Raw genomic sequence first — 105,744 nt, forward strand, 5'->3', positions numbered from 1 at the left:
ACAAATGTCTTTAGATTTTAATCCCAAATGGATTTGGTCTTGTTTTGAGACTGTGACTAATATTCCAAACTCCTCGACTTGGGGACACACCCTCCTGTATTTTCTCGGTTCAAACCTCGCAGAGTTGTGTATGTTTCAATGAGGTCATCCTTCCTTCTTGGAATTTCTAAAAAATGGTGTCTAAGCCTACTCAATCTCTCCGCCTGTGACAGACCTGCCACGCCATGCCATTATCCAGTTTGGGGAATCTATGTCGGGCCCCTCTACACGTACAATGTTTTTATGTCTTGTATCCAATTCTCCTGGCATACAGTAGTTTCACCAAGCCCCTGAACAATTATAGTAAGTCATCTTGACTCTTGTACTCAAATGCTCTGGCAATAGAAGCCAAACTATGATAAACCTTCCTAAAATATCTGCTGCACACATTTTGTGAGCTTTCAGCAGACATGGACTGCTCAGTTCCATTCCACCTCAATACTTCCCAATCTTTCACCAAGTAAGAGATACTCAATATTCCAGATATCCTAACACTTTCCCACTTTGTGTTCTATCGGCCATGTTAGTGTCCACTCATTCAGCTTGTCTATATGCTCTTGAAGTCTCCTTGCATCTTCAACACTACTCATTTTCCCCCATTCATTTGGTCTGCTTTGCCAGACCATTGATATAGATTGTGAATAGTCAGTTCCAACCATTCTGCTGTACCCCACCAGCCACTCTCTTACAAACCAAGGAGTAATCATTTATGTAAAAAGGAACTGCAAATGCTGGTATAAACCATAGGTAGATACAAAAAGCTGGAGTAACTCAGCAGGACAGGCAACGTCTCTGGAGAATGTGTGGCATTTCAGCCTGAAGGTGGTCTCAACCCGAAACGTCACCCATTCCTTCTCTCCAGAGATGCTGCCTGTCCCGCTGAGTTACTCCAGTTTTTTGTGACTATCTTCGGAGTGATCATTTATTCCTGCTTTCTGTTTTCAATCTATTAATTAACTCTCATTCCAGACTGGGAGTACAGAGCCCTCAGTCCCACGTGATATAACTCGTGGGGGATCTTATTAAAGGCCTTACAGAAATCCAAGTATATCCCATCAACTGGTTCTCCTAAGTACGCTAAGCACGTGCTAAAAGGACTCCAATTTATATATCAAACATAAATCCATGCTCAATCATGTTATTATTTTCAATGTTGATTGATATTGCATCCTTCATTATAGTCCAGCATTTTTCCAACATGTGATTAGATTATGAACAAGTTGATAATCCCATGTTCTGATCCTTTCCCTTTTGATAAACAGTAAGATCACATTTGCAACCCACCAACCTGCAAGAACAGAAGACTTCAAAATCAACATTCTTACCCTCATTCCCTTTCCTTCTTGGTTGTTCATTGTTGAACGAAAAAATACTCAGTTTTTGTCTGCAAATGTGTATGTTTTTACTTTGATGGAACACTATCATTACTTTATTTTGTTTGGATAACTTTGCATGTTGGATGAGAACACAAAAGCGCTGGAGTAACTCAACGGGTCAGACAGCAGGTGGAGGGAATGTCAAGGCAATGTTTCGAGTCAGGATCCTTTTAGCAGTCTGAAGAAGGGTCCTGGCCTGAAACATTACCTATCCATTTCCTCCATGGATGCTGCCTTACCGGTTGAGTTTCCAGCAGTTTGTGTTTTGCTTATAACTGTATCAGCATCTGTAGTTCCTTGTGTCTCCATTACCTATTGGATCCTTGTGCCTTAATAAAATTGTGCATTTTTGAAAAATGCTTTGAATTTTCATGCTTAAGTCACAGGAGTGAGACTAATGCAGAATCTTCCTGAATGAGGATTCCTCTCAACGAACCCAAGTTGATACAAACCATGAGTAGATCTGAGTAGATCTTCACAATCAGATTGTAGGGCAGCACAGAGGTGCAGCAGTAGAGTTGCTGCATTACAGCGCCAGAGACCCTGGTTCCATCCTAACCACGGGTGCTTTCTGTGTGGAGTTTGCATGTTCTCCCTGTGAACGTGTGGTGCTCTGGTTTCCTCCCACAATCCAAAGACATACAGGTTAATTGGCTTCAATACACATTGTAACTTGGCCCTAGTGTGTAGGATAGTGTTAGTGTACGGGGATCGTTGGTCAGCGTAGACCCGGTGGGCCGAACGGCCTGTTTCCGCGCTGTATCTCTAAACAAAACTAAACTAAACTAAACTGCTTGCTTGAACAGAATTTTCCGAGGCCTCGTGTCTCCCAACTGCTGATGCCTGCTTCAACGAGGGTCGATGCCTGTGGAAATGTAGCTAGAAGTTCAGATAAAGAGACAACGTTGGAAATAAAAAGACGAAATAAGATGTTTAATCCAAAGATAAGCATTAAAAAAAAAATGTTTAAAGACTGTAGTCTCAATTTGTTTTTCAGACAGAAATTCGACTAGAAATTATAATCTTATTTCCAGACACACAAAGGGATGATAACATTGCTCTACATTCCTGGTTGTACAACTAATCCTTCTTTTCATTCCTCAGCAAGTCTGTGCACAGTCAGTTAATGAATAGTATGGAAAGCTGATGTTAGTGGAACGGTTCAGTCACAGCTCGCATGTACAGTGTATGAAACAGCCTTGGCATTCCTCTCCGCCCTTTCGAACAGATGCAACAAGGTTGGCCTTGTGAGGATTATCTCCAGAGTTTGCTTGTGGACAGATTGGAGCTTGGAATTCAAATCGTAACCTGCACTCGCAGAGAGCTGGATTTTTACTTAAGGGGCTTTTTTTCTGTACCTCAGTGCACGTGACAATAAACTAAATTGTGGCTGTTTTGGTGCAATACTGAATTGGGCAAAAAACCATTTAATTACTTCCCCTTCTTTCTCCTCTTCTCTTGGAGCAGCGACTTGGGCAAGATGATGAGTTTACCAGTGATTAGAAACATAGAAACATAGAAATTAGGTGCAGGAGTAGGCCATTCGGCCCTTCGAGCCTGCACCGCCATTCAATATGATCATGGCTGATCATCCCACTCAGTATCCCGTACCTGCCTTCTCTCCATACCCCCTGATCCCCTTAGCCACAAGGGCCACATCTAACTCCCTCTTAAATATAGCCAATGAACTGGCCTCAACTACCCTCTGTGGCAGAGAGTTCCAGAGATTCACCACTCTCTGCGTGAAAAAAGTTCTTCTCATCTCGGTTTTAAAGGATTTCCCCTTTATCCTTAAGCTGTGACCCCTTGTCCTGGACTTCCCTAACATCGGGAACAATCTTCCTGCATCTAGCCTGTCCAACCCCTTAAGAATTTTGTAAGTTTCTATAAGATCCCCTCTCAATCTTCTAAATTCTAGAGAGTATAAACCAAGATTGTAGCCTTATAGCATCGCATCCAAATGCCTTGACATTATGGTGAGATTTGTTAGTTTAGTTTAGCATAGTTTAGAAATAAAGTATGAAACAGGCCTTACGACCCACCAGGTCCACTCTGACCAACTCGGTCACACTAGTTCTATGTTGTCATCTAGTCTCATCAGGTCCCGACGCACAAGGGGCAATTCGCGGAGGTCATTTGAACTATAAACTCGTACATCTTTGGGATGTGGGAGGGCATCAGAGCACCTGGAGTAAACCCATGTGGTCACAGTGAGAAAGTGTAAACTCCATGCAGACTGTACTGTCACTGCAGCCATTTGTTGCTTGTGGCCATCAGAAAACAGAGAGCCAGAAGTCCTCCAAGTTTGGGTTTAGATTTCAGTTTATTATAGTCACGTATACCTAGTAGCCCCCCCCCCCCTCAGTCATGACTGATCATGGGTGATGCATCCGAGTTTGCAGGTGATGTGTGGTCGGATGCAAGCCTGGGCGATGTCATGTGGAGGACAGGCTGTTGCCCATGCAGCACGTCCCCCCCTCTCCTCGTCGCTGATCGATCCAAAGGAACAGCAGGGCTGTTACAGTTTGGCACCAGCACCGTTGCAGTATAAGCCAGAGCGAGGTTGTAGACAACGACAAACTGCCTTAGGGGCTCCGACTCCCGATTTTCTTGAGGTTTACTCCAGGAGCCTTTTCCATGACTGGATATGGCCACAAGGCAGTGGAGGTTTTAAATCAGAGTTTTCACTCTCCTAGATGGACCACCTTCCCAGGCTGACGTGTCCCATCTTCCAAGACTCATGGGGGCGGGAGCATCTACCTTCCCGTGCAGGTCTATAGCACCTGCCCACTGCCCAAACGTATACCAAGGTACAGTAGAAAGCGTGGTTTGCATGCTATCCAATCAAGTCAGATAAAACTATACATAAATACAAGCAAGCCAAACTCGTGCAATAGGTGGAGCAAATGATACAACGGTGATTGGCCTCATCAGCAACAACGATGAGCTGGCCTACAGGGAGGAGGTCCAGCACTTAGCAGCATGGTGCGCTGACAACAACCTGGCCCTTAACTCCAAGAAGACCAAGGAGCTCATTGTAGACTTCAGGAAGTCCAGAGGCGGCACGCACACCCCCATCCACATTAACGGGACGGAGGTGGAACGTGTTTCTAGCTTCAGGTTCCTGGGAGTCAACATCTCCGATGACCTCTCTTGGACCCACAATACCTCTACTCTGATCAAGAAGGCTCATCAGCGTCTCTTCTTCCTGAGGAGACTGAAGAAGGTCCATCTGTCTCCTCAGATCCTGGTGAACTTCTACCGCTGCACCATCGAGAGCATCCTTACCAACTGCATCACAGTATAGTATGGCAACTGCTCTGTCTCCGACCGGAAGGCATTGCAGAGGGTGGTGAAAATTGCCCAACGCATCACCGGTTCCACGCTCCCCTCCATTGAGTCTGTCCAAAGCAAGCGCTGTCTGCGGAGGGCGCTCAGCATCGCCAAGGACTGCTCTCACCCCAACCATGGACTGTTTACCCTCCTACCATCCGGGAGGCGCTACAGGTCTCTCCGTTGCCGAACCAGCAGGTCGAGGAACAGCTTCTTTCCGGCGGCTGTCACTCTACTCAACAACGTACCTCGGTGACTGCCAATCACCACCCCCACCCCGGACACTTATTATTTTTTATTCAAATCGTTTGCTATGTCGCTCTTCAAGGGAGATGCTAAATGCATTTTGTTGTCTCTGTACTGTACACTGACAATGACATTTAAAATTGAATCTGAATCTGAAAGGGGAAGATACAAAGTTTAGAATATAGTCCTTAGTGTTGCAGTGCAGCAGTTCCATCGTCCAATGTCCACAATGGGCTGGAGGTAAATAGGACAGTACCCCGGCTTATAAAAGAGCTGTTCAGAAGCCTGATAACAAAGAGGAAGAAGCTGTTCCTGTGTCTGGTGATGCACGTTTATTCTGCCCAACAGGAGGAGGGAGATGAAGGAATGATCGGGTTGGGAAAGGCCTTTGATTATGTTGGCTGCTTTTCCGAGGCAGAGTTATCTGTAGATGGAGTATGTGATGGATTGAGCCACATCCACAATTCTGCAAAGTACAGGCCCAGAGCCGTCAAACGCTCATCATACATCAATGTGTTTGTCTGATACCTAGACAATTGTATTATTGCTACGACGTTGACACAGTCCCTGGGAGTAAACTCCCCCGCCTTCTGCAAGTATCTGCTCCAAGATCCTCCTTCTTGGTTTTCCTTTCACCATTGTTGACGGAGGAATCGTCTCCCTTCAATGACTTTTCATATTGGGAATCTATTGGATATGAACCTTTAATTAATATTTCACCCGGGAAGGGATTACATTTGGATATTTTAGTTTAGTTTAGATTGGAGATCCGGCGTGGAAACAGGCCCTTCGGCTGAAGGGAACGTATGCTCATCCATTACTGGGTGTTCCAATAGAATGTCAACTCTACTTCCTTCGGAAACCGAGGAGATGTAGGATCACTAGTTCTATCCTACAACCTGGGGACAATTTACAGAAGCCAATTAACCTACAAACTTGTACGACTTTGGAATGTGGGAGGAAACCGGAGCACCCAGAGAAAACCCACATGGTCACAGGGAGAACATGTAAATTCTGTACAGACAGCACCCGTAGTCAGGATTGAACCCATGCCTCTGCTGCTGTAAGGCAGCAACTCTACCGCTGAGCCACTGTTTGCAGCTGGATACACAATAACACTGTTTGCAAGATGCAAAGCTGCGGGGGGGGGGGGGGGGGGGTTGTTTGACCAAATGTCTCGCTAGTTTTACATTATCGCTTTGTCAAAATCCTGGCACTCTTTCCTCAACATAATCTAAATCACAGGGACAACTGTGATTCAAGGAGAAGCTCTCCGCCACCATCTGAACGCTATTTAATGACATTGTAAATGCTGGCCTTGCCAAGGACACCCACATCCTTTCAATGAATTGAAATAAAAAGAGGAAAGACATTAAAAAAAATCTATACAAGATAATTATCTAACAAGAAACTGTTATGTTTTATCAGCTGCAAGACACATTTAGCATTTAAATATGTGGGGATGTGGACAGTGATAAGAAAATAATACTCTTACTTTGTAGAAATAATCAATTCCATTTGTCTACTATAATTATGCTAATATCAGTGGTGCAACTGTGAAATTAACATAATAGGAACAAGAATGATTAAACGCCGCAAGATTAAGTTAACGGTTCCACATATTGACAATTGTTCATTCTGGTATTCTCGTTGGATGATATTACAATCTTTTGGAGATTAATATCATTAACCATGTAGAACATTGGTATCGAAAGCAACTCCTTTGCTTTTGATTTAAAAGAGCCAACTGTACGAGAATTAAATTGAACGTTTATGTGATATTTCATTGCCAAGGTCCAAGTGTGAATTGAAAGCTGGTTACGTTTAAAAAGTGTTGGGTTATTTGCAAAGACTTATACAGGATAAAATGAATGGAAAATTGTGGAAGGTGATCTTATACGTAAGTAGATATGAGCATGTCTTAGAGAGTCATAGAGTGGTACAGTGTGGAAACAGACCCTTCGGCCAAACTTGCTACAGTCGTCCCACTTGCCTTAGCTTGGTCCATATCCCTCCAAACCTATCCTATCCGTGTACCTGTCTAACTGTATCTTAAATGATGGGATAGTCCCTGCCTCAACTACCTCCTCTGGCAGCTTGTTCCATACACATATACAAGCATGTATTAAAATAACTCTGACGCCAAGGAAATTGTTACAAACGTGTCTTTCTCTTGCAGTAAATGCAAATATACTGCCTCTCATGTCAAAGGAGGGCCGTTATCATAAGTGAATTAATGAATTAATTAGGTTAATACAGGCAAAATCCAGTAACTATGCAAATCTAGTTTAATTTCAGCAGTAACGTTTTAAAAGGATTGATGCAACAATTTCATTGTGAAAACTGGGCTTGCACACGTGGTTGTGAATGACTCTTCCAGGTCACTGCAATGCTGTTGGCCATGCCCTGTGTAGATTAAAATAAAGAGCCATTTTTTAATTCAGAACCCTGGAATGAATCTTTTTGACGAGGGAATGTGTACATTTATTAAGCAGATCATCAGGGGAAAAAACGGGTATCTTACTTTAATTAATTTCTTCAAATGTAAACATTGGACTTCTATATAATTGGTATTAAGAATGGAGATTGTAGCCATTGGGAAGTAGATAAGATAATAGGATAGCGATATGTGGTCATAGAAGGATAAGCAAACATAATCATTTTTCTTGGTTAATTTTGTGATTATGCCCAGGACATTCCTTTAAGAGATTAAATTAGTGGGTTTGAATGAAAGGTATCGGCTTGATCAACAAAGTTTAATGGAGAGGCTCGGGGCAATTGTTTTACACTCAGTGGTGAGTGCCTGAAACATGTGGCCAAGGGTGGTGGTGGAGGCTGATAAGATAATGGTATTTAAGAGGCTTTTAGATAGGCATAGACAGATATGGATCACGGGCAGGCAGACTCGGCATTATGTTTAGGATCGACATCGTGGGACAAAGAGCCTGTTGACATTTCTATTGAGATACACATAACTGATTCCTGAGTTGTGAAGAGCTAATCCCCAGTATGACCACTGATAAAGGCACAAAGTTGCCTGTAAGTAGTTCAGAGAAACAAGTAACAGCAGATGCTGAAATCTTTAGCAAAACACAAAGCACTGGAGGGATTCAGCGGGTCAGGCAGCATCTGTGGAGGGAATGGACGGTCGACATTGGTAAAGTCATAAGGTAATCAGTGATACGAGCAGAATTAGGCCATTCGGCCCATCAAGTCTACTCCACCATTCAATCATGGCTAATATATCGTGTAGGAAGGAGCTGGTTTAAACCGGTGATAGACATAAAAAGCTGGAGTAACGCAGCAGAACAAGCAGCATCTCTGGAGAGAAGGAATGGGTGACTTTTCGGGTCGAGACCCTTCTTCAGGCTGGTGAAGGGTCTCGACCCGAAACGTCACCCATTCCTTCTTTCCAGAGATGCTGCCTGTATGGCCTATATATCTCTCCCTCCTAACCCCATTCTCCTGCCTTCTCCCCACAACCCCTGACACAAGTAGTCTTGGGCAGCTAATTCTTTACTCAACCTTACACAATAGCTTCTTCAACAGGCAAGTGGAACAATGAGTCCAAATTTATTCTGTCTCTGAACATTGCCAGCGCCGATAAGAGCAAATGGATGGCAATCAAAAGGTAACACAAGCAGGGAAACTGGCTTCTTCCATGTTGCCCTCCTTTATAAACAATTGGAGAGGCTGCATGACCCTCCTAATGCATTATTGACAAAGGTCAGAGATCCAACTTAGAACTATTTTGTTTAAAGAATCAAGGATTTTTATTCAACACGACAAAATGAAGGGTACATGGAATTTAAGAAAGCAACTTAATGGAGGACTGAAGGTTACTGTGATGTGTTTAGTTTGGACCACTTTCCATTTTTCTATGTTGTGCTGTGGTGTAAAACAAAAGTTTACATTTTAAACCCTTTTATTTTGTAATGCACCTTATACTTCAACAATTTGTAACCTCCAATCAGTAAATACTGGGACCTCCAGGATTATTTCCCATTTGGCTTGGATGGGGCATGTCCTCGCCAATTTCTCTCCTTGATACTCAATGCAGCGGCTGCCGATAAGGGCACTTGTATCTCTAACGTGGGAAAGAAATCCTTCAGACATTGATGTCTCCATTTACTAACATTACAGGTCATCATAGAGTTGAAGTCATACAGCCTGGAAACTGGACCTTCAGCCCAACTCGTCCATGCCGACCAATATGCCCCATCTAAGCTAGTCCCAATTTCATACATTTCTCCCATATCCCACTAAAATGCAATTTGTTTCCTATTGCAACAGGTCCACAGCAAACAGCATCTCCCTGGCCCGAACCTCATCTCTGGAGCATCCTGACAACAACGACACCTACATCAGACTCCTATTTATTGACTGTAGTCCCGCCTTCAAACTCAACTCCAAACTCCAGATCCAGGGGTCTGCACACTCCCATCTGCCACTGGATCTTTGATTCCCTGCCACATAGACCACAACCATTGAGGATAGGCAACAACACCTCCACCACAATAATTCTCAACAAGGATGTGTCCCCTGTTGTGCTTCATTCACGCTCATGACTGTGGGGGCTAACACTGCTCTGACTCCATCTACGAGTTTGCAGATGACACTACTGAGGTAGGCCGGATTACGAACGATAATGAGACGGAGTACAGGAAGGAGATAGAGATCTGAATAACATCGGTGCCAGGACAATAATCTCTCCCTCAATGTCAGCATGACAAAGGAGCTAGTTGTCGACGTCAGGAAGCAGAGTGGAGGTACGTGTCCCAATCAAAGAAGCCAAAATGGAAATGGTTGAATGCTGCATGTTCCATAGTGTAAATATTGCCTGCAGTATGTTGTGGACCAACTGCATTGAAGTGGCTGCCAAGAAGGTACACCAACACCTCCACTTCCTCAGGAGACTGAGGATATTTGGCGTATCTCCAATGAGTCTTACAAACTTCTACACATGCGCCACAGAAAGCATATTGTCGGATTGCATCAAAGGTTGGTTTTGGAACAGCTCTGCCCAACACGGCAAGAAATTGCAGAGAGTTGTGGATGTAGGCTAATCCATTACACGAACCAGACTCCCCACCATTGACTCCAGTTACTCCGGGAAAGTAGCCAATTTAATTAAGGACCTTTCCCAAACCAGTCATTACTTCTTACAGTCATACGGTCATAGAGTGTGGAAACAGGACCCTCGTCCAAACTTGCCCACACCGGCCAACATGTCCCAGTTTCACTAGTCCCACCTGCCCACGTTTGATCCATATCCATCCAAACCTGTCCTATCCATCTACCTGTTTAACTGATTCTTTAACGTTGGGATAGACCCAGCCACAACTACCTCCTCTGGCAGTTTGTTCCCTACACCCACCACCCTTTGTGTGAAAATGTTACCCCTCAGATTCCTATTAAATCTTTTCCCCGCCAGCTTAAACCTATATCCTCTGGTCCTTGATTAATCTACTCTGGGCAAGTGACTGTGCATCTACCTGATCTATTCCTCTCATGATTTTATACACCTCAATAAGATCACCCCACATCCTCCTACGCTCCAAGGAATAGAGTCGCAGCCCTATAGCTCTGGCCCAGGCAACATCCTTGTAAATCTTCTCTGTACCCTTTCCAGCTTGACAACATCTTTCCTATAACATGGTGATAACAAATTCTTCTGGATCCTGTTGGGTATAGGATACAGAAGCTTGAAAGCACACACCACCAGATTCAAGAATAGCTTCTTCCCCTCTATTATCAGATGTCTGAAGGGTTCTTCCATAAGCTAAGATCCCAATTCTCCAATATGTCTTATCGTGGACATTGGACATATTCTCTGGAGCCGTTATGCCACAACGCTGAGAACTATATACAGGTACTGCCTTCTGCGTATCCTTCTCTTCACTCTACCTTTTGGACTTGTGTATGAAGGAACTGCAGATGCTGGTTTAAATCGAAGATAGATACAAAAGACTGGAGTAACTCAGCGGGACAGGCAGCATCCCTGGAGAAAAGGAATGGGTGACGTTTCGGGTCAAGATCCTCCTTCAGTCTCGACACGAAACGTCACCCATTCCTTCTCTCCAGAAATGCGGCCTGTCCTATCTTGTGTCTATCTTTGTGTCTATCTTTTGTACTTGTGTTTGGCTTGATTTGTATTTATCTATAGTATTATTTGATTAGATTGGAGAGCATGCAAACAAAAGCTTAGGTGGGAGATAGAAATTTGTTCTTAATGATAGTGTACTGATGGTGATTTCAAATTGTTTGTTCTTTATATGCCCATTACATTAACATACATAGGAGTGACATTAATAATCCTAAATTTTTCCTATCCACGTTCCTGTCCAAATGTCTTTTAAATGTTGTTATTGTACTTGCCTCAACTATATCTGGCAGCTTGCTTCATACACTCATTACCATTGTAATTAGAATTTTTTCTCATTACACATTTTGGAAAGATGGACTATGCAACGGGAGATAGAAATTTGTTCTCAATGATCATGTAAAAAAAGTGATATCAAATTATTTGCTCTTCATATGCCCAGTTCCATTAACATACGTAGGGGTGATCATTGGCCAATGCATATAATGGGCAGTAGATTCAGCACTTACTTTGCACAATTTGTGGTTTATGCAATGATGCCTAGCCATGACAATCAGTAAAGTAGACACTTTGAGGATTTTCTGCAGTGATGTTTATAAACAGCCAAGCTGAAGCAACTACATTGTGGACACAAAAAGCTGGAGTAACTCAGTTGGTCAGATAGCATCTCCGGAGAAAATAGATAGGTGACATTTTGGGTCTAGACCCTTCTTCAGACTGATTTTCGTGGGGTGTGGAGTGGGGGGGGGGGGGGGGGCGAAGGGGTGGGAAATGGAAGTGAGAAAAAAAAAAAACAGGACAATTTGGGACTGGCATCAGAAGGCTCGAGATGGTGTGAGCCCGAGAGATATGTTGTTGCACACTGTGGAACTGGTCAGTGGACCTTTAGTGGAAGGAGGAGGAAGAGGGAAGGAAGGGGGAAGGAATGTGTTTGTAGCTCACCTTTATTCTATCTATTTATCTATCTATCTATCTATCTGTCTGTCTGTCTGTCTGTCTGTCTGTCTGTCTGTCTGTCTGTCTGTCTGTCTGTCTGTCTGTCCATCTATTCACCTAACAAAAAGATGGCGGCGCTGCCTTAGCAGCTGCGGCTCGCCTGCAGTCTGTCTATTTTTTTTCTTCTCAGATAATGTGTGGGGGGGGGGGGGGGGGGGGGGGGGGAGGAACACGGTCTCTCCCTTCGGGGGATGCGATTTATTTTCTCGTATCCCCCGTCTCCGCCTGCGCCGAGGCCTAATGGCGGAGCTGGCGGCCTCGAAGCTGGGGCAACGGCAGTGGCGGCTGGGACAGCGGCAGCGGTGACCAGAACTCGGAGCGGGGCAGCGGCAGCGGCGGCCTGGCCTCGGAGCGGGGGACAGCGACAGTGGCGGCCTGGCCTCGGGGCGGGGGCAGCGGCAGCGGCCACACGGCATCGGAGCTGGAGCAGCGGCAGCAGCGACCTGGCAGACCAGAACTCGGAGCTGGGGCAGTGGCAGGACTCGACCCGACCCGACGACAGCGGCGGCTTAGGACAGCGGAGGCCTCGGCGCAGAGGGAAGGAAGAAGGGATGAGACAAAGAATAAGACTTTTGCCTTTGTGAGGAGTGCCTGGTCACTGTGGTGGATGTTAATTTGTGTTTATTGTGTGTTTTGTCTTTATGTCTATCATTCAGACCACAATCTGAATGACAATATCTTGATCTTGTTGTTACTTATCTATCTGTCTGTCTGTCTATCTGTCTGTCTGTCTGTCTATGTCACTGTCTGTCTGTCTGTCTGTCTGTCTGTCTGTCTGTCTGTCTGTCTGTCTGTCTGTCTGTCTGTCTGTCTGTCTTTCTGTCTGTCTAATCTATTACATTGAGGACAGATATTCATGAGTTGGAGTGCTTGTATATTATTGGTACTGCCGGCTACAGTCTACATTGTGCATCATTGTAGCCTAAGCCAAGACTAGTCGTCACAATATTTGCAGGTTACTGCATCCTTACATGTTCCTAATTGTTTCTATTTCTACAGCTGAAAGCATTTCTGCTCAAACTCCTCTACTTATAAATGAGACCTAGAGGAGAAAAATGAAATTGGTGGTGTAAGTTTGTAATATCTTGTCTGTTTGTTTATTTCATTGTATTTTTATGAATCATCATAGTTGTCTTAACGCCTAGAAACGCCCATAATAACTCTAGAAAGACACACATTAAAACAAAAAATAGTCAGTGTTAAGAAAAGGCTATAACATCTTAAATACTGGACATGCTCATTTCTGACAGAGGGAAGGAACTCTTACATTACCCTTTCCCATCTTTATTACAACACAATCTTTATTTAGCTTCCTTCTTTTGCTTTCTATATTATTCCACTGGTGTGTGATTCTTTAAGCAACGAGTGAGAAAGGATAACTAATTTGAGATGAACATATGATGCACACAGGACGAATAATTTAAAAGACATTTAATAAAGGTCTTTCAAATTAGGAAAGGTTTTAATAGCATAAAGATTTTTACTTGCGGGCAAGATTAAAATGAAGGTCACTAACATTGGATAGAAAATATAAATTAACTGTCTTTATTTGGAGAATGGTAGTGTTGAATGAATAGTGTTGAGAGGAATACTCAGGTCCTTTCAAGAGATGCTGAGATAACCATATGGAAGAAAAATTAACATGTTAGGAATCAGTTGGGCCAAATTACTTGTTTGTATGAAAAGACACAAAGTGCTGGAGGACTCAGCAGGTCAGGCAGCATCTCTGAGGAACATGGATAGGTGACGTTTCAGGTTGAGACCCTTCTTCAGATTGTCAGAGAGAGCAGAAGAACAGCTTCAAAGTAGGCATAACTTAAGGAGATTTTGCAGTGGATCAGTAAAGTGTAGAAACAAGGAACAACAGATTGTGGTTTACAAGAAAAGACCTAAAGTGCTGGAGGACTCAGCGGGTCAGGCACCAACTCTGGAGAACATGGATAGGTGACGTTTTGGGTCGGGACAGTAGAAGGATCCTTCCAACATCACCCTCTCCCAGGCTAGTCACTCTATCTCTAGCAATATTACCAACAATCTGTCCTGGGCCAACGGCAATGAAGCAACAGCGAAGAAGTCTTTACTTCCTTAGGAGACTGAGGAGATTCAGCAAGTCTCCAATGATTCTTACAAACTTCCACAGACGCACTATAGACAGGTTGCATTGTAGCTTAGTTTGGGAACAGCCTGCCCAAGAAAGCAAGAAATTGCTGAGAGTTGTGATTATGGCCTAGTCCATCACACAGACCGGATTCCCCAAGGACTCCATCCACACTCCACATTGTCTTGAGAAAGCAGCCAACATAATCAATGATGATTCCCAACCTGGTCATTCCTTCTTTCCCTTGTTCCCATCGGGCAGAAAATACAGAAGCTCGAAAGTACGCACCACCAGACTCAGGAACAGCATCCTCATCTCTGTAATCAGGCTTCTGAAGTCCTTTCTTGAACTATGGTACTGACCAATTCTCCTCTCATGCATTACGGACATTGGAGTTTGTCTCTGGAACATGTGCCCTGTAATGCTGAGAACTATATTCTGACCCTAGTGTGTGGTTGAGAAAGTGAAATTACATAAAACTAGCAAGAACGGGCGAATGATGGTCGGCAAGAACTTGGTGGGCAGAAGGGCCTGTTTCTAAGCCATATCCCTCCTAACATGCCTCCTGAAACTGATACTTTATTCCAACTCTGTTACTGGAAGGCGTTACCTTGTGGACTGAGGATAAGATCCAGGAATGTGTTCAGAGCCTCCTTAAAAATTGAAGCATATCCACTGGCATCTGGGGATCACTGGCTCATAGCCACAGCCACCCTCTTTAGTCAGAGGGTGGTTAATCTGTGGAACTCATTGGCATGGAGAGGTGGAGGCCATCAGTGGATATTTTAAAGACAGAGATAGATAAATCCTTGATTAGAACGGGTGTCAAGGGTTATGGGGAGAAGGCGGGAAAATGGGATTAGGAGGCAGAGATAAGCCTTGATTGAATGGCGGAGTAGACTCGATGGCTTAATTCTACTCCAATAACTTGAGAACACTGAAAAGTGGAGGAGGAGCTTCCTGGATGGAATAGAGAACTTCACTCCTGTTGCCATGGGAGTGAGAGCCATTACTGGCGGAATAATGGCAAGACTGGATCTCAGGTCACTGAAGCGGCAGAGCCTGTGTTATTGGATCATTGGTCACGATGAGACATCTCCAGAGGTTCAATGGATCTTTGTTGTCACGTATGCACAACGCAAAATTATTTTGCACAACCCACAAATGCACTGTTGCCATACTTTGGCACTGTTTACAAAGGGGAAGTCCAAAGTCCAAGTCCACATGTTGGAAGTACTGGAGCATTCCCAATCCAGGATAACTCAGATAAGCCCAGGCTGCTGCAGGCCTGCAACCAGACATCCCTCTTCTCGCCCGACCGCCTCTGTGTCCTGGGAGCACCCCCTCTGGCTCGAGGCAATACCCTGGTCCCTCTCCTACCGGCCCACTCCTCGTTTCCTTCATTGGGAGCGGCTCCCTTCGGCTGTGGCCTGCCTGGTCTTCATTCTCAACGGTCGCACTGGTCAGAGATATTATATGTCTTCCAGAGAATCGATGATTAATGTATCAAAATGTATAATTCTGAAAACTGCTATAAATTTAATTCCAAGAGTTCTTTTGCTTCCTTGCATCAGGAACGAGAGGAATATCGCAGGCTACCGTCAGTTTTGCGGCCCCAGGCACAAAGGTCAAACCAGAAACATGGACACACAAGAGACTGCAGATGCTGGTATCCGATGAAGGGTCCTGACCTGAAATGTCGTCTGTCCAAATCCCTCCGCAGTTTCTGCCCAACATACTGAGTATGCTTTGCAATCAGAAACATGGTTCAGCCATTGGTTAACAAGAGAAGTTCAAGGTTATATTAGATCAAAAGGAAGGGGTCTATAATGTTGCTGAAAAGAGCCAAATTGGGCAGCATCGTGGCACAGCTGGTAGAGCTGCTGCCTCACAGCGCCAGAGACTCTGATTTGAACATGGCCTTGGGTGCTGTCTGTGGGGAGTTTGCACGTTCTCCCTGTGACCGCATGGGTTTCCTCTGAGTGCCCCAGTTTCCACCCACATCCCAAAGACGTTTGCAATTCAATTGTCCTCTGTAAATTGCCCCTCGTGTGTAAGGAGTGGATGCAAAAGTGGGATAACAGAACAAATGTGAACAGGTGATCGATGGGCGGCATGAAGCCGGTGGGCCAAAGGGCCTGTTTCTATGCTGAACACCCTGAAAACTAAACTAAAATCCCAACGATTGTGAAAATTACACAATTCATGAAGTGAGTATCAAGGAATTGTTAGACAATAGAAAGCAGCACACAAGAGTTTGTACAAGGTCCCGACCCGAAACGTCACCCATCCTTTGCCTGACCCGCTGAGTTACTCCAGCACTTTGTGGTCTATCTTCGGTATATACCAGCATTTGCAGTTCCTTCCACACAAGTATAAAAGGGTTTTTTGGGTACGGCAAGTAATGCTGCTGTCTTGCAAGTCCAGCAACCAGGATTCAATCCTGAGCTGTGTTGTCAGTTTGGAATGCATTTCGTTGTCTCTGTACTGTACACTGACAATGACAATTAAAATTGAATCTGAATTTACACATTCTCCTTGTGATTCGTGATGGTGGCCGGTAGGGTGATTGGGAAAGTCAATAAGTGTGAATGGTCTGCAAACTCACCTCCCACAGCCTCGGAAAGCACCCTATGGTTCTGTGATCGGGTAAGGAAATGGGGCACGGCAGCCTTAGAGCATGGAAGCGGAGGGAGAACTGTTGGAGGTGACAGACAACACGTGGAGTTTGGTGTGGGCAGAGGGGGGGCAAGGGAGCCCTGCAGCAACCAGGTATGCAAGAGAATCAAATGCAGTAGAAAGAGCCGCCGACATCACGCTGGGTGATTTATCAATCCACAGCCACCAGGACACTGAGCCTTAAAATTAGAATTTAAGAAACTGCATCTTTCTTTGGGCCAAGATTGGGCTTTTCAGAGACATGGAAGTTGCAAGATGGATCCACAACATGGCGATTCTCTGCATGCTGCTTTGGAAGAGGATCTATTATAGATATGTGTAGTCTGACTTGACTGGATAGCATGCAGAACAAGCATTTCAACATGTCTCTATACATTGAACAATAAGTTAATCTAAACTAAGAGACATGCAGCATAGAAACAGGTCCTTTGGTCCACTCTGGCCAAGCCGACCAAGATGCCTCATCTTCACTAATTCCTCCTGCTCACATTTGGCCCATATCCGTCTAGACCTTGAATATCCATGTACCTGTCCAAATTAAATGATGTTATAGCGCTTACCTCAACCACCTCCTCAGGCACCTCATTCCCTTTATACATCAACATCTGAGTGGAAAAGTTGCCCCTCAGGTTCCTATTGAAACTTTCCACTGTCACTTCAAGAGGACACAACGTCAATGGCAGATGGGGTGCAGCATCTCTCGGATCTCTTACCCACCTGTGCATTCAGGTGCCCCCTGTACCAACCTAAAAGAACCAATGGTTCTTCATCAGCTACCTCAGAACCCACTGCACCAGAGTGGAGTCAAGTCATCCTCCATCCTGAGGATAGACACAAAAAGCTGGCGTAACTCAGCAGGACAGGCAGCATCTCTGGAGAGAAGGAACGGGTGATTTTTTTAAAATTTATTTCAAAATAGACTTTATTTGAGAAATAAATATATACAATACATGATCCATACAAAACTCCATCCACCATTCTCGGAGGCTATACATACATACAATACAGTTTCCCCAAATCACAATTTTACCCCCACCCTTGCCACTAATGTGGCCCACTGGCGTGGAATCCCTTCCCTTATTTTGAGGGGCGTCTCCACCACACCCTGCCCCCCATGTCCAGCAGCGGAAGGAACCTAGACTGTGGTCCTCCCCACCGAGCCTTGGCGTTGGCTGCACCGAGCTTCAGTGCGTCCCTCAGCACGTACTCCTGCAGTCTGCAGTGGGCCAGTTGGCAACATTCCCCGATGGACAACTCGCTCCGCTGGGTCAAGACCCTTCTTCAGACTGGTTAGGGAAAGGGGAAACAATGATGTGGAGAGATAAAGATCAATCAATGAAAGATATGCAAAAAAGTAACGCTGATAAAGGAAACAGGCTATTTATTGTAAGCTGTTTGTAGGGTGATAATGAGAACTAGTGTGAATGAGAAGCTAGTGGGGGAGGGATAGAGAGAGAGGAAATGCCGGGGCTACCTGAAGTGAGAGAAATCAATATGCCCAATGTCAATGCCCAAGCGAAATATGAGATGCTGTTCCTCCAATTTGCATTTAGCCTCACTGACAATGGAGGAGACCGAGGATGGAAAGGTATGCGTAGGAATGGGAGGAGATTTAAAGCGTCCATCAACCGGGAGATCAGGTTGGTTCACGCAGGCTGAGTGAAGGTGTTCCGCGAACCGATCGCCCAGTCTACGTTTGTTCTCGCCGATGTATAGGAGTCACCATCTTGAACAGCGGATCCAGTAGATGAGGTTGGAGGTGGTGCAAGTGAACCTCTGCCTAACCTGAAAGGACTGCCGGGGTCCTTGGACAGAGTCGAGGGAGGATCTATAGCGACAGGTGTTGCAATTTTTGTGGTTAGGATTTGCTTACAAAGAAGATGTGTGTGAGTGTGTCTACATACAATAGGTATACATACACAAGCTTAAAATTATTATAATACTGACAAAAAATGATGGAAATATTCAGCAGGCCAAGAATGCTTGGACTTGGCCAGCATCTGTGGAGAGAGTAGCAGATGCAACATTTCCAGTAAAAAAAAACACAAAGCCCTGAAGTAACTCAGACAGGTTGGGGAAGAAGGAAAAGGATTTGCAGTTACCTGAAATTGGAGAATTCAATGTTCATCCCATTGGGTTCTAGGCCTAAAATTGGAGGATTTCATGTTACCTAAAATTGGAGAATTCAATTCTATATAAAATTGGAGAATTGACTGTCATCTAAGATGTGAACATTATATTTCCAGTTACATTTTCAGTTGATGCCCGTTCTTCAGAACTGTAATCGAGCTGATAGTATTCCGATGAAGGTAGACAAAAATGCTGGAGAAACTCAGCGGGTGCGGCAGCATTTATGGAGCGAAGGAAATATGCAACGTTTCAGGCCGAAACCCTTCTTCGGCTCTTTACCTTGGAACGTTAACTCTGCTTCTCTCTCCATATGTTGTTGCCTTACCTGTGAACATTTGAAGTATTGTTCTGCTTTACGCTGAAAACAGGTACCTGGAGGGCGGTATGGTGGCACAGTTGCTGTCTTACTGCACCAGAGACCCGGGTCCGATCCTGAATACGGGAGTTATCTGTGCAAAGTTTGTACATTCACCCTGTGAATGCATGGGTTTTCTCCAGGTGCTCCGGTTTCCTCCCGCACTCCAAAGGCGCACAGGTTTGCAGGTTAATTGGCTTGGTATTAATGTAAAATTGCCCCTAGTGTGTGTGGGTCAGACAGCATCTCTGGTGAGAAAGTAAGTAATGGGTGATGTTTCGGGTCGAGACTCTTCTTCAGACTGAAAGTTATGGGAAAGGGAAACGAGAGCTATAGATGATAATATAGAGAGATATAGAACAAATTAATGAAAGATATGCAAATAAATAACAATGATAAAGGAACAGGCCATTGCTAGCTGTTTGCTAGGTGAGAACAAAAAGCTGGTGTTCTTGGGTGGGGGAGGAATGGAGAGAGGGGGATGCCGAGGTTACTTGAAGAGAGAAATCAATATTCATAACCCTGGGTTGTAAGCTGCCCGAACAAAATATGTGTTGCTCCTCCAATTTGCATTTAGCCTCACTCTGACAATCATAATCATACTTTATTAGCCAAGTATGTTTTGCAACACATGAGGAATTTGATTTGCCATCAGTCATACCAATAAAAAGCAACAAAGCACACAAAATACATTTTAACATTAACATCCACCACAGTGACTCCTCCACATTCCTCAAAGACTCTTGACTCTTGATGGAAGGCGGAAAAAAAAGTTCAATCTTATTCCCTTCTATGTTCTCCGTTGGTCTGGGGCCTCGAGCCTCGTTGTCAGAGCCATCTTGACTCTTGGAGGAGGCCGAGGACAGAAAGGGAATGGGAGGGGGAATTAAAGTGTTTGGCAACCATGAGATCAGGTAGGTCCAGGCAGAAACTGTTCAGTGAAATGATCGCCCAGTCTCATTGGTGTCGCCGATGTACAAGAGTCCACATCTAGAACAATGGATACAGTCGATGAGGTTGGAGGAGGTGCAATCTCTGCCTAATCTAAAAGCAGACTCTGGACAGAGTCGAGGTAGAAGATATAAAAGGTACACAAAAAAAGCTGGAGAAACTCAGCGGGTGCAGCAGCATCTATGGAGCGAAATAAATAGGCAACGTTTCGTCCCGAAACGTTGCCTATTTCCTTCGCTCCATAGATGCTGCTGCACCCGCTGAGTTTCTCCAGCTTTTTTTTGTGTACCTTCGATTTTCCAACATCTGCAGTTCCTTCTTAAACACATAGAAGATATAAATATTGGGCATGAACATTGAATTCTCCCAATTTTGTTAGCACTTGCTATCTCCTCCCATCCCTCAGCCCTCGGGCTCCTCCTCCTCCTTTTTCCTTTCTTCTCCCCGCCACCCCCCATCAGTCTGAAGAAGGGTTTCGGCCCGAAACGTTGCCTATTTCCTTCGCTCCATAGATGCTGCTGCTGCACCCGCTGAGTTTCTCCAGCATTTTTGTGTATCCTAGAAGATATAAATATGAGGTTGGAGGAGGTGCAATCTCTGCCTAATCTAAAAGCAGACTCTGGACAGAGTCGAGGTAGAAGATATAAAAGGTACACAAAAAAAAGCTGGAGAAACTCAGCGGGTGCAGCAGCATCTATGGAGCGAAGTAAATAGGCAAGATATAAATATTGGCGGGTTGGTCCCTTTAAGAGGTCACGTGGGGTCAGGGAGGATGGGCTGGGGGGGGGCGGGGCGCGCCGTGTGACGTAGCCTCCCCTCCCCTCCCCTCCCCCGCGGCGGCGGTGGCGGCGGTTGCGGTGACGTCAGGCAGGCAGGCGGTGGCGCGGGGCTGCGGAGCGTTGGCGATCCAGCGGGAGGGCGACCGACCGCCATTTTATCCTCACACCCGGCCGACGAGCGGCAGCGGCGACATGAATTCGGTCAGGTGCAGAAGATTTGCCGCCTCGCTCTCCTGCCTATTGCTGAGCTTTTCGGTCGCAACCTCGGCCGCTAAAGGTGAGCACAACCCACCCCCACTTTCGCATCCGAGTCTGGTTTAATATTTGGTCCGCTTGAGGCTGGGCTGTGTGGATGTTTGCTTCGCTCCGGCCATGTTCCTGCAGATGCTCCTGGTATTGATGCTGAGGAGAAAAAAAAACCCAACATGCTTATTTATCTCTCTTATTTAAATAAAGGTTTAGCTCATGCATTTTTGCTTTGCAAGGATTTATGGTTGATCATGGTTGCAATGTCCAATTCCAATCACTGCCCTCCGGATGGGAGAAGTGGCATCTCACAGATTTATTTGTAATCGAATTCTCTTCAGTACAGGAATCCGCCCACCTTTACAGAAAATAGTTGACTCTTATAATTAGGAGGAAAAACAACTTCTAATGTGTCAGCCTATTTCATTTTTATATTCAAAACAAAATATTGCGTTTTTTTGTTTTGGTATCTTGTCTTTCCCTTTAAAAAGACCATTCTTATGCAATTCTTGGATGGGTTAAATATTCCAGAAGATTGTCTCCTTTTTCAGTGTGGGCTTGGTTAATGGGTTAGTAAAGGGCAAGGCTTTGTTTATATGTAGAGCCAAATGACGTTACTTTAGACTGCAGCACCAAAACATATTACACTGAAATCTTTGGTTGTTCAGGCATCCTCTGCCTTCCGATGGGTTTCATGCCCACTGTTAACTATGCCTGCCCGCACCTACATGTATTTCCTCGCATTTCTTTAGAATTAAGGTGTTCTGTTAAAATTCACTATTTAGTAGTAGCACCATGCTGCATCAGTGTGGCGTTTTTTCTTCGTTGGTTTAAATAATTTTAATAGGAAGCAAAGCCTTTAACACCTAGCCCGCCCCACCGCCGATTGGAAATGTTTTGATTCCATTCATTGCAGTTGTAAACAATGAAAGTGATAACTTTTTCATGTTTATTGAGTTTTTTAGCCAGTTAAACATGTAGATAAATGCATAATGGGCGATATTAATATTGATTATTATTTTAAAGCGCAAAAGTCGCATTGCAGGTTCTTATGATATGTGCTTTTCTTGTAATTTAGTGAAATGGTCGAAATTTATTTTTGATATTGGTATCTTGGAGAATATATCTTAGAGAATATTCAGATTTTGCAGATGGACTTTTGTTTGTTCTGATCTAAATATATTTAAATATTTACTGAGTTAGTATTCTATATCATTAATGATGAGTAAATGTTGCAGTTTAAATGCCAAAGATTTGCTGCCAGCTTTTCTTGAAAGCTGCTTAATCTTTAAGGGTTTCCAGGGTACTTTATCTATAAAGAATACAATTGTTTCACCCAATCCTGCTGGAACAAAGCAATAATTCAATGCAAGATGAATATGTGATTTTGAATATAATTTCAGAGTTGCTGAGCGGCTCAATATTTACAAAAAAGGGACAACAGAAAAATATTAATCAAGCTTTCTAGATTATTTTACCTTCTTTGCCTTTATGTTGCTCAGCACAGTGACTTATAATTCATTCCTAAAATGCCACAATATTCGCTGCTGTTGGAGAAACAATCCTAAAAATTGCAATGTTTTTCTTATAAATAACTTGAGCAATTTTTCAAGTGCATTGATTCAGAGAGCTGCTTATAATTTTGTAACTATTAAAAAGTTCAGTTGTAACACTAAATCATAGATGTTAGATATGGCTTATTTTGAGGACTAAAGATTGTGATTAAAAGCTTGGTTAAGACATGAATTGATCGAACTAGTTCAATCTGTGGTTTCAGTCACCTTTGAGGCCCAGATTGATTGAAAGATACAGCATGGAAGCGGTCCATGCCGACCATCGATCAACCGTTCACATTAGTTCTATGTTGACCCATTTTTACATCCACTGCTTTACACTCATATGCAATTTATAGAGGTCAATTAACCTACAAACGTGCAGGTCTTTGGGACTTGGGAGGAAACCGGAGAACCCAGAAGAAACTCACGCGGTCACAAGGACAACGTGAGACTCCACACGGTGGAATTTTTTTTTTGTCCGGTTTCAAATCCAAATGCAAACATAATTGCTGTAATTTCCCTAGTCTTCGTTGAAACCTTTGGCTTCTTTAAATTATGCAATTTAAAATTTGTTTTTTAAATGTATACCACAGGTAACATGTTGTACCATGTTTCAATGTGTTTTGACTTGCTCTCGAACAAATTTGTTTTGCAGTGACATTGTTCATGGTCTTGTTAACGTTTCACTTTAAAAGTGAATGAGGCAAATTTTTAATTTTTTGTTCTTGGGAAATGTCAAGTTCCTATTTTTTAGTGTTCAAGAAGGAACTACAGATGCTGGAAAATCGAAGGACACAAAAATGCTGGAGAAACTCAGCGGCTGCAGCAGCATCTATGGAGCGAAGGAGATGGGTAATGTTTCGGGCCGAAACCCTTCTTCAGACTTCTTGAGTCTGAAGAAGGGTTTCGGTCCGAAACGTTACCTATCTCCTTCGCTCCATAGATGCTGCTGCACCCGCTGAGTTTCTCCAGCATTTTTGTGTACCTCCTATTTTTTAGTGTATGGTGAGATTTTTTTGTAGATAGTAATGAATAATTACTAGCTGCAATGCATGATTCCATTCTTTGATATAGGTTGTTTTTTTAACAATGTGGTAAATAAAGTGTTTTAAGATTAAAAATTGGTTATAATACAAGGTGCTAATTATAATCCTCTTTTGGTCTTGTACTAATCCTAAAATATATGGTAAAAGTTCTTAATCAAAATATCAAAGTTTAGAATACCTGCACCTGCAGTTCTATTACAGGTTACAGGTTTGTTTGTAAGGATAAATATTAATTCAACAGTAGTATAGTACATTCAATATGAATTTACTGGCCAATCTAGAGAACAGATTTATGGCTCAATTTGTTTGATGCTCTAGCTTTGTATTTAAGTATTTGATTTTCATCTTCCTAATTGGCTTATAGCAATTCTCTGATTCAGTAGAAATCATTATTTGTATTCATTTGGGGAAAACTGGCATATTGCTTATTTCTAATTGCCCTGAAGAGCATTGCCATGTCAATTGCCAGAGTTTGCCACAACAGTGCTTTTCCTAGATTGAAAGTCAACCTCGTCACCGAGGGTCCAGGTGGGGTTCAGTAGAAAAGATTTTCATAAGTTAAAAAATAGATTTGGTTAATTAACTGAATTCCCTGGCAGCAAAAATGGGACTTAAACGAGCACCTCCAGGTCAATGGTGCTGATTCTGTTTATCACTCATCCAGTAACATGGCCATTATGCCACTAGCTCACAGAATTATTTTAATTTAAATCTGCAAACTCTACCTTTCGCTTTAGATCTCTGAGAGACAAAAGAGAAACACATTTTGGCCATGCTCTAGTCAGCATTCATTATTTTGAAAAAAGTGTTAAGAAAAAGTAATGAAATAGCAGATTAGTCCAGTCGAAGGAAACTTGGCTTTTTTGGTGTCTAATTTAGTGATATGGTGTGGAAGCAGGCCTCTTGGCCCACCAAGCCCATGTCGACTATTCATGTTATCCCACTTTCTCATCCACTATACACACCAGGGGTAATTAAGGGACCAGACAACATTTAAAAACCCACAGGTTTTTGTGTTGTGGGCAGAAACCAGAGCACCTGGGAAACCACAGAGAGAACGTGCAAACTCCGCACAGATGGCATCCGAAGTCGGGACTGCACACGGATCTCTGGTGCTGTGAAGCAGCAGCTCTACCAGCTGTGCCACTGTGCTGTCCAATAATGCACGTCAATTTGTTATGGAATGATAATTTTAATATAGAAAACATGCCCAGTACCTTCAAAGGTGTTGGGCAAAGGAGACTTAGTGTTCATGCTGGTTTTGTATTTTATTCGAAGGTCAGGCAGGGCCAAACTAAATTCATGTTCAAATATTTCTGTACCTGAATTTGATATTTATGATTGTAAATGTAGTGCAATTCTGTAAAAACTCTGTTAAGAACATTTGCAGTCATTGATTCATTCAAATTTACATAGATTTAAATGGCCAGTGCTATTTACCTTTCTAATTCTAGATATTTTGCTATTATCTTTTTGTATGTGGCCATACCTGGATGCGCTTACTATTATATATTGCTGCACTTCATTGTAAGATTATTTTCATTCTATGACTTAGTTAGACTGCGAATGCTAATATGGTTACATAAGGGGAAGGAGTTGTCTTTTGTTGTTTGAACCCCATATTTACACTGCAGGATACTTACAATTTGGTATTGGGCCAGCTCTTTGGGGTGTCTGCAGTGACTCGCCAATAGTTTATGACAACAACTTGTGTTACTCACTTCGCTTGTCCTTTTAACTCTGTTTCGCTTGTCGGCATGTGAGGAGCGAATGTAACGGTTCCCCATACCTCTTCCCCATATGCAATCCTTGATTATATCAGTTTGTCGGGGAATATCTTGGTGATATTTCTTTGCTTTCTTTTTGTGGCTCAGAGAAAAGCCTTGCACCTACCTACATCACAAATAAAAAATCCCCCCAAGATTCCTGCACCAATCACCTGGGAGGAAGATTATATATATTTAAAATATTGGGGGGGGGGTAAGAAGATTTGTTCCCTGGTTTATTGTTAAAATGCGTCAAATTTCCTCACACCTTGAGACCAGCACTTGGCACTGTATTCTTTCCTGTGGGTCGTTGATCCGGCCCACTTGTATTGCTGAAGGCCACATCTGGGTTTTAAAGAAGGGTATTTATTCGTGGCTAGTAAACAGCACTGGGGATTCATTTAGACTCCGTAAACAAATCAAAATTCTATATATATATATATATCTATATATATATATATATATATATATATATATATTACTAAAACTCTGTTCTTGACCGGTTTTGGCGATCTGTGCTGCGATTTCCGAGAGAATGCCGCCACCTACGGCCGTCATTTTTGGCCACCTTGCTCAGAGCCCCCCCTCCGCCGTATGTGTGCCGAGGATTTTTCCCGTCGATGAAATATGACAGATATTAATGATTTTACAAAATTCCCCATTCTCTCTGCTGCCCCCGCTGGCGGCAGGGGGGAGGGACTATAAAACCAGGAAGTGGTGTGCCCCAATCAGTCTCTTCAAGATGAAGGAAGGCAAAGGGTCACATTTCTCTGAGCTGTGAATAAAACTGAACAAATGTCCACACAACTATGAGTAAGTACCCTTAATGTGGTTTGAAAATGAAAATATGGTTAAAGTAAAAAAGCACTGCCTGCAAATGGTTGTTTGGGTTGAAATAAAAAGGCACTCTCTCTCTCCCCTCCTCTCCTCTCCTCTCCCTGTCCCCTCTCCTTCCTCCCCCCCCTCTCAGCACACCCCCTCACTGCCCCCCTCTCCTCCCACCCCCCCCCTCTCTCCTCTCCTCTCCCCCCCCCCTCTCCTCCCCCCCCCTCCTCTCTCTCCACCCCTCTCCTCTCTCTCCCCCTCTCCTCTCCCTCCCCCCCCCTCCTCTCCTCCCCCCCCCTCTCCCCTCCCCCCTCTCCTCTCCCCCCCTCCTCCTCTCCCCCCTCTCCTCTCCCCTCCCCTCCTCTCCCCCCTCTCCCCTCTCCTCTCCCCCCACCCCCTCTCCCCCTCCCCCCCTCCTCTCTCCCTCCCCCCCTCTCCTCTCCTCCCCCCCCTCTCCTCCCCTCCCCCCTCTCCCCCTCTCCCTCTCCCCCTCTCCTCTCTCCCCCTCCCCCCCTCTCCTCTCCTCCCCCCTCTCCTCTCCTCCCCCCCTCTCCTCTCTCCTCTCCCCCCTCTCCTCTCTCCCCCCCTCTCTCCTCTCCTCCCCCCCTCTCCTCTCCCCCCTCTCCTCTCCTCCCCCCCTCTCCTCTCTCCCCCCCCCCCTCTCCCCCCCCCTCCCCCCCTCCCCTCTCCCCCCTCCCCCCCTCTCCTCCCCCCCTCTCCCCCCCCCCCTCCTCCCCCCCCCCCCCTCTCCCCTCTCTCCTCTCCCTCCCCCCTCTCTCTCCCTCCCCCCCCTCCTCCTCTTCTCCCTCCTCCCTCTCCCCCTTCTCTCCCCCCCCCTCCTCTCTCCCCCCCTCTCCTCTCTCCCCCCCCCCCCCTCTCCTCTCTCCCCCCTCTCCTTTTCCCCCCCCTCTCCTCTTCCCCCCCTCTCCTCTTCCCCCCTCTCCCTTCCCCCCCTCTCCTCTCTCCCACCCCTCTCTCCCCTCTCCCCCCCTCCCCTTCCCCCCCCACCCCTTTCCCCCCCCCTCCCCTCCACACCCCCTTCCCTCCACCCTCCCTGCTCCCCACCTCTCCCCCTCACCCCCCTCTCAGCACCCCCTCTCTCTCCCCCTCACTCTCACCCTCTCTCTCCTCACCCACCCACCCTTCCTCTTCTCCTCCTCCCCGCCCTCCTCTCCCTCTTGCCCCTCTCTCTGTGTTTCTGTCTCTTTCTCTGTCTCTGCCCCTTCTCTCTCGGCCCTCGCTCTCATCCCCCCCCCTAGATGTGACTGCAAGTTGGGGCTATGCGTCAGTAGATACGGTGGTTATGGGGTAAAAGGAGCAAATTAATAATATTAATATTATATCAAGGGGGGCAATTAGCGTGTGTTGGGGGGGGGGATAGTTAGTGTGTGTGACACTGCATGCCCCCTCCCCCCACCCCCTTGATATAAAGCTTAATTTGTTTATATGAACTCTCTTAAATTTGCTGGACATTATAGTACTGAGCTATGGCCTCTGGACAAATGCACGCTTTAACAAAATAATTTTAAGCATGAGTAACACTGGCATAAATAAGTTTTTTCAAAATGTAGCAATTGCGCATATTCATATTCCTTTACCACAATATGTACAAAGGATTTTCTATCAGACAAAACCAAATAAATACCATTGCAGGAAATATTAGGACAAAAGGTTTATCAGAAGTTTATTTTAAGCAGCATCTTGAGTGGGCTTTAGTGAAGGAATTGCAGAAGACCTAAACAATTGAAGACCACACCCCCTTGTGCCCCACCTGGACTTGCACCTATTTCTCCCCTCCCCTTCCACTACATTCCTTGCTCTAGCTTTACATTCACAACTCTTGAACCGTTCTAGGTCACACCTTCCTGTCTCTTTCATCTCTGGCCTGCCTTTATTCCAAACATCTGCCTCTCAAAATCCCCTCTTACCCGTGTTGCCTATTACCTGCCAGGCTTTGCTCTGCCTCTCCTCTCTCCCAAGTTTCTTCTCCCCACCCCCAATATGTCTGATGAAGGGACCTGATCTAAAATGTTACCTTTCTATGTTCTCCAGAGGTGATGCCTCCAGCAATGTCTCTTTTAGAAAACCAGCATCTGCAGTTCTTTGTATCTATGTAATTGCTGTTGTGCTCCATATTAGTTGCATTTTACACTAACAGTCTATTTATCTTAAATAGTGCAGATGCAGTAAGTAATTTTCTTGTCCAAGGGCAACTGGATCTTTCTGAGCATTAATGTTTCATTATCTATCAAATCTTACTACTCTTCCCACCATTTAGTAAATGTACTAAACTTTATATTGACTGCTCTCTTAACACTCACAACTCTTGCTTGCCTATATATGTCAGCAAATTTTAATACAATACTGTGGTCCCTTTGCCCAAGTCATTATAGATTGCATAGCAATGAGCCCTTTGCATGCTTGCTAAATTAGAAAACAATAGGTTTATCCTTTGATTTCTGTTAAGCAATCAATTCATCATATAACACTCTAGCTCTGCTGTTGCACTGTTCTCACTAATGTTTTTGGAACTCCAAGCATATTACATCCATTGGTTCACCTGCATCTACCCTGCCATTTGCATTCTAAATAAATACTCATTGTATTTAACCAAGACTTCCTCTCCCATAAAACATTGATCCTGCCTAATTGCATGCATCTCTTCCTTAATAACAATTAACAGAGACGGCACTGACCATTAAACAGCTATTTGCTGTAATCCCATTTTAATCTCTTCACATTCCCCATCAGTTTCTCACGGATTCTATTGCTAGTCTAGGGTGATATTAGAGCTGTTAACTTTACAATCTGCGGGGCTTGTGATGTGGAAGGAAACAATATCTCCCAGAGAGAACCCAGACTGACTGGAAGAACATCCAAACTCCATAGTCTGGTGTGAATTTGGAGAGCCGTGAGGTGGCACCTCTACTTGAACAGCCATGAGGCCATTGAATCTTTGTGGGGGATTTAATTGAACCAAGGACAGGTGCCTGAAGGACTCCTGCCGTGCCTGTTTGAGAAGGAAGGAAGACCTTTGCAGATGATTGTCATTTCATTTGAATGCACACAATAGGATCAGGCAAGCAGAAATAATTTATTTTTCGCTATGCTTAGAAGCAACCTTTTCAGCATATGCTTAAAAGGGAACTAGATTCTTTGTGGTCAGATATGCAGTTATTATCTGATGCTGGTTTTCAACAACTAGCTTAAATGCTGGTGTTTCATTATTGGACAAGGTATTGTTTCAATTTTTTGTTGTTGCATAAATTGATAAACAGCACCACCTTATGAAGGTAACTTGAATGAATCTAATTGTTTATTTTTTTCTCACACACCTTGCATCCTAATCGCATCCCATTGTTAGCAGTACACCTCCTGGGTGTCTTATCTATCCTGCCCTACGGTTTCCCTTGGAGCTGTCCTTGGCCCCTTTCCTTTTCTTCCACAATGCATTAATAGTAGTGTTGTCAAGACTAATCTACAGGTGTTAATATTCCTGACCTTGGTTTACAGTTTAATTGGTACCCTCTGAGATTTCATTTTTGTGCGATAAAGAAATGCCAAGGTTACTCTCTCTCATCCTAGCAGGTAGATTTAGTAAAGTTTAAATTATCCGTGGTAACAGAGGGAACTGCCACAATCGCACAAAACCAAATTATCGTTTGTTCAAAGAAATGTTGAACATTGATTACTTTGTGCCACAACTCAATTTATCCACAATTGTGAATCAATAGTTAAGCCAATTCTGTAAAACTGAAGAACAGCAGGCATGTTATTGGGCAGATGGGATGCGCAGTACTGATCGAGAATTGGGATAAACCACTGCCAGACCAATTGGGAGTTTACCATCCCCCTCCCCTATCTCCCTCATACCCACCTGGGCTCGCACCTATTTTCCCCCCTCTCCACCTCCATTCACATTCCCATCTCTTAAGTTCGCAATTTGCAACTTCAATCTTTTTGTCCAGCGCCTTTTTTAAATGCTGGCCGTTACCCAACCACCTGCCTACCAAAAACTTATCTTGTCTGTGTTCACAGATTACCTATGTGCTGTCCTACTTCTCCTTTCTCCCAGCTTTCTTCCCCCTCTCCCTCCCACAATCAGTCTGAAGGGTTCTGACCTGAACACTCACATATCAATGTTTAAGAAGGAACTGCAGATGCTGGAGAATCGAAGGTTACACAAAAAAGCTGGAGAAACTCAGCAGGTGCAGCAGCATCTATGGAGCGAAGGAAATAGGCAACGTTTCGGGCCGAAACCCTTCTTCAGACTGATCGGGGGCGGGGGTGGGCGGGGACAAGAAAGGAAAAAGGAGGAGGAGCCCGAAGGCTGGGGGATTGGAGGAGACAGCAGGGGGACTGAGGAAGGGGAGGAGACAGCAAGGACTAACAAAATTGGGAGAATTCGATGTTCATGCCCCCAGGATGCAGACTCCCCAAACGGAATATGAGGTGCTGTTCCTCCAATTTCTGGTGCTGCTCGCTGTGGCCATGGAGGAGACCCAGGACAGAGAGGTCGGAGACGGAGTGGGAGGGGGAGTTGAAGTGCTGAGCCACCGGGAGGTCAGCTTGGTTATTGCGGACCGAGCGGAGGTGTTCGGCGAAACGATCGCCCAACCTCCGCTTGGTCTCACCGATATAGATCTGCTGACATCTAGAGCAGCGGACGCAATAGATGAGGTATCTGCTGACATCTAGAGCAGCGGACGCAATAGATGAGGTACTCACCTATCAATGTTCTCCTGAGATGTTGCTTGTCCCACTGAGTTACTCCAGCACTTTGTGTCCTTTTTTTGTAAACCAGTATTTGCACTGTTTAGTTTAGAGATGTGCGGAAACTGGCCCTTCGGCCCAGTGAGTCTGCGACCAGCAATCCCCGCATACTAACAGTATCCTACACATACTGGGGACAATTTACAATTTTACCAAGACAATTAACCTGCAAACCTGTATGCCTTTGGCGTGTGGGAGGAAACCGAAGATATCTGTGAAAATCCACGCTGGTCATGGGATGAACGTACAAACTCTGTACAGACAACATCCGTGGTCAGGATCGAACCCAGGTCTCTGACGCCGGAAGTCATCAATTCTTCCGCTGCGCCATCGTGCTACTCTTTCCTTGTTTCTAGAAATCTATGTGCATTCCACTTTTTCTCTCCCTCAATTGCACTTTTTTGGTTCTCCCCTAACTGTTGTTAAATAGAATGGATTCTAGTATTTTCAAAATGTTCCCTTGTCTAGACCTGCTAACATTTTTCCTTATATCCCTCATTTGACTTCACAGTGAGCTACTTAACTGTGTTTGAAGGCAAATTGACTACAATTTTGTAAGCAAACCGTATCCCGTAGACAATTGATAATTGGTTTAATTCATGAATCAGGAAGCCATTTGGAATGTAGGAGGTTGGATTGATTGGCATTCATGGCCACTACCTTAAAATTAAGATTAAAGTACAGTATATCTTATTTCTAGGTTAAGTAGAGTTTGGTTCAATTGTAATCCAAATTTAAAAAAGGGCAGGTGCTGGAAACCTGAAATAAAATAATGCAGGAGGCAATAGATCAGGCAGCATTTTCTCCCCTTCAGACCTCTGCTTTCCTTTCCCCTGCAGATGCTTCTTCAGCAAGAGACATGGTTAATTTTTCAAATTGAAGTTCTGATGAAGGATCTTTCAATCTTATTTTGAATTGGGTGGATGTGTGTATATGGAGAGAGGTGGAGGGGATGCATGAGAAATGAAATTTGAAACATTTTAGTTTCCATATTAAATACAGTATGTAACAATTATGTCAGTATTTCAAGCAGTGAGCCACCTGTTTTAAGACATTTATAGCTTGCTGTGTATGAATGGCTGATCTGTGGAAAGTAGAGCATGACTAGAAAAAGGCGAAACATTTATATTGAATCTCTGGGTGTGTCTTTTTTTGGTTAACGTCTGCTTTGCACAGACAGACCAGGCTTGTTCTAAAGCTGAGTGAGGTGGCTTAGTTCGCCTGACAAAATGGTTGCTTCTGTTATTTGAATAATCCCTACCTTTTACAGTTTTAGTACGTGCATAGAATTCATTCATTTGCAAGCAACCAGGAATGTTTATTACCCGTGTTTGATTTTGTTGAAGGACCACACTACAGATCAGATATTAAATCCTATTGGCGAGGTTTGAATACAGGGCATTCCCCACTATGTTGTCATATTAATTCCCATTCCCACACCAACCTGTCTATCTTCTGCCTCTTCATTGACAGGGTGAGGCCAAGCACAAGCTAGAGGAACAGGACTTTATATATCTGTATGGGTGGTCAGCAACACAATAGCATGAAAGTTGAATTATCTAATTTCACGCAACCTGAAATTCAGGCAATCCCTTTCCCTCTTCAATTTACCCTAGTCCTTGCTTACTCTCTTGTTCCCACAATACCCCCTCCCCCCCCCCCCCCCTCCTCCCCCTCCTCCCCCTCCCCTCTATACCATCTGTTTCCTTTGCCCATACACTCCTCTAACTGGTTCCTTTCAAATCCTCCCCACTGCTCACCACTCACCTCTCTCTGTTCTCATCTACCGCCATCCCTCCTTTATTTGGATCCACATTTCGTCTTCCTTATCAGATTTTTGAAACTAGTCTTTTGTTTTCTCCACTAATCATCTCCCAGTCTCAGTAATTAGCTTCATCCTATCCACTCTCACCTAAAATCATCTGCCAATCAACTTTCCTCCCCTGCAGTAGCTGCAGCCAGCACCACCATTCAATATGATCATGGCTGATCATCCACAATTAGCACCCTATTCCTGCCTTCTCTTACCTATCACTTACTTGCTCTTTCTCCATCCCACCTCTTTATACTGATTAATTTTACTCTACAAACCCAGAGGAAGGGTCTCAAGATGTCAACTATCCACTTTATTTTGTGGAATCTTTTTGATAATGAAATGGTTTAGTTCAGTGCAGGCTGTAATCCTTGTACAGTAAGCCTGGATGTTGAAATTTGTTGCAAGTCCTGTGATAGCTTAACATTGGTATGTTTCAGTATTGTTACAACAGCTTACTGTATTTGATAAATAAAGTAGTACATTGCATTAGAATCAGCATATCAAGAAATACTCAAAGGCAATGTTAGTTCATAAGGTTATTTAAATGAAAGCAATGAATCATTTTTGCTCCTCGCATTTTCCTTACCATCCATGATCAATTTCTGCCTTGAATATACTTGACAACTTATCCCCAACCCCATTAGGGTAGAAGATTCCAAAGAGATAGTATTCCCTTGGTAAAGAATGTTTCTTCTGCTCAGTCCTGCATGACTGACCATATATTTTGAGAGTGACCTCTGGTTCTAGGTTGGGGAAACATTATACGCTGGCAAGCCAATTAGAGGTTTTGTCAATAAGACCAGTCTTCATTCCTCTGAATTTTAGAATGCAATCTCGATACACTCTTTGATCTCTTTCTCGTGGGTCATTCTCCCAATCTGGGAATTGAAGCTAGTCAACCTTTGCAGCACTGCCTCTTTTGCAAAATTACCCTTCCTTGGGGGTAGATCAGATTTACATCCGGTATATTAATGTGGGCATGTTATACTTTTAATAGACATCTTTACTCGTGTGCAAATATTCTCATAATAAGAATTAATTTACCATTTGTCCTACTAATGTCTTTCAGGATCACTTTCAGTGATTCGTTTACACAAACATGCAGATCTTTCTAAATACCAATCTTGCTATTTAAAAAGTATTTTAGTATTCCACATTTTATAGCAAAATGGGTGATCTCTGCTGTGCTATTTCCCTAAGCTTCTTTTGTCTCACAGCCCACAATGCCATCCAGTTTCATTTTATGAGCAAATTTGGATATATTATAATTAATCCTTTCCATGAAAGCAGTAGGCCTTCACACTGTAGATCCCAAATGAAAAATTGCCCATGTACCCATACTATTTTATCTGTTGTAATCTTCATTCTAAGTACCCTGTGCTGTAATTATTTAATTTCTTGCAAATTAGCAATGATAGCGAGCCTTATTAAAGGCCTTCTGAAAGTCTAGTTACACAATATCAACTGGTTCACTCTAGTTTACATTGTTAAAATTTGTTAAACATGATTTCCCTTTCATAAATTCATGTTTATTTTTTAAATTTTCCAAGTGCATGCGTGCAGCTGACCCTAAGTTATAGGGAAGCGGTGTGGGTTCCTTTCCAGAAATCCATCTATATTGTGATTTAAAAAAAAAAAAAATTTTTCCCCTCTAGCACAAACCCCTTTCAGTGATGGTAGTGACTCACCACCCTTATTTAACCAACCTTAGACTCTGGATGGGAGATGTGGGACGGACGAGGCTCTTGCATAATCAATTCTGTCAATTTTGATCTGAAGAAGAGTCTCGACCTAAAATGCCACCCATTCCTTCTCTCCAGAGACGCTGCCTGCCCGCTGAGATACTCCAGCTTTTTGTGTGTCTCTTTGGTTTAAACCAGCATCTGCAGTTCATTCCTTCACATCGTGTCTGTCAGTTTTTCATTTTAGTCATTCAATGTTGTGGGGCATCAAGATTTGGTAATTACTTCGGGCAGAGTCCCTCCTTTGTCATGCCCTCTTCATTCCAAGGATGATTAAAGATGCCTCAGCTCAGTGCTGATGTGCTGTTCATCTGCCAGCGTTTTATGTGACTTTAAGGCTTAATTAGGAAACATTTAAAAGGATAGGATTCAAGGATCATGGTTCATGGAAGAAATGTGATGTCGGAGGAGTTTAGGTAATGAAAAAGTTGATGGAAGTAGAATAAAGGACGAGGAATGACTTTAAGGGGCTGCAACTGCCCATTTCCAATTTTAATACAATATTTTATCATTGTGATCCCAGTTCACTGAAGGCCCCATAACTACTAATTATTCCTTTTTTAATACCCAATTCAGTGTTCACTGGTTCCTCGTTGATTTTGAAAACAATCTATTTTATATATAAAACAACACTATTTCTTTATTTACGCCACTTTTATTTTGACTTGTCACTTCATGTAAAATCTCTCATGATGATTGTAATGCCGTAGTAGCAGGTACTTCTAATTTCTGGTTTGATATTGTGCCCTGTATTATCTCCACATATCTCCATACTATCCCCCTTGGTCAAATCCCTTCCCACCTATGTTCTAGACACCTCAGACACTCTCCGCCGCCTCCACGCATTCCACTCTCTAGGCCCTCACCCCCTCATCTTCACCATGGATGTCCAGTCACTATACACCTCCATCCCCCACCAGGATGGCCTCAAAGCCCTCCGGTTCTTCCTCGACCAGAGGAGCAACCTATACCCAGCCACTGACACTCTCCTCCGCCTAGCGGAGTTGGTCCTCACCCTCAACAACTTTACATTTGACTCCTCCCATTTCCTCCAAACACAAGGCGTAGCTATGGGCACACGCATGGGCCCCAGCTACGCCTGCCTCTTTGTCGGGTACGTTGAACAATCCTTGTTCAATACGTACCAGGGCCCCATCCCCGACCTCTACCTCCGTTACATTGACGACTGCTTTGGGGCCACCTCCTGCACCTACACACAACTGACTGACTTCATCCACTTCACCACCAACTTCCATCCGGCACTCCAATACACCTGGACCATTTCCGACACTTCCCTACCATTCCTTGACCTCACCATCTCCATCGCAGGGGACAGACTTCTGACCGACATACACTACAAACCAACTGACTCACATGGCTATCTGGATTACACGTCTTCCCACCCTGCCCCCTGTAAAGACTCCATCCCCTACTCCCAATTCCTCTGCCTACGCCGCATCTGTTCCCAGGATGAGACATTCCATACCAGGGCATCGGAAATGTCCTCGTTCTTCAGGGAACGGGGATTCCCCTCCGCCATCATAGATGAGGCTCGCACCAGGGTCTCATCCATACTCCGCAACACTGCTCTCTCTCCCCATCCCCGCACTTGCAACAAGGGCAGAGTCCCCCTGGTCCTCACCTTTCACCCCACCAGCCGGCAAATACAACACATAATCCTCCGCCACTTCCGCCACCTCCAACGTGCCCCACCACTCGCCACATCTTCCCATCTCCCCCCATGTCTGCCTTCCGCAAAGACCGCTCTTTCCGCAACTCCCTTGTCAATTCTTCCCTTCCCTCCCGTACCATCCCCTCCCCGGGCACTTTCCGTTGCAACCGCAAGAAATGCAACACCTGTCCCTTTACCTCCACCCTCGACTCCATTCAAGGTCCCAAGCAGTCGTTCCAGGTGCGACAAAGGTTCACCTGTATCTCCACCAACCTCATCTACTGCATCCGCTGCTCTAGATGTCAGCTGATTTACATCGGGGAGACCAAGCGGCAGTTGGGCGATCGTTTCGCCGAACACCTCCGCGCAGTCCGCAATAACCTACCTGAACTCCCGGTGGCTCAGCTCTTCAACTCCCCCTCCCATTCCCAATCCAACCTCTCTGTCCTGGGTCTCCTCCATTGCCAGAGTGAGCAACACCGGAAATTGGAGGAACAGCACCTGGGCAGCTTGCATCCTGATGGCATGAATGTTGAATTCTTCCAATTTTTCTAGCCCTTGCTGTCTCCTCCCCTTCCTTAACCCTCGAGCTGTCTCCTCCCATCCCCCCCCCCCCCCCCCCCCCCCCCCGCCCTCGGGCTCCTCCTCCTCCCCCTTTTTTCCTTCCTTCTCCCGTCCCACCCCCCATCAGTCTGAAGAAGGGTTTCGGCCCGAAACGTCGCCTATTTTCTTCGCTCCATAGATGCTGCTGCACCCGCTGAGTTTCTCGAGCAATTTTGTGTACCTTCGATCTTCCAGCATCTGCAGTTCCTTCTTGAACTATTATCAGTACTGTTTGGGGGAGGGGGTGGGAAGAAGTCTATGGATAACCTCCATGAATGCTTTTGGCCTTTAATATTTCTTAACTCCATTCAAACTGATCCCACGAAGATTTCTGACTTAAGATCTTTCCTCCTGTCCCATTTATTAATATTCTGGTTTATCCTGCATCATTTTCTATTTAGCTTATTTCTTCTAAAAGAAGACCCAAAATTAATCAATTCTAACTTTGGAAACTTTGCATTCATGTCTGTCTTGACTATTAGAGCTACATCTTTGTTTTGATTTGTCCTGTTAATACACCCATCGTCATCTGAATGTCTGAAGCATTCTTAGCAAGTCACTATTTTTGTCTTTGTCTTGTATTTCCCTGTTATCTGCAGTTGGAGATTTGATTACATGCTTGCATACTTTTCCCTTCCTGACAGACCTTTTGTTATCAGTTGCCATATGCCAATATGCCTTAATGCTGTGTCCTTTCTATAATTTTGTCAATTTTTTCCTCTCCAAAGCCCATCCCCGACTAAAATATGTTTCCTATAACCTTAGTTATTTGATTCATTGTCCCACTGACTATACTATTTACACTGCATGCCTTTTCCCTAGCTTTCTGCACCACAGTTGTCGAGTCAGTTTGCTCATCTACCCTGTATCCCTGTTTTATCTGCTGATTGGACAAATGCAACGATTGAAGCTTCTGGTGTGCTACATTCCACATTGTTTTACCAATTTCACTGGTGTTCACATCCACATGAATCTTATTTCTCAAGAACTTTGATGTAGCAAAAGACTCTCAAATTAAAGACATCTTCAACTAGAACATTTGCAATGCATTAAAATAGCAATTTATTCTTGGGCAATCAAACCTAGGCATCAGAATCTTACTAATTTGTAATTGTTTTACCAACAAGTCACAAATCTCTTGAAAACATGAAATCAAAATGATCCATGTCAGTCTTAAGTAGCTACTATCTTAAAATTCATGTTTAAGGATTATTTGGGTGAAAAAAAAAAGAAAATAAAAACTCTTGGCTGACCCAAACACAACTTTATCAGTTAAACTTCCTTGACATATCTCAAAAGGAACTTTTTAATGTAATAATAGCAATAAACTGCAAGTTTTATCATGTATGTAATCTGTTATCCACACCCAAATCAAAAATGCCAAGCCAGCACTCTCAATTGACACAAGAAATATTCTTCCAGCTTGATCTCTGCTTCCATTGGAACAAAAAAAAATCACATTTGTATCATTCCCCATATGTAAACAATATATAAGTTTCAACATATGTGGAATAGCACTTGCTCAGGAAGAAGGGATTAACTGCAAGTTGAATATGGAGAAAGCAGTTAGGAGATGAGTGGCGAACTTTGAGTAAGTGCTTAATATTCAACAACCAGTACTGTGAAGTAGATTGTGGAAAAACTCAGTGCTGGAAAACATTACTGTTCTGGCTAAATTTAAACAACGTCCAAAAATACTTTCTGATCATTATCACTCTACTGTTTGTGGGAATGTGTGCATATCAGATGTAATTTATACATTCCAAAAATGTTTGTACTTGGAGAACTTATTTCATTTGTAATTCCATGCTTTGAGGAATAATAACATTTTCTATTCAAATTAATTGAATGTTATCCCTTGCACAAAATGTAAACAAATTATTTTGAGATTCTGAAATCAAATGAATGAAACAAAATCCTATACAAATCCCGGAACTCCAATTTCTTGACATGACAACTTCTGTAAAGAATTTAAAAGGGTGAACTAGCCAATATGTATTTGGATGCAGATGCCACACGAGGTTCTTAAAATTAGAACACATGGAATTGGTGGCTCTGCATTGGCATAGATTGGCATGAACCAAGTTGGTTAATAGAACAGGAATAAAAGGGTATTTTCGGGTGCTGTGGCTGATAATTGGGTGTTGCAAGGATCCATTTGGGGACTTAACTGTTTGTCATCTATATAAATGATTTGGTTGAATTTAATAATCCATTTAAGAATGGACAGATGCCAGCAGAAGTTAATGCAGAGGAATATAACATGGAAAAAATGTGACATGACTAAAACAATAATGAAGTCACTGGAAATTAATGTAAGTACAGCAAACTATGTTAGACAACTGCGAGAAGATTTGAACACAAGAATAGGGACTTCTTGCTGCCATTATATAGGGTACATAATTGTGCATAAGTATATACACTTGGAGCATTGTTAACAAATATGGTGTATTAACCTGTACGTGAAATAGAACATTGAGCATTCCACGGGTTCATTCCTTGGTGTGTGAAGAAGGGCCCCGGTCCCAAACATCAGCGATACATGTTCTCCAGAGATGCCGCCTGATTTATCTTGGCTTAAGCTTGCTTGATCTCAAAGCATGAGAGGTGACCTCATCGAAACACAGTTCTTACTGGGTTTGACAAGTTAGCTGCATAGTTGAATTTTTCCAGAGGTTGGGTATCTAAAGCCAGGAGCCATTCACTCAAAAAATAAGGAGCTGACCATTCAGGAAAGATGTGAGGAGAATGTCTTCACCCTGAGGGTAGTAAATCTTTAGCATTCTCTATCCAGAAGAACATGAAAGATCAGTTGGATGGATATATTGAGGATGTAGCTAGATTTTTTAACACTTTACGGGAATTGAAAAATGTGAAGTTTTACGGGAGAGCTGTTGAACTAAAATACTAGCCATGATCATTTTGAATGACAGAGCAAGTACAGAACTGGGGTTTAGAACATAGAACTGCAGCCCTACAACCTCCAAATTAGCTCTGAACTACATAGACCTGGGGGCATTTGTTTTGTCTCTTTGCACTCATCATCGGCGGGCACTTGAAACTAGTATGACTGCCCTCTCCTCGCTATAAGGTTGTCTACTTGTGGGTCTGCAGATGTCTGTAGAGGCATGCAGCTCCTTCCTGCACAGATTTCCTCCAGGAGTGCCTGTCCAGTGCAATGTGCTCCCAGTTGCTTGGTGCGATGTGGAATTTCTTCAGACTGGTCTTGATGTTGTCCTGAAGCGTTTCTTTGGCCTGCCGGAAGCTCGGTGACCTTCCTTCATTTGAGAGTACACGATTTGTTTAGGAAGACGTGTGTTGGACATGTGGATGACATGGCCAGTCCATCGAAGTTGGCGCTGCATTATTGTGGCGGTGATGCTGGTCATGTTGGCTTCCTCCAACACGCTGATGTTGATGCGTTTGCCCTCCCAGCTGATTCTCAGAATCTTTTGTAAGGATCTTTGGTGGTATTGTTCCAGGGCTCTCAGGTGCCTGCTGTTGGTGGTCCATGACTCGGCTCCATACAACAGGGTGGAGAGGACAACGGCTCTGTAGACCAGTAGTTTTGTTTGAACCTTTAGGTCTCGGTCTTCAAAGGTTCTTTTCCTGAGTCTGGCGTAGGCTCCGCTGGCACAACTCAGGCTTCAGAGTCAATGTCAGCTTTTGAGGAAAGAATGCTGCCAAGATTGGGGAAGTGGTCAACGTTTTCAAGAGTGGTGTCGTCCACTTTTGTAGTGGGCTGGGTAGATGCCTGGTTGGGTGGAGGTTGATGTAGGATCCGAGTCGTCTTGATATTTAAGGCTAGGCCCTTGGCCCTGGAGGTCTTCTGCAGAGTGTGCTACAATGGTGCAGTCGTCCGGGTACTGAAGCTTTATGATGGCGGTGTTACTGACTTTGCTCTTGGCCTTCAACCTTTTAAGGTTGAAGAGCCCACCATCAATTCTGTAAAGGATTGGGATCCCCTGTGGCAGCTCTTCACCAATGAGATGAAGTATGGCAGTAATGAAGACGACAAACAGGGTGGGTGTGATGATGCATCCCTGTTTGATCCCCGTTTCCACAGTGAAGGGCTCGGACTCAGAGCCGCAGTTGCTGAGCACTATGACCGACATGCCATCATGTAGAAGCCTCAATATTCTGATGTACTTGTCGTGACAACTATTATCTAAATGGTGGCCGATTGGGAAAGGGGGAGATGCAGCGAGACCTGGGTGTCACGGTACACCAGTCATTGAAGGTAGGCATGCAGGTGCAGCAGGCAGTAAAGAAAGCAAATGGTATGTTGGCTTTCATAGCAAAAAGATTTGAGTATAGGAGCAGGGAGGTTCTACTGCAGTTGTACAGGGTCTTGGTGAGACCACACCTGGAGTATTGCGTACAGTTTTGGTCTCCAAATCTGAGGAAGGACATTATTGCCATAGAGGGAGTGCAGAGAAGGTTCACCAGACTGATTCCTGGGATGTCAGGACTGTCTTATGAAGAAAGACTGGATAGACTTGGTTTATACTCTCTAGAATTTAGGAGATTGAGAGGGGATCTTATAGAAACTTACAAAATTCTTAAGGGGTTGGACAGGCTAGATGCAGGAAGATTGTTCCCGATGTTGGGGAAGTCCAGGGCAAGGGGTCACAGCTTAAGGATAAGGGGGAAATCCTTAAAAACCGAGATGAGAACTTTTTTCACACAGAGGGTGGTGAATCTCTGGAACTCTCTGCCACAGAGGGTAGTTGAGGCCAGTTCATTGGCTATATTTAAGAGGGAGTTAGATGTGGCCCTTGTGGCCAAGGGGATCAGAGGGTATGGAGAGAAGGCAGGTACGGGATACTGAGTTGGATGATCAGCCATGATCATATTGAATGGCGGTGCAGGCTCGAAGGGCCGAATGGCCTACTCCTGCACCTAATTTCTATGTTTCTATGTACCGTGATAGTATGCTCCAAAGAGCCTGGCGTTCCACTGAGTCAAAAGCCTTTGTCAGGTCTATGAAGGCCGTGTACAAAGGCTGCCTTTGTTCACAGCATTTTTCCTGGAGTTGGCATGCTGTGAATATCATGACTGCTGTACCTCTGGATGGGTGGAAGACACACTGATTCTGGGAGTACCACCGCAGACAGTGGTAGAAGTCGGTTTGCGAGGACACGATCAAGGACTTTGCCTTGGAAAGGAGTGAGATGCCCCTGTAGTTTCTACGTTCAGCCTTGTCCCCCTTCTTAAAAATGGGGACACTAATAGAGTCCTGAGTTCTGAGGGAAGTTCTTCTTTTTCTCAGGCCTTGAGGAGTAGGGCGCGGATGTGGTACAGGAGCTCCGGTCCACCTTCCTTTAGGATCTCAGCTGGATCCCATTTGGACCGGTGGCCTTGTTGTTCTTAAGGCTCTTGATGGCATCTGGAACCTCTGTCATAGTGGGAGGTTCTTTCACGTCTTCTCTGATGGGATTCTGGGGGATGCGGTGAGTAATGTCTGGTTCAGTTGTGCGGTCATGGTTAAAGAGTTCCTGGAAGTGCTCTTTCCATTGGGTGTTAATGGACTCATTGTTCTTCAGCAACTCTTGTCCGTCATTTGAGCGCAGGGGGGTTAAGCCGCGGTAGCTTGCACCATAGACGGCCTTTGTAGCGCTGAAGAAGCCTCTGGTGTCACCCGAGTTTATAACCATATAACCATATAACAATTACAGCACGGAAACAGGCCATCTCGACCCTTCTAGTCCGTGCCGAACACATAATCTCCCCTAGTCCCATATACCTGCGCTCAGACCATAACCCTCCATTCCCTTCCCATCCATATAACTATCCAATTTATTTTTAAATGATAAAAACGAACCTGCCTCCACCAGCTTCACTGGAAGCTCATTCCACACAGCTACCACTCTGAGTAAAGAAGTTCCCCCTCATGTTACCCCTAAACTTCAGTCCCTTAATTCCAGAGTTTGCCAATCTCTGGATTTCCAGAGCCTTTTCTGTCCACCAAGAATTCTTAAGCTCCTTCACCCGGCTCTGGAATTTCGCCTTGGCTCTGGAGTGAACCGCTCTTTTGGCGTTGCAGGTTACATCATTTTGCCATGTACGAAAGGTTTTCATTTTTTTGGAGATGAGCTGTCCTATCCCTTTGTCGTTCTCGTCAAACCAGTCCTGGTGTTTTCTGGACTAGCACCCAAGAATGTTTTTACAGGTATCAAGGATGGTGGATTTGAGCCGGCTCCAGTGTCCTTCAGTGTCATCACGATATTCCTGTTGGAGGCTTTCCCCAAGAGAAGCCTGAAGTCACTGCTGGGTGGCATTTTCCTCCAGGCTTTCAAGGTTCAGGCTTGGCTGGATCTGCTTCGTTTGAATCCTCTTCCTCTTGAGTTTGATGGACATCATGGAGCGGATGAGGCAATGATCTGTCCAGCAGTCATCTGCATCGATCGTGGCCCTTGTGATGTTCACGTCACGGCGGTCCCTGGCTCGTACAATGATATAGTCAATGAGATGCCACTGTTTGGAGCGTGGGTGTCTCCAAGATGCCTTAACTTTGTTTTTCTGGTGAAAGAGGGTGTTGGTGATGATGAAGTTGTGCTGAGCACATTTGCTGAGAAGCAGAGCTCCATTGGAGTTAATGTTCCTGATGCCTGCCTTTCCTATGGTACCCTTCCAAAGGTGTTGATCCTGGCCGACCCTGGCGTTGAAGTCTCCTGGGAGAATAGTCTTATCCTCCCTGGGGATTTTAGACAGTGTCCTGTCCAAGCAGGCGTCGAAGGTCTCTTTTACCCCCCCTTCAGAGTCTAAAGTAGGGGCATAGGTACTCACAACTGTTGCCATCTGGTTGTTGGGAAGCACCAGACAGATGATCATGAGAAGCTCACTGATTCCCACAGGAAGTTCAGAGAGGTGGCTGATGAGCTGGTTCCTGATGGCAAACCCAACACCATGGATCCTGGGCTCATCAGCAGCTTTTCCTTTCCAGAAGAAAGTGTAGCCACCCTTCCCCTCCTTCAGTTGTCCTTCGTCTGCCTGCCGGGTTTCACAAAGGGCAGCTATGTCCTTCCGGCATCTTCTCAGTTCTCTTGCGATGATCACGGTTCTCCTCTCTCGCCATTGTGACGCTCCACTAAAGTGTGCCATCATCCTCAGATTCAGATTCAAACTTTATTGTCATTGTGCAGTGTACAGTACAGAGACAACGAAATGCAGTTAGTATCTCCCCAGAAGAGCGAACATAGAATAATGAGCAATAAATATATATACGTACATACAGTCGTAGTAGTGCAATTTATCTGGGGGAAGGAGTGTCCGGGCGGGGGGTGACTGGAATCACCGAGGTGCAGAGTTAAGTAATGTAACAGCCGTAGGGAGGAAGCTGTTCCTGGACCTGCTGGTCCGGCAACAGAGAGACCTGTAGTGCTTCCCGGATGGGAGGAGGGTAAACAGCCTGTGGCTGGGGTGAGAGCAGTCCTTGACGATGCTGCGCGCCCTTCGCAGACATCGCTTGCTTTGGACAGACTCAATGGAGGGGAGTGAGGAACCGGTGATGCGTTTGGCAATTTTCACCACCCAATGCAGTGTTTTCCGATCGGAGACAGAGATACAGTTGGTAAGGATGCTCTCGATGGTGCAGCGGTGGAAGTTCACCAGAACCTGAGGAGACAGATCGACCCTTTAGTCTCCTCAGAAGAAGAGATGCTGGTGAGCCTTCTTGACCAGTGTCGAGGTGTTGTGGGTCCAAGAGAGGTCATCCTCCGACTGTTCCACCGTTGAGGTCTTGGTTGGATTGCTCTTGGTCAAGTACCTTCCCCTCGAGCTTACTGCCATGGGTGGCCCTACCAGGAGCATAGCTCCAGACGGCGTGGCTCTTAGGATCTCGACCACACAAGCTTCTTTACCACGACAAGGTGACAATCCAAGGAGATCCATGGGCAATACATCTTTGCACTATCTTTGTTTGTGTGTGTGTGTCTATATACCTCGTTTATTGTATTGTTTACAGTGTACTATGTTTGCATATTCTGTTGTGCTGCTACAAGTAAGAATTTCATTATTCTATCTGAGACGCAGGACAAACACTCTTGACTCTTGAAAAACACCACATGGGAAAAGGATCTTTAGCTCACAATGTCTGCTGAACATGAAGCCAAGACCACCTCGTATTTGCCTTTGTGCAATCCATTCTCCGCATAACTACTGGAAAGTCACATCCATTAATTTGAGCTATGTAAATAAATTGTATTGAGTGAATTAAAACTCCATGACCCAGTATCTTCAGACTTTGGTGCCAGATCAGCTGGTTTTGCAGACCATTGAATGTTATGTCCTTTAATGCTTTGCATTAGTTTGAAAGGAGTACAGCATGCATTTGCTGAAATTTGAGCAAAAATCTGTGGAGGGAGATGGACAGAAGAAATTTCAAGTTGGTACATTTTGGTCTTAAGAAAGATCCCAACCCAAAATGTCTGTCCATTTCCCTTCACAGATGCAGACTGATCTTCCGAGTTCCTTATTTTTGTTCTTCATTCCCCTGTGCTTTGCCTTCTGGCTAACTAGCTTGCATACTTCAGACTGATTTACCTGCATGATATTGCATAGAAGTGGTGTACATTGAACAGTACAGCTCAGGAACAAGCCCTTCAGCTCACAATGTCCATGCCAAATATGATGCCAAGTTAAACTAATCTTTGCCTGCACATGATCCCTATCCCTCCATTCCATACATATCCATTTACCTGTCTAAACACCTCTTAAATACCATTACTGTTGGTACCATTATGGTTGTAAATCAGGGGTCGGCAACCTTTTCTGCCAAGGGGCCAGGACACATGTCTGACCCTAGATGGCAGGCACCAAATCATGTGTTCACATAGATCCCGCCCCTTCGAGGACGCGGAGCACTGAGCTCAAATATCCTACTCACTCGTCCACGGCCTACTGACAATCCCAATCCCGACAGTGAAGCCCAGACACAGAAGGTGCGCGGCCGTGCCGGCGGCTTTGCACAGGATGCGGTACAGCCAGAGCTCGGCGCTCCGCCATTGCGGCAGCCAGCGCAGGCCACCTTGCATCACCACCCCTGGGCCCAAGAGGAGGAGCCCGGCCTCACACAGGGCGATGGGCAGCACTTTTTCAGTGTTTCACCTGACACTCGGTCTGAAAATCACCTTCCAGGTACCGGAGGTAGAAAAAAATGCTGGAGAAACTCACTCCAGCATTTTTTTTCCTACCTTCGATTTTCCAGCATATGCAGTTCTTTCTTAAACATTCCAGGTACTGGAGATGACGGAAGTCTGCGGGCCGGATGATTGAGGGGGAAAAAAAACGCCTGCGGGCCGGACGATTTTGGGTTACGGGCGTGATTTGGCTTTTGTTTACCTCTCCCATGCCAGGCTTGAGATACTAGCTATGTAGTTTAAAAAGAAATATGGATAGAAAATTAATGCTTAAAAGCAGCAAATGTTGAAATTATGGACATGAGTACACCACAATTTCTGACAATATTTGTGCTAATTCCTTTAGATCTTACCCTTCAAATTTTGCTTTGAATTTTCTTTTAGATGATTTTAATGTACCGTATTTCCCAGCAATGAAGATGCACCTGCGTCGAAGATGCACCCCCATTTTGAGTTGCTAAATTTTGAAAAAAGGCTGGCGGGGCAGGATCAAGTTTCTGGCTCAGGGAGATCGCATAACAGAGAGAGAGAGAGAGAGAGAGAGAGCGAGAGCCCAGGTCTGGCTGTAGCGCCCAGGTTGGCTCGCTTGCCCCAGGTCTGACTGTGCCACCCGGGTTGGCTGTGTGTCTGCCCCGCGAATAGCTGCAGTTCCCAGGTTGGCTCACTTGCCCAGGTCTGGCAGCAGTTTTCGGGTCGGCTGCCTGCCCCGGGAATGGCTGCAGTTCCCAGGTCGCCTGCATGCCACGGGACTGGCTATAGCACCCAGGTCGGCTCGCTTGCCCCAGGTCTGGCTGTGACACCCAGGTCGGCTGCGTGTGCCGCGAATGGCTGTAGTTCCCAGGTCGGCTCGCTTGCCCCGGGTCTGGCTGTTGCGCCCAGGTCGGCTAGCTTGCCCCAGTTCTGGCTGCAGTTCCCTGGTCGTCTGCATGCCCTGGGACTGGCTGCAGTTCCCAGGTCAGCTCGCCTGCCCCGGGACTGGCTGTAGCGCCCATGTCACCTGCGCACCCTGGGACTGGCTGCAGTTCCCAGGTTGCGTAAACAAATTGAAAAAAAATACACCTGTGGGTCGGATGAGTGCCGGATCCGGGCCGAAGGTTGCTGACCCCTGTGTTAGGCCTCATTGTTTCCCCCCCCCCCTGTTTGTGGATGTTACAAAAATAGGTGGAGGGACAGGTAGTGTAGAGAAAGCAGGGACTCTGCAGAAGGACGGTTAGGTTGGGAGAGTGGGCAAAGAAGTGGCATTTGGAATATAGTGTAGCAAAGTGGAATCACGCATTTTGGTAGTAAGAATAAAGGCATAGATTATTTTTTAAATGGGGAAAGAATCAAGAAATCGGAAGTGCAAAAGGACTTGGGAGTGCTGGTGCAGGATTCCCAAAAGGTTAATCTGCAAGTCAAATTGGTAGTAAAGAAAGCAAATGTAATGCAGCATTTATTTCGAGAGGGCTTGTATACGAAAACGGGGATGTAATTTTAAGGCGCTGGTCAGGCCGCATTTGGAATATTGTGAGCTATTTTAGGCATCATATCTGAGGAAGGATGTGCTGGTTCTGGAGAGGGTCCAGAGGAGGTTACAAGAATGAACGCATGAATGAGTAGGTTAACAAATGATGAACGTTTGTTGGCACTGGACCTGAACTCTCCTAACTGTGGTTTGGAGAGGGAGATAGATCAACCACGATTGAATGGCGGAGTAGACTTGATGGGCCGAATGACCTAATTCTGCTCCTTTCTCTTATGATCTTATCCTTAAATGGGTACAGTTTTAAATGAGCAGCACAGTGATACAGCTGGTCAGAGCTGCTGTCTCTCAGCGCCAGACTTTGGTTGCAGTCTTGTGTGGAGTTTGTACGTTCTCCATGTGACTGTGTTTCCTCCAGGTACTCTGGTTTCCTTCCATATCCCAAAGACATGCAGGTTTCTAGTTTAATATGTCATTTTGAAGCCCATGGATCCGAGTGGAATTAAATTGACCTCTATTGAAGGACTGCTTTAGAACATTGCAGAGAGAATAATTTGGTAATCCTGGTACAGAATTGTAATGGAATATTATAGTTCTGTAGTAGCAAAACACTCTGCCATCTTCACTTTAGAGCAAATAAGAACGTCTTTCTCAATAAGGCCGCTAAGTAACTGACATGTACTAGATATTGTCCACAGCAGCTGGTACTCTATACTTGGCAGGTTCTAGGTGAACATCAGACAGGCCTGTTACAAGTGATAAAAAATATTATTTTTCCTACTTCCCCATGTAACTTATCTGTTTTGCAATATAAGCATAGAAGTCATGTATCCCATTTTGTAGACCCACAAGGATATGATTGAAACTATAGGTCTGGAAAAACCTGATAAAATATGAAAGCCAAACCACAGCTAATGCATTCCCTCCTCCTCTTCCATTGGTTTGATATTCACTGCATTATATGGCAAGCAATTTTTTTTTTTTACATTTTTCATGAAGCCGTGTAATCTATCAAGAAAAGGCCATTTGGTTCCACCAAATCTTTATATGACTTAAGTATTTAAGTTCTATTTTGGTTACATTTAAACATTTCATTTTTTAAAACGATACGATAAAACTTTGTTCATTCCCGGAGGGAAATTGGTGTGCCGACAATCACAACACAAAGTACACAAAAACTTGAAATAAAAAGTGAAAACAAAAAGAAAAAGACAAGTAACTGTTGGCTGGCTGCCGTGTGCGCAGCCCCGTCACAGAAACGAATGTACAAACAAACACAGACATCCCTTGGGCAGAGGATTCTAAACTAGAGTGCTCCCCCGCACCGGGTCCCCTTTGTTCTCCCACTGTCCCTCCCGGCGGTCCCCCCACGCCTGGTCCCCATTGTCTTCCCCTCACCCTTCATGCTCATAGACAGAGAGGTCCCACCGCCACTGAGGCTCCTGTTGCCGCTGAGGCCCACGTTAGGCCAACTACCAGGTACTTGCCTTACACATGTAGATTGATTAGAAGTTGAAATACAAGGCACACATTTTAAAATATTCAAAGGACCTGTAGTGTAATTTTGGTGATGTGCAAGTTTACGAAGCTTCCTAATTATTTCTGATATGCCGTCTATTTTAAGAAGGGAAATGAAGCAGCCTTTCTGAGCATTACACAGGAGATGCTTGAATCTTGAGTAAAAAGTAAAGTGCTGAGGAATATATAGGCCAGACAGCATCTATGGAGGGAAATGAACAGATGGATTAGGACCCTTCTGGTTGATGAAGTAGACAGAGAAAGCTGGTAAAGAGTGGTGAGGGAAAGGGGAGGGACTAGAACTCTCAGACATATGGATGTTTATAGGGAAGGGGAAGGGTTTCGGCCCGAAACATTGCCTATTTCCTTCGCTCCATAGATGCTGCTGCACCCGCTAAGTTTCTCCAGCATTTTTGGATGTTTATAGGGATCTGGACCCACCAGCAATCCCCGCACATTAACACTATCCTACATACACGAGGGACAATTTACATTTATACCAAGACCATGAAACTATAAACCTGTGTGTCTTTGGGGTAAGGGAGGAAACCAAAGATCTTGGCGAAAACCCAAGCAGGTCAAGGGGAGAAAGTATAAACTCTGTACAGACAGTATCTATAGTTAGGATTGAACCTAGGTCTCTGGCGCTGCGCCACCATGTCGCTGGTAACAGGTGTAGAGGGGGGGGGGGGGGGCAATATGGATGTGGGGGGTGGTTATAACTCAGGGGTGTAAAGAACAATGTGTCCGGAGGGCGGAATGGGTAGAATACAAAATTAAGAATTATTTTTTTAACTGCCATATAGAGGAGCAAATGGACTTTAGTGTGGAGATGCAAAAGTACTTGAAGTGGCAGCATAAGTCAATGTGCTTGAGGCATTTGGGATCTTGGCCTTCAACTTTCATTTGCGTTGGCTTTGATTGCAGCAGGCCAAGGTGTAGAGAAATGGTGTGCCCATGATGTAATCTTGAACTGTTAAATAAGAGGAATGGCAATATCAAATGATGTGGCGGGGAATCTTTTCAGTTTGGTAGTTTTAAGTTGGCTATTTAAAATATTATGCTCTTTGAATTTGTAGACAGTATAGAGCTTTGTAGATAATATGCAAAGATATGCATCTAGACCATTAGAAAATGTTATATTCATGAGTTGGGGGTGTTTAGGTAGAGGTTGACACAGGATTGACAAAATATGCCAAGTCAGATGTAAAAACAAAAGGCATGTGGAGAAGCATGTAACTGAAAACAATTACAGAGTTTAGGGAATGGTCAATGCAATTTAATTTATCCAGTGGATGTGGTAGTTTTAATTTAGCTGTTTTCCAAATAAAATCTGTCCTCAACAGCATATGTTGTACTTTGTTATAAGTGAAGAATTTGTTTAATTATGTTCAATGTATCATAACGCTTGAGGCATCTGAGCCATCATGCCAATGTTAACTCTTTGAAAGCGCTATGAATTAGTCCTATTTGTCTACCTTTCCCCAATAACACTGTTTTTCAAGCAATTATCCAATTTGTAAAAATGTACTTAATATTAAAGATAATACAAATGTGTATATCTTGGCAATTGGAACTACTGGTGGGGAGTATCATAGAAATATCTTGAACATAATTCCTTCATGATAATCATGGGCAGTTGAAAGGGAATATTTGTGGTGGATTACTCTGGATTATATAATCCATTAAAGACTGGAAGATCGACACATCTGGAGTAACTCAGCGGGACATGCAGCGTGTCTGTAGAGAAGAAATGAAGTTGGTTAATAGTCTTGTTGTTAAGATACTATAAAAATGATCTAGCAAAATAAAAGCTCCATGAAGGTCGAGTCGCAGGTAGATAAGGTGGTCAAAAAGGCTTTTGGCACTTTGGCCTTCATCAGTCAGAGTATTGAGTATAGAAGTTGGGAGGTCATGTTGTAGTTGTAATAGACGTTGGTGAGACCACATCTAGAATATTGTGTTCAATTAATGGCACCATGTTATAACAAAAATATTGTCAAGGGTTCAGAAAAGATTTACGAGGGTGTTGCCAGGGCAAGAGGGTGTGAGCTATAGGGAGAGGTTGGGTAGGCTGGGTCTGTATTCCATGGAGCGCAGGAAGATAAGCGGTGATCTTATAGAGGTGTACAAAATCATGAGAGGAATAGATTAGGTTGATGCACAAAGTCTCTTGCCCAGAGTAGGGAAATCGAGGACAGAGGTTTTAAGATGAGGGTGAAAAGATTTAATAGGAATCCAAGGGGTAACCTTTTCACACAAAAGGTGGTGGGTGTATGGAACAAGCTGCCAGAGGAGGTAGTTGAGGCTGGGACTATCCCATCGCTTAAACAGTTAGACATGGATTGGACAGGTTTGGAGGGATATGGACCAAGCGCAGGCAAGTGGGACTAGTGTAGCTGGGACATTGTTGGGCGAGTTGGGCCGAAGGGCCTGTTTTCGCACTGTCTATGACGAAACGTTTTTAACTTTGGGCATTTCATTTAAGACTTCCACCACACCTGATTCTCTCTTTTGAAACTGATTCTGCAAATTTCCTATTTTTAATGTTTATATTGGAAATGTGTTGTATAAGAAAGTGGAGAAAACCACCAGGCCCTTTATGCCTACTCGACTAATCATAAAGACCTAAGCATGATCCTTTTTTCCCTTAATTCCTTTAATGCCCAGAAATCTATCAGCGTTCTCCCCTGGGATAGGGAACTCCAAGGTTTACCACCCTCTGAGTGAAGAGAGATTTTCTTGTCTCAGTCCTAAATTGCCTTCCCTTGTTCACAAATTCCAACTCCTTTTCCGAAAATCTCAAGTCTGGGGGGGAAAAAAATCTGCCCTGCTAAGAATTTTGTTTTGAGATTTCTTATTCTTACAAATCTAGTTTTGTCTATTCAGTCGCTTCTTGTAAGACAAACCTGTCATCATTAGAATCTAATCATTAATCTTTGTTAACCCCCTTTATGAAAAGTTCTGCATAGCATTCTAACCTAATTTAGTACTCATGGCATATTCTTACCAGCACCCTGTACACTTGCAATATGACATGCTGCAATATTGGGATCTTGTAATAAAGGCTAATTTATGATTTGCCTCTTAATCACTTGCAATTAGCCTTCAATTAGTCACCTTGTTACTTTTTAAACTCGACATCAAACAAACTCTGAACAATAACAGCCTATTGCACTTTATCCGTTTATTTATTGTGTGTGTGTATATATGTCTATGATATATCGACACTCTGAACTTTTATCTCCTGTTCTGTATTATGTTTGCATATTCTGTTGTGCTGCAGCAAGCAAGAATTTCATTGTCCTATCTGGGACACACGACAATAAAACTCTCTTGACTCGACTCCTATCAATCTCCCACTATCTTTCTATTATGTGCATCAAAATATACAATGCTTTCTTCCCTCCCCCACATTAGTCTATTTGCATATGTTGCCCATTCGGCTTGACTGTGCTCATTTGAAGCCTCTTCACACCCTCCTCTGTACGTGCATTACCATCCAGTTTAGTATTGCAAGCAGACTTGAAAATTTGGTCCCCTCGAACAAATCATTGATTATAGATTGTGAATAGCTGAGGCCCAGGCACAGCTGACTAAAACTGCACTAGTTGGATCCTACTGATGTGAGAATTTATTTTATATTTACTCTGCTTTATCTGTTAACTAATTTTCAATCCATGTTGGTGTTTCTAATGTGTAGCATTCAAATTTACCATATCCATTAGTTTCACTGAGAATTCCATGGTTTCTGTTCATAAATTATTTCTGCTCTGCTCAATCCTGTTATTGGTGGCTGGTCTAGCACTGGTGCCAAGATAATAGCCTCCTCTTGAACATCAAAAAAACGAAGGAGCTGATCAAGGACTTTAGGAGGGCACATCATCCGAGGACGTACACTCCATTGAGGATAAATGGGGATCCTGTGGATAGGGTGAACTGTTTTAAATATCTGGGAGTCCACATCTCCGAGGATATGACATGGGCATCACACGCCTCAGCACTCGTGAGTAAGGCAAGGCAGCGCCTTTACCACCTCAGGCAATTGAGGAAATTCATAGTGTCTCCGAGGATCCTCCAGTGCTTCTACACAGCGGTGGTGGAAAGCATCTTGTCCGGGAACATTACCATCTGGTTTGGTAATTGCTCTGTCAAGGATAAGAAGGCTCTGCAGAGAGTAGTGCGTTCAGCCGAACGCACTATGGGAACTTCATTTGCCCCCCTGCAGGAACTATACATCAGGAGGTGCAACTCCAGAGCCAACAATATCATGAGAGACCCCTTCCACCCCTGCAACGGACTGTTCCAGCTGCTACGGTCAGGCAAACGCCTCCGTTGCCATGCGGTGAGAACGGAGAGGTTGAGAAGGAGTTTCTTCCCAGAGGCCATTCGGACTGTAAACGCCTATCTCACCAGGGACTAACTCTACTGAACGTTTTTCCTTCCATTATTTATTATGTAAAAGAATATGTGTGTTATGATTGTGTTTATAGTTTGTTTGGTTGTTTGTCTTTTGCACAAAAGTCCGTGAGCATTGCCACTTTCATTTCACTGCACATCTCGTATGTGTATGTGACAAATAAACTTGACTTGACTATTTGTTTCAGGGTGTTCTATTATTACCTCCATTATAGATTCTAGCATTTTTCTATTGCTGACATTCAGTGTTCCCTGTTTTCTGTTTCCCTCTCAAAAAAAATAGGGCCACATTGCTATCCTCCAATCCACAGGAAGAGTACCTAAACCTATAGATCATTGGAAGAAAATAACCAGAGCATTGTCCACAGAGCACTCCATAATGTTTGGGACAAAGACCCGCCATTTATTTGTTTGCCTCGGTAGTCCACAATTTGAGATTTGTAATAGGAAAAAAATCACATGTGCTTCAAGTGTACATTGTCAGGTTTTATTAAAGGGTATTTTTATACATTTTGTTTTCACCATGTAGAAATTACAGCTGTGTTTATACATAGTCCCCCCCCCTCCCCCCCCCCCCCCCCCCCCCCCCCCCATTTCAGGGCACCATAATGTTTGGTATACATGGCTTCACAGGCGTTTGTAATTGCTCAGGTGTGTTTAAATGCCTCCTTAATGCAGGTATAAGAGAGCTCTCAGCACCTAGTCTTTCCTCCAGTCTTTACATCGCCTTTGGAAACTTTTATTGCTGTTTATCAACATGAGGACCAAAGTAGTGCCAATGAAAGTCAAAGAAGCCATTATGAGACTGAGAAACAAAAATATAACTGTTAAAGACATCGGCCTAACTTTAGGCTAACCAAAATTCACTGTTTGGAACATCATTAAGAAGAAAGAGAGCACTGTTGAGCTTACTAATCGCAAAGGGACTGGTAGGCCAAGGAAGACCTCCACAGCTGATGACAGAAGAATTCTCTTCATAATAAAGAAAAATCCCCAAACACTTGTCCGACAGATCAGAAACACTCTTCAGTAGTCAGGTGTAGATTTGTCAATGACCATTGTCCACAGAAGACTTTGTGAACAGAAATACAGAGGCTACACTGCAAGATGTAAACCACTGGTTAGCTGCAAAAATAGATGGCCAGGTTACAATTTGCCAAGAAGTATTTAAAAAAGCAACCACAGTTTTGGAAAAAGGTTTTGTGGACTGATGAGACGAAGATTAACTTATATCAGAGTGATGGCAAAAGTAAAGTATGGAGGAGAGAAGGAACTGCCCAAGATGCAAAGCATACCACCTCATCTGTGAAACACGGTGGTGGGGGTATTATGGCCTGGGTACGTATGGCTGCTGAAGGTACTGGCTCACTTGATGATACAACTGCTGATGGTAGTAGCATAATGAATTCTGAATGATATGGACACATCCTATCTGCTCAAGTTCAAACAAATGCCTCAAAACTCATTGGCCGGCGGTTCATTCTACAGCAAGGCAATGATCCCAAACATACTGCTAAAGCAACAAAGGAGTTTTTCAAAGCTAAACAATGGTCAATTCTTGAGTGGCCAAATCAATCACCCGATCTGAACCCAATTGAACATGCCTTTTCCATGCTGAAGAGAAAACTGAAGGGGACTAGCCCCCAAAACAAGCATAAGCTAAAGATGGCTGCAATACAGGCCTGGTAGAGCATCACCAGAGAAGACACCCAGTAATTGGTGACGTCCATGAATCGCAGACTTCAAGCAGTCATTGCATGCAAAGGATATGCAACAAAATACTAAACATGACTACTTTCATTTACATGACATTGCTGTCTCCCAAACATTATGGTGTCCTGAAAAAGGGGAGACTATGTATAAACACTGCTGTAATTTCTACGTGGTTAAACCAAAATGTATAAAAATAGCCTTTTATTAAAATCTGACAATATGCACTTTAATCACATGTGATTTTTTTTTTTCTATTACAAATTTCAAATTGTGGAGTACAGAGGCAAATAAATAAATGATGGATCTTTGTCCGAAACATTACGGATCTCTAAAAGCACCTTTTAAATCCATTTAAGTCCTCTTAAAATTCTGCAATGTAGATCTTCAGGTCCTTATTGGTTGCCCATTAAAACCATGATGACACTAAATACGTTAGAGTTTCTTTTGGTGATACAGGTGCACAACCTTTTATCCGAAAGCCTTGGGACCGGACACTTTTCGTAATTCAGAATTTTTCGGCTTTCGGAATGGAAGATTTTTAGCGTAGATTTTAACGCTGGCGCAGTGGTAGAGTGCTCGGCTCATATCCGCAAGGTCGCGAGTTTGCGCCTCGATCCCGGCAGTTACTCGATCGCGAGTTTGAGTCTTCAATGTAGTTTTTTCTTGCAGAATAGGAGAGAATAGGGAGGGTTAGGCTGGGATCATTCTCTGCGAGATGATCTTAGTGCGGGAGACAAGTGTAGGAGAGGTGTACTGACTGTGTGGGCAGCACTTTGGAAGTGATTGCCCACCATTCTCAAAAGCCGCCGTGTCTCCCTGTCCCTCCAACTCCAGAGGAATCCGCTCCCCGATGGGCCGCTACGGCGACAAGTGGCAGTTCGCCCACAGTCCGAGCTGCGCCCCCTCATCCGCAACCCGGGTTCCTCTGGAGTTGGAGCGGGGCTGGGCTAGAGTTGTTGCTGGCTGTGAGTCTCTGGGATCTCCGTGCTTGCAGTGGGCCTGGGGGTCGGTGTCCCGATGAGGGGGCGCAGCTCGGGCTGTGGGCGAACTGCCACTTGTTGCCGTAGCGGCGCATCGGGGAGCGGCTTCTGGTGGTCCTGACGTCTCTCAGCTCCTGTCCAGGGGGGTGGCCGGAGGCGTCAGGACCAACAGGAACCCGCTCCCCGATGGGCCGCTACAGCGACAAGTGGCAGTTCGCCCACAGCCCGAGCTGCGCCCCCTCATCCGCAACCCGGGTTCCTCTGGAGTTGGAGCGGGGCTGGGCTAGAGTTGCTGCTGGCTGTGAGTCTCTGGGATCTCCGTGCTTGCAGTCGGTGTCCCGTTGGTCCTGACGTCTCCAGCCACCCCCCTGGACTGGAGCTGAGACTGGGAACTGTACCGCCCTTGCCCCCTCCCTCTGCAACTGCAAACAACCCCACAGTTCCCAGTCTCAGCTCCTGTACAGGGGGGTGGCCGGAGTTGTCGCAGCCCGAGCTGCGCCCCCTCATCCGCAACCCCAAGACCAATACGCACCTTGCACACCATCAGCTTCGGTCCCTACGGGGAGCGTGTTCCTCTGGAATTGGAACGGGGCTGGGCTGCTGCTGGCTGTGGGTCTCTGGGATCTCTGTGCTTGCAGTGGGCCTGGGGGCCGGTGCCCCGTTGGTCCTGACGTCTCCGGTGACTGGAACTGGCTCCAACGTGAAGACAGTGCAAAGCCCCCGCGCAGGTGCAATGGGCGGGGAGCTGGAGAGGGGAGGGAAGGGGTCACACACATGGCCGGGAAGCAGAGGGGTGTAGGTGGGGTGAAACTGAAGGGAGCGATAATTTGCTGCTGCCTGCCCGCTGAGTTAAAAAGTTCCCACGCAAGACTCACGATACACTGTGTATCGTGAGTCTACCGTGGGAACTTTTTAACTCAGCGGGCAGGCAGCAGCAGATTGTCAATTATTAACCCTCCCGCGCAATATACCCTCACCTTCTCTTTTATGAATGGGGATTTAGTTCCCCTTTCTTCGAGGACCGACCGGAGGTTCCGCTGTCACCTCTGCGGGCCGCCCTCGGTGAACGTCTTCAAGGACTTTTCTTCAAGGACCAAAAAAATGTCGCTATTCGGAGCTTTTCGTTATTTGGAACTTCGGATAAAAGGTTGTGCACCTGTACTATCACAACATGATATTTACAGAGTTTGATACATGCATGTTTATAAACCATCTCTATTGCGGCTCTATAACTGTATGCTTTTTTAATCATTGTCCCATATTCTTGCTTTTCCTGCTTAAATAAGATTTAACCAGATTTGTTGGTTTTATACTAATTAGCATTGTTGGATACCATGTGATTAAAGCTGCTATTTTATCCTGACAAGGATTGTGACTAAATATGCAACATTCTAAGATATTTGAGTTAAGAAAGCTATGCTGTTACGGTGCTTGCTGCAATAATTTTGCGGACAAGTTGTAATGAATTTTGGATATCAATAATTGTATGCACATTGTCCTTAATTATAATTTTGAAGCTGCAAATTTGAAATGAGATTATATTCATGAATACAATTTCATTTATATTACCAGACATTTTTTTTGTCTTTGTATTTAAAAATGCATAATTCTTTGTAGTCAATCGTTCATGGTGGTTTTTATTTCCATAGTAAACAAGCACAAGCCTTGGATAGAAACCACTTATCATGGTATTGTAACGGAGAATGATGTCACAGTCCTGCTGGATCCTCCATTAATTGCCTTGGATAAAGATGCACCTCTGCGTTATGCTGGTAGGTATATTGATTGGAAAATGTCCATGTTTTAAATTATTTACTGTATTGTAACTCCAGAAACGTGATTTGAAATTCACATCAAATGATGTCAAATTCACATCAAAGGATATCAAATTCACATAAGCTTGATTTTATGAATTATTCCGTTTGCGCCAGGGATTATTGCTGCCGCTTATGGGCAACTTTGTCAAATTTGGCACATAAGTGACCTTTTAATAGAACTATTTGTTACAACTTTATTTGTTTTAAAGTGGATTCATTAAACTTAGATAATGGAGTTCTGCGCTGAAAAAATAAATGCTGTGGTACTGAACCAAGCAAGGCCTTGCCTTGTCTATCTTCTATTGATTGTGAAATGTCCCAAGAACTCTTTCAGTAACTAACAGTGGAATATTTAATGCATACTACTCACATTCTAGTGCTTCAAAGGTGTTTTTATTCAAGCTATTGCAATAATGCTCGTGTTTGTGGTGTAGAAAGTATTTGCTATCCACTGCCCCCAATTCCTCCGTCTACGCCACATCTGCACCCAGGATGAGGTGTTCCAAACCAGGGCATCTGAGATGTACTCATTCTTTAGGGAACGGCGGTTTCCCCTCTTCGACTCTAGATGAGGATCTCACCAGGGTCTCCTATATATCCCGTAGCTCCGCTCTCACTCCCCATCTACCCCCACTCATAACAAGGACAGAGCCCCCCCTTATCCTCACCTTCCACCCTATCAGCTGTCACACAACATATAATTCTCCGACATTTTCGCCACCAACGGGATCCCACCACTGGTCACATCTTCCCATCTTCCCCTCTTTTGGCTTTCTGCAGAGACTGTTCCCTCCGTAACTCCCTGGTCAATTCGTTCCTTCCCACCCATACCACCCCCTCCCCGGTACTTTCCCTCGCAACCACAGGAAATGCTACACTTGTCGCTTTACCTCCCCCCTTGACTCCATCCAAGGACCCAATCAGTCTTTCCAGGTGAGGCAGAGGTTCACCTGCACCTCCTCCAATCTCATCTCTTGCATCCACTGTTCCAGGTATCAACTGCTCTACATCGGTGAGACCAAGCGCAGGCTCCGCTCAGTTCACAATAACCAACCTGATCTCCCGGTGGCTCAGCACTTCAACTCCCCCTCCCATTCCGAATCGGACCTTTCTGTCCTGGGCCTCCTCCATGGCCAGAGTACGTCCCACCGCAAATTGGTGGAGCTGCACCTCATATTTTGCTTGGGTAGTTTACACCCCAGCGGTATGAACATTTACTTCTCCAATTTCAGGTAGACTTTCTTTCTCCCTCCTTCCCCTCCCCTTCCCAGCTCTCGCACAGCCTACTGTCTCCATCTCTTCCTTTCTTTCCCCCCCCCCCCATCAGTCTGAAGAAGGGTCTCGACCCGAAACGCCGCCTATTCCTTCACTCCATAGATGCTGCCTCACCCGCTGAGTTTCTCCAGCATTTTTGTCTACCTTTGTGTAATTCCAAAGTTACTTGATAAACTAGCAGAATTTGAAAAAGCCAGCAGGGGAAGCCCCACTTTCCAATAGTAAAAATGAATGGTCCATTGTTGATGAGAATTTTGATTACTATTTATATATGCAATAAAAATATTTATTCAAATGACCACGACCTTGTATAGCTGATAATGCAGAAGCTCCGAAACATTGCAAGATGATAATGCAGTTTTTCCTACATCAGCCTCAAATAGCATTTAAATACACCTTTTTAGATCTTGCTCTTTTCTTACATGAAAGGTAGTGAAAAGAACTAAAGTAAATGTAACATAACACTCCTGGGACATGTATGAACTGTCAGATGTGTTTTTTCTGCTGCCTCCTGGTTTTTGGCTTGGAGGTTAAATGGGTGATCCTGCTGTTTATCAACAAAATGTTCTGCTCTAGTGACTTGAACTGTTAGTTTTTTTTAAGAATTAGCAGGAGCTCTTCTGCCAATGTGTATGTTAACTTCCTTTGTCTACATCCAGTAAATTTTAACAGGTAGGTTGACAAGACCATCCTTGCCTGTGCCTCATCACACTTCTACATCTCCCCATGTGGTTAATGAAGCAAGAAACTAAAATCAATCCATCTCCAAATGGGCCACTTCTTCTGGATACTGGAATGAATTTTCACTGCAGCAGTGTGAAACGGAAATATTCTCTGCATACTACAGCTCTTGGCAATAGAACAGCTGGATAATTACTTGCACAAATTCACAACACCCATTAAATTGATTTGGCATAAAGGATCACATTTCATGAAACCAATTTGTTCCATTAAATAGTTGGTTGGGCAGGCTATTTTAGTTTTGGGCAAACACAAATATGGTCGCTAATTGTTGCATGAAAACTATAGAGGTGTTTGTAGAGTATTTAGTAAAGCATTTTTAAAGCAGAATACCCTGACAGCTCAACATTACACCAACATTACACCAACAAGTGCAGTCTGGCCATCTAACTCATTTAATTTTCAATGTTTCAAGACTCATCGCAGTGATGTGGCATTTCTAAACCATCTAACTGAATTTAAAATCACTTGTCCGTAACTTTCAGTTGTGACACCCACAGCTCGTGAGTCAGGATTAACTTGACACAACACTGAATTTGCAAGATAAGAATCCTCTGCAGAAATTTGCATTTCTTCAAACATTCCAGTTACGTTAGCACCTTGTAATATCCATTGCTTGACAGTCCACTTTTTTTGTTTGCTTTTACTGTTCGAGTTCCAAATATTTGTACTGTAATCTAGCCAATAATTTTACAATTAACATTTAGGATAAATTTCCATTGAGACTTGTTTAGTTTACTCAGTTTATGCCAAACGAATTGGGTTATGTACAGTGAGTACCAGATGGTGTGAACATGACAGCACTTGCCCAGAAAGTCTTCTGATCCCCATCAGCTTATTGAATGGTCCTCAATCCAATTAGTACACACAACAATCGGGTTTTAAGCAAATTATGCCTAATAATACACCATATATTCTTAAAATTTAGCCGGGAGAAAAACGAAAACTGGTGTTTAAACATTCTAGCTAATTTGCACCTACTGTCCATCAGTTGAAGGATCCACTTTGAATTGCCGCAATCAGCTTTTGCAACTACTGGTGTGAATGATTACATTCAATTTGCCTGAGGTAGGCAATGCTGTTTGCTTAAAACCAGGAAGAAATCCACTGGGTCTCAGGATTCACATGTTTAGGTTTCTTTGCATTGCTTAATTTCATTAGGCATCATCTACTTAACCATCAGTTTTGCTACTAGCTTTCCTAAGGCAGTACTCCAAATGATTACCTTCCTCGTCTTGTCTGTGGGGAATAACCCTCTGTTTTCTCCACCTTTGCCCCATTCTCCTTAACGCTATTGCTTTTGAGCATCTTGATTTCTGCACTCTAATTCTGAATCATCTTCCCTTTCCATTGATGTTGAGATCTTCTTAAATTAAATCATCCTCCCCTCTTTTGCACAAACTGATGAAGAAAGAAATAGCTGTGATACTTTTAGAAATAAAATGAGAATTAAAATAGCACACAAGTAACTTTGGTCCAGAAAAATCTGGTCTTGACTCGAAACATCACATTCCTTTTCTTCAGAGATGCTGTCTGACTCGCTGAAATATTCCAGCTTTTTGTGTGTCTCATGGGGGAAAGATGTTTTGTTGGCTGGGTCAGGCTTCTGTGGTGCTCCTAAATCTGGAACCATCTAATCTCATTTTAAATCTTTGCCCTGGTTGAAAGTTGTGACACACAATTGTGACAGTGCAAACCAAAATCTGATATTGGGGAACTATTGTTAGTTTCTAGACTGATGGTGGTGGTGTGGGGGAAAGGTGGGTGGTTTGGTGAAAACCAAATCAACCTTTATTGTCATCTTGCAAAGCAACAGTTGTACAGTGCAAAATGAGAAAACGTTTCCCAGGGAATACCGGAGCATCACACATGAAACTTAAAACATTTCTCACATAATAACAATAAAAACAATCCAGTCCCTGATGAAACAGTATAAATAGTTAAAAGCAGGTAAAACAGCAACATTAAAACACAGTAAAACCAATCATTAAAATGTCCAGGGCAGCTGATTTGAGTGGCCAGTGCCAGAGTTATTAAAATGTCAGTGCAAAGCCGCAGAATCAGGTGACTGAGTACAGAGTGGCTGTTTAGCAGCCTCACAGCCTGTAAAAGGGTAAATCCTTTTCCCAAGTCTTGCTATAATGGTCTATCCAACCTCTCCTAAGGTTTGCTGACTGAAAATAAAACAATGTTTTTAAAGAAGTTTACTGTTCTTTCCCCAGATTAAAATGTAAAGTTACAAAGCATTTTATTGAAGCTTTATTGAAGAGTACAAATAACAAAATGTAAAGATAAGATTAACACTTTAAAGGGAAGTTGTTACAAACGATTTTAATGATTCAAAAGATATTGGTTGTTTCCATGAAATGTCCAGTGTATCGGAAGGTAGTTACAAAGTGTAGTTTTGTGTCTATATAAAGATTAACAGCATTTTGCTTTAGAACCTAATTGTTATTGGCTGTTACAAGTGATTGAATGATTCTGAAAGGAGAGAGCAAGGCTTGAAATAGTACTATTGATCCAATATTTAATTATGCATATGGTGTCTTTTGCAATATCTGGATCTCATAAAAAGAGGCCATCCCAAGGTCAAATACAGTAGAAAATTTGAGTTGACTGTTAATTATGGACTATTTCCTGAAACAAATGGACGTGGTATTCTATTCTAATTTATCTGAATTGTATTTTATCCAGGTAGCCTGTAACCTGTTGGATTATGCACCAAATGCTATATATGTATTGCTTCCTGATTGCAGTACTGTGAATAATATTGATTGTCTTTAGTGAATCAAGTTACTATCATCATTCTGAAATAATAGTCTATGCAGATGTTTTATAATTCTGCAATGCATTGCTTATGGCTTGAGTCATGGTAGATGATTTATTTTTATAACCTGTTTTTAAAGGGTACCTGGATCTGTGAAGGTTAGTATGGTTTTTAATGAGCTGTATTGCGCTAAGAATTTTTCTTAATCCCCTTGGACTAAAATTTCCATTGTTGGTTTGACAAAGATCCGAAAGTTATCTGTGCATGAAAAATATGTATAAGTTGCTTTGTATTTCACTGGTTCTTTTACTTGTTCCTTCACTCTTTTTTGCTTTCTTACCTTGATGACTGACCTCTGTTTATCTTTTCTTCCCTTTATAGAGAGGTATGAGGTGACATTCACCAAAGAAGGTGATACCTGGGTTCTTTCTTTCATTCTTCATGAACAGTTATATTAACCCACTAACTCTGGTCATAAAATGGGGAATCAGCACTCAAAAAGCAAATCCTGTCATCCATATTATTCCCCATTGTTATCCAGGCTTAACTGCAAAAATTACTGGATGTAAAGTTTAACACGAGTTCATTAGAAATATCAGTTGTTTGGCATGTTTTGCATTTCATTTTGGAGTCTGTATTCAGCCGAAATTCTCTTCTGACATGGGTATACAAATAAATGGAAAAAATCCTTGATTTTGTATAATCCTCAGTGCCAAAGTCTTATGCTTCTGTTGTCTGGACGCTTTGTGTAATTTTCTAGTTATGGTCACCATGTTACCAAATTGTTGGAGAGGGTGTGGGGCAGTAGCAGTGAGTATCTTGCTTTGGTAGAAAACAGTTCTGACTGCGTTCTTTGAGTGAGAGAGAGAGGGAGAGAGAGAGAGAGCGCGTTGGACCTGGTCAGGAAAGAATGCAAGGCCATCTCTTTTTGTCTATGAGAGGAGGTAGATTGGCTAAGTATTTGTGAGCTATGATAAGTTGTTCCCTCATGCTCTCCTTCAACTCATCCCCTGCAACTCTCTTTTATCAACAACCAACATGTGTTATCCAGTCCCTTTTTCAGTTCATTTTATTTCTGATTGCCCTTGTGTTAATAGTAGTTGTTTGGCAGGTAGAGATCTGACCTTATAGCAAAATGTGTGGTTTAACTTGCTATATTGTGATATTTTAAATCCTCAGAGGAAGCGTGCGGTTATAGATAATTTAGTTAATCCTAAACATTTAGAATTCATTTTAGATATCTTGCATGATGTGGGTTCACTAGATAGCTTTTCCTGATTGCCCCCATTAGTCTGAAGGAGGGTCCTCACCCGAAACGTCACCTCTCCATGTTCTCCAGGGATGCTGCGTGACCCACTTTTTTGTCAAACGAACTGGTGCAGGCATAACATATGTAATGTATTCTCTTTTGGGATAGGAAATCCAACTGATATTTCTAATGCTGAGTTGCCATCCAGTGATTTATCTTGATTCCTAATGATAGACAGATACATTGCACAGGAAGACTTAAAACTTATAATTTTTCAAAGAAATTGACAGAATTTGTGAAACTGTGCTGAATCTGTGTCAAATGCTTGTACATCACCAGACTTTTAACGTGCACTTTAACTCTTTATCCTGGTCGGAATAGTCAGCCCAGCTCTATCCAGTAGCTTGGCATAGAAGATCCTAGCAGCCATGGCTGTGTGTTACAAGTTATAACTGTCATAAGTAATCCTGTGAAATGCCTGTCTTTTTTCTCTCCCTGTCTCTCTCTCTCTCTCTCTCTCTCTCTCTCTCTTTCTCCTGCATGAATGGATGCAATGTAAACCAGTGGCTTGGAAGGCAGGCAAATGCACCCATACTAAATCCCAGAACTCACCCAAACACGGCACAGGCTTTGCTTTCTCAACAGACCCTCACAATAAAAGCAAAACCCTTGGCTGTGAAGTTTGGACTGCTGTTGCACATTAAATATTTTTGTTGTTGAATTATTGCATGATTGTTCCATCGCTAACTTGCCATTTGTTAATCTCTAGGTGAGATCTGTGGATTTAGAATTCATGGGCAGAATGTTCCTTTTGAAGCTGTAATGGTTGATAAAACCACTGGCGAAGGTGTCTTGCGTGCAAAAGAGTTAATGGACTGTGAGTTGCAGAAAGAGTATACATTTACTATCCAGGCCTATGACTGTGGCGAGGGTCCAGAAGGAGAAAATATGAAAAAATCCCATAAGTAAGTATACACTGCAACAGAAACTTAACTGGAGTCTGTTGTTTATTTGTTTTTAACATTTTAGTTAGAACAAAAGACATGGTATAACCAATCTAAAACCTGAGTTGCTAATGACTGCTCATTGTGGTAGAGTATAGAATCAAATATCAAATGCTCACATATGAAACTGAAGTTTTGCCCTTGATTATACACTCAGAATAGTTCAAAATGAATCACCATTGTGTCCCACTTTTACTTTCCCCTCATATTTAATAGAGTTATGAATGGATGCTTGGTTTTCTATTATTCACTGCCAGATTTGTGTCAACCTTGCATTACTCAAATGAGTGAAGTTGAAAAGGATTGTTGCATTCCCCAGTTACGTCAGTGCTGGCCTGTGCAATTACCAAACAACATTTTAGATTACACAATCATTAAAATGTCAGTTAAAGTCCCAGAAAGTCAAATATTGCATGTCAGATATTTAAATGGTATGAATATTAAATTAAGCAAATTTTATTACAATTGTATCTGCCTTGTTATTCTCAGCTGTTTTTAAAGGAATTTGATTGGGACTTGCTGCTTTTGAATTGCATCAAGCATAAGTATATATCTATGCAAGCTTTAAATGGTGTTAAAGGTTCTAATTATTTTATTTTTAAATGTTCACCTTAATGAGCCAGGCCCCAATGTGGACTGCTGTCCAAATACTTGGGTGTCATGCCAGCTCCTACATGATCTGCTGATTGGATGTAAATTTTCCAACTGCAAGGAGATAATTAAACACACGGGTAAAGGATTGCAAGTCATGGGATTTGCACTTTAGTCGTCTACAAGTGCACAAATTAATTGATCGGCCTCCTAAGTGATGGATGAAAGAATACAGACTGGGGCACATTTCAAAATGTTGCACGTTGAGTCAGCGGTCTTCATTGTTCTGCACAAGCTGTCTAGATCAGTTCATTAGAATTATAACAATTAAACTAAAAAAAACAGCATTTACAAATTTAGTTTGAATTTGTGTCTAAAGTAGCATGCGCCAATTACTTTTAAGTTAAGTCAACGTGCTTTGACTTGCCTATAATTAGGTTCCTGTGTTTTACAAAATAATATCACTAGTCCACTAGAGAAAGTTTAACTAGTTAGTGAGAGTTAGTGATTGTTAAGGCTCTGTGCTGGAGCTTGTTTCAGGGTGGACATGCCTTGAAAGGAACTCTCTGTGATTAATTTTTCAATTGATCAAGTAACTTGGGCTGACTAGACCATTGTTGTTTGTACATAAAAGGAAGATATCTCACTATTTGTCATGCATTTTAAAGTGATTGAGATCCTGCCTCTTCATTTGTGGTTACTGGCTTATGACTGACTATATATTTCTGTTTTCAGAGCTAATGTTCATATCCAGGTGAATGATGTAAACGAGTACTCCCCAGTTTTCAAGGAGAAGTCCTACAAAGCTACAGTAATTGAAGGAAAGAAATATGACAGCATCTTGCGAGTGGAAGCGATTGATGCTGACTGTTCACCTCAGTATAGTCAAATCTGCAGTTATGAAATTGTTACTCCAAATGTGCCATTTACTATTGATAAAGATGGTAAGATATAATGTATGGATATAAAGTTAATTTCAAAGAATATACTGCAAATTAATCTTGAGTTTCTATTGGTAAACTGTTTAAAATGGAGACCGAAAAAAAAAATCCAGCTTGAAATGGTGATTACACACAACACAATACACAATACAATTTATTTGTCACTTGAACCTCATAGAGGCTCAAATGAAATGTTGTTTCTGCAGTCATACACACATGAAAAAAAAAGACCCAAGACACAACACAATTTACACAGATATCCATCACAGCGCATCTCCTCCTCGCTGTGATGGAAGGCAAAAAAACTTATCTCCCCCCTGCACTCCCCATTCCCCTCCCGATATCAGAGTCAAAGCCCCCAGTGGGCGATGGCAATTGTCCAGCGGCCATTAAAGCCACGCCGGGCGATGCAAGGCCACACGCCAGGTCTTGTTGTTGGAGCCCCCGGCGGGCTCTAGCAAAGTCCCGCAGCCGTTGAAGCCGCGCCAGGCGGTGATGTAAGGTCCCGCTCCATGTCATCCTCGACCCCGTGACTCGGGCGGGTGAAGTCGCCGTTGCAGAAGCCTCGAAAAGCGGTCTCCCACCAGAGACCCGCGGGCTCCCGTTATAACTGTCTGCCAGACCTGCGGTAAACCTCCGAATCTCCGGAGGTCGGGTAACAGCAGCGTGCCACAACCGCTCCTCCCGCTCCGGACTCGGCCAGCTCCATGATGGTGAGTAGCTCCACAGCTGCGTGACTGGAGCCCCAGGACGTTCCTGCTGGAGGCCACTCCACGTTGCAGCCCCAACGACAACGGAGACCCGACAAGGAAAAGGTCGGGTTCTCCGTGCAGGGGAAAGATTTTAACATTTTCCACACACGCACACCCGCACACACAAAAAAATAATCAAAACTACATTAAAACGGCACACAACATAACAAAAAGACAAACTGACTGCAGAGGCCAGTGCACCGTGAGTGGCGCCGCCCACCGGATGCCTAAAAACACCGCATTATCAGCACGTTACTTGACCACAAATTAAATCAGTACTGAACAGTGTCGTCATATTAGCTAAGCCTGCCTTGACCTCATCCATTAATGCCATTTGTGTAGTGGTGCAGCAGATAGTGTTGTTGTCTTGCAGCTCCAATGTCCGGAAGTCCTGACCTCCATTGTGATCTATGTAACGTGATCACATTTCCCTCTGATTATGCGTTTCCTCACAAGCACAATAAGTTATATTAGCAGAATTAGGCCATTCAGCCCTTTGAGTCTGCTCTTCCATTCAGTCATGGCTTATCTAATTTTCCCCCTCAACCCCATTCTCCTGCCTTTTCCACGTAACATCTAACACCCTTTCTAATCAAGAATCTATCAATCTCTGCTTTAAAAATACCCATTGCGTTGGCCTCCACAGCCACCTGTGGCTGGTTTAATTTATTGTCGCGTGTGCTAAGGTACAGTGAAAAGCTTTTTTGTTGCTGGCTATCCGGCAGAAAGAATGTACATGATTACAATCAAGCCACCCACAGTGTGCAGATACAGAATATAGGGAATAATGATTAGTGTAAGATGTCCAGTAATTAAAGATGATCCAAGGGTCTCCAATGATGTAGTTGGTATGTCAAGACTGCTTGCTAGTTGGTTTAGTTACCTGATGGCAGCTGGGAAGAAACTGTCCCTGAATCTGGAGGTATGCATTTTCACACTTCTGCACCTCTTGCCTGATGTGTCTGGTTCTTGACTCTCCCATTACTGGAAACATCCTTTCCACATCCACCCTATCTATGCCTTTCATTATTCTGATTTATAGGCTGAATGCAAGGAGTGGGGAAAGGGGTCACATTCCCACTACTTCAGGTGAAACATCTAGGACTAAGACGAGGAGAAATGTTTCTCACATAGGGGGTGGCAAATCTGAAATTTTCCACCATAGAAAACCGTGGCGACGAACTTGCTAAATATATCTATGGCAGCAATATGTAGATTTCTAGACACCTTCTAGACAATTTGGCTATTATAAATTACCCTTGGTGTCGATGGGTGATAAGAGCTATTAAGCATTTGAGAGAACGGGTTACTGAGAAATAAGTGGTGAAATGGGATAATAGAATTGCTCTAGGATCCAGCATAGATTCTGAGCCAAATGCCACCATGTATGTCATAATGAAATATGAATAGAATGGAGTCTAGAAAACTACATATTGCTGTCTTAAAAATATTTAGCAACTTCATCTCCAAGATTTGCAATGGTGGAAAATGTTACCACTAAAGTTGTCCAGCCAAGTCTGTAATTTTTTTTTTCGTTTTAAAAATAACCATCCAGTGCACATTTTGTCCTTGTACAACAATCCAAGAAGATTTCATAATCATTTATTCTAATATGTTTTTAGTATTAAATATTTATTGATAAACTAATGTCCTCCATTTCCTAATGCCAGTATAATCAACATTATATTTTCTTCTATGCATGACGTTATTGTAAATTGTTGATTCTTGCAGGGTTTATTAAGAATACAGAGAAGGTGAACTATAGCAAAGATCGGCAGTATAAACTTGCAGTGACTGCATATGATTGTGGGAAGAAACGTTCGACAGAAGATGTTCTCGTTAAGATCAACATTAAACCTACATGCAAGCCTGGCTGGCAAGGTAATAAGCAGGAGTAGAAATGTTTATTTTGTCGCACATGCACATCCCTAATTATTCTCAAACTGAAGAGGAGCTAAGGGTCAACCACACTGGTGTGTCTGGACTCGTGTACAAAGCTCAACTGGGTAAGGATGGCAGATTTTCTTGAAGGACATTTGTGAATAAGGTGGGAGTTTTATCTGAAGAAGGGTTTCGGCCCAAAACATTGCCTAGTTCCTTCGCTCCATAGATGCTGCCTCACCCGCTGAGTTTCTCCAGCATTTTTGTCTACCTGGGAGTTTTATCTGGTAGTTTAATGGTTAATTTTTTGCTAGTTTTTTTAAAAATCACATTTATTTGATTACTTAAACTTAAATTCTTCAGCTGCTGTATTAGGTTCAGTGGTCCAGAACTCTAGCTGCAAGTCCAGTAACTTAACCACAACATTACCATACCCAACATGATGGTTCTGAAAATTTTTCTTTGTTTCGTGTTGCAACTGTTAATTTAAAGAATACATATTTAATAGTTATTGCTCCATATCTTAATGAGTTTTTTTAATACATAAACATTGATTTATTTGAGATATAAAATTAGCAAACACCCAATTCAAAGTTGCAATAAACAAGTTATTTAACCCACTTTAGCATACCACTAAGGTGCTGTTGCCTGTTTTTGTGGTGTTGGTGCTTTGATAAGACAATATTAAGGGCTATTAATATTTTTGTGCAATAGGTTGGAGTAAAAGAATTGAATATGAGCCTGGCACTGGAAGCTTGGCATTATTTCCAAGTATGCATTTGGAGACGTGCGATGAACCTGTAACATTCATTCAAGCAACAATTGAATTAGAAACAAGCCATATCGGCAAAGGATGCGACAGGGAAACTTATTCTGAAAAATCACTCCATAGATTGTGTGGTAAGATCCTTTGGCAACTATTAGCAAACCGTCTGTTTGCACATGCTGATTGCTTTTTATTGCAGGCAACTATTTGCTGCTCTTTATTGCTTTGGTGTACATCCTCTGTGAATTTCTTTGTAACCTGAGCTACTCTATTGTAAAATTACTTCCTGTGCTTTGAGATTGGAAACTAAACTTGCAAATTAAGTGTGTGAAATGACCTCAAGTACACTCATTGTGCAAAAACCTTTCAAATTTAAAATACACCTTACTGGTTTCAAAATGCAGAAGAGTATTGTAATCACAAAGCCTTTGTGGATTTGATGTGGATAATCATGCTTTTAACATGTTGTTTAAGAAGGAACTGCAGATGCTGGAAAATCGAAGGTAGACAAAAATGCCGAAACCGGCCCGAAACGTTGCCTATTTCCTTCGATCCATAGATGCTGCTGCACCCGCTGAGTTTCTCCAGCATTTTTGTCTACCATCATGCTCTTAACAATCGGGAGCACCCATCAGCTCTTGAACACTACACAACACTAACCTCAGCAAACTATCAACTTCTATGGACTCTCTTTGGTTGCACTCCATACTTTGGTTTTATTGCTCCAGTATTACGATTATTAATGTATTGAATTTTTGTATTTACCCTTTGCCCCACAATGTTTGTGCTGAGCATGATGCCAAGTTAAACTGATCTTATCTGCCTTGGCGATGCATGTTCCAGGCCCCCACCACTCTTGTCTAAAAAACAACTTGGTGCTCCGCCTCTCACCTTGTAGCTATGCCCTCTAGTGTTGGACATTTCCGCCCAGGGGGAAAAGGTTTTGCTTTTGGTCTGAATGAAATTTCGTGCATTGCAATCATACATATAATAAAAATAACAAAAACACACAATAAACACAGATTTAACATCCACCACAGTGAGTTCACCAGGCACCTCCTCACTGTGCTGGAAGACAAAAGTCTGAAAGTCTTTGTCTCTTCCCTCCTTGTTCTCCTGTCTACCCTAAGGGCCTGTTAAGCTGCTAGTAAAAGTTCATTGATCTGTTGTCAGTACATGTAATTAAACACAGAACTCTTGACTCTTCATTTAATTGGATGAATGTGTGAACTTGTCAAAGGCAGTTTATTCTCGCACAACCCTTATGTTAGCATTGTTTCAGATGTTTTGGGGGATTTGAACTGTTATGCTTTGTGCATTGTGCCTCAACCATATTTTGTACCATAAGTGTTACATTTGCGTGGGATAAAATTAGTTGACCTTTTATATTTTTGTAATTATGTGAAATTATTGCCTAAAGTTTTTTTTTTCCATCAAACTTCCGCATTGCTCTAAGTTTATTAAAAATCGATGCAAACTGTGGAAGATTTGCTGAAAGTTAACTTGTATCAAAGTTTAAATGAGGTTTGCAATTGATGCCAATTTTAGATTTAAGTGCTCAATACAAATGTTACTTGTATCCTGACAAGCTACATTTCAATGGAATCTTAAAGAATAATTGTACCTGTTCATAACCAGATATAAGCCAAAACGTGGTAATTAAAACTGCTATTCACAAATGGGATGGGGGTAACGTTAGTATGACTGAGATTGCTCATTCCCAGTCTCCTTTGAGAAGGGCATGTAGAGCTTTGATTTTGATAGACTTTGTCTAGGCACTGGCAACGGCACTCCCACTTTACACCTAAGATACTCCAAGATTTTGGTCTAGCGTTAGAAGGGAATTGTATTTCTAAGGTAAGATGGTTTTCAGCAAAGTAAGATGGTTTTCAGCATGGAGTCATTGTGCTCTCGAGTACCTACCAGTTGCTGGCTTAGCTTTCGAAGAAATTGTGATATGTTGGTAAAATGCATTTTGTGTATGTTGTACAGTACAGATATGTTGGTGATCCTCAGAGTGGATATTCATAGTGCTGGGTGTGAGGCAATAAGCATACTGACTGATCTGGAAGGGTTACAGTCAGAGAATGGCAATATGGAAATTAACCTTTCGGGCCTACCAAAACCGTTGTGGGAAATCTTGCTCAATCTCACCAATGGAAAGTGTTTAATCTCGAAGGTGCAGGAAAAGCTTAAGGAAGGCAGCACAGTGTCACAGCTGGTAGTGCTGCTGTCACAGTGCCAGAGACTCTGGTTAAATCCTGATCTTGCATGCTGTCTGTGTGGAGTTTGCATGTTCTCCCAGTGACCGCGTGGGTTTCCTCCAGTTTCCTCCCACATCCCAAAGACGTAGGTTTGCAGGTTTATTGGCTTTTAATTGTCCCTAGTATACAAGGAGTGGATGGTAAAGTGGGATAACATACAACTCGAATGGTTGATCGGTTGATTTGGGGGTTGAACTTGGGGGGTACTTGCTGTATTTCTTTAAAAAAAAAACTTAAGTTAGAGGCTCTTGAAAATAATTGAAAGTTGATTTAAAAATTAGGTTGTATAAAATGTTCGCTATAAATTGTTATTACCTTGTTAGCCCGGAGACTGATCTTGCTTAACTGGAGACTTACCTGTCCCCCGACACACGGCCACTGGATCAAGGAGGTGCTCTACAACTTAAAGCTTGAAAAACTTAGGTTTTCTCTCAAAGGCTCTACCAAGACATTCCTAGATACATGGAACCCTTTCCTGGAACTTGTTAACTCTCTTAATTTGTTTCCGGACTCGGAAGAGGACTGAGTGCCCACTGCTCTGTTTTATTGCAGCTGCTATCCCCTCAACCCCCTCCCTCCCCACACTTTTTTTCTTCTTTTTTTTTCCCTTTCTTTTTGTTTATCTTATCGTATTTGTGTGGATGTGTACGTATGTGAGTGTTGTTTGTCCCCGGGAGACGAGGGTGGGTAAGGGTAAGGGTAGGGGTTTTGAGGGTCGTTTACATAAATTGTTATTACCGAGGTAACAAGAGGCTCAAAATGATGCACTTTTATTTGATGTCATAGTATCACAAATACATTCTTCAGCTACTAAAGCTGCATTGGTAATTTAGTGCATATTCAGCTAACATGCACCCATATAAATTTATTCCATGTTCCTCCCCACCCCTTCCTCCACATCCCCATCCACTCTTTCTACATTTCGTCATACACCAATTTGCAATGGTCTATTAATCTAGAAAACAACACCTTTCTATGTGGTTAAAATTGGAGCACCCAAGGAAAATCAACCTACCACAGGGGGAGTCCATGAAGACAGCATGGGAGATAAACATAAAATGCTGGAGTAACTCAGCGGGACGGGCAGCATCTCTTAAGAGAAGGAATGGGTGATGTTTAGGGTCGAGACCCTTCTTCAGACCATTTGGTCACTGCCCATAACGTTACCCATTCCTTCTCCAGAGGTGCTGCCTGTCCCGCTGAGTTACTCCTGCATTTTGTGTCTATGATTCACCGTAGTTCTTTCCTACACAAGATAGGACAGGACGCAGAAATGCACCCAGTTCTGGCCAAAAGTGAGAGCCAGAACCAGTCTGTGCTGTGCTCAAGCTGTGCTGTTTAGTTAGACTATTTGTACAGGAAGGAACTGCAGATGCTGGTTTGTACCAAAGGTAGACACAAAATGCTGGAATAACTCGGTGGATCCGGCATCGTTTGTGGAGAAATGGAATAGGTGACATTGTGTGTCAGAGCCTTTCCCCAGACCGACCTAAAACGTCACTCATTCCTTTTCTCCAGAGATGCTTCCTGTCCCCCTGAGTTACTCCAGCATTTTGTGTCTATCGTATGCTTTTTGTGCAATTCATTTTCATGTTTCATCTAAAAACAATTTAATTGGTTCTGGTTACATGATACTACATAGGACTTGTGTCTACTCTAATAAAGATTACTGCCTACATTGACCATGCGTCTCTTAATTTGTACGTCCAATTTTCTTGTCTGGTGCAGGTGTTGCTTCTGGGACAGTTGATCTCCTCCCCTCCCCAAGTAGCAGTACAAATTGGACAGTTGGTCTTCCGACAGACAATGGTCATGACAGTGATGAAGTCTTCGAATTCAATGGCACTCAAGCTGTGAAAATCCCAGATGGAATTTTGACGACAAGTTCAGAGGAGCCACTTACCATTTCTGTGTGGATGCGGCATGGACCTGGTGCTGGTATTCAAGGGGAGAAGGAAACCATCCTCTGCAATTCTGACAAGCGAGGTATGCATGAGTTTACTCAGTTGCCTAATTAGTGTCTCTGAAGACCTTTGAAACACATCCATGTGACCAGGCTTCTGCTCAGCCATGCCCTTTGGTTTGGAGCTATTTGATCCTTTTGAAGTTATGTGGAATATTACCCTGCAATAACAGAAAGTGTAGACACACTATTCATTAAAACATCCCACTAAATTGGCAAGTGATGTCCAGTGGAGTAGTATTTTATTTTTTAGGCATTTACAACCAAAAATTAGCAATCTTTTTAACCTAGTCAAAAATAAGTAGTTCAGATTATTTTTGATCATGGATAAGCCATTTACAGCTTTAGAAGAGTGATATAAAAAAATAATCCAACAGAAATAAATGAATTATAGAATGTTATGTTTGAAAATAGACTTCTAAATTACAGCTTTATCTGAGTGCTTGATTAGTGAATACATCATACAGCTGGGAAATTGGTCTGACATTACAAAAGAAGCTGTATCCAGTCTGTAGTCACTTGGATCAAGGTAGATATGATGCAATATCAAGTGTGGATTTCTGAATTGAGGTAGAAATAGGGTGCCTTCTGTTGAGGAATAGTGCCGTCACATCACATTTTTTAGGAAAATGTAAAGGTATTCAGGTCATAGGGATATACAGCATGGAAACATCATCTCAAGTCACCCATGCTAACCTAGCTAGCCCACCAGTCTGTGCCTGGACCATATCCCTCCAAATATTTCCTATCCATGTTTCTGTCCAAGTGTCTTGTAAATGTCATAATTGTACATCTACTACTTCCTCTAGCAGTTCGTTCCAAATGTGCACTCTCCCTGTATGGGGAAAAGTTATCCACTCGGGACACTTTTAAATCTTTCTTCTCTCACTTTGAACCTTTGCACTCTAGTTTTAAACTCCCTTGAGGGGAAAAAAACTATGGATGTTAATCTTACTTGTGACCCGTATGATTTTATAAATCTCTTGGATCACCCATTAGCTTTCTATGTTCCAGGGAAAACAAATCTTACCCTATCCAGGTTATGGCATCCTTTCTTTCGCAGGGCCTCCTGAACTGTACACAGCACTCTGACTGTGGCCTTACCAGCATCTTGTACATCTATAATATACCCATACTCAATATCCTAACTGATGAAGAAGGCATGTGTGCCAGAAGCCACTTTCACTATCCTGTCTCTCAGTGTCACCATTTGCATGTATCTGCACCTCTAGGTTTCTATTCTATAATATTCCTCAGGGTCTTATCAGTTACTGTACAAGACCTGCCCTGGTTTGTCTTACCAAAATGTATCTCCATGCATTTATCTGAATTAAAACACCATCTGTCATTCCTCAACTAATTGGCTCAGTTACCAGACTTGAAATGGACCTCTTAAATGCTGAGGAAGTATTCAAATCTTCTTGTCTATCCTATTAGAGCCCTTGCAGTTTAAAAAAAAAAATCTGGCTATAGCACTATATTTTGCACTCTGTTTTCCCTCTCTTTTTGTTGTATTACCCGTTGTACTCGTATATGGACTGACGTGCCCGGATAGCAAGCAGAACAGTTTTTCATTGCTTCTGACAATAATAAACCAATATCAGTTGATCAAGATCTCATTGTAATCTTAGATACCCTTCTTCACTGACCACTATATCACCAGTTTTAGTGTCATTCATAAACATAGTAACTATGCCACCTTTACTCTCATCCAAAAAGTTGATGTAAATAATGAACAGCAGAGGAACCAGCTGTTCATTATTTCCAGTCCAGTCTGAGAAGCAATCCTCTAGCACCACCCTCTGTCTCCTTCCTTTAAGCCAATTTTGTATCCAGTTGGCTAGTTCGCCCTGGATCCCATGTGATCTAACCTTCTGGACCAGCATACCATGTGGTATCTTGTCAAAGGCCATGCTAAAGCTGGATGCTAAAGTTGTCCGGTTGTAAATTTTTTATTATAAAATATTTTGTATGTATAAAATTGTTATACATTTTATAACAATGTATAAATGTATCAATTGTATAATGTATACTTACGTAATTAACTCAAAACAATTTTATAATGCATTATACACATTATTGATATTGTGAATTATTATTGCGACGTTACGTACGACGTTACTACTTCATGTTGTGAATTGATTATGTTAGTAAACACTTGGTTCATTAAGTTGGGTTCCATGTAGAATTATTGACCATTAGTAACTCAGCCTCATGTAGCTTTATCTGCACCCACACATTCACAAATTTGCATAATTGTCTCATTAGCTGATTTATAATTGGCCACAGCTTGCTTGGATGGAGGAAGTGTCAGCCAGGCTTCTTCCTACTGATTGCTATCTAGTGACCCCTACTGAAATATGTATGTATTGTCTGTGTTGTTGTCGGCTGCATGAATTGAATTGACTGCAGGGTCTAGGAGACTGCATCTCCTAGCCCCTGCAGAACTCCTGATATTTTCAACCTGTGACATTGGCAGTGGCAATTAATCAAAAGCTGCTTTTGAGATTTAACAGAATTTTCTATGTCACAACCTGAAGATGGCATTGTGATTAAATGTATTCAAAGGATTGTTAATTTTATCAACTAAGTGCATACATGACATTTTCTAAGATAACCTAGCTCCCCTTTTTTCTCATATCAGTTATCCAATGATTGCTCTCCCCACAGTATCGTGGCTGAGATGGGTAATGGTAAACTAAGGAGTAAGATGACGGTGACAAATATCCCTTAACCAGATTCTGTCTTTGGTCGGAGGGGGGGGGGGGGGGGGGGGAATAAAAATACCACACTTAGGACTATTTCTTCAAATATTTTCTTCAACAGGAATTAAAGCTGATTAACTTTGGTGCTGCATAATTGGTAATTTACACTTTGTTGTGTATTTGAATCATTGTAGAAATGAATCGTCACCACTATTCCCTTTATGTGCACAACTGCCGCTTGGTTTTCCTCTTCCGTCAGAATCCTTCAGAGAGTGAGAATTTCCGACCTGCAGAGTTCCATTGGAAAATAGACCAGGTTTGTAAATCTTTGTGTGAATGTGTTTAAATGGGGCAAAAGCGACAAAGATAAATTTAATCTCTATCAGGTGCGCTTTTTAATATAGTAATTATTTGTTTTCATCAAGAAATAGCTCTCTGAAGTCTTAGTCATACAGCATTGATAAGCATCAAGTGCATTTCCAGATCATATATGAAAGCAATTTTTTTTTGTATAATAAAACAAAACTACTGTGATGCGACATTATCGTATCGGCCACAATTTGGGTGACTAGAACGATCCTTTGCATGATGTAAAGGATTTTTGGCTTGATGAAAGATGCCATGGATTAGTTGGTGAATCTGTCCACACAGTTGTTTTAGGGTGTGTGGCTGAGAAACTTGGTTTAAACTCCAGGTTTGGTTCAAAACCCTGCTCTAATAATGGTTTTCAAATATCCTTTACTAGCTTAAAGGGTATCCTATATAAAATGAATTTGAGCCATCCTGGTCCAGTTCCTAATTTGTATTGATCAGTAAAGTCGTTTAAATTGACAGTGTCACCCAAATCTGTTAATGTCATAACTGTGCAATCTAAGTTTGTAGCTGAGGGCCAGATCCTATATCTGCCTTTAGCTGGATAAATTTACCATTTAATATATTGCAAGTTATATTGGAATTGGCTCTAATTCTTGATGTTGTCAGTTAACAATTAAGCAAATTAATAGCATGTTTAAGAATGGATACCTAATTTGTAGAGAATATGATCAAACTGGGGTCATTAATATGGGAAGAGAAAGATAGAGGAAATAAGCTACTATTGTTACTACAATAATCTACTATTGTTGTTCTGGCATTGTGACAGCAATATATTAAAATTAATTTGCGTTTCAACTTTTGGAGCCAGTAGAATATCAACTTCCTGCATACAAATTTTTGTTTTCTGTTAAACTGGGATCCATATAAGGAAATTGGATAACAACTCGACCTTTCTTGTTATTCCTTTCCTACATCTTGTAGGTGTGTGATAAAGAATGGCATCACTATGTACTAAATGTTGACATCCCCACTGTGGCCCTGTTTGTGGATGGAGTTGCACACGATCCTTTTCTAGTTACTGAAGATTATCCACTGCACCATTCAAAGATCCAAACCCAGTTGGTGGTTGGAGCTTGCTGGCAAGGTAAAGTGATACACAATGTAATGTGTAGGCAGTTGGGGGATATGGGCAGTACTGCGGGATCACTGGCATATTAAAATCCATAGATTTTGTTCTTAACTATTGACATTTTAATATGTACAGATTGCAACAGTAGTAAGAAAAAAAAGCAGACTGAAAACTTATTTACAAGTAAAAACAAAAAGATCGGCTAAAGTTAATAGTAGAAATAAGGAACCGTCAATGCTGGTTTACAAAAAAAAGACAGTGCTGGAGTAATTCAGCAGGTTAGACATCATATCTGGAGAATATTGATAAGTGACGTTTCAGGTCAGTACCCTATCTTGTTGAGGAAGGGTCCCAACCTGAAACGTCACATTTCCATATTCTCAAGTGATGCAGCCTGATCTGCTGAGTTACACCATACTTTGTATTTTCTTTAGTTGAAGGTAATATATACAACTTGCAACAGGAGGAATTATTTTGGAGAGTAAGGAAATGCAATGGAAATATTTTCTGCCTCCCCAGGAGAGGAATTGAGATGTTGAAGAGAACTAGGTGTGGAGTGAATGAAGGAGCTCAAAGCAACCAGCATTAGTAAGATGTTAATATCCAGAGAGACTAGTGGGACTGAATGGCGGTGCTGGCTCGAAGGGTCTCCTGCACCTATTTTCCATGAATTGCCAAGACCTAATGACCAGTCATTTTCCAAAATTCCACGGGTTTGAGAACTGTTCCCTCAAATTGGAAGGAAGCAAATAGGACCGTATTTAATAAAAAGCAGGGGTAGAGAAAGACAGGATCAACAGACTGACATCAATAGTAGGAAAAATACTTGAAATTACTGTTAAGGAAGCTAAATCATGATAGGATTAAACAGAGATGACATGGGTTTGAAAGGAAAATCGCATCCAATGTTTCAAATGCAGTCTCTACAAAATAACTTTGAGTTGGAGGCTGTGGGCAGTTGGAGTTTGTGGACCAGTGTCTAGCCAGCTGTTCATAATTTATATCAATAATTTGGACAGGGGATAAAATGTAAATGTAAAAGCTCACCCATTTTGGCAAAAATATAGAAAAGCGGTGTTTCTTAAATGCTGATCAATTAAAAATAGTGTTCAGAGTGACCATAGGTTCCTCGATTATATTTGTCAATGAAAGTTAATATTTAAATACTATCCTTCTTATTACTTGCTGTGTGTTGGCCTTCATTGTGACAGGATGCAAACGCAAGAATAGAGGCATCTTGCTGAACTATGGAACCTAGTGTGTTGCTTTTGTTTAAACAGATTGGGTTTATACACTACAATTTAATCATCTAAACTGGAAATGATTGAATATAACTTATCTGCTAAGAAAAGCTAAAATATTTTCTGAATTTTTTTTTAGAAAGATTCTGGCTGGAAGAAAATGAAGAATAATCTAGATTAAATACAAAGTACATTTAAGGTCAATGCAAAAGGGTGAATCAGTCTTGGGTAAAGGCACAGTACTGAAATGTACAGGTGCATGATTAGGCTCTGCATTGGGAGATTTATTAGCTGCTACTGATTATTATCTAGGTGCTCCGACTGGAGGATCCATGGATTTTGGGTGTGAGAAAACCAGAATGCCTGCCCTTCATAAAACAAGTAACATGGAACAGTACAACACAGGGACAGGCCAGTTGGTTCAATAACTGTGCCAAATGTATTGGCAAGATCAACTCTTATCTGCCTGCACATAATCCATATCCTCTATTCCCTGCAAAACTGTATGCCTATCCAGAAATCTATGGAACAACACTATAGTATCTGCCTCCACTAGCACCATCCTCGGCAACGTGTTCCAGGCACTCACCAATCTCTTGTCAAACAAAAACTTGCTCTTTAAACATTGCCCCTCACATCCTAAATCGATGCCCTCCATCTTTTGATATTTCCATCCTGGGAAAATGTTATTCTATCTATGCCTTTCATAATTTTATACTAATATCGGGTCTTCCCTCGTATATAAATATAATAGATTGTTTAGTTCAGAGATACCACATGCAAACATGCCCTTTTACCCATTGAGTTCACACCGACCATCGTTCACACTAATTCTATGTTATCCCACTTTCACTCCCTCTATCTGCTAGGGCTAATTTACTGAGCCAATCAACATACAAACCTGCACATCTTTGGGATGAGGGAAGAAACCGGAGCACAGAAGGTGCAAACTCCACACAGGCAGCATCTGAGGGCAGGATTGAACCCAGGTCTCTAGGCTTTGATGCAGCTGCTCTACCAGCTGCACCACTGTGCCAACCTCTGGCATTCCGTTACCCAACCTCTCCCTGTAGCTAGTACCCCCCCAATCCAGGCGTCATGCTGGTAAACCACCTCTGCACCCTTTCCAAATCCTTCACATCCTTCCTGCAATATGGCGACCTGAACTGTACACTGCTCCAAATGTGGCCCAACCAAAATCCTATAAAGCTGCATCATGACCTCACAACTCTTATACTCAATGTCCCTACCAGTGAAGACAAGAATACCAGAAGCTGCCTTTACCACTCTATCTACTTGGGTTGCCACTTTCAGGTTGTTATGATCTTGAACCCCAAGATGCTGTTGTACATCAGTGCTGTTAAGGATCATACCACTAATTGTGTATTTCCCCCTTTTATTTCACTCCCAAAGTGCAACAACTCGCACTTGCTCAGGTTAAACTCAAATAATTTTGGCAATGGACAAATTAATTGCAAGTTTTTGTTATGCTGTCTTGCATAAGAAAGACGACCTGGGCAAGACCATCAAAATTGATTGCTGCTTTGGATTTGTAGCCCAAGAATAAATGACTTGAGAAATGAGAAGGAGTGGGAGACTGGATAAGTGGGTAACTTCCAAAAGCTGTTACTGTGTAATTTGATAAATATTTAATGGATGATTCAAGGAAATAAAGTCAGCAAATTCCTGACCAAGGATTTTCCATTCTTTTGACGCACGCAGTTAGACTCCTCATAGTCATTGAGTCCTTTACTGCAGTTTTCTTTTTGTCTTGCTTTTCCACAGAATATACAGGAAACGAAAATGAAAATGAAACTGTGACAGAAGCCTATCCAGGTTGCTGGGGGGTTCCCTCCTGTTTAGTATATGTGCATATTTAGCATGAAAATGTTCATTTTTTTAATCCACTTTGGCTGCATCATCCCTTGCTTATTTCTGCATTGCGCTACCTACATTTCTTTTCAGTGGGGAGTGTGGGGTTGTTGTGCAGTTGGGATTTCTGTGTGCACTCTGTTTGACAGTGAGTTGGTTATTAAATTGAATGACATATCTAGGAAAACTCCTATAAGTAATGGGATATTATCTGTAAATGCAATTCCCATGTTAGTGCATTCAATTTTATCTAAAATTGCATTATAATGTATTTTTGACACTATAATTTGCTATTCTGAGACTTTGGAAGATTGCTGTTAGAAGCCATTGATGATTTCACAAATCTCTTTATGCACCAAATTTGTGAAGTTAATGTTCCGACTTACTATACCTCTCATTCTGTACTAAATGATTTAAACAAAGCTCTTAACATTCACTTTGTTAATTCTATTGATTCCTGCATTCTAGTATATAGATTCATATACCTATCAAAACCAGGCTTTTCCAACTGCTAATTTTCCAAATGTGAAGGATTATTTCTTTGAATCTTACATTTCCATTGTGTAAATTGCTAGTCCTTGGTATCAAGGATAAGTAGCATTCCACTTCTAAGCTAACCTTTATCCCCCAAATATTCAAAATATTGTATGTAAACAAATTGAGATTGTTTATCTTGTTCAAAAAGTGGAATAACTACGCAACAGGAATTTTAGTCAATAGATAAAGTGCTTCTGATTTTTTTTTTTTTTTTTTAATCCAATTATTCTTCCTAATTCTCTTCTGGTCCACCATGTTACCAAGCCTAAGTGGGATTATGAGTGCCATTTCTCTTTGCTTTAATCTAGTAATCAATTTGTGATAAATTATGGCATCGGGAAAATGCATATATTACAATAGAGTTCAAAACTGTCAATAGAAATATGCAAATTGAAGTTACTCTGAGTCAAAGACAGAAATATAACAACCACAAGAAGCTGCAGATGCTGGAAACCTGAGTAAGAAGCAAACTGCTGGAGGAACTCAATGGGTCAGGCAACATTTGTGGCGGGAAATAGAGAAACTCTTTTAGGTCAGAAAACCTTCCTCAGTCTAAAGCAGCATTTCTCAACCTTTTTACCCTTGAAATAATTTTCATGTCTCAGGGAACCCCCGAGTTAGGGGTTGCCGGGCCCGCCGCCATTTTGAGATCGCCAATTTGACTAGCATCCCAACGGCGATCTTGGGCATCACAATGGGGGGGCGTCAGCCCCACCTGCGCAGTTGGGGTAGGATTGCTGGGCCGGGCTCGCCATTTTAATGTCAGCGTTGTGTATAGGTGAGTGCTACTGGGGGAATATTGCGTTGGGGGAGGTTCTAGTTCAGGGGTGTCAAACCCATTTCAGGTCACGGGCCGGATTGGGCAAAATGCGACTTTATGCGGACCGGATCAGTTACGCACGCGTGCGTGCGTGCTCCAACTGCTTCTGTTACTTTTTTTTTTCATGTGTCCCAGTGTCTGCTATAACTACAAAGTGATTCATTTTACAAATTTTTTTTCTTATGAAGAATATTGCCTAGCAAGCATTTCTTTTATTATCAACGTACATTCGTAGGCTACAAGAAAGTTGTGATAAGAGAGAGAAAACAATGCTATTTTGGCTAAGATTGCTTTGGGAGCCACACCCTTTCCATTAATAAACCAATTGAAATCGAACATTAGCAGACACAAATGTAGACCTAACAAAACAAATTGGTGTTTTTGTTAGGTCTACTTCTCTGCCACCATTTTATCACTGGCATCCTCCAGGTTGTTGCCTCTCCCAGTCAGTGCGGGTTTCTGGGATGATTGGGCCTAGAACAAAGATGTTTAGCGGTCGGCTGAGCTCTCTCCTCTGCCCTGCTGCTCCACACAGTGTAAAGAGAAAAGTATCCACCGTGCAGCCCACACCGCTACAATGTTGTTGTTTTTCCTCACAGCATTCGACCCCAGCACCAGGCCGCTCCGCACCATGCAACCTAACCCTGCTCAGCGCCACCTCCCTTATTGGCCACAGTTGACTGCCCAGATATCAGTCCCTTCTCCTATTGGGCCAGCCTGGTGTCAGTCACGCGGGATGATGGCCAGCCCGTTTGTCTGGCTCTCGCCGCGTTCGGTCCCCTCCTTCTCCGAGCGGCATCTGTTGTTCGATTGGCCAGGTCGGGTGTCAGTCAAGGAGTCATCACAATGCTGGCAGCGCGCAGCCATGACCTCTCACGCCATATAAGGAGTGCGTGGCTGACTAGGGAGTTTATCACTATTTCTCCTGGAGACCTCTCGCGGAATCCTAGCATTCCGGGGAACCCCGGTTGAGAAATGCTGGTCTAAAGCAGGGTCCTTTCCCAAGGCGTGGTCGATCCATTTTACTCCACAGATGCTGCCTGGTCCGCAGAGTTTTTCCAACTGTATTTTTTGCTTATTTAAATATAGCCAAGTGTTCAGGTAATTCGTGTGACAAAGCTTGTGGCAAGGGTTTTGGGGTAGAGGAATGGAGGAGTATGTTTATTATGCCATAATATGAGGTCTGGTGCTAAATCAAGTTACTATTTTAATTTGGTAGTTTGTTTTTAATATTTTCCTGTCACTTGGAATTTTATGAATTGGATTTAATACATAATCTGCCACAGATCATTGCTTAAATGATCTTTCTGCCCTACGTTGTTCTAACGCATAACGTTAGTAATAGCTTAAATCTGGTGTTTGTGTACCACCTCACTGACTTAAAGCTTGTGCAACTACTCATCCCACCCACCCCAATTCCTTCCATCTTCATGAATTTTACTTGACTAAAGTACTGCTTGTTCCCCAATCCATACGCATGAGGGCAAGTTCCCTACTGCAAGTCAGCCATTATGCACATGAGAGCAAAGCTAACCATGGTAAGAATGGAAGTTTCACTAACCTGCATGAATGCACCTTTACCGGAAGACTAGGAAGATTGCCAAACATAAGGCTATAAATCATTTCATCCCATTATTTTTAAACCGCAGGAGGAGAATTTCGCATGGCCCAGTTTTACCATGGCAGTCTAGCTGGTTTAATGGTACAGACTGGAAAAATTGAAAGCAAAAAGGTGATTGACTGCTTGTACACATGCAAAGAAGGGCTGGATCTCTTTGATTCTGAGAATCTGGACAAAAGCATGAAGGTAAGAGCTGTTAAGATTATTCCTCATATTTATGTATAAACGTATTTTACGGGATTTGTTCCCTTGCTCTCTAGTGTGTGTGAATGGGATACTGATTTAGTTCTTGCCCAATGGGGTAATAACTCCAGAATAAAATTCCAGAGAAGCCTGTACCCAGTCATATGTTATTGCAAGTCCATTGTTAGTGTGAACCAGATATTGAGAAAATGTTTTGCTTTGAATCCATACTGAGATTTTTATACCTGTATGTACATTGTGAGTTACTACTTTTTCGTCCTCACCTTCATGTTAAGAATTTCCAAGAAGCTAAAACTTCAATCAGTGGGAATCATCAGGGAGATTATATGTATGCCATTTTTCTATTATACAGTCTGCAAATTTGCTCATAGCATCCACTGATAGCTACGTCAGATGTTTTTAAAGCTTCTAAGCTAGTTGTGTCTTGATAGCATTTGGAAAAGTTAATTGTTTTCCAGTTTTATTCCAATTTTATGAACCATATCCACCTGCTGGCCAAACCATTTGAGGTGTTGAAACTGTTTTAATGTGAGCTTAGACAAATAAAAGTATGAAAAGATGAATTTTAAACTCTTCAGTGGTATGTCCAATTTATATTATTAGCGGGGTGTAGTGGTAAACAATACTAAGTGCAGATAATGCCTTTGCATAGCTCAAGTATGTATCTTGAAGCTACTGAGTAGACTGCAGTAAGAATCTATTATTAATATTTGGAGAAGATATTGACTATTAATTGCCACTTCTATAATGATTTGTTCAAAGTGGATATAAAAATAGCATATTTTTTGATATGCCACTGTCGAGATTACGACTTGGGAGTTCCTGTTTGCTGTTGGCCACTAACAATAGTGGAGACCACACTTGTCAGTTGCCTAATAACTTATCACCCACTATTGTGCAGAATTCACACTAGTAATAGAGGTACACAATTAAAAGCTTACGAAAGATATGCTTTGCATTATTCAAGGTTACCATACAAATGCTCACACCTTGCACAATCTACCACTCATCAATACTCAATGTTGATTCTCAGTCTGGGTCAGACTTATTTCTTCCCTTTGTTCTTAAGTCCCAGATTCAGCTACCCATGATCTCTCTGCATCTCTGTTTCTTGAGCTACACAGAGATTTGGTGTTTCCAATACCCATCTCCCTCCTATTCTTCAATGCATTCATCCAGGGATCAATTAGTCCTGGAATTCACTCTTTCAATGAAGTTGTTCTGTGTCTCCTTGTCATTTCTTCTCTCTAAGAACTTCAGATGATTAATCATCACTACATTAGGCAACTGCTAAAACTGGTTCAAACTGAAAAATGTATCCATACTTCTGCAGTATGAAGGCTATTTGAAGCTTTTAACTACACCAAATACGGACATAAGAAATTTGGCTAATCTTTTGGCACATTTCCTTTAACCATTTCCTTATGGTAAAAATGATTGTCAATCTCTCCCTCTCCCTCTTAAATTCTTTTGACTCATTTTAGTTTTATTAATCCTAAATGTTGTCAGGTTCCTCATTCACGCTAGATCCATAGTCCCACTGCTTCCAGGAGGATTTTGGTATCTTCAATAAAGCTGAATATAAAATACTTAATTTCTCTGCCATTTTCCTCTTCAATATAATTTCTGTCTGTCCTGTTAATTACAGGATCTATACAAGAGATTCTCTTTTTTTTAAATCATATTTGCACCAAGACTAAAGATCTAAATTCTGGACTGAGTTATATGAAATAAGAGGCAACTAGGCCTGCTTTCTGATAAACTCGTGACGTTCAGAAATGGCAGTCTTAATCCATTCTTCCTCTGACTTGGGACATCTGGTGATTAAGTGCCAACCATTCTACCTACTAAGAGTTCTCTGCCATCGTCCTGCCTCAGGCAGAAGTCAGGCTAGCACTTGGGAATTGAGTGCAGTGCTCAACAGACACAAAACAATATATCCCAGAGCCTGCCTTGTCATCGCTGGGACTTAACGATACGATATTTATCACAAGATTAAAAAAATACATGAAACATGAAAATAAAGTGATGAGTGGTAAGGCTTTGGGGATAATAATAATAATAAATAAATCTTATTTATGGACGCCTTATGCAAAGATTGAGGAGGTGGGGGGGGGGGGGGGGGGGGGGGGGGAGGCTCAATGTCTCGGTCTACCCCACGACAAAAAGGAGAAGAGTTGTAAAATTTGATAGCCACAGGGAAGAAGGATCTCCTGTGGCGTTCTGTCCTGCATCTTGGTGGAACCAATCTGTTGCTGAAGGTACTCCTCAGGTTGACCAGTGTGTCATGGAGGGAGTGAGCTGTATTGTCCAGGGTGCTCTGCAGTTTGAGGAGCATCCTCCCCTCCAAGACCACCTCCCAAGAATCCAACTCTGCCTCCAGGACAAGCCAGCCTTCCTGATGAGTTTGTTGATCTTATTGGCCAGCACAAGGCAGCGAAGAAGATCGCACTGGCTACCACTGATTGGTAGAACATCTGCAGCATCCTAGATGTTGAAGGAGCGGAGCCTTCTAAAAAAGTCCAGCCGGCTCAGTCCCTTATACAGGGCTTCAGCGCTCCTGGACTAGTCCCGTTTACTGTCCAGGTACAGTCCAAGGTATTTGTACTCCCTGGTAAACTGCAGATCCATACCAATGATGGAGACAAGGGACAGGGATGTTCCTCTCCTCCTGAAGTCCACAACCAACTCCCTAGTCTTGTTGATGTTGCGCTACATGTGATTCAGCCCACACCACTCAACAAAGTCGTTGACTACACCTCTGTATTCAGCTTCCTTCCCCTCACTGATGCAGCCCACAATTGCAGATTAATCTGACAACTTCTGCAGGTGACAGGATACGGAGTTATTTCTGAAGTCCGAGGTGTAGATGGTGAACAGGTGTTGCTCACCACCATGTCCGAGAAACAATTCTGTAGCCTGACATATTGTGGTCCACCGGTCAGGTAGTTGGTGATCCAGGACATCCATCTGCATCTTTGTCAGTTTACTCCCTAGCAGTGCAGGCCGGATTGTATTTAAAGCACTGGAGAAGTAAAGAAATATGAGTCCAGGGTGGAGTCCCAATGCTTCCCGGCTTATCCAGGTGAGCATTGGAACAATGGAGCAGGTGAATGATGGCGTCCTCAACCCCCATGTTCGTTTGGTAAGCGAACCGCAGGGGGTCCAGGTAGGGTTTAACCAAGGGTCACAGTGAGTGAGCACCAGCCTCTCCAGGGACTTCATGATGTGTGAAGTCAGCGCCACTGGTCTATAGTCATTGGAAGGAGCAGCGCGTGTCCTCTTTGGTACAGGAACCAGGTAGTTTGCTCCATAGCAGTGCAGGCTGGATTGTGTTAAAAGCACTGGAGAAGTCAAAAAACATGACTCAATCCACATCACAGGAACCCTCTCCAGGCTCAGGTTGAAGATATGCTGGAGCACTCCACACAACTGGTTGGCACACGCCTTGAGTACTCTGGGGCTGACACCATCGGGACTTGTAGCTTTGCCTGGGCAGAGTCTGCTCAGCTCCTTCCTCACCTGCTCAGCCTTGATGGTCAGGTGCGACAAAGAAAAGGCAGAGGAAGTGGACCAGGGGGATTGAGAGGGAGAGCCTGTCGGGTAGCAGGGTGGAGAGTGGGCAGAGGCCCCATCATAAAAACAGGTTTAGCTCATTGGCCCAGTCCTGATTACTTTCTCTCCCCAGGCCAAACGTTGCCAATCCCTTCTCTCCATAGATGCTGCCTCACCCGCTGAGTTTCTCCAGCATTTTATGTCTACCCTGACTAGTTGCATGATGGCCTAGTAAGGCAATTCCAGCACATGGGAATGCAAGAGGCTGAGGAGAATGGTAATCTCAGCGTGGCCTGCCCATGGGCAAGGACCTCTCCACCATCCAAATGATCAAAAGTATCTATATAAGGTGCTGCTTTAATAAGACGACGTCTATCATCAGGGATCTCCACCATCAGGGCCATGTCCTCTTTTCATTGCTACATTTGGAAAGGAGGCACAGAAGCCTGAAATCCTACTTGTTTCACGAAAGCTACTGAACCAAACCAACCAGCACAACCTCAATCTTACCCCAGCAACAGAATATTACATACCACCTCTTACATTGCCATGGATATGTTTCTCCGCTCATGACTTGTTTCACAGTCTTTTCTTCTCACTATTTTGTATGGTTTATGTATTATTTTGTTCTGTGTTGAGAATATCTCCTGTGATGCTACTACATGAAAAATATTAATTGTACCTGCACCTTAAAGTACATGTGCATGTGACAACAAACTGTACTGGACTTGAGCCAGGAAGATGTACTGTATCATTACCTATAATTAGGATCTAGAAAGGTTGATATCTCTTGGAGCTGGGATTCTTCCCAGGACGGGGACTGGGATGAGCAATGGAAAAAGCAATATTGCTAGTGAGCTGCGCAGTTCTATTTAGTCTGTTTCTAATAGTAACCCTGTCATCCTTATGGATCCCCAAGCTACAATAAGCTCTCAAGCTTAGTGGTTGCATATGCGTTTTCCATATTCTGTAAACAAGTTTCAACCTCTCACGGTTATTTTGAGTAAACCGTGTCACACAAATATATCTGCAATTTGTTGCATGTACCTAATAATATGGTCCCCAAGTTGTGGAGAGTTATTTGTGGTTAATTCTTTTCAATATTCTTAGCAGTTATTACATATGATCCACTGAAGGAGCAGCAATGACAGGAGAGAATGTGATCCCAGCTACAAAGACAGATGTATACAGCAATTCGTTCTTCCCCCGCACAATTAAAGCATGGAATAATCTCCACCCAACTATAGTTACCCAACCAGAAGCAACAAAATTTAAAGTAGCTCTTTCTTCCCAATAACCCTTTCTGGCTTAAGCCCTCCCTTCACCACCTCCAGTTTAAATTCCATTTGGAATATTTTGGAGGACCAAGAACCAAGAATTTCAGTGATGGTAGTTCAGAGTTCCTGGCATCTATTCTGTACCATCCTGTTTGGAGAATATTGTCATCGGTAACAGTGGTCAGAACCCACAAAAATTATACTTTCCCCAGCTGTGGCATCTTTTATAGATGTGTGCCATTGAATATTCTCCATGATGCTGATAAAATAGAGCCATTAGTCTCCACTAGCATTATAAATGGAGTGTTCATGAGACGAGCTAGTGAAATGACTGCCCACATTTCCCTGCATTTGGGTGCTGAATAGGTCTTTATTGAACCCTGTACCCCTAAATACAATAGAGCCATTTCACGCTACTGAATCAGAGTTGTCAAGCAAATCTCAAAGGAATAGCGAAATCTCTAGTTCCTAATTTAGAAAACTGTTGTAAACAGGATTGAAAATATGTTTCTTTTTTTAAGGTTCATTTCAATCCCACCCAGTCACTGCTCATCTTGGAAGGAAACGATATTGAAAAATTTGATAAGAGTATACAACATGTGTCGTACCTCAACTCCAGGCAGTTCCCAACGCCTGGAATCAGACAATTGAAAATCACCACATCTGTGAAGTAAGGGTGGAAATTTGAAATTGGTTCATGCAGACATTTATAACTTTGTTTTCAATAGTCTAGGGAGCCTGTCATACGTTTGATTATAATCTGAAGTAAGTTTGGATTCATCAAATATGCATGCTTCTTTAAAACTCTTAATGGTGTGATAGCAGCTAAGATTTTGCAACCTTTTGATGTTTTCTAATATAGAGCTTGAGTAGTATAACGACCACGGGTTGAAGTGTTGCTCTTGCAAGTACTGAATTTGCAAGAATTGCATTTAGTTTGTTTCCATAAAACTGTTTTGAACCCTTCATATTAATATGGTCTTGTTTTATGTACATTACTCATAATTTATCATTTTAATGTGGCAAAAAATTGCCCAGCCTTAACAAATGTGACCATGTTTGTGAAGAAAATGCATCTCCAAGGCTAAGTAGTTGAAAGTTTCCATTCAAGTACTTGTGTGCAAGGGCCATATAAAATTTAACATGTATAGAGCAGTGGCAAAACAAATCCCTAGGGTAAGAGGGTATCTTGTGAAGAGGCCAGATGTACCCAAGCTCTGTAATCTACGTAAAGAGTTTAGGAGTGACCATGTGGTTTATATACTGTCACATGTTTATATATTGTACAGGTATGCATTTTCTAGCCAAGTGAGCTGTCTGAGCTGTGGCATTCTGTGGGCCACTATCTGTGGCAGACATCTTGTCTTCCAGCACTAACACACCCTGCCTCTATCCAAGCACACCATCCCTCCAATACACATTAACTGTTAATGTGTGGTACCAGGATAACATGGATTTTGATGCAGATCAAGTACAACTTCACCCTGTTCCTGCTTTGACTTTCAGTAATGTTTTAGGATGCTGATTACCCAAGAGCACCAAGGCTGCTTATGACAGTCATGAGGCATCTCAAACATGACATGATTTGTAGCCGGCCGTGCACATCATGCTTGAGTATAACCCATCGAGTTATGTAAGGATGTGATGAAATGTGTTATGTTTTAACCTAAGGTTGGGGTTTAATTGTAAATATAGGCAGGATGAGTTGTAATCATTAGCATTTGGATCTTTTGTCCCATTAGCTGACACAGTATTGTTTCCAAACCATTGGATATGAAGGTTGAATAATGTATTGCAGTTACAGCTATCTTGCTTTTTAGACAATATGAAGATCCTGTCTTACTTGGTCATAATATATTTGCCTTTGATCTACGCATGTTAAACATAATTGGAGAGTTTGTTTTCTTTGATAACTGCTCCCAATGCTTTAGAGGGATTACAGTTGTGGTTTTGAATAATGCTCTGCGGAATGGAGGGAGATATTTTAGTCATTAGCAACAAGCAAGGGTGGGTTTAGTGTAATCCAAAATTACATTTTCCCCTCTGAATGCTAAGAAATGTTGTCATCTGGAAAGTGTGCACGTGTTGTAAGCTAGCTAACATTCTTGAAGAACATTGCATAACAATTCCCTTCCAGGTGCTTCAATGACGAGACTTGTATCACCATCCCAGACGTAGAGGGCTACATAATGGTTCTTCAACCTGACGAACCAAAGATAAGCCTGAGTGGTATCGATCACTTTGCACGTGCAGCCTCTGAATTTGAAAGTGACGAGGGTGTTCCACTGTTTCCAGAGCTGAAGATTATTAGTACCGTCACAAGGGAGGTGGAGCCAGAAGGGGAGGATGAAGATGAACCAACAGGTAATATTGCTCGTTAAATATCATATTCCGAATTATTGTTTAATAGTAGTTACGTTTTAGCTTGCCTTGAAGTACCTATTTAGTGTGAAATGATCAACTAGTTAGAGGAATATTATTCAGGTAGCTCTTGTACCACTTACTGGTGTATTTCTATCCTGATCTCTCGTTAAAGAAACTTGGCCCGATTCTTTTAACAGCCTTTGTTAAAGCGGGAAACATAGAAAGAGGGAAAGCAAAAAAACGCAGATGTTTGCAATCTGAAATAACAACTAAATATCTGGAAATACTGAGCAGGTTTGGCAGCATCTGTGGAAATTGAAATAATTCATGTTTCAGATGATCAGAAAAGAAGGGAACACTCATACACTGCCCAACCGATTGGGGGGGGGGGGGGGGGGGGGGGGGGGTTGAATAGGAAGGCTTAATGTTGTGTACTGTAAAAGAGGCCGGAGTTGCTATTGCACCACTGATTTTTGCAGCTAAATTGTTGTTTAAGCATGACCCACAAGATCAATGTTAATGCTGGCTGATGTGCTGTCATTACAAGTAACTAAATAGTATGTAACTAGATGAATGGCACTTAAAGCTGAGAGATCAACTAGTGTATTCCAACTGCGATATTCAGTTTTGTACAGGTGTGCAATGTAATTTAACTTTATTTATCCCCTGCTAATTATCTCGAGAAATGGACTTGTTCTATTATCGGCGGCCAATTGTTGCTATTAATCTAATTTTATCTTCACTGGCTATTTTATTTTTGTAGTCCAAGAATCCATGATATCTGAGGAAATAATGCACAATCTTGATATGTGTGAGGTTTCTGTTCTTGGCGATGAACTGAACACAGAACAAGAAAGCTTTGATGTTGATCAGTTTCAACTTCGGCAAAGGGGTATGGAGATGAGTAACTCTTCAACTGGCATGATTGTCACAGGTGAGATTACAATGTGGGAACTTAACGTCCTCTAAATTTGATATGTTGATCGGTTGGTGGTAAATAGGTTTTTAATCGTTTTTGCCCCCTCCCCAGAGCTCCAGAGTCTGGTGGGATTTTGTGTAGTCCTTGGGGCTGTTATCAGATTTCTGCATTTTGTTTTATGGCTTTGATTTCTGAGTTACCATTTCTTTGTGCTAAAATCGATACTACAGGTAAAGCACTATTTTGTGGTGCTGAATTTATCCATCAGAAGTTGGTGAATAATCTCAGCTAAATCCAATTCTGCCTTGGATAACTTTACAAATGTTAACCATCCTGCAAATCATTTTTTTCATCAGTTATCAATATATTGAAGCATTTTTCCTCCTTTAGAAAAGGGGGGGGGGGGGGTGATGGGGTGTTTCCAAAAACTATTCTCTACTGAGAGATATTCACCTCTTGTCATTGGCTGATCGTGCAAAAACAGCATTGGAATGGTGACCTACAAGTCCATAATTAGAACACGAAGGACGGGTGAGAATGTGTGAGGAAGAATTCTCTCTTTTTTTTTTTTGTCATTTTACTATAAATATGCCTTACAGCTATCTTATCTATTTTAAACCACAGGCACATAATTTCATTTCTACAAGCACTTGATAGCTTTGTACAACAAAGAAAACCCATGCAATTGATATATATATAATTTGTTCACAACTCTTGAATGTTTAGCAGCATATTAAGTTTGATGGTCCTAGTTTCCTCTGTTATCTTGTTACTGAGTGTGAATGTTATTGCGATTGCAAGACATCACCCCCAACAACGAAGAGACAATGACCCTAACCATCTTCCTTCCTTTGTCCGAACGATAATGGCACAACCAGTGTTGGGACGTCCATCCTCCTCCTAATAGCTGAAAAAAAATGGGTGAAAGTAAATAATAAGTAATAAGTAAATTAAATAAACATAGTAAGCTCACATTAGCTGAATCATTCAATCTTCTGCCTGGCAAGAGATTTGGAAAGAAAATCCTAATACGAGATGTTGCTTGGAATTTCCATCTTCTGTTATTTTGTGTAGGTGTCGATACCATGGCAAATTATGAAGAGATGCTGCATTTGATCCGTTATCGAAACTGGAACAGCGAGTCATTGTTTGAAAGGAAGTTTAAACTAGTGTGCTCAGAATTGAATGGACGCTATACCAGTAATGAGTTCAGCGTTGAGGTATGTGAAAATTGAGACTGCTGAAAGAAATATGCACATTCTTGCAACACTGAAATCATTGGACGATGAAGAGAAAATGTTTCAACTTTTGTGTGCTGTTTGCATATTCATCAGAGCAAAGAAATGAATTTTGTTTACCCTGACACATTGATCTCATTGGAGTCCCCATTTATAAATTCTGAACATTATCCAAAAATTAATAAGATGCATAAGTAATCTATTCCTTTTTGAGATTTAAATTTTACTACAGTGGGAAATGCTTGATTGTTCTGTTCAATTCTAATTTCCCATGAATCATGCATCATTTTCACTGAGTTTTATGCATTATCTTCAGGTCAATGTTATTCATACTGCTAATCGAGTGGAGCATCCCAACCATGTATTGGTACAGCCAGAATTTGTCCGCCCAGTTCATCATGCTTCAGTTGACCTATCTGGACACAACCTTGTAAATCCACATCCATCCACAGGTACCCAGAAAAGTGTGAATGTTTTAAATACCTTGAGGTAGGGCAGATATTGACTCAAAATATCCTGCTGTTGATAATGGATCAATCTTCTAGCAACAAGCTTTTTTGAGTTGGGTTTAGGTTCGTTATTGTCACATGTACCGAGGTAGAGTGAAAAGCTTTGTTTTGCATGCTATCCAAACAGATATACCATACATAAATACTGTCCAGGCAAACTGGAGTACAATAGGTAGAGCAAAGTGGAATGCTTAAGTGTGCATGTTTCTGTTAGGCACAGGTGAGGTGCTGGAAGACTGGAGGGGAACGAATGTTGTGCCCCTATTTAAGACGGTAGTGTGGGTCTAATAATTGTGGTAGGAGATAGTTCTGAGGGATAGTATGCATATGCATTTGGATAGACGGGAGCCGATTGGGGATAGTCCACATGGTTTTGTTCGTGGGAGAATGTCTTATGACACTGCATTTTTTTTTAAGTAACCAAAGAGCTTGGTGAGGGCAAAGCCATAGATGTAGTCTATATGCACCAGCAAGGCATTAGATGTTTCCGCATGGTAGGCTGCTCTGGATGGTTAGATTGCATGGGCTCCAGGGAGAGCTAGCTGACTGGATAATGAGTTGGTTTCATGGAAGGACACAAAGGATGACGATGGATGGTTGTTTTTTTGGACTGGAGACCTCGAACTAGTGATGTGCCCCAAGGATCTGTACTGCACAACTGTCTGTAGTTTATATCAATGATTTGGGTGCGATATGATTAATAAGTTTGCATGTGAGAATAAAGTGAGTGGTATCGTAGATAACAAATATTATTATAAAAAATTACAGCAGGATCTTGATCGGTTATTTGGGCAAGTGGGCTGAGGAAGTTTAATGCAGATAAGTCCAAGGTTGGGAGGTCAAAACGGAGCAGGGCCATAAGTGAACGGCGGGACCCAGGGGAGTATTGAGAAACAGGGAGATCTAGGGGTGCTGGTACATATTTCCTTGAAAGTGGCGTTACAGGTATAGTGGTCAAGAAGGCTTTTGGTAGAAACAATGCACCGCAGATGCTGGTTAATACACAAAAGGGCACCAAGTGTGGAATAACTCAGCAGGTCAGGCAACATCTCTGGAGAACATGGGGGCAAAGTTTCAGATCAAGACCCTTCTTTAACCTTCGTCTGTCAGGGTATTGAGTATGAAAATTGGGACGTTCTGCTACAGTTGTACAAGATATTAGCGAGGCTGCATTTGAAGTATTGTGTTTAGTTTTGGTCACCCTGCTATGGGAATGATATTGTTAAGTTGGAAAAAATGTATAAAAGATTTACGGGGATGTTGCCAGGACTTGAAGGCATGAGCTGCAAGGAGAGGTTGAGCAGGCTAAGACTTTATTCCTTTGAGCCCAGGTGGATGAGGGATGATCTTATAGAGATGAACAAGATCATATGGGGAATAGGTAGGGTGAATGCAGTCTTTTACCCAGAGTAGGGGAATCGAGAAGCAGAAGACATGGGTTTAAGGTAAGAGGGGAAAGATTTAATAGGAATCGGAAGGTGGTTGATATATGGAATGAGGTGCCAGAGGAGGTAGTTGAGGCAGGTGGCCTATAACATTTAAATGACATTTGGACAATTTCATGAATAGGAAAGCTATGGGCGGAACAACGACAGGTGGGATGAGTGTAGATGTGACCTCTTGGTCAGCATAAGCAAGTTAAGCCGAAGGGCCTTTTTCTATGAAGCAAGACCCATTCAATGGCTCCTCTAAGTCCTGGTGCAAAATGCTTCAGTAGTGAGTGGTCTGGAAGAATGCTTCAATTTTCAGGGGGGTGGGGAGAGCAATAATTAATGGTGATTAAGTCATCGCAATTGGATACAACAGATGCAGGAGAAAACTGTTGCAAGTTGCCATCCTTTACGTAATGATTTTAATGAAGCTCTTATAAACCATGTACTGGGCTGCAAATTGTTTCCTTGGGTTTAATGAACATCTAAATTTGTTTTTTAGTTGTGCCCAGTGCAGCTACAGTTGTCATTGTGATCTGTGTCAGTTTCCTGGTCTTCATGATAATCCTTGGGGTTTTCCGAATCCGTGCTGCACACCAACGAACGATACGGGATCAGGAGAATGGAAAGGAGAATGAGATGGACTGGGATGATTCAGCCCTGACAATTACAGTGAACCCAATGGAGGTAACTAGTTCTTGCATTCCAAGCATCTCTTGAATTCCTAATCATTGCCCATCTGGAAACATTGCAGTGTGTGTGGGCACAATCTTGGAGAGGCTACCATCTCACTAATTGGCTTCTAGTAGTAATCTATTGTGTTGTCTCACTAGACATACGAGGACCAACATAGTAGTGAAGAGGAGGAGGAGGAAGAGGAGGAAGAAAGTGAGGAGGGTGATGAAGAAGATGACATTACCAGTGCGGAATCTGAAAGCAGCGAGGAGGAAGGTGAGCAGGAAGACCAGCAGAACGTAAACCGGCAGCAGCAACTCGAATGGGATGACTCAACTCTCACCTATTGATTTTCCCGCTGTTGCTTTGTGCTCTTGGAGACTCTGTTGCCCACTCCATCTTAGCTAAGGAACCATCTTGCACTTTTTTCTTGTCATCTGATGAATGACTCTAGCTAAACAATATACATGATTTTCAGGACTCTATGCTCTAAGAGGCAGCTTTGCTATTTTCAGTTTTTGTTGAAAGAAGAAAAAATAGCGTTTAAAGTTGCTTGGTTCTGACCTAGTCATAATTTTTTTCTAGTGCATGTGGAAAAAAATGGAAGGGGTCAATTTATGTAGAAGAATAACAAGATTTTTAATATTTTGTAAATATATTGAAATTATGTAATTAATGTCATGGTAGTGAAAAATGAGGATTGGCCAAACAAGTTGTAAAAGCAGACGTTTAAAGAGACAGTATCTTTTTTTAATGTTGACCTTTTGACGTTATGTCTGTAATTAAAATATACTGCTATATGTGATTAAGTTTAATTATGGTCACCCTTACTGATGCTACATGAAACACTACTGCTGTAATTGTCTTAAAGCTGATGTAAGGGGAAAATTGCTTTCAATAATTCTAACTGCTAATCCAGCTATAGATAGGCATTAAATCTGAATGCCTTTTGGCATAGAACTCCGCAGATATTTATTTCACCTTTTGAAATTAAATCAATGTATAATTGGTGACCATTGGTGACTGTAAAAGTTTGACTATGCATTGGATGTTAAAAATGGGCATTGTGTTTACTAAGCAAAGGTAATACTGTCTTTTTTTAAATTGGGGATTTAATGGGATGTGGTAAATTCAACAAAACCAAGGACTTAATGCGCTTTCTTTGAGAATCATCTCTGTTGGATCAATACACAAAGTAACTACCAATAGTTCTGTACATTGAATTGTACTGTAGTTTTAAGCTATTTGTTTACATTTAGTAAACTTTGCTTTCTCCTTGTAATATTGTAGGTGAAATTGTACAAAGAAATTGGCTCATATTTGTGAATCAAATGTTTGGTGATTTTAAAAACAGTGCTCTGCCTCCATGTTTTTTTAAATGAACTTGTTAACTAATGTGCAAAGGATGTTTGTCAGAAAGATACTAAATACGCAGCTTTAGTGAGATGTACAGAGCAGTCTTGGCCTGATGGACGGAAGGAGAATTGTAGGAGTATTTGTGGTCAGTGATGAGCAAGATTATGGCTGTTGCAGCTTTTGAAACATTTGTCGGCTGTTGTGACTAAGGAATGTACTAATGGTTAGAGTAGATGAAGTGAATTTAGCTTCTGTGAAGGGGAAAAAAGCAAGTCCTGGAAGAAAATGAGAGAAATGGCTGTTCTGTGCTCTTGCAGACTTCACCTTTCCTTGAATTGGAAATAACATTCTTAAAACGGCAAACGTCCCACAAGATTAAACCCTCCGGTTTTAAAGATGTCTGAATCTAGTGAGTGCTGAAATGCCCAAAGCATTTTCAGTATCGCAGAAGCAAGATGTGAGCTTTCCAGTCTTGAATTACTTGGGGTAATCTTTAGAAATTGGAAGTGTATAACAAGGTACATTATTGGGTGTAGAAAATTTGTTTGAGCATTATTTATGGCATTAATGCATTGTGGAAAGGCTAGCATCACACACATACCAGTGGGCCCTAAATCAGCACCTGTGTGAAGACAACCACGACTCAATGTTCCTGACTTCAATGGCTAAGAAACAAGTCATTACCTTGGTAAAGTGAAAATGCAGCTCTTCTACAAAGGCTTATACAGAAATGCAACTACTACATTTTGCAAGGAGCTTTCCACGAGTCTGTCAGGTTGTGTGATGAACATCATTCCATCTTTAGTGGAATGGTCCCACTGGTTTTAAGTTGGAGGATTGGTGCTAGATTATTCACAAATATTTACACCAACATTCTAACGAGTGATTGGCCGGGAGCGTTTTATACCACTAGCTGATGAAATACATTTGCATGCTGCTAAATTAGTGATCTGTTGGTGGTTAAAGATGAGCATTCAGCTCGAGTCCAGAAATGATGTCATGTTTTTTTTATGGTTTCAAGAACATTTAGTTCTATCGATTTGGATTTTCATAAATCCTTTTTCCTGCAGCTTGTAATTCTGTGCTGTAGCTGCAGTGATCACCTAAAGCCAGGTTGTTTTTTGTTGCATCTTTTGTTCTTTGGATCAGGATCTGTCCTGGATGCAAACATGTAATTTAAACTGGATTGAGATGAGCTGGTTTGGGAGTGCCTTGAATTTTGCAAATAGCATAACTTAATGATGTACATCTAGGAAGTGGAATAGTCTAATTTTTTTTTTAACTTTAAATTATAGGTTTCCTAACATTGGGGGAGTATGGTTTTACTTGATTATTTTTATTTTGTCAAGTTTTTTAAAAAATGTGCTAGTTTTTTTCATGGTGAAAAGTAAATCCTATGTTTAAATATTTGTCTGACATAGATGTCTTGTGTTCATGTTGTGTAAGAGACTTGAAGTCTATTCATATATTGTCATCGTAGATAATGTATTAGACTTAAAGGCAATCATGTTAAAAGCTAACAATGGTGTAATCATGTTATAAATTGTATGTAGCCAATATGGGTATTACTTACAGATCTGTATATGATAGGTTAATTTGAAGCCTTTAAGCTCCAATAAATTTCCAGCCCTAAACTCTACACTGTTGTCAGCATGTTTTAATGAGTTCTGTAGTGTGCAATTTCTTGGGGTGATGAAACTTGCTGCCTGAAGCAGAACAGTGTCAAATAAAACACTTAAAACCATTGTTGGTTGTCTCAGTGCTTGTGTAAAATGGCTGAAATGTTGCTTTGCTTGTGTTGGCTCAAAATTGTGCTTGCCTGCCAGTCTGAAGAAGGGTCTCGACTCGAAACGCCACCCATTCCTTCTCGCCAGAGATGCTGCCTGCCCCGCTGAATTACTCCAGCATTGTGTCTACCAAAGATCATAGAGCGGAGCAAGATGCTCCACTCCGACGTAAACGAACGCACTGAGGTGCAGTACGTATTGGAATGTCTCGGCCACCATTTGTCAATGCAAAATGTGACTTCCGTTATGCCTCCCGTTGTGTAATCCGCTCCAAAGATTGATCTGCTCTATCATCTTTGGTGTAATCAGTGTTGTAGGGAACAGTGTTTGATAAAGCATCTATCACTTCACATATTTGAGTTAATATTATTGTAAATGTTTTCCCGTTCCCCCATTTCCCTCCCATCTTTCCTCCACAGCCCCCTCCTTTGCGTAGTTTCCCTTGCATTGTATTGTGCAGTTTCCCTTGTATTGCTTGAACACACACTGTGCACAAAATTAAATTTACCGTGTGTGTGTGTGTGTGTGTGTGTGTGTGTGCCTGTGTGTGAAAGGCAAGTTAGAGATAAATAAAGCTAATTCTCATGGCTCAGAAGCAACTTTGATTCATCACTATTACTTTCTTTATCTTATGTCAGATGTACATAAACCATAAAGGCAACTATATATATAATTATATACATAAATACATGCATATATATACAATTGAAATATTACAGTTTTTTAAATATATATTTTAAAACTCTTATCCTGTGAATGAGTTAAAACTAAATTATTTCAAGGACGTAACAGCTCTTCCCGCTATGAGTTATGAAGATAGCAAGTGTAACTGTGCATGCACAATCTTGCAGCTCCCCCATTGTCAGGACTTACTTCAGAAATTGGAACTGAAATAGGCTGCTTTGTTAGTCCCTTCTATTACCATTCAATGTGATCATGGCTGATCTTTTACCTCTGCCACTTCCCGCTATTGTATCTGCCTCCACCACCACCCCAGGCAACCCTGGACTATTAACAATGGTATTCCTTCTAAAGAGATCAAGTTCCATTCATAATAATGGAACGTAAGCCCTGAATGCTTCGTCATAGAGAATGGAAACAGGCCCTTCAGCCCACTTTGCCCATGCCAACCAAGTTGGTATACTGGTTCGGTCCCAGCTGCTTGTATTTGGCCCATAGCCCTCTAAACCCATCCTAACCACATATCTGTGCATTTAAATAAAATATATAAATGAATCTGCTTCTATAGCTTCCTCTGGCAGTTCATTCCAGATATAGACTGGGGTAAAAAAAATGTCCCTGAGGACTCTCTTAAATATCTCACCTTAAGCCCATTTGCTCTAGTTTTAGAATCCTCTAACCCCTGTGTATAAGACTGTGTGTTAACTTATCCATGTCCTTGATTTAAAAATAAAAACACGTCCAGAAATCAGTCTAGTGATCTATCATTCCTTTTCAGTGACTTGTATCCTTGGGGAGAGCCGACCCACGCACACTGTTCCAGATGCAGACTGATGATAGTTTCCCATTTAATTGCAGTATGACATCTTTATGCTTGCATTAAAATCCTCCTGTAAAAGCCAACAGTTCTCCCTCGTCTTTTCTCATGGGTTAGATTAGCTTATTGTCACATGCACTGAGATACAGTGAAAAGCTTTTTTGTGGCGTGCAATCCAATCAGCGGAAAGACTACATGATTACAATCAAGTCGTCCACAGTGTACAGATGTAGGGTAAAGGGAATAATGTTTAGTGCAAGAGAGAGTCCAGTAAAATCCTATTAAAGCTAGACCAAGAGTTTCCAAAGATGTAGATGGTAGGTCAGAACTACTCTCCAGTTTGTGATAGGATAGTTCAGTTGCCTGATCGCGGCTGGGATGAAACCATGCCTGAATCTGGAGGTGTGCGTTTTCACACTTCTGTAGCTCTTACCTGATGGGAGAGGGGAGATTCGTTCTTGGTTATGTTGGTGGCCTTGCTGAGGCAGCGTGAAGTGTAGATAGTCAATGGAAGGGAGATCAGTTTGCGTGATGGTCTGACCTGTGTCCACAATTCTCTGCAATTTCTTGGGGTCCTGGATGGAGCTGTACCCAAACCATGCTGTGATGCATCTTGATAAAATGCTCTCTACGGCATATCTGTAGAAATTACTAAGCTGTTGGGGACATGCCAAACGTTGGTGTGCTTTCTTGGTTACAGGTGATATTTACTCTTTGGAACTCTCAACCATCTCCACTTCACTGCCGTCAAATGTAATTCATAATTATCTTATGACCATGGGTGTCTCCAGGGTTGGAGGACGCCTGTGCGTGACTTTGTTTAACGTGGGGAGACTGGTGCACAGACAGCCACCACACACGGTCCTTGACAGATCTGGGTCAGGATCCAGTGGCATGGAGTCCAAGACGACTGGAGACCCTTTTCTGCTGCAGCCTTCATCCGCCTTCCCAGCCGTTGTGACGCTCCACTAAGGTCAGCCACCATTGTCCGCCTGTTCCACCGTTGAGGTCTTGGTTATCTAACGCTTTGCTTTCTGAAGTCGATCACAAACCCCTTTGTTGACATTGAGGGAAAAGTCGTTGAGTTGGGACCAAGTTACGAGGTTCTCATAATTACAACCTCTTTTGAAAAAAAAAACTTGTGTTTTCTCAGATGTAATTTCCCGTTCATAAGTAAGTCCATGTTGGCTGCCAAATCTTATTGCTTTTCTATTGTCAGGGGCTTGCAGGTTTGTGTTGCCTATTTCTCCCTCTTCCCCACTCACCCCTCTCTCACTCTCACTAGAGATGTCATACTGCAATTAAATGGGATGGGAAAGGTTTAGAGCGAGACGGCCAAATGTAGGCAAATGGGACTAAGTTAGATTGGCCGTTGGTTGGCATGGACAAGATTGGGCTGAAGGGTCGGCCTCCGTACTGTATGATTCTGACTGCAAATTCAGAAGGTGTCCACAAGGAAGAGTTGGAGACATAAGAAGGAGACATCATAAGTTCATAAGGTATAGGAGCAGATTAGGCCATTCGGCTCATCAAGTCTACTCTGCCATTCAATCATGGCTGATCTATCAACCCCATTCTCTTGCCTTCTCCCAATAACATCTGATCACTGATGGATGAGGCTTTGCACAATCGGGCATTGCTTTAAGATGAGGGGTAATGTTTAAAGATGTGCATGGCAACCTTTTTACATAATGTTGAGTGCCTGGAATGCACTGCCAGGGTTGGTGGTGGTGACCGGCATGATAGTGGCTTTTGGATATGTAGAGAATGGGGGAAATATAGATTATGAGTGTATGTGGATAATTATGATGGTAGATAAGAGATGGTCTTAGCATCATGTTCAGTACAGACATTGTGGGCCGAAGGGCCTGTTCTAATGCAGTAGTGGTCAGGTTTAGAGCAGAATTGGATCTTGTGGCACCCAAATCGAGTCGAATTACCAGATGTACACCATTCTGTTGTTGTGGGATTGGAAACATTGCGCATGGAAATGAAATTGCAGTCTGTGCTTTTTCTTTAAACACTGTGCAGAATCAGGGAGACTTGAGTGACTGGAGGAAGGCTGAATGGAGGGAAGGCCGTTTTGCAGTCTGGAGGCACTACATTTGAAATGAAACTGGTCCTAATTCCATCATCTAGGTTGCAAGATCATAACACACTGTGGGATGAGCTCACTGGGACCTGGAGCTTTTCATCCTGCACGGTGGTGCAGCGGTAGAGTTGTTGCCTCACAGCGCCAGAGACTCGCGTTCGATCCTTACCACGGGTGCTGCCTGTACGAAGTTTATACGTTCTCCCTGTGACCGCATAGGTTTTCTCCGGTTTCCTCCCACACTCCAAGGATATGTAGGTCTGTAGGTTCACTGGCTTTGACAAAATTGCTAATTGTCCCTAGTGTGTAGGATAGCGCTAGTGTACGGGGTGATCGCTGGCTGGCACGGACTCGGTGGGCCAAAGGGCCTGTTTCCATGCTGTATCTCTAAAGTAAATTCAGGTATAAGCAGATAGTTGTGGACGCCTGGATCCCATGCTGCCTGGGGTTGTGATGGAGGCAGACACAATTCTAGTCTGATATGTGCATGGATATGCTGCGTTTTTTAGTGTGTCTCAATGTGTTTTTAATGATTCTGTGTGTCTTGTGCGGGGGGGTAAGGGGGAAACCGCTTCAGTCGCCTCCTCCACGGAGAGTCGGCTTTTTCCATGTCGTCTCCCCCGTGGCCTAACATGGAGGATCGATGCGGCCTTTCCCGGAGACGCACTTGGGACTTCAGCAGTGGGCGCAGCGCGAACTCTTGTCGCGCAGCGGGTGAGCCCTCGCCAGGGGTCGCCGGAGGGGAGCGCTCCGTTCGCTGGCCCACAGCAGTCTGAAGCCACCGTCTGTGTAGCTCCGGCTGGCGCGGCATCTGGAGCCTGGGATCCCTCTTTGGGGACCCCGGAGGAGAAGAGCTCTGACCGTTGGCCAGCAGCCAACTTGTGCAGCAGGGGGGACTTACCTTCCGGAGCGGGATCCGTTGCCGGGGATCCCTGGAGTGGAGCTCCGACCACCGGCCCTGCGGTGCTTCTGGCTGCGGCATGGCGAGGACTTTAGATCTTCGACTGCCGGCCTGCAGCCTACACCAGCTTGAAGCGGCGGTCTCTGATGGGGAGGCACCGATTCAGGACTTACCTGGACTTAGGTTACACAAAAAAGCTGGAGAAACTCAGCGGGTGCAGCAGCATCTATGGAGCGAAGGAAATAGGCAACGTTTCGGGCCGAAACCCTTCTTCAGACTGATCGGGGGCGGGGGTGGGGGGGGACAAGAAAGGGAAAAGGAGGAGTAGCCAGAAGGCTGGGGGATGGGAGGAGACAGCAGGGGGGCTGAGGAAGGGGAGGAGACAGCAAGGACTAACAAAATTGGGAGAATTCGATGTTCATGCCCCCGGGGTGCAGACTCCCCAAACGGAATATGAGGTGCTGTTCCTCCAATTTCCGGTGCTGCTCGCTGTGGCCACGGAGGAGACCCAGGACAGAGAGGTCGGAGGCGGAGTGGGAGGGGGAGTTGAAGTGCTGAGCCACCGGGAGGTCAGCTTGGTTATTGTGGACCGAGCGGAGGTGTTCGGCGAAACGATCGCCCAACCTCCGCTTGGTCTCACCGATATAGATCTGCAGACATCTAGAGCAGCGGTCGCAATAGATGAGGTTGGAAGAGATGCAGGTAAACCTCTGTCGCACCTGGAACGATTGCTTGGGTCCTTGAACGGAGTCGAGGGGGGAGGTAAAGGGACAAGTGTTGCATCTCTTGCGGTTGCAAGGGAAAGTGCCCGGGGAGGGGGTGGACCGAGAGGGAAGGGAAGAATTGACAAGGGAGTAATGGAGGGAGCGGTCTTTGCGGAAGGCAGATATGGGGGGAGATGGGAAGATGTGGCGAGTAGTGGGGTCACGTTGGAGGTGGCGAAACTGACGGAGGATTACTTTTTGTATGTGACGGCTGGTGGGGTGAAAGGTGAGGACTAGGGGGACTCGGCCCTTGTTGCGAGTGCGGGGATGGGGAGAGAGAGCAGTGTTGCGGGGTATGGAAGAGACCCTGGTGCGGGCCTCATTTATGGTGGAGGAGGGGAACCCCCGTTCCCTGAATAGTGAGGACATTTCAGATGTCCTGGTGTGGAACGCCTCATCCGTGGAGCAGATGCGGCGTAGACGGAGGAATTGGGAGTAGGGGATGGAGTCCTTACAGGAAGCAGGGTGGGAAGAAGTGTAGTCCAGATAGCCATGGGAGTCAGTGGGTTTATAGTGTATGTCGGTTAGAAGTCTATCACCTGCAATGGAGATAGTGAGGTCA

The 105,744-nt window shown here is 42.9% G+C and overlaps 1 protein-coding gene across 4 annotated transcripts; it reads left to right on the forward strand.

The window, feature by feature from the left end:
- Positions 1 to 21,127: 21,127 nt before the first annotated feature.
- Positions 21,128 to 99,884, forward strand: clstn1 (calsyntenin 1). Of its 4 annotated transcripts, XM_055659632.1 has the most exons (19): positions 21,128 to 21,362; positions 58,012 to 58,134; positions 63,344 to 63,373; positions 64,981 to 65,176; positions 66,542 to 66,750; positions 69,231 to 69,380; positions 70,095 to 70,280; positions 74,139 to 74,396; positions 77,273 to 77,394; positions 78,375 to 78,537; positions 81,549 to 81,599; positions 84,642 to 84,799; positions 90,171 to 90,319; positions 91,787 to 92,013; positions 92,777 to 92,947; positions 94,007 to 94,152; positions 94,487 to 94,622; positions 96,612 to 96,796; positions 96,943 to 99,884. In XM_055659632.1, the coding sequence occupies exons 1-19, from the start codon at positions 21,278 to 21,280 to the stop codon at positions 97,132 to 97,134; spliced, it is 2,937 nt and encodes a 978-aa protein (XP_055515607.1). In that variant the 5' UTR covers positions 21,128 to 21,277; the 3' UTR covers positions 97,135 to 99,884. The 4 variants fall into 4 exon arrangements, with proteins under 4 accessions (XP_055515607.1, XP_055515610.1, XP_055515609.1 ...); XM_055659635.1 differs by lacking the exon at positions 81,549 to 81,599; XM_055659634.1 differs by lacking the exon at positions 63,344 to 63,373.
- Positions 99,885 to 105,744: the final 5,860 nt, after the last annotated feature.

Source organism: Leucoraja erinacea, chromosome 30 (assembly GCF_028641065.1).
Source record: "Leucoraja erinacea ecotype New England chromosome 30, Leri_hhj_1, whole genome shotgun sequence".
Taxonomy (NCBI): domain Eukaryota; kingdom Metazoa; phylum Chordata; class Chondrichthyes; order Rajiformes; family Rajidae; genus Leucoraja; species Leucoraja erinaceus.

Coding starts and splice junctions, on each gene's coding strand:
- clstn1 (XM_055659632.1), top strand. CDS start 21,278: ATGAATTCGGTCAGGTGCAGAAGATTTGCCGCCTCGCTCTCCTGCCTA. Junction 58,135..63,343: donor TGCACCTCTGCGTTATGCTG/GTAGGTATATTG, acceptor TTCCCTTTATAG/AGAGGTATGAGGTGACATTC. Junction 84,800..90,170: donor ATCTGGACAAAAGCATGAAG/GTAAGAGCTGTT, acceptor TCTTTTTTTAAG/GTTCATTTCAATCCCACCCA.